Source organism: Magallana gigas, chromosome 8 (genome assembly GCF_963853765.1).
Source record: "Magallana gigas chromosome 8, xbMagGiga1.1, whole genome shotgun sequence".
Taxonomy (NCBI): domain Eukaryota; kingdom Metazoa; phylum Mollusca; class Bivalvia; order Ostreida; family Ostreidae; genus Magallana; species Magallana gigas.
Window position 1 is genome coordinate 26491012 of NC_088860.1, and position 121896 is coordinate 26612907.

At 33.7% G+C, this 121896-nt stretch overlaps 10 protein-coding genes and 2 long non-coding RNA genes across 15 annotated transcripts; 4 read left to right on the forward strand and 8 right to left on the reverse strand.

Moving 5' to 3' along the window:
• Positions 1 to 5037: 5037 nt before the first annotated feature.
• LOC105318215 (BLOC-3 complex member HPS1) lies at positions 5038 to 13164 on the reverse strand. 3 transcript variants are annotated; one of them, XM_066067878.1, is made up of 16 exons: positions 13023 to 13164; positions 12381 to 12533; positions 12028 to 12149; positions 11772 to 11880; positions 11491 to 11642; positions 10872 to 11100; positions 10502 to 10544; positions 9996 to 10129; positions 9588 to 9732; positions 8383 to 8582; positions 7977 to 8141; positions 7172 to 7284; positions 6678 to 6869; positions 6077 to 6209; positions 5759 to 5872; positions 5038 to 5376 (listed from the first exon to the last, which is right to left on the reverse strand). In XM_066067878.1, exons 1-16 carry the CDS (start codon positions 13131 to 13133, stop codon positions 5119 to 5121), a joined length of 2373 nt encoding a protein of 790 aa, XP_065923950.1. In that variant the 5' UTR covers positions 13134 to 13164; the 3' UTR covers positions 5038 to 5118. The 3 variants fall into 3 exon arrangements, with proteins under 3 accessions (XP_065923950.1, XP_065923951.1, XP_065923948.1); XM_066067879.1 differs by having other exon boundaries at positions 8383 to 8579; positions 9588 to 9735; XM_066067876.1 differs by having other exon boundaries at positions 9588 to 9735.
• Positions 13078 to 17487, forward strand: LOC105318214 (polycomb group RING finger protein 1). 2 transcript variants are annotated; one of them, XM_020063181.3, is made up of 8 exons: positions 13078 to 13213; positions 13566 to 13668; positions 14242 to 14394; positions 14522 to 14593; positions 14704 to 14815; positions 15229 to 15370; positions 15595 to 15675; positions 15965 to 17487. In XM_020063181.3, exons 2-8 carry the CDS (start codon positions 13614 to 13616, stop codon positions 16010 to 16012), a joined length of 663 nt encoding a protein of 220 aa, XP_019918740.3. In that variant the 5' UTR covers positions 13078 to 13213; positions 13566 to 13613; the 3' UTR covers positions 16013 to 17487. The 2 variants fall into 2 exon arrangements, with proteins under 2 accessions (XP_019918740.3, XP_011413488.3); XM_011415186.4 differs by lacking the exon at positions 13078 to 13213 and adding an exon at positions 13334 to 13468.
• A 342-nt stretch (positions 17488 to 17829) lies between these two features.
• On the reverse strand, positions 17830 to 20501 carry LOC136270477 (MYCBP-associated protein-like). Its single transcript, XM_066067875.1, has one exon. It carries the CDS (start codon positions 20456 to 20458, stop codon positions 17960 to 17962), a length of 2499 nt encoding a protein of 832 aa, XP_065923947.1. The 5' UTR covers positions 20459 to 20501; the 3' UTR covers positions 17830 to 17959.
• A 1549-nt stretch (positions 20502 to 22050) lies between these two features.
• On the reverse strand, positions 22051 to 28617 carry LOC105318216 (polycomb group RING finger protein 3). Its single transcript, XM_011415190.4, has 8 exons — positions 28474 to 28617; positions 26887 to 27006; positions 26410 to 26506; positions 25590 to 25645; positions 23958 to 24020; positions 23457 to 23674; positions 23064 to 23144; positions 22051 to 22823 (listed from the first exon to the last, which is right to left on the reverse strand). Exons 2-8 carry the CDS (start codon positions 26993 to 26995, stop codon positions 22776 to 22778), a joined length of 672 nt encoding a protein of 223 aa, XP_011413492.1. The 5' UTR covers positions 26996 to 27006; positions 28474 to 28617; the 3' UTR covers positions 22051 to 22775.
• A 2403-nt stretch (positions 28618 to 31020) lies between these two features.
• On the reverse strand, positions 31021 to 35302 carry LOC117689765 (uncharacterized). The gene is made up of 6 exons (XM_034471714.2): positions 35234 to 35302; positions 34511 to 34602; positions 33342 to 33616; positions 32533 to 32677; positions 31593 to 31799; positions 31021 to 31203 (listed from the first exon to the last, which is right to left on the reverse strand). Exons 2-6 carry the CDS (start codon positions 34599 to 34601, stop codon positions 31028 to 31030), a joined length of 894 nt encoding a protein of 297 aa, XP_034327605.2. The 5' UTR covers position 34602; positions 35234 to 35302; the 3' UTR covers positions 31021 to 31027.
• A 7924-nt stretch (positions 35303 to 43226) lies between these two features.
• Positions 43227 to 45097, forward strand: LOC105335044 (uncharacterized). The gene is made up of 4 exons (XR_010708831.1): positions 43227 to 43290; positions 44088 to 44149; positions 44358 to 44576; positions 44864 to 45097. It is a non-coding gene; the product is annotated as an uncharacterized lncRNA (long non-coding RNA).
• Positions 45098 to 50443: 5346 nt separating this feature from the next.
• On the reverse strand, positions 50444 to 70047 carry LOC117689764 (uncharacterized). Its single transcript, XR_010708399.1, has 4 exons — positions 69896 to 70047; positions 68934 to 69001; positions 66398 to 66586; positions 50444 to 51292 (listed from the first exon to the last, which is right to left on the reverse strand). It is a non-coding gene; the product is annotated as an uncharacterized lncRNA (long non-coding RNA).
• LOC105335043 (uncharacterized) lies at positions 52336 to 61011 on the forward strand. Its single transcript, XM_011438703.4, has 5 exons — positions 52336 to 53033; positions 54989 to 55141; positions 56818 to 56941; positions 59269 to 59466; positions 60791 to 61011. The coding sequence occupies exons 1-5, from the start codon at positions 52351 to 52353 to the stop codon at positions 60986 to 60988; spliced, it is 1356 nt and encodes a 451-aa protein (XP_011437005.3). The 5' UTR covers positions 52336 to 52350; the 3' UTR covers positions 60989 to 61011.
• Positions 70048 to 74603: 4556 nt separating the features above from the next.
• LOC136270589 (uncharacterized) lies at positions 74604 to 87450 on the forward strand. The gene is made up of 8 exons (XM_066068643.1): positions 74604 to 74722; positions 75517 to 75615; positions 76485 to 76652; positions 77692 to 77786; positions 79567 to 79756; positions 81464 to 81630; positions 84951 to 85649; positions 85948 to 87450. The coding sequence occupies exons 1-8, from the start codon at positions 74686 to 74688 to the stop codon at positions 86122 to 86124; spliced, it is 1632 nt and encodes a 543-aa protein (XP_065924715.1). The 5' UTR covers positions 74604 to 74685; the 3' UTR covers positions 86125 to 87450.
• Positions 87451 to 89441: 1991 nt separating this feature from the next.
• Positions 89442 to 91695, reverse strand: LOC109617925 (uncharacterized). Its single transcript, XM_020064939.3, has 2 exons — positions 91474 to 91695; positions 89442 to 90723 (listed from the first exon to the last, which is right to left on the reverse strand). The coding sequence occupies exon 2, from the start codon at positions 90706 to 90708 to the stop codon at positions 89491 to 89493; it is 1218 nt and encodes a 405-aa protein (XP_019920498.2). The 5' UTR covers positions 90709 to 90723; positions 91474 to 91695; the 3' UTR covers positions 89442 to 89490.
• A 6339-nt stretch (positions 91696 to 98034) lies between these two features.
• On the reverse strand, positions 98035 to 104254 carry LOC105335771 (uncharacterized). The gene is made up of 4 exons (XM_034471712.2): positions 104125 to 104254; positions 101653 to 101695; positions 101200 to 101406; positions 98035 to 99321 (listed from the first exon to the last, which is right to left on the reverse strand). The coding sequence occupies exons 2-4, from the start codon at positions 101693 to 101695 to the stop codon at positions 99176 to 99178; spliced, it is 396 nt and encodes a 131-aa protein (XP_034327603.2). The 5' UTR covers positions 104125 to 104254; the 3' UTR covers positions 98035 to 99175.
• Positions 104255 to 114023: 9769 nt separating this feature from the next.
• LOC105327082 (uncharacterized) lies at positions 114024 to 115600 on the reverse strand. Its single transcript, XM_011427378.4, has 4 exons — positions 115499 to 115600; positions 114731 to 114787; positions 114455 to 114661; positions 114024 to 114334 (listed from the first exon to the last, which is right to left on the reverse strand). Exons 2-4 carry the CDS (start codon positions 114774 to 114776, stop codon positions 114123 to 114125), a joined length of 465 nt encoding a protein of 154 aa, XP_011425680.2. The 5' UTR covers positions 114777 to 114787; positions 115499 to 115600; the 3' UTR covers positions 114024 to 114122.
• Between the last annotated feature and the right edge of the window lie 6296 nt (positions 115601 to 121896).

A 121896-nucleotide genomic window follows, 5' to 3' on the forward strand; every position in this document is an offset into this window, starting at 1 on the left:
CAAGTGGTGCAGACAAATTGAATACCGCGCGTTAGCGTGGTAACTATGATAATTTGTCTGCACCGCTTGGTGTGTCCAGGCACGTAGCATCAGGGGTGCCCATCCCCCTTTTTTCTCGCAGCAACAATTTTTTTTAAAATTTACAAATTAACTTTAAATTTTCCTTTTCCTTTTTTTTTTTTTTTTTGCTTGTCAAGATGTTTTGGATGACTCTGCCCCCCCCCCCCTTTCAGAAACGATGCTACGTGCCTAGTGTCATAGGACCGACGACATCCTAAAATAAGCATTCAGTGCTTATATTTATTTTCATACCGATGTCTATTTGTATGAAATATATGTGTATTGTTGCTGTAAAGCTGTTATATACGCTCTCTGTCACGGATATGAAGCATACATGGAACAGCCATATTAACATCTTATTTAGTTCGCGCTTGCGACTTAAAATATAGTACCAGAAACTTTGTATAGAAAAAAATCATTATTTAATTATTATTTTCAAAGGTACATATCAAATTGGTTATGTAAGGTAGAGCGTTTCATTTAAACTTACAAAAATATATATACTCAAAACACGTGATTACGTTTATATTTGTGTGTATTCATAGAAAATTGAACGTCGCAGATTACTAATGCAAACATATATATATATAGGGATGTCCTCGAGTACTCGACTATCGCTCGGTCACACCGATCATCGACCAAAATTTACTTAATCGATTACTCATTATATGAAGAAAGAAATTCAAAATATTTTTTTCTTTACAAGGCGGCAGTTTTGGGGTTCAAATAAAAGTAAGGGTTTCATTTTATCGGCATTATTAACCACGTTATACTCTGTTGAATTGAAGGGTGTCTCTGGTATATTTAAAACAGGTCACATTTGATTTGCCTAATAAGATATAGAACTCAATTATGTGTAAGCGTCACAAGAAAAAGAAAAGGCCAAGACATTAGCTAACGGATATCTAAATAAAATGATTATTAATTTATTTGAAATAAAATACATCTAGCGTGTGTAAGATACGGTGTATCTGACAGTAGAATAGGAACACACAGTTTCAAATAAACTATCGCTCGACTAAAGGCTCTGATTATCGACAAAGCCAACCGACTAAAATTGACATCCCTAATATATATATACAGGTTTAAGAGTAATAAAATTGGTGTGAAATTCATATTTTATACGTATTTTAATCAGGCCTTTTCTGCTTTTTAATCAAGTCTTGTAAGTGATTAGAATATGATAGATATCATTAATACTACACATTTAACACGTTCTTTCTTATTCTGTATCTTTATAACTTTCTAGTGGAGTGAATTATCAAATGTTTAATATATAAATGCAAGCATATTTAGATACATTGTTCCATTAACAATGTTTTCTCTCTTTAATCTTCATATAATAAACGTGAAGATCATTTAATCATTCACTTCCTATTACACGATATTGATGCAAATAAAAGTACATTTTAACCAAAGTACTTTTACCGTTTTAAAATTTTGTTAAAATGTTTTGAAAAATTTCAGGAAGGGGGGAGGGATTTATAAAATCCCAAGCGGGATTCAAACTCATGACATACAAGATTCGTAGCTAAAGCTCAAACCCATAGCGCTATACGATGTTACGAAATCATTTTTAGGTCAACAATTATATAAAATCATATTTGAATTTATGGTTTATTTCGCTAGGAAGTACGTCACAATATGGAGGTGTCCCATACCACCCTAAGAAATTCATTTCTTGCGGTAGTGTTAACTTTTGTGTCTGCAAAATAACAAAGCACTCGGTTCTATTGTTGAAGTTTAATATTGGTAAATGTACGGTACATTTAAATATATCATACAGGGTAGACAATCGCATTCAGCCCCTTAAATTTGGTCACTTCGTGATATACAAAATGTATCCATTAATTTTGTTAAAAACATGCTTATACGTTCATGCGCGAGGACTTTTGTTTCGCGACATACACTGTTTTATTTGGAGGTGTGGAGTATAGGATGAAGCATTTGTAAAATTGCTACGTTATGTTCCATGCCAATGGCAAATCACAAACCACAATAATTGTAATTCATGGAACATTTTCTTGAACAAAAATGAAATAAACTTACAGACATACAACAGAGTACAGGCACGTAGCATCGTTTTTGAAAGTGGGGGCCAGACTCATCCAAAAAATGTGACAAGCAAAAAAAAAAAATTTTTAACTTTTCCAAAATCTTATTAATCTTAATCCGGGGGGGGGGGGGGCTGGCGTAGTATATAACTTCAATTTCACTCCTCATTTCCTTATTTTCATATAAATTTTTTACAAACTCCAAAAAAAGTGGGGGGGGGCAACTACATGATAATTCAATTTTTTATATGTAAATTTTACAAAATTTGTTGCTGCAAGAAAAAGTGGGGGGGGGGGGCAGGCCCCCCTTGCCCCCCCCCCCCCTCCCCCCTCCCCCGATGCTATTTGCCTGGAGTATATTAATCCATTCAAGTTATCAAATGAGTATATTGTTCTTCCGTAATATATAAAAATCAAAGTTTTCATTAAGATGCATTAAGTTTTGCTCTGCTAACTGAAAGAAAAAATGATATTATGATAATACAACAAATACAATACAAAAAATGGATTATTGAATGATAATCTGATATTCATAAATACATTTTCTACTTGGCTGATTTACATGTATCAATCTATGCCCGTGTTTTTATGACAACTGTTGCGTTTACAAAATCTAGTTTTGACCATTTTGGATTCATTTTTCTGTTAAGTAAGTACAGACAACTCGAGACAACAAAGTATTTTGCTTGACTCCTATTCAAAATATATCCATGCATATATTAAATCAAGGTTGAACATTTTATTTTTAAATATTAAATAATTTTGCCTGCACACTTAAGATAGTCGATACAAATATCATAACAGAAGTTCTACAGAAATTGGTTAAAATCAGAAATATAAATAAAATGCTATTACTGACAACATTGCATCATATCATTAGTATGCACTTGGTCGCATTTACTTATTTAAAAGACGAGAATATTGTAGCGCAGTGTCCGTGCGTATAAAATGGGGTTGCTGAAAAACACAGCTCTCAAGTAGTTTTCTGGAAGCTGTCTTTCTGCTCCCCCTTTTTATACAGGTAAGATAAATTATTAAACTTGCGTGCATTCCTAAAAGTACAGTTAATAGATTCAGGGGGTTCAACTCATACCTTGTTCTCAGAGATATTTAATTGTATTAATGGATGCAAATGGTGATGAAGAAAGTGGGCGCTTAACTAACTTAAGATGTAGAGTCGATAGGAATCCGGGCGCCCAGGGAGATTGAAAATTTCATCGAGTAGTTTTGCAAATTTTTCGTATTGTAACCGTTATAAGTCCCCTACCGGTTTCACCGGAGGGGACTATAGCTTTCCTCTGCGTCCGTCAGTCCGTCCGTCCGTCTGTCTGTCCCACTTCAGTTTTCCACACTTTTTTTCTTTATGCATTTGAGGAATAATATGCTATATAGTTTTAATTTCCTCTGTTCTTTTATCTCTGATTAAAGCATGACATCTCGTTTACAATACCTCTGAAATAGTTGTGTGCTTGGAAGCTTTCATAGAATAATACAAACCGGTAGGGGACGTGTATTGCTTATGCAATACTCTCAGAATGCTTGTTTGGTTTCTTTTAGACGTGGAATCGGTAGAAAAAATGATTGAAATGCGAAAGGTTTATCATGATATGGGTCTAAAGATAGCAACACGACGCACTTGATGCAAAATCCTACTTATTTACAGCAGTTTTCAACGAATTTGTTGTCTCTGGGTCTTCTCTCCACAAAGTAAAGATTTGTAAAGGTGACATATTTCAACATTAAAAGAAAGTGTCGCTTTTAAAAAAAAATGGACAGATGGTTCAGAGATGACTAATTATGAACTTGATCAAAATATTTTTGGAGGATAAAAAACAAAGTCCTGATATCAAACAATGATTAACTACATGTACTACTATATACCACATTCAATGTTGTTATAAGTCTCCCATGGCGCACCGGTTGATTTTTTCACTTTTTGTCAATGTGTTTAAATGTATGTTGATATAATATTATGTTGTACTATAAGGATTTATTATAATTTGTCGTTATTGATTTTTGCCATGTGTACACAATTTTCTCTTCTTATTGCTAGTTTATTAGGATACGCAATATGAATAATATATTAACTGTGTTATAATATATTTATGTATTTACATTTCAAACAAACTATTTATCAGTTTACCCCTCATTGCTTATTTTAGAGAGCTTGTGAGATTTTTAATGGTCGGAATAGACATGTATTTCAACTCTCAACATAATATCTAAAGAACCAATTTTTGTTTGAACCTGTAGCATTTCGAGATTAAAGACATTTTATCCCAATTTATTCGTGTCGATGATTCCTGCAAACTTACAACCTAGTGCGCCCACTTTCTTTCATATAATTAATATTCATATTTATTATCAAAATGTCATATTAAAATGTTATATCTGAATAAAAGAGTAGTAATCTGAAAGCTTTCTTTTTGCCTCCTCTTTTTATAAAGACTGAGACACTGGCTACTCCCCAGGTTGAGGAGTAGACACCTTGGCTAGGGCACTAGCCAGGTGTGGGCATGATGAAAATAAGATCTCGAGGATATATATATTCTAAATATCATAAAGCTCCGTATGACAATGTATAAGCGTTATGACATATTGATGTAGAATCCGGATATCGAACTTGTCTTAGTCATGCCACAGAAGCGCCATCAACGACATATTGAACATAATGGGCCACAAACCTGTCTTTGTCTGTGATAACAATATAGTGTAGCGGAGAGTGGGAAAAATATTTCACTTGAGGAGACAAGCATCAAATTTTGCATTAAGGTTTCTTGAACATTATTTGAATAAAATATATCGCTAGCCATTCAAGTTTTTGTCATTTTAAAGATGGCCGCCTATTGTTTCAAAATGGCGTCTTTTTTTTATCATGTTTTCCAGTACAGTTAATGCTCCTATAATAAAAAGAAACTTAATGTAATTAATCTTGTTAATTTCTGTATATAACATTTATTCCGGAAAAAGTATAATTAAATTTACATACATACAAGCACATGAACTACAGCACCAAATTCATTTGTGTGTCTCCAGATGCTTCAAAGAATTGTTTGGCCAGCATCTGTCGGTGAGTAAAAATATATTGCACATTGACCAGTCCTACATGCATCATGATCAGTTCATAACAATTCACAGAACCGGGAAGACAGTTTGGAAAACAATGTCTCTTCAGTGAGCTGTAAAACTGTCCAGACAAGATGCCTGGCGGAATACTGACGTCCCCCTCCTGGTACGCCTCTTGGATTTGTTTAGGCGCTCCCTGTTAAAGGAAGTAGATGTTACATGTAATAGAAGAGTAAGAATGATTCATCAATTCCATATTGTTTGTGTCATCGGGCGTTTTTTTTTACTATTACGAACATATTGCCCAAAATTCATTCTATTGCTGTGGCTCAATGGTCAACGAATTATCCATTATTTCTATCTTAAATTTTTTAAACATATGATTTTTATTAGCTATAAACAAACATAATTTTAGCAAAGAAAATTAAAAATATTTCAGCTTTAAAATTTTAATATTTTCCTATATCTTTATACAGAGCTTTTCTTTTCGAGAAGATTAAAATAGTCTCAAAATGGCTATAACCATTCAGCCCTCTTAAACATTTGGCAATATTTTGAAATATAAAAACAGTATAAACCTGATAGTCTGTGAACCACATGAAATATGAGTAATGGTAATCTCCTTCCCTAGCGGTCGCCACTGTAACTCCTTCAGCAAGTTTTCCATACATCCAACATGTCATATTCCAAATCTGCAAAAATAGCATAAGCTATTGAACTGTAATAATACTATGTATAATTAGATTGCATTAGGAAAAAAACATATCCAAAGTGTTGCTTAACAGATTTGGACCCATTTAAAAATGCTCATAATTAGTCTTTAAGAAATTTAATAAAACAAATAAATATTACGGTACATGTGATGACACATTCAAAAATAAATTGCAGGATTTTACTTTGTCTTTTAAAAACTGGGTGGCATCATGATTTTCTCCCTCATCAGTGATGTTGAGGGAGGGAGCTGTCAGTTGATTGGTTCTCCTGTCTATGTAAATAAAGTGAACCAGTCCAGGAAAGGCATCAAGGTATCTGATGCTGATAAGGATAGTCTCTCCAGTATAAAATAATTTACCCGAATCAAATTTCATTGAATTAAACAAATGTTACAGTAATGGTAAAAGAAATTCAATGTCAATGTTCAGTTTAACATGAATTTATTAAATTTTGTGAAAAATATCACGTAAAGTTAAGTATTATATTTACATAATTTCTGTCTCTATGTTGTTATAATGATTTTTTTTTTAATATTTCTTGCCAATTTTACTACACTTTTCTACACTTTCTACCTCTACCATAGATAGGTACTATTAAATTCTTAAATGTCATCAAACACAGCCATCATTCATAGATATTAGACGGAATATTGATAATTATATATACAGACTTGAGCAAGCCCACTTTACTTCCTTCACCTAAGTAAATAAATATTAGCAAGTTTACAAAGTTAATGATTTATCCTGATAAAATGTGTCAATTTCAAAACTTTTGAAAGGATACGAGGTCATCACAATATTTCTTTGTGACTTCACAGACAGGTAGTCCTTGTAGTCAAACAATTTGACCTTGGCCTTTTCACATATTGAGGTCATGGCCTGACTGACAGCTGGTGGAATGTCATAAGGATAAAGGTACAGATGAAGGAATAACTCCTTCACCTTCCTATGGAGGCCAGTCAAAGATCTCTCTGCACTGAAAAAATTTGAAAATATTCACAAGTCAAAGTTAAATCAAATTCTGATTACAATTCAAAGGGTTCTGAATACCATTTCTGACACCCTGACTTGACTCATGGTCTGGAAAAAGTTACAATAGAGAGATACTGACAGATATTTACTTCAAGATTTTTCATCAAAAAAAAAACTGAAGGAATGACTACCATACCTATATCAACTGTGTTGATTTATTTTATTTTGATAAGATCAATCTTGTATTGCATTTTGTTATATAGGTGGGTGCTCGATATAAAATACAGGGATGTATTAATTTCTTACCCAGGTGAGATCTCTGTCCCTGTCCCTTGCTCTAGATAAGACAGCAGTGAAGATTTGAAGTCGGCATTATCCCATCTCTTCCGTATGTCTTCTAAAATTCTCTCAATGTTGCCCTGCAATTTACATCAAACAAGTTTAGGAATGAGATGAATGTTGTTTTCCTGAGTCATATGTATCTTGATGATGAAACTTACATGATAGGCATTATATGGTTTTGTGATGAAAAAAAATTGTACAAAATGTATCCATTCTTTAAGCACATTAAAGGTAAAGGGCATCCATTAAAGAAATCAGAGATCAAATAGTATGACACCATTTACTTATTTTTACTACTGATTCTTTTTTTTTTTGCATTGAACTTTTTTCATGTCCTAAGTACATGTATATCTAAAACATCTAGATCAATTTCCTTCATTTTGACACATCATCCAATCTGAGCATTTTCTTTAAATTATATTTTTTGCCGGTACACGTTATTTTCGACCTTCTACACTTGTAACCGGTCTCGCCCCATCTTAAATTTGCCAAGACAACATCATGTTCAAAGAGAAAACTCTGTCTTATTACAATTTACTCAGTCTTTAATTGACCCACTGACAAAGAGGACAAAAGGCGAAAATAAAACAGGGGCGAATATTTCCCTGTAAACAGAATATACAACATATTTTATTTTTACATCAAATTACCAATACAAATCTTTTTAACGAATTTTAGTAACAAATATCCTATGTTAACAAACAGCATCACAACAATAAATTGTAATATCTCATTGACAAACTGTCTGTTTAAAACAAAAGAGTATTACCTTAGCTTTTTTCATTGCTGTTGCCAGTTTGACGAGAAGGGTGTTAATTAGGTCATACAGAACATGTCCTTGAACCCTCTGAACTTGAGATTTCTGTCCTGACAAGAGGTCAGTCAGTAACCTTAGCAACTGACATAAACTACTAGCATGGTTGGCTCTGGGTATCTTAAAATACAAATGGTTAAACATGTATATTGAGTGGTTAAATTTTAAATGCTGATAACAATGATAACAAACACTAAAAAAGTTAATTAAATTTTATTTTATACCCCACACATTTCTATGAATATTCAAATCTATTTTCTTTCAATATGATAATGTATCATTTTTTAAAAGAGAGAGAGAAGTTTATCTTTAAACTTTTCCCTTGTAAAAATATGCTGTTCTATATGTGTAACCAACATACCTCACTCAGCAGAACTATGACCATGCCAGGGAATATCTGGACAAAATCTAGTTGATAAGGGTAGAAGTTGCATAGTTGGGTGGATAGGAAGGCCGTCTGACGGATGTGATCAGGACTGGAGCGGATTACTGGGGACACAGGCTGGATCGGCTCCCCTTTTGGCAGTGGGGAGGAACTTCGTTGAATTGATGGCATATCTGCTGTCACATATAGATGGTATCTATCATTAATGTGGCAGTGCTATTTGTTTTAGTAAAATTGTGTTGCTTCAAAGTTATTTACTTAAACCTTCATGAATAAATACATATGTAATAAATTATGAAAATTTAATGTAGATCTTTAACTGTATTTCAAGGCTTTTTGTATTTTCAAGACTACTGTGGAATCATTAGATTTCGTGGTGGCTCAATTTTCGTGGAATTCGTGGGTACCTCTCATCCACGAATTAACATCCTCCACGAATTAATGAATTAGGGTAATAAAGTCATATTTCCTTTGTATGTGTTAGAGAATACATGAAATTACGTCCCAACGAACTTGTAAAATTTAAGCAATCCACGAAAATTGGCCCCCACGAAATTTAATGATTCCACAGTATTCAATGTTTTTGTGTAGACCAATTTTCAAAATGCACACTTGTAAGCTAACTAAAGTAATTGTGGGTTTTTTTTCACTGAATGGTATCTGCTAAGAAGCATATGCAGAAATAAATTGATGCTTGTAAACATTTTGGCATGTTATGACTATACTGGGTATAAATATGTGAATTACTATCTCCAGATTTAAGCAACTGTATACAGTAAAACTTGGTATAGCAAACACTCTTATAATAAATTGATGTTTACACCGAAGTGATTTCCATTCCCGGTGACTTTATTGAAAACTTGACGGATATAACAAATCATGCTTATAACGAAGCAAAATTGTCCATCCCTGCTACTTCGTTATAAGCGTGTTTTACTGTATATGCTAGTTAATCAAGGATTTCAATGCAAAGTTATTCATTATAAGGCAAACAAAATTAATGTTTTGTTTCTCAGGCACTGCTGCATCAGGCCAAATGCTACAACTTTGATCAATTTTTGTTGGTAAATAAAAATTAATTTGTTTCCCTCTGCAAATCTTGTGCAAATAAAATAATATACTTGAAAATTTTTGGCTTGAGAAATCAAAGATAAAATTTTAATTGCTTTAAATATTTTCACCTCTCTGCCCTTGCTGGTCCACATTGAGACTCCTACTCCTGGCCCTGCCCGGCCCCGGGGTGACCCGCCCAGTTATCATCCCATCAAAAGTCCGACTACGACTTCTACCCACAGGTGTCAGTCTCCCCGTATTGTCTTTTATCAGCTGCTTGAAAAAATAGGATCTGACTCTGATTGTATTTCATGACAAACTATATACAGTGTAAGCTGAAGCAATTTCACACACATTACATCCTGTTTCAAAGTACAATGTATTGTTCAACTTAATTCTCATAGAACATGCATCAAACAAAACTTTGTTGCCATATCATAAAAATGACAAAAAACATACCGGGTAGTCATTTTAAAAGACAACATAATAAGCCTTATAGCAGAACTGTGATCTACTTTTAGGAAGTTGTATCTTACCTTATGGATGTCTGTGACAGGGGAGGCAGAATCAGGGGTAGCGAATCCCTCCCCCATTAGGTCGGTCCCCTTAGACTCTGCTGTGGGTGTCTCCTCCTCAGTGACATGTTCTGAGACAGCAGGATAAGGGCTCTCTGTCAATCAGAATCAGTATCAATAAATGGAAATCCATAAATCCAAGGGGAGATAATCAAAATTCATTTATTGCAATACTATTTAAGGGGAATTTTTTTATACTCCAGAAAGATTTGTTGAATATATACAATCTTTAAAATTAGATTGATATCATTTAACATTTTTCATTCCTGCATCTCCCAATTTCGCCAAAAAATAAATCTTGATATGAACAGTTCAAATGAAATTTGTATATGTAAGTTTATGCTAGATATACTGGTAGAAAAAATGTAGACTTTTAAACCACTTTGATGCTTACATGCTAAAACCAAGAAACCAATGTACATGTATTACTACATGTAGTGATTTCAAAAAATACACACTAAGTTTACCTGGCAATTTTGTTTTAGTGATAGTTTCTGTTGCACTTAGGTACTGAAAAGGAAAAAAATATTTATTTTTCTTAAATATCATAAAATATAACAAGATTTCTAAATCCCAGAACCTAAAGAATGCTTTGCTGATCAAAATATATTTTTAAAAAGTCAAATATTTTATTTTTTACAAACACTGGTAAACACATGTATATTGTTTTAATTTGATTGTAAATTTGTTCAAGGATAAGAATTACACCAAAGATCAGGAAGTATTTCTCTATGAATACCTTCAGGTTTTTGTCGATTTTTTCCTCACTTTTCTAAGTAATCATTATGGGTAATTAAAGATCTTTTTATTTAAACATAAAAGGTTTAATCAATATACATTTTCTTCATCCAATGAGTCGTCTCCCTCTACAGCGCTTTCATATCTCTCAAGAGGTGGCGTTACTGTAATGGAAGCAGGCGATTTCATTTCCTCCGTAGTAGACCCACTGTCGTCTGGCTTACGATAAGAAAACAAATCCTCTAACTTCTCATTGGTGGGAAATAACAGACGTGCCAACAAGATGGTGCATAAAACATCGGACTCAGCTAAGGATGGTGCACTTCGACTGACAAAATAAATGCCGGTAATTATTTCAAAGACTTTTAAGAATTTTTTTATAGAGATATCAATTACTCCAACAACCCCTATCCCACTGAACCCCAATTGGTGCTACATTATGGATTTTGTTCAGTAAGATCACGCTTAACAACTCCATACTCATTAATCACATTTTAAAATTACCATGGAATCATTAGACTTCATGGTGGTACAATTTTCATGAAACTCACCAATGAATTTGCAACCCTCAGTTGATACTTCTAAAAACTACACGTAATTATAAAGGATTTAGTTTTCCAACTGAAAACTGATGCATTCGTGAAATGACATCCCCACAAATAAACAAAAACTCCACAATCCATGAAAATTGGCCCCCATAAAATTAAATTCATCTTACTTTGAATAGAGGGATAACAGTTTGCTGTTGACAACCAGCAATGCATGATGGATGTTTTTCTCTCCAGCACTCTGTAACCGACTCATGGCATACTCCAAACTTTCCATACATTTTTCATTTACGAGTTGATTTACATGCAGTCTCTCTATTGCCTGAAAAATTCGCAACTTTAGATTATTACATAACACCACTATCTTGCCATCAATAAATTTAACATCATCGTTGACATTAAATAGTTGCAAAATATCTCTTAACCTTAAACTAATATCAAGAAAACTTACCTCAACAAGAAAGGAATGTTCCTCCTTTCTCAACAGTTCCCAGGTTTTCATTAGATTTTGTAAAAATGTCCACCTGTCGCTTCTTCTGCAGAAGACACTGTAGCCCATTCTAAAACACATGATTGTCATTTATCAAAAATCAAAGTTATGTACCGGTAATTGTTCTTGTTTATGAAAACCAAGTTGTGAAGAATTGTGATCAATTATCATTGTGTGAGAAAAGTTAAACAACCTTATAAATCACGATAGAACTCACTCATTTGTAACTGGTCCAAATAGAAATTCAACAACACGTATAAACACACCAATCTTCTTACTTAAGAACTGTTCTGTGTCTGGTTTCTCTCTGCTGATTGCAACAATCAACAAATCCTCCAACTAATATAGATAAAATGTGTATACAGTCCTTTGACTCATGAGGAGCACAATTTAAATACAGTTTAAAGCATTTAATATATTTTAATTAGTATGAAGAAGAAGAAGAAGAAGAAGAAGAAGAAGAAGAAGAAGAAGAAGAAGAAGAAGAAGAAGAAGAAGAAGAAGAAGAAGAAGATTATATCTATATTTTTAAAATAAATTCAAATAATTCACAGAACACAGTAAACTGACCTGTTTGAAAACAAATATAAATCCATTTTCACATGTGATCGATGTACATGGGTTCTTTCTTTGCTCAATGAGAAACCACTGAGACATAAACAGCGGTGAAAACAACTGCATGACCATGCTTGGGTCCAGAATTTTTGTGTCATAGTTACCAGCCTTTAAAAAAATATAAATTGACAGATGACTTACAATAATTTATGAAGCCACTGAAACTCATTTTATCTCTATGGTTCCCCCTTTCCATTCGTCTCTTCAATGATCCGTGTCCTTGAATGTCCAAAACAGGCGAATGAGAGTACCTCAGCACTGCTCACTTGATAGTGATTCTGTCTTCAGGTTCAGGGGAGGGAGAGGGGTGGCTAGGTTCGAATCATGGCCTGATTATCATGTTTTCTGTCAATCCGATCAATTAAGTAAATGTGTATTGCTGTACTCATAGCAATAGTCCCACCATTTCAGCATTTGCATGATAAATTTCAACAGCCATTATTAAGAATTATTAAGATTAAGAAACGATGGATTTGAGCTTCCAGTGCATATAAGCTAAAGCATAAAACTGTCATTGATAGTTAGTTCTCCTTTATCAAGATATTTAATTTATCTGCATGGATACGTCTAATGACCAACTCGGGGCAACTGACTCACCTCGAGTAAACCTTGTTCTACAGCTTGTGCATTGATGTGGTTTGTAAACTCTGTGTCGCAATCCAGGTAGAATACGTCGTTTATCTTGTTGACAACCACAAATCCTCTCATTCTTGCTAGATTCGCCGCATTTTACAAGTTCAGGAAAAAATTGGTCATGGGATCATCCCCCATCATTTTGTCGACTCAATGTAAGTTTGATTTTTGTTATAATTTTGTATAAAACTTCTTAAAATAAACACCGAGAAGACGAGGAATTATATTGTTAGTTTCGTATTATAAAAACTCCCTCTCCAAACTTGACATCATATCTATTGTCAAATATTCATAGAACCAATTTAATTGAATTTGTGGAATTGTGCGAAAATCTTACATTGCTAACAATATGTTGCTGTTTCAAATAATACGAAAATAAATAGTAAACAAATGGCAAGATGATGGAAGAGGTAAATTAAGATTCTTACAATTATTTTATGCTAGGCTAATAGAAATGACAGCATAATAAAAGACAATTTTCGATCGAAATTTTCTTCTTTATTTCAGGATTTGAAGATAAAGATACAATTGATAAACCCCCATATCGTGTGTTCCATGTGTGCTGGATACTTCATTGATGCCACAACAATCACAGAATGCCTTCACACATGTATGATTGAATTTTGACTTAAATTGTAGTAGTTTTGTGAATTCATTATATATCAGGGCCGTGATTTATGAAGGATCTTATGACTCACCATCACATCATTTAATATTTATTATTCATCAGCTTGAAAATGATGCCTTTACAAATAAACTATAGAGGGTGAAATAATATTCATTAAAAATAAATGCTTTTGTAAAAAAAAAAAAAATTCCATGAAGGGTCATGAACTGATAGTGTGTAAAAGTTACAAAATTGTCGCAAATTTGTCTCAAAATGCATCCCAGTATCAATGTAGGGTCACCAAGAAACTGCAAGTAAAAAAGTTAGCCCACTTTTGATATCTGCAGACCACGTCTTACTTTTCCGCTATATTTAACTTTTTAAAAGCTAGCCTGAGATTAAATATGAAATTCACCAATTTTAATTAAGGCCACCTAGGATCTTTATTGTTTATCTCTAGACAAACCAGAATGATTTGATGATTTTTGAAATAATAAAAGCTAGTGTTAATTGACACTAATTGTACACTAATAATTACCTTTGTATTCTTACACAACATAATTTGTTTTGCAACAGTTTGTAAAAGTTGTATTGTAAAGCATCTCCAGAGTAGCAAGAATTGTCCGCAGTGTGGTGTCAAAGTTCATGAGACTCAGCCTCTTCTTCATCTTCGACCAGACCGTACTCTGCAGGATGTAGTATACAAGCTTGTGCCTCATCTCTTTGAAAGTAATTTGTTAAAACATAATTAAGATGTTAATAAAAGCATGCAATTTCAATATTTATTTAGAAACTTTAAAGTTTATGTATCATGCATTAAAAATCAGTAACGGTAATATTATATTTAATTTTGCAGGTGAGGAAAAAAGAAAAGAAGAGTTTTACAACTCTAGAGGTTTTGAAACTCAGAAAAAGGGCCAAGTTTTGGGTATGCACAGCTACAGAATACTTAATATAGCAATGGAGAATTGCCTTAAATGGAAATGAATGTTCAACTGAAAAAAAAAATACATGATTATTCATACTTCTTATTTACAGCTGGAGTTATAGAAAAGAAGTCAGGGCCAAAACTGTCTTGTATACTTAGTATACCGAATGCACATCAATTCAAATTTGATGAAAAGATATGTCTGTGTTTGGAAAGATACAGGTAAGTGACATACCAGTTGTTCACATTTTTTACTTACATGCATTACGAACTAGTACATTTTGAGCTCTTTGGCTATTATAGATTGCACAATTTGGAAATGGATACAAGATTAGGGTAGAACTATGCATTGCACCTAAAACAAAGATAAAGTTTAATTGTGTCAATAGTCTTTGATTAAACTCCTCATTATTGGGATTTTAATGTTGTTTCCCTTGGTCCATCTTTAAAAAAGTACCGATTTATGTGGCGGCTATCTAAAAAATTCCAGTGATGTAGTCATATAGATATTTACATGTACATGTATCATTAGAAATTATAGGGCCAATATTTTTTATCAGTAGTCAAATTTCTATAATGCATAAATTGAAATTATTTACAGTGTATACACATTATAATTTCTGTTTGTGTTTCAGCATGCATCCTCAACATTTCTTTAGCCACTCCTTTACCTTGCCAAAACTAGAGAAAAAATTCCTACGGTGTTCAGCCAGAGTTTGTGTGGCAGATCTTAAACAGCATTTGTATGAACGTCTACATTTTCCATCTCACTTCAATGTAAGCAAATGTGAAGGCTGAGAAACCTTGATATATATTAATTTATCAATTGGATAAACGATGTTTACAGCATGATAGACATTCAGTATTCTACTAATGACTAGGAACATCAAAACTTGACAAGGGAGATAATTCTGTCCTCGAAAGCTTTAAATTTCTCAATGCTTGGGTAGCTAGTACATGCAAATTTAATGCTGCTATTTTTCTCACTTTCTACTTTCTAGTTATTATTAATGTGTGGAGCTGAGGAGCTTCAAGATGACATGTCGTTAAAGCAAGTTTATCTTATGAACTGGAGTCCAAGAGTGAGTAAAAAAAAAAGGATATCATTATTTAAAAAAAACAGATCCTTCATGTATACTCTCTGTTAAATTATATTATTGTACTAGTCCAATGCTTTTTGGTACATGTATTCATTTACCACAATTTAGAGTTTCTGACATGCTACTTTGAAATTGTTTCCAAACATTAAAGATTTTGAAAAATCCAGTATTTTTTCACAAAGGAAAAACTTTTTCCATTGATTTGATTAGCCAACATCATGAATAAGGTGAACCAACATTATATTGACTGATTTCTTTTTTTTTTATCCAGGGAACTCCAATGTTTATCTTTTACACTGTTAGCAGTGCAGTGAGTTAGTCAATAGTGGAATGATGAACTTGACGCCATTGGAAAATGGATTGTGTAAATGTAATGTGTTCAATTGTTGAATGCTGATCTGTGATCATCAAAGTTTTATATTAGAAAACTATATATGTGTTATTCTCAAAGTTATTTTGCAGTTTGTTTGTACTAATGTGAATTCCACAAATTTATTTTATTTCTCTTGTGCAGCAACGAATGTGTAACCCATAAAATTCATTTAAATTAAAGAGGGATGGATGGTTGTGTCCATTTTTAGACTATATATCAATCTCTTTAAGGCGAAGAGCTCTGTATAACTATGTAGGCAAACTAAAAAGCCAAGATACACATGATAAAGGGAATTTTTCCTACTTGAATGATAGTTTATAGTGAAAAAAAATTATGAAACATCTGATGGTTAGTTTGTTGACATCTCAGCCTCCCTAATCACATATTAAAAGTCTTCTGAAATATATTCATGAAATTGATATGAAAAAAACCCAACAAAATTCATGCTAGACTTTACATATTCATATCAAATATAAATTTAATAGTTCTACATATTTAAACATGAATTAGATGAAATGCATAAAAAAATATAACATTCGTGAGACTTACAATATTTTAAGGATAAATTAGTTATATCATTGCCACTCTAAAGTAACAATTCTCAATCAGTCTGAGACTATGAAAAAATATTTATTATACCGCCGCTCCGAAGGAGAAGGGGGTATACTGTTTTAACCTTGTGTGTCTGTCTGTTCGTCTGTCCTTCTGTCTGTTCGTCCGTAACAAAAAATTCTGTCACATTTTTCTCAGCAACTATTCATTGCAGATGCTTGAAATTTTAACACACTATTTGTTTAGGCATGCCATATCATGAAATATATTTTTGTACCAATCAAACGTCAACTTCTGTTCAATGATGACTTTGTTTATTTGAAGCCTAAATTTTCGTCAAAGATTTCTCAGCAACTATTAATTACAGATGCTTGAAATTTTAACACACTATTGGTTTAGGCATGCCATATTGTGGGATATAGTTTTGTACCAATTGGACGTCCACTTCCTGTTAAATTACGATTTTGTTTATTTTTAGCCAAAATTTTCAAACAAATATTCGTCAAAGATTTCTCAGCAACTATAAATTGCAGGTGCTTGAAATTTAACACACTATTTGTTTACGCATGACATATTATGAGATATAATTATATTTGTATCAATCAGATGCCAACTTCTGTTAAATGTCGACTTTGCTTATTTTGCATTTTTACATCAGAGCAGAGGTATCACTATTGAGCATTGACACACAGATATCTTGTTTTTATCAGATATTAAAAATGAAAAAAAATATCTTTTACACTGAGTTGTGCACGTTGTTATGTATTGTTGTTTTGATTTATGTGTACATGTATCAGTGTGAACTATGGACACGTGGCAATATATTTTTATTGAGTGTTATTGTGTAATAAATGTTTATGAATTCTTGGGTTTATTTTTCGTTATTGGTGCATCAGTGAATTAAGGAAGGCAGGTACGGTCTATATTATTAAAATTTCAAATTTTCCACAAATTATGGATTGGACATTGATATCATTTTGTGGAACGATATGTTGTATAATTAAAGAAATCCAAATCTAGGAAACATACCAACTTTTTAAAAAGTAATATAGATGGATTTTTCTTTTTCTTTACTAAATAATACTAAGTAATTTATAGCTTAACAAATAATATCTTAAATTTTTAGACAGATCTTGTGGTTAGTTTGTTGACCATCAAACCTTTATATATGTAACGGAATAATGAAATAAGACTAAAAATTCGTTCTTGAATATTTATTTTGTAACAAAGAGATTTAATCAGAGTCATTTAAAATATTTTCTAAGTTACTTAAATCTATATCTAAGAAATTAACGACACTGTACACATATAGATGAAATAAAACTATTTTTTATCATGTCGTTAAATCTCCCCATCACATAGCACCATCATTTTATCTATTGCTGAACTCAACTCGGCATACATTATCTGTTGCAGTTTGCCGCTGTAAAAGTTCAACTTTTCTTTCTCATGTTCACTTTCTTTGGCGCCTGGGATGAAACTTTCCATGACATCATCGGGCTGGTCGTCCATTGAGGGGCTGACGGCCGACTTCCGGACGATTGACGGTGTTTGGTTGGGAGTTCTCGCTCTCATTGGAGATGGCGCGTCCTTCCCTTTCTTTACTTTAGAGACAACTTGATTGCTCCTCTGTTTACCTCCCTTGTGATTATTTTTCTTGTCGACCGTTTTCTCAACTTGGTCTCCATCAGATTTCATGGGAAGGTTCAGAAAGACGGCCATGCTTGTTGAGCGATCGCTAAAACGATCAAATATCGAAGCAAGAACAGCGCGACAACTTCTGAACGTGATGTCCCCGAGATTTTGTGAAGGTTCAGGCCACGCACAGCCCAGATTGTTCATTTGTCTAAGATACCGCCACAGTAGTCGGCGTTTAGTGAAATCCCAGTCCTCATCCATTTCAGCGATTAGTGGTGACCGGTTGTCTAATTCCCCTTCCTCGATATCGGTCATTATAATAATGGACTTTCTGAGATTTGACAACGAGAAATCCCGGTACTGTTCAGGAATGACCGGAATGTTTTCTGTCAAGAAACTGTGGTAATTTTCCATTGCGCGAATTGTAGTGCTGTGGTACAATAGCCCTTGATTCTCGGCGTTGAACTGTTCTTCTTCTGAAATGTACTCCGATGTAGGCGTTGCGGGAGGGTCTGGAGAACAAATACTATCCACTAGTCTGCTAACAACTTCCCTCACAATTGTCATCGCTTTGTTTTGCAAAAGTTTCTCTTCAATTTTAGCAAATTTCTGCCTATAGTTCTCTGTACTATGAATAATGGCTTTAAAATTTACAATGATGTCCGACCCACAACCTAAAACTGGTGAAGTTTTTATAGCCCACGATTCTTGAAAGATCCCGGGAGTTTTTGACTTGCAAATAACTGGTAGCATCAGACTTTCACCGGCAGCTAGAACTCCCCCTTCTGATGGTAAGAAGAACCGCTTTTCCTTCGATCTAGGGATGTCAAAAGAATTTCGAACTGGCGCTCTTGTCAAATCGTAAACCAGTCGCGTGGTGCCCACGTTCTCTAGCCGTATCCTATTATGTAGACACTCGTTTTGATTTCCATCAAACACGACAAAAGTTTTAATTCCAATTTGACCTTGTTGAGATGATCCGTGACCTTCCCATTTGGTCAGCTGATTTCCAACCATGAGAGCAGGTCCAGTGAAACCTATCGGGTATTTCGATCCAACATCTTTTTGACCAGTCTTAATCCCATTCTGAGATTCTACAGGTTCCACGATAGAGGATTCGAGTTTTTTGATTAACCTTTCCTGATCCTTCTGGTTTGAAATGGCTGCTCCAACAACTTGCAGCTGTTTAAGCTGCTGCGCTTGAGGAATGAACATGTGGGTGCTCTCCTGAATCTCTGACGCCCTGGTCTGTAGATATGGTGTGTGGTAGACGGGATAACCTCTACGGAGTGACGGCGTGTCCGACCCTTTCTCCCGGTCAATGACGGCAGGAACTTGAAAGATCTCTACAGGAGTGTAGTCATTTGTTACCGACTTGCCTAGTGTGGAGAAGACTGAGCAATCGCCTTTGCCAATCGTATTGCTTAGCTTGAAAAAATTAGCATTTTCTCTCTTTTGATCACAACCGCATGATGTTTCCAAGGCCATTTCAATAACTGCGCGTTGATTTACGATTTCCGGATATTCGTTGGGTGTTCTCATAAGTAAATCCTCCACTGGTCTTTTAGACCGTTGTGACAAGGTTCTGTGCATTTCATTCCACTCATTTATCCTATCTTTCCAAAGTTTCAACGAAGAACACTGTTGTTCGCCTTCTTTTTTCATCGATGTAGCCGTTTTTGCGTTTTCAGCAACAAAAAGTTCATTGAATTCCCCGCGCTCCTTTGCGACCCTTTTGAATTCCGACAGACTTCCGAGAATGCTATATGCAATGAAATTTCCTTCGCAGTCAAATCTTGGCCCCGCGTGGTTAGTTACATCAACAGGCGGAAGAACAAAGTCCTCATTGGCTGGCTTTAACACTGCGTAAGTGACAACATTTTTGTCGGTTTTCTTTGTTCGACGAACTACAACTTGTTGCAGACGAGGCGGCAATCGCCGTGCTTTTACGGGGTTGCTGTTCTGTCTTACTCTGTCCAGATCTTCCCTTCGAATTTTAAGGCAATGCAAGTTCCTCATGGCCGACGGGATCTTGACCTCCTCAACAGGCACCAGTAGGGTTTCCTTGCTTTTGTTGGCTTTCATTTTCCACTTGCCAATCACGTTGCTAACCTTGCCCGCCGTGTCTCCTTTTTGAATCACTGATCTCAGCCTCGGCGTCTTCAACGCCGATTTCTTAACAACTTTCTTTCCTTCTGTCATTTCGACATTTCCACCGCTGGGTAGCAATACCCGAAATTCAAGGTAAGCTATTGTGACGTCATTGCCTTTATTACGTTCCTATTACGTCACTGTAAAATAATCATAGTAACTTCACATGACGAGAACTTTATGTTGAACTAAAACAAAAAATAATTATATATGTATACAAATTAATTAGTTTTTAGAAAATGATTGAACTTGCTGCCAGATGGCATCATTACGGGCTACTGCTTTAGGATTTCGGTAAATCACATCACTCTCATATACTTTTTCCATCGGTTTTTGCTCCAAAGCAGACATAAAGCAATGCTTTCAACCTAATGATCGAGTTGTTGCGATCATAACGACCTAAATTATTTTTATAATCTTAAAATAATAATATTCAACCTTCATACCTTAAAAGGAGTGGTATTAAATGCAAAAAGAATTCAGCGACTTGCCTGGTTAAAATAACATTAAAAATAAGAAATTTCAACAATTTCAAAGGCGGAACTAGCAATTCTTTTATTTCATCTATCTGAGTTTTTTGTTGTTTTGTTTCTGGTTTTTTTTTTTTGTTTTTTTTTTTTGTTGTAAATTTTGTTTTTTCTTGATAGTGTGCAATACTTTCAATTAAGTCTATCTGAACTGTTTAGATCATTCACTATTTTAAATTTATAAACATGACTGTAATGCCATTAGCAAATAGAGGGGCAGAGGGACAAAGCACCGCTACGTTATCGTATCTGGACACGGGGAGTAAAATTAAACAAATTAAACAAGTAGTTATGATATCTGAGAAAAGATGGTTTGTACATGTACCCTAAAATAACATTGTTAAACTCCCAAACAGTTTCGAACTCTTGATTTACAGATTAAAGGTCGACATTTAAAAAACATGGTTTATTTGGGGGTTTTTGTGTTGTATTTTGCATAGAAACCCTTGTATTGCAACATTTTTTGTTTTACGTATACAACCGGTATATTGCGATTACATTGTCAAGTACTCGCCGATCAAAATTTAGATTATATCCCATTCTTTAATTTACTATGATCACAGGCACTTATTAATAACATTCATTACATTTCTATAAAGAAGTAGAGATTTCATCCTTCTTAAAATAACAAAGAATGGGATAAAATTTGACCTAATTAAAGATATAGAAATAAACCGCAGCTAAGTCAATTCGTAGGATACCAAAATAATGCTATGCTTCAGAGTTCTTGTGTTTCATCCACACTGCATTCATGTAATTCAACTTTAATTCGCTTGCTAGAAATTTTCGCGAGCTTAGCAAGAGCCTCATTGTAGCGAATATTTTTCGCCACGGACCAGTATTTGCCATATACATTGTAATTGTAATTAAAAAATAGGTGGGGATTAGACTTGTTCGCGAAAACTAGTCGTTGCGAACCACTTCATCTCAGATAAATTGCGAAATAAATTCTTCGCGAATAATAGTTGGTTAACAGTATAGGGGAAATTATCTTCACATTGTCCGACTTATTAGCGCTTAGTCAGCTTTGTGAACTAATCCTGATTTTTTAATTGAGAGTAAATAGGTATTCAACCCAACTCAAATGTATACAGCTTCTAGAAAAAAACAAGATGCTTCAGAGATATAAATATTTAATATTGTGCTATGAACAATAAGAAAAATATGAGAAAAAAATGTTCGCAGGTAATTTTTTAGAATAACAATCATACACCCAATAGAAGTATGTACATATACTCTTGCTCAATTCATCCATGCAATTCCATGTATGGTGTGTGAAATCTACTTGTTCTGTGCAGTAAGAAAACACAGGCATGAAATACAAAAAAATCAACAATTTATCTATAGATAATAACAAAAAACAAGTGAATTCAGTGACAGACATAATATTGTATTCATTTCTATCAAAACTCTAATACTTACTTGTACATATTCTGATGGTTGCAAAACATATGGAGTGAAATATTTTAACTCACAGTATTTCTCATTTACTCACCTGTCATACTTCATAAATTATAAAGTCGCAAAATCAATATAAGCTGAAGAGAAAATGGCAGTAGATCTGAGATACACCTATAAATAAACATTATGTATATGTTATAAATAACAGGTCAAAGCAAGTATTTTCTCCATTTCCAGATCACTACTCTATACAACATTCAGAAAAAAATTGCTGTCACTGACAGTCACTCAACATTTGGTCAGAATTTTCACTGTCAATAATAAACTGTCATTGACAGTTACTGTCTTGTCTACATACTCTGTCACTGACAATGGCATTCACTTGGAAATGTCATAAATCACTCAACATAAATTATGAAGTCCATATATGAATAGAGATGTCACAAATCAATTGTTTTCTTCCTGTAATGAAGTGTCAAAGGCACATCCTGAAATGAACGAAAAAAAAATAATCAAAATTTTGGTAAATTCTTGGAATATCTTCAAAACTTTTATAAACATGTACATATGAGAACCCATATTTGATCATTCTTATAAAAGAACAGTTTCTTCGTCCTATTTTGATGCAGTATGTATGGATTATCAAGTCATTCTTATCCAAAGTACATCTAAGAACGATGAATTGATATTTAAAATACTCTATTGTTTCAAACATTCATGTACATTACCTTAACTCTCCATCTTGTGACAGCCACAAATTTGAGGGTGTGACTTTTTCCTAAAAGTTCATCATTGCACAATATTTCTACCTGTGTCAAAAAAAAAAATCCATGAATCAAAACTAATCAAATTGTTTCCTTCTTATGTTTAATTTGATAAATAGTTTATACATATAGTACATTGTATTAACATCTATCTATTAAATCTCAACCATATTCCTTTACCTCCTTAACAAAAACAAAAAAACAGAAAAAAACTTGCAGTTGTACTTTTTGTTCTTGTAGAGAACAAAAAAATACATGTATTAAGAAACAAGTCATAACTTCCAATGCATAATGAATAAAACTGACAGGAATAACGATCTCCAACTGAATCAAAATTTAAAAAACTGTTAAACTTACGTCTCCATATTTGGAGATATCATTGAAGACCTTGAGAGCGAGGAATTTCTTGAGGTGACAAATGGTGGCCTGTGAGGAGATTCTGAGGTACTTCTTCTTGAGGTGCTTCAGGTTCCCTTTACACTCCAGACAGAGGTTCACCTGTTCGTCGTTCCTGTGGTAATCCTTGTCCGCTCCTTCATCTTCCTTTTCTTTTTCATTAGACTGGCAAGGTGGTTCTGTGATGAAGATAATTCATAGAATTATCATCTGCTTTTAGCCCAAAAATGTAGCTTAACAGACTCTCAACTATTTCTAACTTAAACAGCTTGTTGTGGTAAATACATGTATTGGCAAAGAAGAATTACTTTGCGAAAAAATAAAACTATTTAAAATATTTATATGTTTCACAAACCAATTATTCCACATATATCAAACTAAGTGCTTTAATTTAATAATCATAATTTCTCCTCTACATGTGTATTATGGTGGTCACAGTTTATACCTGTTTACCTGACTTACCTTCTTTTACTTCCTCTGAAAGACCATGCTTGGATGCAAATTCTTGACGCCTTTTCTTCTCTTCTACAAGGCAAATAAAAAGGAATGAAAAAGAGGATCACTCACATGTGTGCAAACCTATGTGAATCTGCAAACAACTTTCAACTATCACGTCTTACATCTAAATCATTACAGTTTTTTGGGGGGGTTTTAGGCAAAATTCCTTTTCGTAGTGAGTTTGGCCATTTCCTATTTTTAAAACCATTTTCTCCTTATCAACTTTCTCCAGCATCTATCTATAAATCTATGAATAAACACCTATGGTAAGATATATAATATTAGAACAGTCACTTGATCCAAAGGGTCAGATCATGTTGTGTTGCCAGGTGCGGATCATCAGATCAAATTCGACGCTTTGCCTCTCGTTTAATCTGATGATCCGCACCTGGCAGCGAGACGGGATCCGGCTCTTTGGATCATGTTACTATTATAATGATAAATTCATTATAAACCCTTGTCTTTTTAAAAGTTTTAATAACAAAACTTTGTTTTTAAGATCAAATGTATGATGTTGACTTATATAACAATGCTATTTCGAAACAAACTCATTTTTAACGCGCTAAAATACAAAACGTTATTTAATACGAACTACATCATCGGTTTCAGAGAGTGGCGATACGGAATTGGAAAAACAACAGTGTGGTGATCCTGAAAATCGGATCACACTTTGTAAAACTGACAGTATCAAGCAGGGAAGATTGATGGGTATATAATAATTCAATAGGTCAGCCCACTTCATTCCAAAATTAGAACCATTTTAACAAGACCTTGGACTTTCAGTTGGATGTAACTTTCTATTTCTTGCGTCAAAACAAGTTAAAAATGACGCTGCTTTCAAGCGATTGCGTAGTCTTAACTCAAAAGCCAGACAAATGATTAATCGTGTTGATTTCAAAGAGCCATTGCTGAATGGCCAGCATTGAAATAGACAGGTCTACGGCACAATGCTGTTTGACACATTTATCCGAAGTCCAAGCTCTTGTTAAAATGGTTCTACTATACCGGTACATGTAGGATTAGAGCTGAAAATTTTCTATTTGCAACCACGAGGATACACAATCATAAAATGTGCATATTCATGTCAACTGGGGAATTTGACTTTAAAACAGTTAAGAAGAAGAAGAATAGAGAAGCAAAAAATATATCACATCAATAGAATTGCAAGTAAACTGTTTCTGCAAAAAGTTATCATTTCCTAGGCTGAAGTAGCAGTTAAAAGTATGATATGATCATATTTAATAAAATAAACTCTGAGCAAGCTCTCACAAATGATGCTTTTTCAACAACAACAACCCCCCCCCCCCCCCCCCCCCCCCGGGCTAAGAAAAAATCATAACTCAAGTGATTTCCTATTATAGAAAGTAATGGACGCTTTCTATTTCACTGTCTATGTTTTATAATGCTAACTATGAAATTTCCAATGTCTCTCCATAAGAAAGATATGGACCAGACATTTTGCACAGACAAGACGGTCAAGGTGATTCCTATATACCCCCCCCCCCCCCAACTTAGTTTGCAGGGGTTATAAAGATCAATTGTTGTGAAGAATCTGCTAAAAGGCTAATATATATTGAAGTTGTGCAAGGCACTTACTTTCTTGAAGATTTGGAACCAGTTTGTACACAATATCTTGCATAGTTCTGTCATGGCTGTAAAGAAGAAAGTAAAAAAAAAAAAAATTACATGTACTTGTAAAAAAGTCATTTTTCAATCAATGTTTTGTTGTGGTGAATCTGCTAAAAGGTCTATACCAGTATAGTATAAAGAGGTCATACATGTATAAGAATTGGATTTTTGTTCTGACTGAGTTTTGTCACAAATTATTACAGAAAGGAAAGAGAATAAATTGTATACATGTACATATAATACATAAGAAAGTATCTAGAAATGGATCACATGTAAATAATCTAATCACTTCACCCTCAAGACAAAAGAAATTGGAAACCATTTTAAAAATAATATTAAGTGTTCTCTCATTGGGCACTCATTTATTCATAGGCTTCATCGAAGTTCAAATGAAACAAATTTTTAGCACATTGTCAAGGATACATGTATTTAATATAGAGATTTTTGCAAAGCTTATTTTCAAAGACCGGTTTTGATATATTTTTAATGCAAAGTAGCCACCGGACAGTCTTTCAAAGTACTTGATTTGGAAAAGGATTTTAAGACAATTGTATGGGGAAGACACATTTAAAGCTATCTTAAATCATGTTCATGTGCAATTTAATTCTAGAAATGTTTAGCATATATCACAGCCAAATTTATTTTCTTTTTACTTATTCAAAATAACTTGACCATTTATACAGATACTAAATTCTGCTGCATAAAGTAGCATAAATTTTAGTAAAAGTAATAAATTCTTTTAATCCTATTGGATTTTAGAAATAGATTAACATCTTGTATCATTTACCTGATGTAATTCAAGGGATGACTTTGATGAATAAGAATGTCACATTTTGGACAATTTTTTTCCTTTTTCAAATATCCAACAATGCAACTTTTACAAACTGCAACATAAAAAAAAATACATCAGCATGTGTTTCTCTCCACCCCCTCCCCCACAATAGCTATCTCAAGTCAAAATAATCTAGTTTTACTTTTAGTTTTGTAAATTGTTGAATTTAACACCTCATTTTTTATTTTCTATTTTATGATGTTAATACAGTAAATTACAATAAAATTATAATATCCAAAAAATAAAAATCATCAATGCATGGTATTTTTAACAAATATATTAATGATAGTACCAATTATATTAATGGAAATCAAAGCATATCAAATATCTCAGAATCAAATCTAAGCAGAAAAAGGACATACAATGAAGATTGTGATTCCATAATGCAGATAAATCAAATCGTACAGAAAAGCCAATGGACATGGCACTTACATGTGTGGAGACATTCTGTGATGGTGGTGGCTTCTACGAGGTATCCCTTACACAAAGTACAGCAGATGTGAGGGTTCACCGTCTTCAGCTTTACCTTCTTTTCCATCATGTTTACAGATTCTGAAATAACAAAGTCGCCTTCATTGTGACTTACTACAAGTACTGGTTGTACAAGCACTTTGGATAGAGAAATACTCTCACTACAGCTAGATAATACATAATTCTCACAACGTTTTGGCCCACGAAAGTCTTCAGAGAGCCAATAGGAACTATAGTAAGATAAGTTATCTATAGTCTGTCCTAAGTTATTGCTTCCATAAATTATTGATGATTTTTTGATAAAAATGCACATACCTGTGAAAGAAATACAATTGAAATCGATGAAAGGGAATATATCCAAGATATCTTCATTGAACAATTATTCCTTTTCACTCATAAAAGTTCACAGGAACGAAAACAATTTTCTTACAGAGATTTGTAATGGGAAATGTTTACATCTTTTCTCCATTTGGAATACACTCGGAATACATCGCGCAATTTTTAAACATTATCATCTGGGCTTATTAATGGCTGACGCAATGCAAAATCTCCGTAGACTTTCAATTTTTGGATGTGTATTAAAACCTGAAGCAGTAGAGGGGGCATTTCAAAACAGATAATCTGGACATTTTTCATATTAGTGGATGAACGTAGTAAGAGCACAAAAGTATTTACTATTATTGAAATATCAAGCAAAAAGTGGTGGAAGCAAAAACTCGGGACAGAGTATACAATGTACATGTATTATGATATATAGATATGTAACCTTACAGGTAACTATAGTCTGTCCCCAAGATATTTATGCAGCCCATTTGGACGATTTTTTTAAAAAATACACATACCTGTGAAAGAAGTGCACTTGTAATAGTTGAAATGGATAATTTCCAAGATAATTTCATTGACACATTATCAACTGACAGTCAGAAAAATTCACATGACCGAAAACAGATTCCTTACAGAGATTTATAATGGGGAATGTTTATATCTTTACTCCATTCGGAATACACTCGGAATACATCGCGCAATTTTTCAACGTTATCATCCGGGCTTGCTGCTATACAAAATCTCCGTAGACATCACATTTTTTAGCATTGTATTAAAACCTGATATGCTAACAGGGGTGTTTCGACTGAGAAATCTTGGAAATTTTTTGTACTTTTGAATGAACATCGTTTGAACCCTGAGGTATTTATAAATATCAAGCAATTAAGCAAAATGTGAATTCAAGACATCTTGGGACAGACTATAGGCCTACACTGTACAGTAAAATTTTTAAATATGCATGAATGATTGAATAGATAATTTTCTATGCATAATCTATATACACGTTTAAATTCACCAGAAAAATATATCGCACGAATGATTTCCGATATTTCTCTGTTATGAATTGAGTCGTTAGTTTGAGGAAATGAGTGTAATGTATTTGGAGGAACAGAGGAAATTCGAATGTAATAATCAAATAAGTATTAATGTATTCAAGATCCCCAATTAGAAACCAAACTGTAAAACTCTTTGAAAACTTCTCCAAAGTGAATATAGAATACTCACATCTGCTTAAGAAAAACTGTTAAAAAACATCAAAGGATCCTCCCATCCCTGCTTTGTTTGTGTCTACATCTAATTGAAAAACCAACACGGGGGGAGATCTATTATCCGGAATAACTATGGAAAAGGCGATATCACTGGGTCAGCAGAGTATGCCCACACTGAAGTGGCCACAATCCTATCATTAGACTAAGTATGTTTCAAATGACAATCACGCATTTAGTATAATATGTGTATTAATTTCAAGTATTTTTTATTCCTGTGCTTACATATCTCCAGAGAATTTATTATTTGCGTGTACATAGAATAAAGAATTCCAATCTTTTGTCTTTAAGTCCATAATTTGTACCCCGTCAGCAAAGTAACATGTTTATTTTTATTAAGAACCTGTGGGAATAAGCCGAGGCACATGCCCACAAATGGCCACAACCCTATCACGAGTATGTTCCAAATAACAATCACGCATTAAGTATCATATGATGTGTATTCACTTCAAATATTGCCATTCCTGGGCTTACATATGTGCATGTACATAGAATAAAGAATTCCAGTTTTTTGTCCTAAAGTCCATAATTAGTACCCCCTTAACAAAGTAGCATGTTTATTTACTGTCTAAAGATGACTTATTTAGCAGTTTACTAAAAACTACAAAATAATTAAGTGCATGTGTTTAATTCATAATAACGCAATTTTTACTTTCTTTACGTCAAATGAGCACCACGAAATCACATATTTTTATCCACTCAATCTAGTTTTGCGCAAACATAATTAGGCCTTGGCCATTTGATAACCATCTTGAAAATTGAAGGAAGAAAACTTGCTTTTTACCATAAAGTAGGTTTTGGGACCATTTTTTTGAAAAGTGAAAAAGATAGACATTGAACTTTCTCCATTATAGAGTTATTGAGCAAAAACAAATTATACACTTATTAAGTGCATATGCATCGGAAGCAAATTGAAAGTGTGTGTGTTTGGGGGTTGGGTTGGGTTGGTTACTGCTGTGCATTGTAAAAATTAATTAATATCATTACGATAAAAGTGGGGGGCTACCCCCCCCCCCCCCCGCACCATCGGTTCCGACGCCTAATGGCTATGCAGTGGCATATAATCAAAATAAAAAGGGCAAAGGAATACATGGTAGATGCAAATTTACATTAGGAAAAACTATTAAATTACTACGCCTTCTGTTTTAAAAACCGAGTGCTACTGGCCAAGGACTGGGCCTTTTTGAGGCAAGTGCAATTGTCGATTGACATACAAATGCTGTGACCTTGACCTTTGTTGATATAAGGGTCATACATGTTTTGGACTATAAGCAGGCACGTAGTGTCGGGGAGGGGGGAGACTTGATATGAATTTAATTCAGATTATGATATAATTTTAGAGGCTCTTATGGCTTCATAGGATTTGATCACGTGACTAACCAAGTTCATATCCTGGTAACTTTTTAACTTGCTGTTTATTTCTGAAATCAAATGCATTCAAAAATTTCTTATAAAGTTTAATTTGTAGCAGGTTTCCAACCAAATAGAATCATTTTAACAAGACCTTGGACTTTCAGTAGGACATAATATCTAATTCTTGCGTCAAAACAAGTTAAAAATGACGCAGTTTCAAGCGAAATATGCACCGATTGCGTAGTCTTAGCTCAAATACCAGACAAAGCTTGATTTCAGAGAGCCATGGCTGAGTGGCTGACAATGAAATAGACAGGCCTACGTCACATTGCTGTTTGTCACTACTACCCAAAGTCCAAGCTCTTGTTAAAATGGTTCTAGCTATCATCGTAACCTATTGTGCAACAGAAGTGTTGGACATCAAAGCTATAAAAGCATAAATGAATGGGGCCGAGTTAATTTAATTATTTCGAAAGAGAGAACCTCATACATTATATGCAATATGAAGATTTCTAAAATATCCTTACTGTTACATGGAAAACAAAACAAAGGGGTTCTTTTAAATTAAAAAACTTTATTGGCAAAATTAATACTAGTAAAACGTATAGAACACAAATCATAAAAAAAGAGAAAAAAATACAAGTTTAAAAGTGTCCCTCGTGTGCAGTCTCATTTGCAAATGTCCCAAGTTTCTTTGTTGCAGAGGTCTTTGAGCCTCAGAAAAATAAAAAGACAAAAATCTATCCTGAGATAACTGCACCAAATTAAAAAACAAAAAGGTGTTTTTTTTCCTAACTAGAGCCTTTGTCATGATTATCAAAGTAACAATACAAAAATACCATTGTACACCTGGAGACTGAAAAGTAGTATCAAACATTAAATTACTGTCAGATATTCAACAGCCATAATTTCATCTGAATTACCGGTAAATGTAAAAATTTCTTTAAAAAAAAAACAGACTCTGTATTTACAATATTAAATTATAAGATCATGATGATGCCCATCTCAAATAAACTACATGCCATTTCTTATCTTGACTACTGCTACACAAAACGAAACTTGGTACTATAAGACATAAAGGATATTTTCCTCAGTACACACACAACTAGTCTTTGACTCTTGTTCAATGATCTACCCCTGATAATTGTCACTGTATCAAGTCAGGTCTTCTGCAGAGGTGAAAGTTCACAAAGCTGAAGAGTGCCCATGCTGCTTACGATGTCAACTGAATCGTCTAGTCCAGGAAACGAGCTATCGCAGGCAGATATGGAGGCCATTGATGGCAAAGGAATGTCTTCTAGGGGCTCCAAAGCTAGGAACTCCTCGTCTGCCATTACTGAAAGACAGGAAATAGAACAATCAGCAAGATGATTTGTAGACCTTTAACACTTCTCTGTACAGTTGTATAACATTTTGATTATCTGAGAAATACTTTTATGACAGAAAATCTATGTTATAATTGAAATCTAGGAAGATACATTTTCGGAATACACGAATACCTTGCAATCTGCAGAGCAAACATTGAAATTGTTTTTTCTTTTTTAACTGAAACTTTTACATTAGATTTTAGGAATACTTCAAAATCAATCACAAACACTGTCAAAAAAAGAGAATAAATCCCAAACTGCCAAAGTTATTAACATATTCTTTATCTTTTACCCATATATACCTTTCTTATATAAATCAAATATAACCGTTAAATTTTTTATCCCATTTTGATCTCACCTTGCAAGTCCAAGTCGTTGCTGGGAAGGTTCTGTCCAAGTCTCTGAGCAATGTCCTCTCTCCTCCTCAAAACCTCCACTTCACTCAGTGTCTCTTCTTCATCAGAGAAGGGGAAGTCCCCAAAACATGGCGGCCTCCAGCTGATCAGTTTGGAGATGTAGGTGCTGATTCGGTCGGCTTTCGGCATGATGTCTTCATAATCGTCCTCTGTCAAGTTTAAAATGGGAAAGTTTAAAATATCAAGCCCATTTGATAGATACAAACAGTTTTGGAAACTATCATCTGTCTGATTAACACCACCCCCTTCTCCTTACACACGTCAGGGTCTCTGACAAGTGTTAAGAGAAAGAGGGTGGTTTTAATTTACTAAAATTATTATCAAACCACATTTTTATTTGTCTTGCAGTTTATCTACACCAATAAAATTCTGTAAGCATGGTGAAAATGTTGAGTTGAAAAAATATTAACAATATCTTCCTCTGAGAAATTTTATGATTGTCAATATACTGATGAAATATGCCTTTAAGGAATTTAATTATGAAAAAAATTCTACATACACTGCATCTATTGCAATTTACCAATTGTTGTGTTTGCTCTAATATTAAATCAAGAATATGAATAGACAAGAAAAATAAAGTTTTATACACAGAAGATCTTTCATAAACACTTTTTTTAAAAATGACTTTACCTGTTTTAACGTGTTAGAGGTGTTAAGTAGCCTGTTTCAGATTTCCAAATGTAATTGTGAGTACATGTAGTATGATTTTCCAATTTAAAAGGAACTTGGACCCTTTTTCATTCCGAAATGTGCTTTGACAACTTTATGAATGTACATGTATGTGGTGGTGATTGTGGGATGTATGAGTAGGTGTGTGAAAAAGTGCATACTATACAAGTTAATCTGTTAAATCTGAACTATACCAGTGTAATAAGTTCTTACCTGCGTCACTGGGAGGTGGAATATACATGTGTTCTATATCCTCCACCTGCTGACTGATCGGTGCTAAAAGCTTTCCTAACTTGAGTTGTGGAGCTGCAGATTTAGGTTTTTGGCCTAGTTCATTGGATGGCTTACTGCTCAGTTTCTGAAACGAAGCGGTTTTATACAAGTTAAATTTCAGTAGCTATCCAAATATACCTTTAATTCAAAATACATGCTATGTATAAACTCAATTGTTTTCTATATATTTTTAATACACCACTTTTAGATAAAAATTGTTTGTTTGCTCTCTCAGGACATAATCACAGGTGTTTTATGAAAGGATAAATTGTTAGGATTTTTTTAAAATTAATTTTTGTTTTCAAGATTGTGCGAAAATTAACTTGTTAACTTAAATGTACCTCATTCAATGCTGTGTTTCAAAGTGAGAAAAAATACAGTGTTTGCTTTATTTTTTCAGATTTGTTATTAAATTTTATTACAATTGAAAATCTAATTTAGAAAGAAATGATATTTTTTATCATTAATACTAGCATTGTTGACATTCATACATGGCTTCATATTAGTAGTTTTCATGGATAGCCCTCCCCCAGGAATTAATATCCTCAACAAAAAGAAATTTTGAAAGAGTTATCTTTCCTGCTGAAGACTGACATCCACAAAATTACATCCCCATAAATAAGCAAAAAAAACCCAACAATCCATGATAATTAATTGGCCCCCCATGAATTTAATTGATTACACAGTAAGGAAATTTTAAATGAATTGACATCAATTTTTCTGATCTTGTTCTACAGACTTTTATTTACCTTGAAGTTGTCTGGTTTACCAGAGCCTTGATTCAAAGAAGGTTTTAGACTTGGTGTTTTGATGCTTGCTGCCCTTGGGTCTTTGTTAATGTTTCCCAGGGCCTTCCTTGGGGTGACTAGATTTGTATTGTCTGCAAGTTTCAGAGGCTTCAGGGGGTTGGCACTGTTCTGCTTCAGACCAAAGGCCTTGAGTCCCAGATTTTCTTTGTTGAGGTTGCCCAGTGCTTTGCGTGGGGTCACAAAGTTCTCATCTAGCCCCTTTCCTGATTTCACACCTTGAAAGATATTCTCCTTAGAGAAGTGGATGGGCATTGCCTTCATCCATTTCTCTTTGGAAATCCTCCTGTTCTGATTCTGGAAACTTTGTTGATGTTGAACTGGTGTTTGTCTACATTTTTGATTAATGTGTTGACTAAAATATTCGCCTTGATTTGCCTAACAGACCTTTAGTTTTGTGACTTTTCCATTCATGTATCTTAAATATATAAAATATTGATTACTTTGTGTCATCTGATTGCTTATACTATCAGTAAGTTTGTGGAAATGATACACCTATTGGATAAATCAAGGCACGTTTCAGTCAAAACATTGGTCAATCAAGACATAAACTTTCACTGGTTCTGAAAAGTTTCCTGAATTCAGGAGGGTTAGAAAAGAGAAGTAGCTGACAGCTATCGCTGTCTATACTGGTGTGCGACCAGTTCTCGCCGAGTACCATTTCTCGACTGAGCATTGTTACTGCATTTTCATGTACATTTATGTGTTGTCACTTGATAAAATGACGTAACAATGCACTGGCAAGAAATGGTCCTCAGCAAGAACTGATCACACGCCAGTACCTCTCGAAAAAATATATAAATGTACTTGATAGTAAACAATCATTGTATGAAATTAATGGTAATCTCAAAAACTTTCACAGAGTTAAATAGTCTTTTAAAGTAAAGAAGCAAAATAGCAGTATATAAACTTTATATGCACAATGAAGTTTCAAAAGAAGAATATTAAACAGGTCAGGCACAGTCCCTTACAGTAGATGTTACCTGTATCTAATAATTAAAATGATATCATTCCTTAAAAAAGAAACAATCAAGTATTTTGTGATTTTTTAAAAAAAGGATAAACATTTGTTAAACAATGATTAGAGAATTAAAACTAGATTATATAAATACCTAGGCCTTTCCTCAGACCATTGGCCTTTCTTGATGAAAGACTACTTGAGTTCTCCTTGTCAATATAGGTTTGGAAGGATAATGCAGCCATTCTAAAAGGAATAATTCAATATCCAGTCATATTTAAAATGTAAGACCTACTAATGTTTCTATGTTATTTTATTTTGTTTAATAAATTTTTATCATGTGAAGAAAATTCATATCTTATTTTTTAAACCAGAATTCTATTGCTTCAAACTTGCATACGGCTTATCCACAGGAGTCAGCGATTTTATCAATTTCTTGTAAATAAATGAGAAACAGGCAAAATTCGCGAAGCTCACAGGTAGGATTTTGGGATATTCGGATTTTGCCTGTTTCTCATTTATTTACAAGGAATTGATAAAATCGCCGACTATGTGGCTTTCAATTAAATAATTAATATGTCAATGTGCATTGATCTGCTGGTCTAAATGCCAATTTATTTAGTTTAGCTCACTTTTAAATTGGAGTCTCACATTAACTTTTACCTCACATTCAATGGCTTATTGATATCTAAATTCAGAGATCTGTGGTTGTACAGTTTTCAACATGACTTCTATTCAAAAGCCTATACACTTAAGACGACTGAAATTGAAATATTCTTGCATATTTTCTCTAGTTGATTTATGAAGCTTTTTTTTCTCTTTACAACCTTTGTTTACGTTCATGCACAATAAGCATTGCAAGTCACAACATACTTACTTCGTCGCTTTTATCTGTTTTTCAAAGATGGCGCTGTGGTGCAGTAAACATCGTGAATTAGCCAATAAGAACACCACAATTTGTTTTATAAATTTAAAACCAATATTTGAGATAATCTATAAAATAATTCCGGAATCTGTACATTTTTGTGTATCTCATTACTAAAGATTAAAAAAAGTCTTTCTTTTTTAAAATTTATTTGCAATAAATCATGAAAATATCTATTTACATTGCCAATGACTAAATATTATCCTGATTGATAATAATAATTACGCATAACCGTAAACGTTAGCTTTTAATCCTTAATATGTTTTACGGTGCGACCGTTGGGGCGAGCACAGCTAGCATGTGATCAAACAATGAATTATAAGAAATTAATAAAATAAAATTAACAACGTGAAATTTGAATGCCAAAAAATAAAACATACCTATTTTTCAGTAAATTTTCATTATTCATAGTTTATAAGATTTGTTATAATTTATTTATTTATATGTAGAACAATAGTTTAATCTCAGATACAATGTTGTTAAATAATAAAGATTTTAATATATAAATATTCATTGCACTGCATCTCCTCTTTTAAAGTGATTGTGATTATGATTGATTGATTGATTGATTTCCCCCTTTTTTTTTGCAGTAGACATTTTTTCTTAAACTTACATATAAAACTTGACTCATCATAGAGCTCCCCCCATGCTAAATTTTTTTTCCTTTTTGTCAATTTATACATAGAAAATCGACTTACCATGGATTTGCCCCTCCACTTAAAAAAAAAAGAATTAATATTTAATTTTATTTTTAATTTACGCTTAAAAATATTTGCTTATCATGTTAAAAGAACATGGTGTTGTCCCCCCCCCCCCCCCCGCATGTAATAAATGGAAGTGAAAACTGCTAAAGAGCTGAAGGATTAGAATTTTCATGATTTATTTTTCTCTTTGCTTGCAAAGATTTTTTGGATGAGGCTGCCATCCACCCACCCACCCCCTTTAAAAAAAGGCGCTGCTACGTATAACGTTACGTTTCAGGAAATTACCGTAATTATAGTGAATAAAATATTTGTGAGCATTCATCCAAATTAGTGCAATTTACAACTGTTTCCTGTATCTGAAGAAATGTCCTTATTCGTCAGCTGTTCTTTATCTTATAGCCTTTGCAAGATTTGAAGAGGATTTTGGTCATTTCAGCAGATTTACAATAACTTCAATTAGAGTAATTTCCCCTTATCAGTGCTTATTGTGACGTCAAAGCTGACGTTGGTTAAGTGTCGTCTTACTCTTTAAAACTCCCCTGAGAAATAAAAGTATGCGAAGTATACTGTTTTATTTACTTAAAAAGCATGATGTTCTTAAAATTACACATCTTATAAGCTTTTCAAAGGTTTTACTTTGATTCTCGGGAGAACGTGATGTTGGAACGTGAGGTTGGAAACCATTGGTACTATGAATTGTGGGTCAAAATTTACTGACTCCGAAAAAATATATCGGATCAATGTGTAAACGTTTGTGACGTCACACGATTATTTTTGATTGAAAGTGTACTGAGGTGAACTTTAGAGGTAACATTGACTGTATGTCGCTTACATCGTTATTGTTTTTACTGTCTAAATTTGTCTTGCTGATTCTCGTGAGAGTGTGAAGACAAGTGATAAAAATTGCCATGATTACAGGGAACTACTGGGACGATTAAACGATGCATTACTGGTCCGATTTACTGACGCCAAAAAAATCCGTTGAATGAATGTGCAACTAGTCCGAATTTTCTATTCACACACGCCTTGCCGGTAGAGCTCGCTTCGCGCCGGCGCTGTGCGCCGGCGAGCTGCGCTCGCTAATAATATTCGATTTTATGGGGGTAAAAAATCTTTCATTTTTACCCAGAACAAAATTTAATATTAAAATTTCATTTGATATTTTTGGAAATTATAATATGAAATTTTGTTCTCGGTAAAACATGAAAGAGACTTAAAAATAAATTCCAGCTCAAATCATAGGCCTACGGTTTTTGCCGCCCACTGACACATTCCAGAATGGCAAGATTTACTCTGAAAATTTAATATTCATATTTTCCCCCTTTTATTGTTACCCATTTTACTTTTCTTATAAATTTCTAATATGTATTACGGTGCGACCGTTGGGGGCGAGCGCAGCATGTGATAAAATAATGATTGAATTATGATAAAACAATAAAAATAAAAGTAGCGACGTAAAGTAAATGAATTTGAATGCAGAATAAAATAAACATGCCTATTTTTTCCAGTAAATTTTCATTATTCATAATTCATAAGATTTTGTTATCTATTTATATATAGAATTTATCTCGGATAAAATGTGTTGAATAATAATGATTTTTAACATAATGTACATTACAGTTTATTTCCTCTTTTCTTGCAGCAGACATTTTTCTTAAACTTACATAAAAACAACTGACTTAAATTATCACAGAGTCCCCCGTTTAAAAAAAAAAATCAAATTTACGTATAAAAAAAAATTGCTGATCATATAAGGAAAATGGATCCCCCGGGAGCATGTAATAAATGGAAGTGAAAATAAAGACACTATTGAGCAGCTAAAGAGCTAAAGGCGTACTACGCACCCCCAATTCTTCACCCGGATTAGAATTTTCCTGATTTTGAGAATTTCTTTTTCCTTTTGCTTGCGAAGATTTTTTTAATGATGTTGCCACGCCCCCTTTTAAAAAACAGTCCTGGAAAATACCGTAAATTAATATAGTGAATAAAATAAATGTGAGCATTCATCCAAATGAGAGCAAGTTACAGCTGTTTCCTATCTTTGAAGAAATGTCCCCATTCGTTAGCTCTGCAAGATTTTGAGAAGATTTTGGTATTTATATTTCAGCAGATTTACAATTACTACTTAGAGTAATTTCCCCTTATTGTGACGTCAAAGTTCACGTCAGTCAAGTGTCGTCTGTCTCTTTAAAAAAAACTACGCGAAATATATTGTTTTGTTTACTTAAAAGCATTATATTCTTGAAATTACATAATTTATCTGTTTCTCAAAAGTTCTACTTTGATTCTCGCGAGATGGTATCCAGTCTAGTGAGATCGACCGATATTGAGGAAATGCATTGGGTCGAAATTAAATGAACGAAATTTACTGACGCCGAAAAATTCTGTCTGATCAATGTGTAAGAAATCCATTGTGACATCACTCGAAAGGACGATAACTCCGTTCGTCTTATGTAATGGATTTTGCGTTGTGTCAGCAGTATATTTACAATGCATGTACATAGTCTTTTATCTTGTTCTCGTGAGAGTGTGAAATGGGAAACCATAATTACAGGGAACTACTGGGACGATTAAAACAAGGCATTACTGGTCCGATTTACTGACGCCAAAAAAATCCGTTGAATGAATGTGCAAATAGTCCGAATTTTCACACACGCCTTGCCGGTAGAGCTCGCTTCGCACCGGCGCTGCGCGCCGGCGAGCTGCGCTCGCTATAAACTGGATGTAAACATAAATCCACAAAAGTTGTTGTCACCCGTAATGATATGTAATAACTAAAAAGAGCAAATATTATACATCATTATGACTTTACCGATAACATATTAATGTTTAAACCAATTTAACTTATATATGTATGTATATCTAAAAAAAAAAAAGATTTTTTTTTATATTAAAGAAAGTTCTTTTAAAAAATCTCTGAGAAAATAAATCTCTTCAAATGTTCTTCCATTCAACTTATGAAATTCACCTATAGATACAGTAGAACTAATATGTAAACGGTGTGACCGTTGGACCGAGCGCAGATTTAACACAGTGCAGGTTGATTTATGTATGATAAAATATATTTAAAACGCACACAGTAGGATCCGCCTGCATAGTTGCCTACTCATACCATTCGTCAAAGTTAAACTAAACGTCGCGTGCTCCGTCTACATTATGACGTCATATTTCAGACGTAAAACGTTCAAATTTTGTCTTCGGAAATAGCCGAAGACAGTTACGTAATTCCGAATTTTTTTTATTTCTTCTTTTATTATTCATCAATTTTATTCATATGAATGCCGCTGTAATAAAATTGCATACTTTGTTCAGTATCTAAAAAATCAGTTCCTTGACGTTTATGTTTTTATTTTCAATCTGATAATTTGATAAGACATACATAGAACAAGTCGTGTTTCTTGATTGAAGCACTATTGAAACTTCTCTGGTTTCCTTTTTAATTTCTTTTAATTCAAATTCACTTCTATTGAAACACTGGAACCTATTAAAGCGAGTTTAGGGGCAATAAACATCGAAAAGTACCTGTCAATCAATGATCGAACTAACTTTTTTAAAACAAAATGGCTGCCAATATGGCGGCGCCCAGGGCTGGAAGAATTTTTTTTTGGCCTTAGTACCCCTGATTCAACATTCATTTTTCACTGATTTTCTTATATATACGTGTTACCATTAATCCTCGCTTCGCGAGGCGGGCTTCGCCCGCCTCTCGCTGCGCTCGGTATAAATCTAACATTGCACTTGTAATTTAAATATGCGCTGTATTTTGTATGACAGCAGCCATATAACCAATAATTTTTTTGAACAATATTTTTTTCCCCTCAATATTGCTGATAAGTAAAGATGTACTTGTATATACTTACATTATATACAAAAACCAACTTCTTTTATTTAACAGGTAATGTATTGATATGATAAAATATGGTCACAAGCCAACTGTATAAAACAAGGATATGCTTTACCTAAGGAAAAAACAAAACACGATGTTGATGCTTATGTAAGAGGTGAAATAATAGTTGTCGTGGACATTCATACCTTGGTCTTAGCTGAATGCCCACTGGCCAATACCGACACGTTCTAAAAGATATATATACATGGTCATCTTTGCGACTCGGAGAAAATTTGCACAAGTGTATGCTTTGTATATATTCATGCAGTTTGAAAACATCTAGTGAGCAATCAATCTAATATGCAAGTAAACTTTATGTTCCGACATGGAAATATTATCCAAATCTTAGACAAACATTGCTCGTCCACATTATTTTCGTAAATCCAAAACAAAATTGAATATTCAGATTATGCTTTGTGATTGCTTTATGCATACATGTACACACATATTCTTTTATTATATGGGATAATTATGGTGTTCCGATGGGGCCACTTCGACCTTTGCACTTTCGCCTTTAGGTCGAGGTGCGAGAGTGCGAAGTTGCGAAGGCGTAAGTGGGAAGGTGCGACGGCGAAGGAGCGAAAGTGCGAAGATGCGACGGCGAAGCGCGATGATGCGAAGGCGAAAGAGTGATACTACTGTCGCTCCTTCGCCATCGCAACTTCGCACTCTCGCCTTCGCATCTTCGCGCTTTCGCCTTCGCCTTTTTATAATTGTGGAGCTTTCTATCGTTTAAAGACTATTTTAGCTGTATAACAGGACATCTGACGCAGACGATGAACTTTTTAGAATTTATTTTCAACAGCCTGCGCAGATCCATAACTTTTTCGGGGGGGGGGGGTGGGGGGGGGTCGATGGATAATTGTCGGGGGGGGGGGGTTCCGAGATATATTTTGGAGATTTTATTATATATAACTAATAAAATTAAATTTTCCGGGGGGATGGGATCCGGACCCTCTCTCCCCCTTTACTGCATGTGTGAAGTTGTTAATATTGAATTTTCCGGGGGGGGGGGGGGGGAGGGGGGGGGCTCTAGATCCATACACGAACAAGGAGTGTCGCATAATGAAATTAGAATGTTACTGTGTTTGATCCATGGTAAACAGACAGCTGGTAAGTGACAGGAGTCTGGAAGTGCATATGTATACATTATGGTGGACATTACATTTTATGCGGGGTATATAATGATTAGGCATATCTAGGACTGGTAACCATATATATGTCACATATTTATAAACATTCATAGTAAGCACAATGGCCTAGCGCATGCGTACCAATAATATCATGGATTAATCGAAAAACCTTGGCAAGTACGGTGCCTGCATCAAATTCTATCTAATCGACCGAGACTTTCTGAATGCTATGAAAGAAGGCGAAAGTGCGAAGGTGCGAAGGCGAGAGTGCGAAGTTGCGAAGGCGAATGAGCGATAGTAGTATCGCTCCTTCGCCTTCGCACCTTCGCACTTTCACATCTTCGCGCTTCGCCGTCGCATCTTCGCACTTTTGCTTCTTCGCCGTCGCACTCTCACACTTTTGCCTTCGCAACTTCGCACTCTCGCATCTTCGATCTAAAGGCGAAAGTGCGACGGTCGAAGCGGCCCCATCGGAACACCATAGATAATGATTTCGATTTAAAAGGGGCATGGTCACGATTTTGGTCAAACTTTATTTTTCTATTTTTATTTTTAACAATGCTTTAATAATGCATTTCTAATGATCAACCAAAATTGGAGTGTCTGTCGTAGAGTTACAAGCAAGATACAGAGCCCACAAGTCTTTATTATGTAAGCAAGGCTAGTACCATGTTTGTATGTTGGTTCACTAGTAAAAGCACTTCCCTAAGCTGATACATGTATTTATATGTGCTAATTCAATTTGAACATATTTAAAGAGTTCTTAGCGTTTTTAACACTCATTTCAGATCTAAACTTGCAATTTATTTTTCGCAAAATCACCTGAGTTTTGTTTACATAACTATGGAAGGGAATTACCGGCAAAATTCTATGTATCTTGCTTTTATTCTTATTCTGCTTACTTCTTTATTCTTCATTACATTTTCACATGTATGTCACTTTATTGTATTCATATCCTTGCTTATTAAATTTCACTTTGATTCTGTTTTATTCATTCTGTTATGATTAATTCTATGTTGCGTTATTCCGTTCCTATTCGTATAATGTCTTGTATTTTAGTTCTATTTACTACATCTCCAAAATTCGGTTACGCATACCATGAAGCGCTTTCAATGAAGACGAATACAAGTCCCATGAATTGTGAGCTCTGTATTTTGCTCATAACTGACGACTGACCTCAAATTTTGGTTGACTTTTAGAATGTCTCACTAGTATAGCATTGTAAACATTTAAAACTGAAAAATAAAAGCGATGCTTCGTGTCTGTTAAATTTTCTATACGCTAAATGCATTTATGGACATTGCAATGTGCGGCTTCATGAAAATGCTAACGATAATAGGATATTTTCGATTTCAAATACGTGTAAAACATATCTGATTCAACTTTTATTTAATATTGCATATACATTAAAGGTTTCAATGATATATATTAAATACGGATTATATCAACTCGCTTCCCATTTATACCAGTATCGGCTAGACAGCCTTGTATGTCGCTTCTGTGTTATAATTTAAGATATGTCTCGCCATATCTCGACAGATAGTAAAATGTGTTGCATTTAAAATATCAAGTTTTATAAGAAGGGGGTTGTCATGGACGCCTATATAATACGTTCGAGGTGTTTTCCGAGCCCTTCGGAAAAACCCGAAAAGATGCGATTATATTTTTTCACTTGATTTTCTTCTTGAACTCGATCAAACAGCAGACATTCCTAAACTGAAGATGTGTTATAGCGGATATTTCTGTAACTTGTATAATCATTCAATGATTCGTCACCTAAATTAAATCATATAAAAAGATATTTTAAATTCATTCGGTGTTTCAAAATTGGTTTTTTTTATTTACATCATGATAATATTTCACTAAATCACGTACACCAATCGAGCACAATACAATTATTCTCTCCGCAAATTTTAAGTATTTTCAGAAAGTTAAAAAAAAAATAGTAAAGCTAAATATCCGCAAAGTAAATCCACAATTTTCACAATGTTGGCCAAAATATATTCACGTAGACATGGATATTAGAGAGATTTGGTGGCGTCTTCTTTTTTTATATGTATTGGTCATGTAGATCATTACGCAATCACTGTCCGAATCTAGTAATCTAGTTTTTTGCCGATATACATGTAGGTACACTTGACCAGTTCACCCGAAGTTGTTAAAAAAACTGTCGTAATGGTGATTGATAAGTGACAAAAAATCATATATACTTCATAAAGAAAAAAGAATATAACCTCAGTCATTTGGGCCCGTTCACACCTAAAAGGTCGCATAGGCATATAAAAGGTAAGCAATTTCAGTGAAGCAAAGTAAATTATTTTCTATCGATTAAGAAAACCTTTCTGTGGTTAATCCCCCCTTTTTTTTGTTTTGATATTTTTGATATCATATTTCTTTGTAAAACATTACGAAGAACATGGGATGTTTTAATTTTGACGCCGTAACGTCCATTTGACTGATGGAAGGATATTTTTTCTACAAAGAAAATGATTATCTGTACCCTCATCCAAGGGACGGCGACCAAGATAAACCATACACTCCTGTATATCTTGACATTGATTTAATCAATAACTCAACGGAATGAAAGTAATCTTTTAATTTATTGCGCCAACGACATTGGAAATAATACGTCACGTGATTGCTTTAAGCACATTATAGACGGCAACATGTATTGTTTTGCTTTTTATATCTTTTGTCAAACTGACGTATTAAGGTTCGATCCTCGACAAAACAAGACTTATTAGTTTTGTTACTGACTGTCTAAGAAAATATATCGGGTTGTCATATCATTGAAGGCGCGGCCTCGCCTTTTAACAGCCCGACATATTTTTGTAGACATTCAGTAACAAACCTAGTAAGAAATAGCGGTGAAAGTTTTTGCGGTCCTCTTTCCCATAGTGACATTACATGAATATTTGGCACAGTGAAATCATTTTCGTCATGTTGAATGATTGTTGCATTTGATTCTACATAATATTTTATCCTTGTTCGGAGGCTAAATAATATATGAGGAAAACAAATGCCCGGTAAAACAGCGTATTGTACTTCGAGTTTTTTTTTATTTACAACTTTATTTTCTATAGGTCGTCTTAGAAAATGCTCCAAAAGGCACCACTCTCTTTGATTTTGCTAATCATTGGTACATGTAAGTACTTCTATTTGATTTTTCAAAGTGTGTGAATTTTTTCTAACTAATCGTGTGGAAGAAGTTTTTACTGCAATTTAACTTTGAAGTCCCCTTGGTCTCGAGACAGCTTAGACAGTTAAAGGAGGAGAGAAGTATACACAATTCCTTGCGCCAATCATCCTGGACTCGGCACTGTTTTCTGACACGCAGTCTGTTCGTATTTTAGGCTTTCGTAATTCCCAAGCAGCCCTGGGTGGAGAAACATGCACCGTTCCTGCCGTAGGTAGCGGTGCTGGAGCCAGCGCACAGTGCACTTCTACGGAAAATGGCTTCTGTCTTATTGACCAGCTCACGGTGACAGGAGCTAATCCCGTCACTGGCGTGAATACGGCCGGGAAGTGTGTTTGTTACTACGGATATAGCGGGCCAAAGTGTGCCACTAAAAGTACGTTTAGCCCTATATATGTATACAATGCAGGAGGACTAAAAGATCGATGAAATGTTATATATAAGTAGTCTGCGTGAGAATTAAGCCAAAATGAACACCTTAAGAGAATTAGTGAACGAATGTCAATAAATGTCCTTTGTTTATATATAAAATAATACAATTTTCAGAGTGTTAAGTAATTTTCTCTCTATATATATATATGTTTCTCTGTCCATCTCTCGGTATATAAATAACAATATACTAGTATATTATATTACAAATAAATATGTTTTCGTCTTTCACAGCGTCAACGACTTCATCAAAGTCCAATTCAGGAACCCTCCTATCGGCCGCCGCCCTTTCTGCATTAGCTGCGTATTACCTCTCTCAGCATAGTAATAAAGACAGTTATTATTATAATAAATACTAAGGGGAAAAAAAGAAAAAGGGAGGAAATAAATGAGCCTTCCTTCCTGACTGGATCTTGTTTACTTTGCCTGTAAAGTAAAAGATTTGGAATTAAATCATTCAGAAAAGTTTTAAGACTTTGCTTTTAGTAATTAATATTATACTTGAGAAATGATGGTTTCTCTTAGCACTACTAGTACCCATACATTACATTTTCACTACTGGTACCCATAAATTACATTTTGTTTGTCTTATACCAAGACAACAAGGGAGGTCAAATCTGACGATAGAGTGGTACGCTTCCCACAAACAAGTAATTACCTCAGAGAATCAATCAATATCGCTTGAAATCTGAAACAAAAAGTTTTTTTACTCCTGTATTGTTTTCTTTCCAAGCAAGCACACCAACGTTGTTTTCCAACGTTGAAAAGAAATGTTTGGTTTTGTTTTGTTGATCAGACGTAGTGTTTTGACGTTGATTCGGTTCATCGCCTATTTTTAACGTTGGGTTCACTTTGAAAACTTGTGATTTTCTAAGAACTTAGAAATTTACCTATAGCAACCAAGCAAGCAAATAACAATGCAAGAGAATATCTGAAGCTATTTTATACCTCTAATTAGCAGAAATTTTAAAATTGACTTATTTCTCTTTTTGATTTTTCACCTAACCTACATAAAACCCCAAACAAACAAAAAATAAAAATAGAAATGTTTTCGTTCCTATGATTTTTACGAGGGAAAAATGATAATATGTGAATGAAGTTATCTTGGAAATTTTCCCTTTCATCTATTTCAATTGCACATCTTTCACGGGTATGTGTATTTTTATTAAAAATCCTCCAAATGTGCAGCATGAATATCTTGGGACAGACTTTATTAAGACAATAGACAGATACAAACTACTAATCAGTACGTCGAGTACCGACTACATTAAACTAGTACTCGAGTACTCAAAATAAAATTATGGGTATTTTTGACCGGGTTTTCCAACGGAAAAATCCGGTTATTAAAATGGTGAAAATGGCGGGCGGGCGGCTGCCAAAAGGGTACCCTTATTGTACAGATAACTCCTCCTGCAGTTTTCAAGATAGGAAGTTGTTCTTTTGTAAATCAGTTGTACATATATCAAGGGTGTGCATATTGCTAGGATTTTGATTTCTGATAATTTATGAAAAAGATACCAGCTGTTGAACTTGGTCATTTTCTCGCAGAATATTGCATATAGGGTACCACTATAGTATATTGTAGGGATAACTCCTCCTACAGTTTTTTTAAACGTTTTTTTTTTCTACAGTAAAATATTAAATTCTACTGAGTATAAGTTGCAAGATTACTTGACGTTTCCTTTGAAAAAAGCATGGAAGATACCAGCTAACAAGATTAAGAATAAGTGCAGATTCACTTTTTATTGAAACAGGTAGATATTGTAAACCAATTATCCCTAAGGAAAAAAAGTTTATGCTATGCTTGTAAATTATTAGTCGAAAATGAAAAACATTTTGTACTTTACTGTCCTGTGTATGACTATAAAAATTGGTACGTGGAACAATACTCCACGTGAAGACCGCAAGTGCGGCTTATGTGAAGCCAATCAAATTGGCGATGAATTTCATTATGTTTTAGAATGTAGTGCATTGTCACATGTAAGAAAAAAAATTGTTTAGTAATTATTATCTTAAAACCCCAAACACCTTAAAATTTAGAACACTTATGTCAACTTCAAATCATGTAATACTTATGAAAATGTGTACTTTAATTAGAAAAATATTTGATTTGGTCGGTCATCCTACGAAACAACTATAACAAAATTATTGTTTACCTTTATTCTGTTTCTTTGTTTTTTGTAAATCCTGCTTTTTTTTTTATACTTTTGTATATAATTCTTCTGCACCTCATGTAACATTATATGTTATGAGTGAAATAAATGAACTTGAAATTGACAATCTTTGATTTCAATATTGCAATATTTTTAATGATAAATTATACCGTGGTACTGATCCCATTAAAGAAATTGTTAATCCATGTGATTATAATGCTACAAAACGTCTATGTGTCTACTTACTAGATGAATGCTTTAAGCAAAGAAAACAGTTCCAGGGACTATAAAGAATTATTAGAATTGTCTTGCATGCTATAGCATTTATGTTATAATATTCTTTTGTCTATCATTTGATTTTATTTTGACTGTATGCCAACATGGTGATGTCAATAAACCATTGAATTGAATCGAAATCAGTGTGCATTGTCAAGAGGGTCATTAACACATTCAGTGCACGTTATGAAATATCTATATGATACTCTTTTGATTGTCTTTATAACGTTATAATGTTTCATTATTTATATGCAATTTTTTGGTTCATTTTGTATATTCATATACCTTTAATTTTTCTTTTTATTTCTAAACATAAGTTTCGTGTAAAAGATTTTAATGAATAAGGTATAGTTTTCACCAAGATTGATTTTGCAATGTGGAAATTCAATTCAACTGAATTGAATGCTTTTTCGAAATCTTAAAAAAAAACAATGCACCATAATCATGTAAATGAATTAAACTGGAGAAACAGTCGCCGGTGTAAAACTCCAAATAAATAATATTTTTTAAAAATTAAATTTATTTACATTTTATCGCGCTGTCGTAGGTTGTTTTTTTTTTTTTAAATTTAGAATCTGGCGTTTTACGTAGGAATAACTTGGGACAGTCTTGTAGCTATAATCAATTCATAAAAAACCATACCTTTTCTCTTGTTTGTTATAAAAAAAAATGCCGCAAATTTCTAACGTTAGGATACTAGTACATGTCAGACAAATCGACGATCTTTAATAACAACAATTCATATGAAGTTAAAATTACTTTTAAACAAGAGGCCCATGGGCCACATCGCTCACCTGAACAGCAGTTCCTTGTAACATTACATTTCGTAGCATATGCTTTTTCTATTTTAAACATTGAACCCCTTTCTGGGGACCCAGTTATGGTCCGAGGTTTATGGTTGGCTTGAACAACATAAACAGTAACATAGGAATGAAAATGTGTAGCACTGCGGTAGGACCGCACGTACACAACCTGAAAAACTGAACGTAGCAGAGTTCCACTTCAAGAGAAATAACTCTCAGACTGTACAGAACATCAAGAAAGATAACTCTTGGTTCCACTACATTAGAGTTTACACAATTTGAGGATCCTTGCATAATAATCTCACAAACTGTAGCATTATAGTTCTCGAGAAAAACTTTTTAAAAACATTTTCAATATATCTTTCTATGTTAAACTTTGAACCCCTCTTGGGGCCACAGTATTAGTCCAGGGCTAAAGTTTTAATTATTTGGAATCTACATTATTTAAGGATGCTTGCATAGTTATCTCACAAGCTGAAGCATTATAGTTCCCTAGAAAAAGATTTTTCAACATTTTCCCTCTATATTTTTATGCTAAACTTTGAACACCTCTTGGGGCCCCAGTATTAGATTGAGGTCACAGCTTTTATAATTTCGAATCTACACTATTTGAGGGTGCTTACGTAGTTATCTGACAAACTGATGCATTGTAGTTCTCGAAAAGAAGATTTTTAAACATTTTCCATATATACCGGTACTTCTACATTTAACTTTAAACCCATCTTGGGTCCCTAGTATTAGTCCAGGGGTCACTATTTTAAAACTGTCGAACCTTCATTATCCAAGGTTGTATGCATGATAGTAATCTCACAAATTGAGGCATTGTAGTTCTCGAGAAGAAGATATTTTAACGTTACCTTTATATTTCTATAATAAACTTTAACCCCATCTTGGGGCCCCAGTATTGGTTCGGGGGTCACGATTTTACCAATTAGGAATCTACATGAGCGAAGGCATAGAAATTCCACAAACTAAAACATTGTAGTTCTTGAGAAGAAATTTTTTAAACTTTTCCTTTATGTTTTTTAAAATGTTTAAATTTTGAACCCCTCTTGGTGCCCATCAATTGTCCGGGAGTTACAATTTTTTGAATCTACATTATTTAAGGATGTACATGTATGCATAGTAATATCCCAAACAGTTGCACTATAGTTCTTGAGAAGAAGATTTTAAAACATTTTCCTATATATGTTAAAATCTAAACCCCTACTGGGGCCCCACTTTTTGTTCAGGGGTCACGATTTTTACAATCTTCACTATATATACAACCGTTTGTGTATGTATTGGCATTTTTGGTGAAGTGGTTTTTGAGAAGAAAATTTTTAAACATTTTTCATATGTAGTTCTATGATAAACTTTGAACCCCGCCTGGGGCTGCAGTTTTGATTTGAGGGTCACGATTTCTACAATTTAGAATCTTCATTATACATACAAGCTTTTGTGTAAATATTGGCATTTCTGGTGCAGTGGTTCTTGAGAAGAAGATTTTTTAAACATTTTCCTAAGGTATATCTATGTTAAACTTTGAACCCCGCCTGGGGCCCCAGTTTTGGTCCGAGGGTCACGATTGTTACAATTTAGAATCTTCACTATATATACAAGCTTTTGTGTAAATATTGGCATTTCTGGTGCAGTGGTTCTTGAGAAGAAGATTTTTTAAACATTTTCCTAAGGTATATCTATGTTAAATTTGAACCCCGCCTGGGGCCCCAGTTTTGGTCCGAGGGTCACGATTTTTACAATTTAGAATCTACGCTATGTATACAAGCTTATGTGTAAATATTGGCATTTCTGGTGCAGTGGTTCTTGAGAAGAAGATTTTTTAAAAATTTTCCTATGTATTTCTATGTTAAACTTTGAACCTCGCCTGGGGCCCCAGTTTTGGTCCGAGGGTCACGATTTTTACAATTTAGAATCTTCACTATATATACAAGTTTTTGTGTAAATATTGGCATTTCTGGTGCAGTGGTTCTTGAGAAGAAGATTTTTAAAACATTTTCCTATGTATTTCTATGTTAAACTTTGAACCCCGCTTGGGGCCCCAGTTTTGGTCCGAGGGTCACGATTTTTACAATTTAGAATCTTCACTATATATACAAGCTTTTGTGTAAATATTGGCATTTCTGGTGCAGTGGTTCTTGAGAAGAAGATTTTTAAAGACATGCACCCTATACGTACTGTTTCGCAATTATCTCCCTTTTGAAAAGGGCTGTGCCCTTTATTTTTACAATTTATAACCCCCTTTCCATAAGGATGCTTTGTACCAAATTTGGTTAAATTTGGCCCAGTGGTTTTTGAGAAGAAGTTGAAAATGTGAAAAGTTTACAGACGGACAGACAGACAGACGGACAGACGGACGGACGGACGACGGACAACGGGTGATCAGAAAAGCTCACTTGAACCTTCGGTTCAGGTGAGCTAAAAAGGACACTTGTTACATTACATACATGTTCATGTATATGCATCAAAAACTGTGACAACAATTGCAAAGGAATACTGGAGAAATAGTCGCCGGTGTAAAACTCTGAATAAGTTCTCGGTGGAAAACCAACATATTTTTGATGAAAAAAAAATAAAATAGATAACTTTTTTCTTCTTTATTCCCAAATTTGCATCAGTGCTGCGAATTCTGAAACTGCATACTCAGTATAATTGTGAATTAAAGAGCAATATATTTCGATTTCGATTTACATGATTGTACTTTTGAATAAGTTAAGGTTTGCAAAGGAGCTGTTTAATATTGTGAAAATTCTAATGCAACTTTATTTTTCATAATGGGAAGAAAAGTGTCAGGTACAAAGTCATGAGTATACCAGCAATTATCAACGACAATTTGCCTAGTAATAGCTAGACAAGCAAATTTATGAAATCACGTTGATATAAAGCAATATTTTTGTAATGGGCACTTGCTAAAGTAATATAAGAAAATTATGACTCTGAAGGATTCCTATATTTTCTTTGATGATCATTGCATCTTTTTAAAAAAAATCAGGTAAACGGATTCTATACAAACAACCCAGTTTACACACACGACAAAAGCTTGTTAAAACGTTAAAAAATATTAAAGCAGGATTTATAAATCTATTCATGCTTTCCAAGTTTTATGACTAAGCTGTACATGTTTGTTTTTTTTTACCCTACAATACTTTGATTTAGATTCATATTTGTCTTGAACTCTGTAAACATACACCTAGTCCTTTATTTTCCATACAATGTTAAAGCACTTTGATATTGACTTCCGAGCGCGCCCAGGCCTGTACCAGAAGCGTACCCTGTTCCTGGAGCAGTTTGTCCTGATGCTAGTTGGGAGAGAAGGTATGCAGCAACTCCACCCATGGCTATGGCAACAACAGAATTTGAGAATCCGTCGGTACTGGCAGCAGTGTTTGAAACTCCACCTGTACTGGTGCTTGGAACAGATGGATCTGCAGCTACAAAAGCGTGAAAAATTTCTTAAAATATTAATTTGTTTTAAATAATGCACGAAAGAGTTTAATGGGAGTTTGAGAACATCTATGTGTATGGGTTATGGTTATTTTATTCCAAAATAGCTGAAAATTAACATAAAGGTTAAAGGCTATAACAATTCTACAAATAACAACTAACAGTCAAGATCAATGGAGGGGTATCTTTATTAAACTTCCTGCAACAACCTTAAACCTTAAACCAACAGAGAAACGATAGGTTTTACAGACCCGGTGATACGAACTCTGACCCTGGTGATGGGTGTAATTGAGACCCTGGTGATGGGTATACTGGCACTGGCTATGGGTGTACAGACCCAGGGGATGGGCACACAGACCGTAGTGATGGGTCATGTATAGTTCTAAAAGGGGTCAGTGACCTGTTCACCCTTAATATCCCCCTAAATTAAATAGCTCATGAGAAAAAGAAAAGCAAAATAGATTGTTCCTCAGTCTCCCCCTCTTAGCCTTGGATTTTTTATTAATTTTATTATGGACTAAGATGTTTGAAGAACCTGGTAAATAACACAATGCACGAGATAATATTGGATTACATAAAATCCAATCTTGACTGGCAAAAAAACCCCACAAAATACTTTTCTTTTTCTTTTTTTATAAAAATTGAAAATCCGTGGAGGAAGTTGATTTCCTCCCTTTCATTTCAATTTTTACATGGTCCCAAAAGCATTGGGGGCAACTCTATGTTAATTCACTTTTTTATAAGTAAATTCAAGAAAAATCTTTGTGCGAGATAATGTACTGGAATGGGGTGGGGGGGGGGGGGGGGCACCGCCCCCCCCCCCCCCCCCCCCCGATTCTAATGTCTGTTGTTTTTCTGAAAATTTGCTTTTTTGTTTTCTCAATCATTTATTCAACTTTTTGGTGTAAAATCTAATGTACATAATATTTTTATTACTTTTATTGAACATTTAATGTAAAAAAAAATATTAGTTCGAAGTTCCTCCAAATAGCTTTCGAATTTCCTCCCAACGTTTACCGATCCCGATGGAAAGTTGGTTTCGGGCATGCGCCCATCCTGGTTAATGAGTGATCTCGAGCGAAAGGAAAGAGCAACGACGTCTGAGGGCTGCAGCCATGAAACTTCTTGCAAATCTCAAAAGAAAAAAAGAAGTCGGTCTGAAGGAACAGATATAACTTCTGATACAGATAGTCCAGACGGTAGCCAAGATACTTCTTTTGCATCTCCAAAGAAAAAGTCTGACGCTGAAAGTGAAGCAGATACAACTTCTGATACAGATAGTCCAGATTCCGTGAAACGGTGTAAACGAGTCCATTTTGAAACAGAAACCTCTTTGTCACGAATGGATTCAGAAAGCCTGGTGTTTCTAAAGAATATTCCAAAATACACATCTAAATGGTCAGAAGAAGTACTACAATGTCTTAGAATTCAGGTAGTTCAACAATTTCCTGATATGCATGACGTATTTCTAGAAGGTTGTTTACACTTTATAGATGACCCACAAAAACGTGCCGAAATCATGCCAGACCTGTTTGTGTCAAAGAATGAAGACGAGCAAACGGTGATTGAATGCTTTAAGCATGTGTTGCAGCACATTTTTACTTTGCATTGTGATGATCTTTCAAATGTTGAACTAGATGATTTAAGAGAAATGGAAAGTGTGTTGACAAGTCCTCATTGGATTGACAATTTTGCAGAACGATCTCCAAATAAGCAATATTGCAGAAAGTAAGTTTGCTTTACTGAGCTTGGGCAAAATTTGAATATACAGTAGCTTAAACCACATGAACTATGACTATGTATTGTTATGATCTATTATCTGAATTACGGTGCAACCATTGGAGTGAGTGCAGCAGGAATTACAGATGCTTTTACTTACACTGTATTAGGTTTAATACTGACTGACAACAGAAACATTCTGGTATCTCAGTCTTAGAGATGGCAAGGTGAAATTCTATGAGACTGGTCAACCCAATATTTTTCTGTAGTCGGTCAGTAACAAACCTAGTATGTGTTTTGTTTTCTCGAGGACTACTAAGAAGCGTTGAATACAGAAATCCATGTTAAACTAAAAGCAGCCTTAAATCTTGTCCAATATGACCCCATCACAATAACTGCCGCACTGCTCTCTGACGCGTTTTGGTGAAGTTTATGTAAGTAGACAATTAAGTGATGTAGATTAAACAATTGATGTTACATCATATTTCACCAAACTTACATGTCATTTTGCCCTGCAAAATAGCAGTACTGCAGTTACTGTGAAGGGGTCTCGTCAAAGACCTCATTCTCACCATTCAAGTTGTCTTTGAAAATCTTCGTTACACCCATGTTCACTTTCAATATTTTGTTGCTATTTAATTTACACGCTTTCTCCCTTTCCTCCTCGGAGGTTTGAGCAAATCTCAACACTGCATGTCATTTTATTCTGCCCCAGACACAACATAGTGACGTAATTTCAAATGGCAACATCTCGCCTCGCCATCTATGAAACTGATAAACCTGATATATTTCTGTAGTCAGTCAGTAACAAACCTAATAAGTAATCATATTTAGCAGTCTGACATGTCTATTGTTAAACCAATGACAGTGTGACATTTTAGTCCGAGGGAAAACAAACTTCGGTAAATATTGGTGGAACATAGGATATCTCAAATACCCCGCTTATGTCAAAGTCCTCTGCCAGCCCTAATTGTTAAAACTACTGATATCTTGAATGCTGTAATCTCGAATACCCCGCTTATGTTGAAGTATTTTGAAGGGCTGAATCCCTAATTTCACCTGGTTATTTCGAAGGGAAGTCATTTTTCTGGTAAACTGAACATAATTGCATGATGTCATAATTTCAACATTTTTGCCTGCAGCAATATTCACATCTTTCAAAACAAGTGGTACCTCTGACTTGTGTGGTGAAAGTTATTTGGGGTTGACAGTTACGGTGTTTTGTGCTGTTTAACAGAATGAAGCACAGTCATATTTACTGTTAATGTGTTTAATAAGACCCATCAAGTGTGGACAATAGATCTACATTATGGTTGACATAGTTTCCATATTTACTGCAAGTCCTCGTCGTGTGAAATTGATCATGGTTTAACACAGGTAACTTAGTTAAAACTGGGCATCCTCGCCGTACATCTTTTCACCTCATCCACAGTGTTCCACACCGTCGCGGTCTTCTGAAATTGATATCATTTGAAAACTGTCCTTGTCTTTAATGTGAGTTTCCTCCCATAATTTCTTCTCACACAAAATACGAGAAATATGATTAAGGAAATTCATGAATATGTTTATATTCATTTATTATATTAATGGAGTTGTTTGTTATTCCGTATGCCTTTAATTTAAAGGAAAGAAGGTAAAATAAAAGGGACATTATGCTAATACATAATTTCTATACTTCTGATAGCATTATTAAAACAATGTTAAATATTGGAGCATTCATCGGTGTCAAATATTGGCCATCAATTAAGTTAATCAATTACACGTTTCATTGATATATTTTATTTAGCCTTGGAAAAGGAGATAATATTTGGCATTTCTTTACAATCTACTCACAATTATTTCTATTTGTAAAACATTTCGTAAACTTTGGTCAGTTTCCTAAATACCTAGAATCTGTCTAAGTACTCTTTTAGGAAAGTGTGACAAATTAAACCAGTTTATTTTGGAATTTTTTTTTTTTACAGAGTGTTGGAGGATCTTGCAAGGAAACTTAAGCTATTTGTGTGGCAGCTAATGCACATGGTGAGAAAATCACAGAATCAAGGGAAAGAAATAACTAAAGGAATGTACCAGGAATTGTTTGTGCTCTTTGCTAAAACATTCAATCTTCATATTTTGTAAGTATATATGAGAATAATTTAATTCTGGTTGTAATGCCTCGTTTGATTGGCTAAAGAATTCATTTATATCTTAAAACATAACTTGCCTACGTCTCAATACGTTGTGAGTGCAAAACAAATTAATCCTCTTGACTTGAAAAAAAAATGTATAAATCACAAATTTGTAAATGCAAATGAAAATTATTTACCATGTTTTAAAACAGGGTAGATGTTAAAGAATAGCTTTGCTGTTGTAAAGTATAGAGATATTGAAAAATCAAGCTGGCCAAACACTGGGTTCTCCCTTGAAAAACTTTTCAAAGTATGTAATTTTTCAAAGTATGTTGTAACACTGCTATTCTGCTAAGGGGATGAAAGTCATTTACTTCCCCTTGATTGGACACCAGTCCATCACAAGTTAAAAGAATAATGTATTTGGCTTTCTTGTTAAGTAAAATTATTTACAGACCCTGAAATGTCATACTACACCAAAAAAAGCATGCAACTTCTGTGCAGTTGAATTTTTAACACAAGGATACAATGCACTCATGCATTTAATTACTCAAAAGAATCTACGTAGGTAGTTTCATCAGATTTCATCAGAACCTTTTTTAAAATTTATTAATCATTTCAAAATGGTGTGTGAGTCTTAAGAATTCTTCAAATGGTTTATGATTGACAAAACATACATGTATACATGGTTTACTCATGGAAATAAATTTAGAAAACAATATACCTATCAATATACTTTTCAAACTTGTATTCTTTTTTCAGCAAACAAAAGACTAAATCAGTTTCAATCGGAGACTGCTTAGAAAGTCTCTCTCTGATATCCCCTACCAGTACGATACTCAAATACACCAAGCATTGAAATGTTTGTTATGAGATATGAATTTCTTAGAAAAATAATTCTTAACTCTTAGAGGTAGTGTCTTTTCATAATAAGCATGTATGGGTTTTTTTCCATTGATAACTGAAACGATTTGGCTGTGTACAATTAGCAACATAACCTCAGACATTGGGTAACATCTGCAGCTGGCTGAACCTGTCAATTAAACATACATTCTTCATGCTAGAAAAAATTTCTGAAAATCGAAAAATCTATTTTGGTTTCTAATGATACAGATTTCAATTCTGATACATGTATTGATAACTAATTTCATTTTTCTACATTTGTATTTTTACAGAAAATTTGAGAAAAAACATACAATTTTCTGTAAAAGATATTGTTGCAAATGGTGGACATTTCTTTTGAGCAGTAAATGCATGTTCGTAAAGCAATATATTGTTGTAATTCTGTGTAAAAATTTTTCTTATTACTGTAAATGTCAATATTGGTATCAATTTAAATAAAGATATTTTTTATTGTCAAATATCAGTACTTCTGTTATCTTGTGCCATTTTAAAACAATTCTTACCATCAGAGGAAAAATCTGAGATGACCCAAGTGAAACAGAAATTGATCAAGATAAAAGCATGTCCAAAGTGTGTGAAAACTAAGCAAACCGTTCCATGCGAGAAACGTTTTGTGTAAACTGGGGGCATTTCGTGCAAGCCGTTTATTGTTTCTGGCAAAGCTGTAGCGTTTTGTGTTAACCATTTAGCGAGCTTGTGGTGTAGTAGTACATTTCAGGGTCTGTACAATATTTACCACATATATTGATCATATTAGCATTGTACGACTCATTTTTAAGGTCAGGATCCAATGTTGAAAAGTACACTATGGGTATTGGGGATGACAATAGATTTGTTGCTGTACCAGATGCTGTGATCTGCCATCCAAATACAGATAAGGACAACATATGTGCTGTAGTAGAGGTAAGAAGTCTATAAGTTAGAACACTCAGTTATCTGTGCCTCTATTTTAAGGTCAGACGACACGTTCCTCAATTTTATATAACTTTTTCCAGAAATTTGTTAATGGTTTACCACTACTTTGATAAGCTTTCTTGCAAAAAATTAGGATACCTTACCAGACAAATCTGCAAAATACTAGAGTATGAAATTTCCGATGTAATCTTCTCGAAAATACACTTGAGTTGCTGATATAAAAATAAATAAATGTACAGCAAAGCGAAATTCTCTATATTTGAGTTCTATCTTGGCCGGGTCCAGGCTTTGAACTCACGAACTCTAGAACCTACGCTCCTGGCGGTGAGCGGCCACAGCTCTAACCACTCGGCCATGTAGGCATATATTCATTTATAATGGAATCTTAATCATTTTGGAAAAAATTATAAAAATAATAATTTTTATTGGAACTCTCTATTACGAGGAGATAAAAAAAAGATGCTCGAGGAACGTGTCGTCTGACCTTAATGTTATTACCAAGTCCTACTACCCATAATTGTGTCTACTATGTACTGCATTACTGGTGTTGGGGGGGGGGGCAGAAATTATGGTAATAATGTATATGAGAATTTGAGAAAACAAAATGCATGGTTATGATGTTCATGAAGCCTTCTTCCTAAATTGTAAAATTCATGGTCAACATTGGCCCCACCCTAGGGCCTAAACCCATGACCCAGGGGCCATGAATTTCACAATTTTGTTAGATATCTTCATGGACATCATATCCATACATTTAGGTTTTTAAACATACACGATATGTGAGTAGAGAAAAAGATTTTTAAGGTTTAATCATACATGTTAACTCTACCGCTTTACATGGAAGTCTACTGCTTTATAACTGTCTCCCACCTACCCCATTTATTAGAAAATCTACCGCTTTTTATGCCCCCGTCATGATATGGCTGGGTCATATAGTGTTACCATGTTTCTTCATTCCGTCCTCCTGTCATTCTGTCATCATTCACTTTTCGATCATTATCTCACCAACCGTTGCACACGTTCAACTCAAATTTGATATATGGATGTGTCATATGAATATACAGGTTGAGTTTGAATTTGGTCCTGCTTCAACGATTGAAGCTACCTAATGTTTTATTATGATGTCACTGGCATAAGAACACGCAGTGGAATATCAAAAAATTTTCCCATGAGTGATATCCACTTGATATTGAGATAAACATGTGATAAATATAGGATCTCTCATGGTTTGCGATGGTATATGATTTTTATCCAACGAGTTGTGTGTTTTCTATCCCTGAGCCTTTTCGAGGGAACAGAAAACACACAAGGGATTGGATAAAAATCAAATACCATTGCAAATCATGAGAGATTCTTTTATCGCATGTTTTACCAAGTAATTTGTTAATCTCAACTTTTTCTGTAAACATTGTTATTGTGAGCCGAAAACAGATTATCTACAAGACGTCAACAACTTTACGCATGGAAAAAAAGTTCCTTGAAGTTTAACAAACAAACATTTTATTTCCAGAAAACTTTTATAAATTCATGAAAAATAATCAAAACAACATTAAATTGTTTCACATTTACAACTCAAAACTTTTCAACTGAATTAATGATTTACTTTTTTGGGAGTTGATTTTAATCAACTCTCCTATGCAGTTACTCTGGCAAACCGAAACTGAAACAGTGTTTGGACCTAAGCACAAATCATCACCGCTGACAAGAGTTAGTTCTTGAAAATTATTGATAAATGCGATGTAATGTACGCTAAAGCATTTTTTAAAAAGGAAACTTATTTATAAATACCTAAAAAAATAGTCAGATTTTAAATAGCACGAACAATTTAGAAGTTTTTCGCAGTCGTATGTATTCCTACGCCAGAGTTCAATATAGTCTCATTCAACCATCGGCTGTCTCCGTACATCTCTGACAAGCAGAGAGTCAGTCTATATTTAGAGGTCGCATCATCAAGCTATCATGTGACATTGTATCTCTTACTTGTCGGAGATTAACGGAGACAGCCAAGCATCTGGTTGAACGAGACTAGAGTTCATTATTGGTTGGATCCATACACTTTTTGAAATATTTCGAATACCGATACATAGTTTAATGAAATCAATTTTATTTTTTAATATAATACAACATGATTCATAAGAGATTTTCTCGAAATTCTTGTCGGAAAAGTCCGAGAATCCATATTATAAAAATGTGCGTAATTCAAATAGAGATTATAAACTACTTGCCAAGCAAGATTTTAAGAAAAAATAATAATTGATAAAATCAACTCCCGTCAGTACTTCAGTACTTTGATCATTCTATGGTTTTATTTGCAGGTTAAGAAATATTGGTTAGATGAAGATTATTCAAACCAAAATGTGCATAGCTTACGAAAATGTGAAAGGAGAATTTCTAATCCCCATCATATTGGATCAGATTTACAAAGTCAGCATGTTGGACAGATTCTTTGTGCTCAACCACACTCACTGTTCGGAGAGAAAGGGAATTTTGGAATTGTAGTCCAAGGAACAAAAGTAAGTTTTCAAAATTTATGGAAGAAAAGAGATGGTCATTGGGACTAATATAATCTATTTCAGAGTATTTATTACGCCCCCTCCCAAAAACTTTGTTTAGTCAATTCACAAATTATCGCCATTCTATTCATCGCAATTCTTATAATAACACAATATTTTTAAGAAACAGTTTTTTTGCTATATAAGATTCTCTTTATGACGAGAAACTTGTAGACCACCACCCTGTTTTCAAGTCAAACGTCCATTTAAAGTGTTATCTCATCAATACCACCCCAGGCGCGTATGATCAGTGAAGCAGGTAAATGGTTCACAGGTTCCAATCAATCACATGTACATATACATCTATAGTTTCACATCATCCTTGGTTTCACCAACTTTCTCTAAATCTCTCTTCTGTGCCTTTTTCAAGGAGGTGAACCATGATCAGAAACTAAACCAGTGTTGGTGAGAATTGAATCCTTGGAAGGTGAAATATCTCCTATTGTTATACCCCTGTAAAACAGTTACTATATAACTATATACGAAAACAAGTCCACCATTTTGACTGTTGGACTGGAACTGTTGGATTGGAACTGTTAAAATCAACTGTTAAAAAAGACTGCTGACTGGTGACGCCACATCCCGCAAAAACGAGTTATTGATTAGAAGGGGTATAACAAAACAGTTGTTGACCGTGTCTCGGGCAACAGTTGATCTGTCGGACCGGCTCGCAAACTGTTGCCAGCTGCATTCAGCCTTGGGCAACAATTTGCAAGTCGGTCCAACAGATCAACTGTTGCCCTCAACCTCAGTCAACAACTGTATACTGTTCTTCAATTAATTGATTTCTCCCACAAAACAGAAAGATAACTTGTGATTTCTGTCTGGGTGCATTTTTGGTGATATACCTGATAAGCATTAATTCCTTTTTTTTTTCATCAAAATTTATCAACAACGCTGTATTGGCAAGCAATCCTTCTCCTTCTCCAAGCCATAAGGCCAATAGGGCTTGTGCTTATCCCCAGTTTCGGTGGGACTCAACGGATGAGACAAATGTAGATAAAGTGCCTTGTCTAAGGGCACAAGAACAGTGGCCACAGCGGGCTTGAACCAGCAACCTTTGACTTACTGGCCTAACACCTATGACCACTGAGCCATGTGCTCCACCTTGGCGAGCAATGACAACCAAAGTCATTTTTACTGAACAGAAAACAGAACAATTTATATAAATGATGTTTAATATTCAATTCTTTATTCTTTCAATTACTTCACTTGCCTTGCTCTGTACAGGTTGAATTTAATTTTCAACACCAAATCTTTGCAAAAATACCTTTCTTTTCTCCAGGTGATGATTTCATCATTCAAGGCAGACAGTTTTTACTACCAGAATTTGAAAAATGGGTTTCTGATGGAAAAAGGAGCAACAATAACATTCAGTAAAGAATGTAACATACTCAGAAAGGAAGGGAGAACAGATTGTATTCAAACCTTTCTTCATTTTAAGAAACTGATGGAGTTTTTAAGTAAAAAATCTTTTTCCTAATCAATAAATATTTGTATGTTGGGCTTTTTGTATTATTATTTTTAGCTCACTGAGACGAAGTCAGTGGGAGGTTATGCTATACCCTCGGCATTGGCATCCGGACTTGGTTAAAGTTTTTGTTGCAGGTCCTGTATCTAAGTTACTACTTGTCCTATCTTCACCAAACTTGCATAGATTGTGTATCTGAGCCTACTTATGAACTTAAAGATGCTTTTAAGATGGATGCTAGGATGCTGAATCTGGGCCATGAATTTTAGAATCTTATGCTTGAGGAGGTTAAGGTTTTTGAAGCAGCTAGCTTCATGTACGGACAGTGATCTTAATTATCCAGATGCTTAAGCAGGTTTAAGACAAAATCAAATTGTTTTATGGTCTTGGAGCTACTTACTGTAGAATCATTAGAATTCGTGGTGGCCTAATTTTTGTGGTATTCTTGGGTAGCCCTCCCCCTCGAATTTACATCCTCAACGAAAACAAATTTAGTAAGAGTTATCTTGTTACTGAAACTGAAAACCGGCGCATCCACGAAATTACATCCCCCCGAATAAGCAAACAATTCACAATCCACGAAAATTGGCCCCCACGAATTTAAATGATTCCACAGTATATAATTAAGCAAATCTTGTTCATTCCCAATCAACTTGTACAAATAATGTAACTATTGATGTGTAATATAGATGTATCTTTGGATACATTATACCTCTGTGAATATTTTCTATCTAACGTGACATAGTTTCCGTCCTATCTGTCCCTGGTGAATATTCATAGACACTTATAAGTAAAAAAAAAAACTTTTTCCTAATCAATAAACACGAAGAAAATTAAAACTGAATCTTCATTGTGCCTGATAAATCTATAGAAAATATATCATTTTGTTCAATGTATTTTAAACAAGAGGCCAATTGGCCTTAACGGGTCACCTGAGTAGCATATATCCCATACACAAACTTGTCAGGGAGTCTCATATATGCATCTAATTAATTAGGTTTCATACTGGAGTAAAAAAATTATAAATTTGTAATGACGACCACATTTCAAAAAGAACTGTGAAACCTATTAATTTGGTGAAAAACTAAAAGATCTGGTCTACAAAATCATGAATTCAGTTTTCCTTTCAGGTGTGTGGGAGTAAAGAAAATAATTTTTTAACGTTATATACATTAACATCTATACATCCATTTTGGCCCTGCCCTAGAGTCAAAACCCATCCTTGAAGGGACATGAAAATTAAAAAAGTTCAGTAGAGGACTTCCTGGTAAACATAATTATTAGTCAGTTTTTTTTATACATATGTGTGAGAATAGAGAAGAAAATTTTTAAACATTATATGCATTAACACTATATTGCCATATTGCGCCCCCCCCCCCCCCCCTTCATGTCCTGAACCCCTGACTCAGGGGCCATGAATTTCACAATTTAGGTAACGGAGATTGTGGATATCATAACCATGTATTCAGTTTTTTGCCCACATGTGTGGGAGTAGAGAAGAAGATTTTTTAAGATTTAAAACATTTTTACTATATGGCCATATTGGCCCCACCCTAGAGCCTGAACACCTAATAAAGGGGTCATGAATTACACAATTTTAGTAGAGGCCCTCATGAACATCATAACCATGCATTTAGTTTTTGACAAATATCTATGGTAGTAGAGAAGAAGATTTTCTAAAATTTAATTCATTTTTACTATTTGTCCATATTGGCCCCACCCTAGAGCATGAACCCCTGACCCAGGGGTCATGAATTTCACAATTTTGATAGAGGGTCTCATGGACATCATAATCATGCATTTAGTTTTTAACAAATATATATGGGAGTAGAGAAGAAGATTTTCTAAGATTTAATACATTTTTACTATTTGGCCACATTGGCCCCACCCTAGATCCTGAACCCCTGACCCAGGGGTCATGAATTTCACAATTTTGGTAGAGGGCTTCATGGACAACATAACCATGCAACCAGTTTTTTCCTCACATGCGTTGGAGTAGAGAAGAAGATTTTTGAAAATTTGGCTTTTTTTTTGCATATTTGGCCCCGCCCGTGGCACCCCAAGGGTGGTAGAGCCATGAATTTCACAATTTAGATTCTTCTTACCATAGAGATGTTTCACATCAAAAATGGTAACGATTGGCCTGGTAGTTTTTAAGAAGAAGTTAAAAATGTAAAATTGTTAACGCACGACGCACAGACGCACGACGACGGACGAAGACCAATTGCAATAGGTCATCTGAGTGACTCAGGTGACCTAAAAAACAAAAATAATGGATTTTTCATTAAAGAAATTTAGAATATGATACTTGATTTAAAATAATTACCAACTGAAATGACATCTCAATGAAATAGTGTTATACGTATCAAGAAAAGAACTAACCTCCCAGTAAAATGTTACAAAGCCTTTTTGCCTCAAAAACTATAAAGGAAATTTTATTCCGATTGAAAAGTTGTTCTTTTGCAGATCAAACTTTGTCATTTTTTTTGGGGGGGGGGGGGCAAAATATTACATATAGGGTACCCTCATTGTATGGATAACTTCTCCTACAGTTTTCAAGATATAGGAAGTTGTTCTTTCGCAGATTAATTGTACATATATCAGAGGTGTGCATATTGCTAGGATTTCGATTTTTGATAATTTATGAAAAAATACCAGCTTTTGAACTTAGTCATTTTTTTTGCAAAATATTGCAGATAGTGTTCTCCATTTCACTGGATATGGTAGGTAGTTTATCAATTCAGGGTTGACATGGATTATGGATACAGTTCACATAAAAGAAACGGTTTGCCGTCACATTGACAGCTTTTTATTTGTTACTTAATTGACCCGTGCGTGCACGGGTTGACATTACATAACGTGTTTTGATATCGGACATTTACCACTGTTTACGAAATAGATACATCGACACACGGCATTGTTGACATTTACATAACGAAGCATTTTAAAGGGGCATGGTCACTATTTTGGTCAAAAATTATTTTTCCGATTTTAATATTTACAATGCTTCAGAAAGGCATTTTAAATAGGTAACCGAAATTTGAGTATCATTTGTTGAGTCATAAGCGAGTTGCAGAGCTTGAAATTTACATTTTGAACGTTGAAGTAAAAATTTAGTTTTAAACCTAAAACGAATGTGTTAAACATTAGGAACTGTTTATCTATGCTTAAAATAAATAAAAAGATAGACAAGTAAGCTGGAAAAAGATTTTTTTACTGGTATATTGAACATATGTAAACAGAAACATATGGTGTCCGGATAGGGCCATTTGCGCTAGCGCGAAATCGCGTTCAGATAAACGAGACATTGCGCTAACACACAACACGCCGTCGCGCTAACGCAACTTTGCACAACACGCCGTCGCGCTAACACACAACACGCCGTCGCGCTAACACAACTTTGCACAACATGCCATCGCGCTAACACACAACACGCCATCGCGCTAACACAACTTTGCATAACACGCCGTCGCGCTAACACAACTTTGCATAACACGCCGTCGCGCTAACACAACTTTGCACAACACGCCGTCGCGCTAACACAACTTTGCACAACACGCCGTCGCGCCAACGCAACTTTGCAAGTTTCACAGTCTAGTAGGAAGTCGTGTCCGGAAATATTAGACTGCGCATGCTGAAATTTGTCCTGCTTGCAAGCATGGATTTAAAATCAATAAAATGTACTTTGAAATACATATATTATTTTCAATTATTATCAATACAAATGAATAAAAATATAGTTACTAGTATGTCACTGTATAAGGATATGCTAGAGTGCATATAAATTATTAATAAATCTACCAATTGATAAATTTACCTTAAAGCTATACACGCTATAATTTGCGTCAATTTTGAATAAAGGGGAAAATGTATGTGTTTGATTACTAATAAAAGTTACCTTTATTCTGTTAATTATAATGCTCAATTCGATCACGTAACAATCAAAAATATTTATTTATTATAACCTAACAAGATTTGTTTTGGTGCAAAATTAATTAAATTATGAGATCATCATGCTTCATTGTGTATATAAAATTCGGATTTTGAATTTTTGGACAATGTGAGCTGAAGCTCTCTGTAGGAAAACAAATGTGCTAAGGTATAAATATTTTGCTTTTCTAGTAAGTTTATAAGCTGTTGTAACTGTTCAAATAAAAATAAAGGTTTTGTTTGATATAAATTTCAAAAAGGCTGGGTCTACATTAAGAGTACTGCTGGTTCTTAACATTCAGATAAAGGACCAATATATACATGTATATCACTTTATTTATCTAAGCAGGAGAAGTCGGAATCGTAAATAATAAACATTTACTGATTTTTAAAATGAAGAATGTAAGTTATAATCCTTAATCTAATCTAATCTAAACGTGAACTTTAAAAAGTCGTCTTTTCTACTTATCAACCCTTTATTATCTATTCCGTGCAGTAGTTTTATCTTGAATATAAGTCGAGATTTGAAAATAACCTGGTTTTGAGATTTTGCCCCAAAATACCTGACCAAAAAATATGTTGATTTTCTTCTTTTGAAGTGTTCTGATATGAAGGGTATTGTTTGAACCAGGGGGAGGGGGATTGAAAATTTACAAGTACCCGGTATTATTGTTTAATGGCGGTTCTTAAAACTAGTTTGCTGCTGTAGTCACCACTTAAACTATTGTTCTTGAGTGAGCAATTTGTCTCATGGGACTTTGGTTTACCAAAAAAAAAAAAAAAAAATTGGAAACAGTCCAACTTTACTATTCAGAGGTCTGAGTGGCTGTGCTCATTATCAGACGATACATTTTATTGATTTTCTTGAGAAGATGTAGCAAAGTACTCAATTATATAAAAGAAAATATATGGAATTTTACTTAACTAAATAATTGTGTATGACAAAAAATGGTTTCTAAGAAAAACTTAAGGTTGAATATAAATCAGCAAACCCCGTTTGCGCCCCAATCATACGTCATTTGAATTTATTGGACTGTATAGTAAAAAAAACCATCGATACGTAATGTTACATGTATCACAGGCAAAGACACTGAAATTTTTAAAAAAAATATTTCTAATTCCTTGCGTGTTGGACGTAAATAACGTCCTTACTTTTTGTGCGTTATAATACGTTAAATATAATTTTTGCGAGTGTTGACTTTAAAACCCCATCCCAAATCATTTAGCTTTAATAAAAATTTATATATTTAGCATGGACAAACTTTATAAAAACAAATAATAATTAGAAATATGTGATCATATGATCTACATGCATGAGACTTAAACATTTTGATTAGAAAAGTTCACTTCAGCTCTTTGATAAGCTGAGTCTAGATTTTACTCAGATGAATTCAGATATTGCTCAGATAATAAACAGATTCATGAATCAAATAATAAATCATCTACTATTTAATCTGCATGTAGCAAAAAAAAAAAAAGATTCTGACTTACTTTGACAGTTGTCTCCGGTGAAGCCAGGGTAGCAAATGCAGATACCGGTGACTGTTTTTTTATCTATGTCAAGAGTATCGACTGCACAAAAACCACTCTTGGTTGATGTACACAAGGTGCTGGCTCCGGGGGAACCTGTAGGAATTTTACACGTTGCTCCACCAAGCGTAGCCTCAGAGCGGTCGATATCTATCAAAAAATAAAAACAGAGCTAGCTAGGTCACTTGTGAAAAAAAAATTTGAGAGCTCTGACCCGGCATTACTAGCATATTAAAGCAATATGAGCTAGTATGATAAGTCTGCATATAACTTAAACTTTTATGATTAATAAGATTTGAAAAAATCATTAATTTTTGTCAAAAGGAAATATTTGACAATAATTCAATTTTTCTCCAAATAAGGCTTCTTAACGGCCTTTCCCACAAAAATATGGCTAACAGAAATTGAAAAACTATGATATTTTTGTCAATTTAGTAGAAAAGAACATTTTAGTAAAAAAAAATTCAACATGAAAAATGCAGCTCATATTGCTTTAAGCTACTTGTAATAGAAGTGAATTTAATTTATGGTTAAATAGAGATCTACTTTTTTATCTTTCCACTTCAAAGTTACAAAAAGATACATACAAGTGTGTCCAGTTTGAAGTTTCATATCGTATATATTCACATCTGATGTATTAAGTAATATTTCCTCTATTTCTTACGGACATTTATAGCAAATTAATAGCTCTATAGAAACAGCCATACAATGAAATTTACACGCCCGTTTATCGATTAGTCTAAATCTACAGCGGCTGAAAGTGACAAGAAGCTGACAGGACTGAATTTGACACCCCCTCTTTATCGATTGGTCGAAACCTACAGCGACCTAAAAAAAAAATCACGGACTGCACGAAAAAATCATGATGATGTCAGACTCAAAGTCTCACAGGAGATGATTTGGCTGTTTCTATTAGCTAACTTACTTATGTACATCAACAGTAATTTAGTGAATTTTACTTACTTTTCATAATCAATTTATTAATTAGCTAAAAGAAAGATATTAATATAAACAATAAAATGCTTCTTTGATGATTCATTCGGGTAATGAAGGTAGCGATCATTGCAGAAAATTTTTTTCTGCAATGTCGCTACCTTCATATCCCGAATGAATCACCAAAGAAAGCATTATATTGTTAAAATGTTGCACTAAACTCACTTTGAACCCCACGAAAATGTATGCATACACATTAACCATAGATCGTTTCTTATCTGTATCAGCAAAAAGAAGCTCCGAATTTCTTTGCACATACATGTAATTGATTTTGTGGCGTTCTGCACTCATATAATGCTGTTTTCCTTGCATGAAAGATTTTACTATGAATGAACTTTTAGTGGCGCATCATTGTTAACTTGCTCATGTAATGTATCGCTATTTCTATACATGTTTTTCTGAAGGTTCGTTTATTCACCCATGGTTAAAATATATGAGAGATATGGTCTTTTTTTATGTCTGGATTAATCAAAAGAAATGTAGAAAATTCATTCAAATGTTTTAAATACGGAATTTTCAAGAAAAGCTTTGGACAGGGATTTATCTTAAGAAACTCCCAAACGATTTACAAAATTTAGAACCTGTAATCATAAATTACCAATTGAAACTGGAAGATAGAGTAACAAGGAAGATGTCCAATCGCAACTTCTCGGGCCTTTCCGGCAGGCTCGAAAATTCCGAGCTTGCCGGAAAGGCTCGAGAAGTTGCGATTGGGAAGATGTCATAGAATCTGTTCATTATGTAATAATTACACTTTGGGTGACGATTGCCACTATGTTATGGAATGTCAGGCATTTTCTTTATTCCGCAACAAATTTATTTAGGAAAAATACTCATCAAATGTTAACATATATGAATTTGGGAATCTTATGAATACCATTGATAAAAAAATGTCCATATTAGTTTAAAAAATATTAGCTCGATTTATTTAATTTCTGTACTCTTCCTACTAGCTTGACCCTGCATTTGTACATTTGTAAATACTTTTTTGTCTTTTGTCTTCATGTACCATTGATATGATTTTAGTGAAATAAACATTCATAAAATATCTACAGTTCGTCCTAGCTATATAGGTTCCTGTTTTTGTCGATTTTTATGATAAATTAAAAGCACGTGCCTGTCTATTAGTGAGGAATAGTTGAAATGGATTCAAGGGGGGAAAAAAGTCACAGATTTCTTCTTTGACATGCTTCCTCTTTTATACTCAGACAAATGACAAAGAGTGAAAACAGATTTCCCACGGAGATTATAAATATTCAATGATTTCACTTTAATCACTAGCAGTTGTGTAGCGAGTCAGCGAGCGGATCCACCATCGATAGTTTTAATTAAATTGTGTCGACAGAATTCATAAACATTGTTGAAATATGTAATCCCAATGGACAAAATCACTAAAAGTTTGTAAAATCCGAAATCAACAGGCTGCAGAATGTTTAGACACCATGAATAACTTTACACAAACGACAGCTCGAAAGGAACAAACCTGATTACAAAATATACCTACTGAGAATTGCCACCAGGACCAGCAAGCAGCAGAGGTTGGAGAGAGTAGCGTAGCTCATTATTTTGAGTCTGCAAAGAAAAGCGGTTACGTACTTCATTGAGCACTTTAAAAAGATTTATAAATAACGTACATGTAGATGGACATTTTGTAGCAATTCATAGATTTGGAATTATTTTTTTTCGGGTGTTTTTGGGTTTTTTGTTTTAGTTTTTTTTATTTATATTTATACATTTACATTTATTTATTTATTTCAGTTAGAAAAAAAATATTTTGTTTTTTTTTTCATATGTAAGAAATAACTGATTGGTAGTACTGTTTTTAATAGCCCGATCACCGAACAAAAGCTTTGTTCTACATGTACCAAGGCCTTAAATATCATTAATTAAATTTTCCCTCTTAATTGTATTTAATATATCTCTAACTATGAAATAAAGTTTAATGTATTTTTCATACGATTACGTATTGTTAAGAATATTTCTTCTGATTTCCAATCTTCAAAAAATTTTAAGTTACTTGAACAATGTTCCAACTAATAGCAGCATTTCCACATAATTTAATAAGATGCTTATTATTTTTTTTTTCTGTAAAATGAGGCATATTTTTTTTAAAAATTTTACCATTAGATAAACAAAAAAAATTGTTTATCATTCATGGTTATCATAATTATATAAAGTTTTAGGAAACTGTTTTACAAAGCGTTAATTATCCCGTGTTTTTATTCCCTCGCCCCTGCATCCTTTTTTTCGCATTTCTCAATGTCAATAATTAAGCCAAAATTTATTTTGAAAATTAATTAATTTTGATCTTTTTTCGTCTATAATTTCTCTTAAGATAATGAATTTAACGGTAAATTAAACTTTAGTATGGGGTGTGATGGTGAGGGGAACTATTTGAGATGATTAAACTGTAAACGTGAAAACCTATTGTGTGGGACCGAAAAAAAAAATACAAAACTAACTTACAAGATGTGAAGCCTGCCAATAATCCGGAGATCTTCTGTCTAACTGCAATTGATTTCGATTTTTCTGTTTATATACACCTTTACAATGAAGTCAAAAGTTCAGCGTTGTCATATTCTATTACGAATTACGATATCACAGTACAGGGCGGCGATACGTCATCTTTATATGTTTGTTGAACCAAGCCATCTTTTATCTCTGTTATGTATTTATTATACGTATATATGTTAGTTTTTAAGCCCTTTCCTGTGTTTCTCTCAATATCTCTCACGCATACGGATAGACAGAGAATGAGAGAGGAAATACAGTAATATTTTGCCTATTTTTATCTGAGTGATAGTTCTATAGAAAAAAAACCGTTTTTCTATATAAAAATGTATCATATATAGAGGATATCTATATTGTGTGATTTTATATTTGCTTTATCCAACGAGTTGAAATGGTGTATATATTCGCAAGGCTTGCCGGGTCAGTTTAATCGCAAAATCATTGCGTTTAAATGCAAAACTATTATTGCGTTTAAACGCAATATTTTTTGCGAATAAACGCAAACGTTTTTGCGATTAAACGCAAAAATTTTGCGATTAAATGCAATGATTTTGCGATTAAACGCAATGATTTTTGCGTTAAAGCTATACACGCTATAATTTGCGTCAATTTTGAATAAAGGGGAAAATGTATATGTGTTTGATTACTAATAAAAGTTACCTTTATGCTGTTAATTATAATGCTCAATTCGATCACGTAACAAATATATCAAATATTAAACAATAAAAAATATTTATTTTCCTGCCAGGAAAGTAATGCCTCCTCGTGAATATCAATCTATCACGTGATATCGACAGCTAAATTTATCCTATCATACCAAAACTGGTGAAGGGTCAACATCTTCATAATTGTGATAGTTTCACAAAGGAAAGGATATTTTCAGTAAAGCATAAATTTGTCAGATATACGAGTACAAACAAAAGGAAAAAAATACAAGCCTGTGAGTAGATATGAATACTTCCTTTAAAAAAATGACGTAGACCTGTGTTTTTCCCCTATGTGCTATTTATAGATCCTATAAGTGTTAATGCAGAAGTAAGGGTATCGTAAATGGCAAGCGTATTTTACTCATTATACATGTATGTATTTCAAATTAACAACTGTTAAGCATATTAAAAATCAATTTGGATATTTAATTAGGCAAACAATAACGACCACCTAGTTCTCCGCGGACATGCGCAATGAGGTCGGTTTGCTCTTCCTTCATCAATATTCATGAAAAGGTATATTTTCCTGGCAGGAAAATAAACAATTTAAAATCTATATCTTTGTAACGAGATGGAATTCACCCTTGTAATTTACAGATTAAGGATAACTTTTATAAGTAGACAAACACATGCGTTTTCACTGTCATTCAAAATTGACGCAAATTATAGCGTGTATAGCTTTAAATATTTGATGTAATTTTAAAATTAATTCAGCAATGATATATTAATAACATGTACATGTCACAAATTCAAATTAGGTGCTCTGTATATTACCAAAGCAAAGAAATTTTAAAATGTAAAATTACAGGTATATAACATGTCACACTGGCGTCGGAAGCAAATTGAAAGTGGGGGGCTAGACTGTAAAAGGGTCCCTATTAGTTGTAAAAAATTTTAAAAAATAAAAAATTCAAAAAATTCAATTATTTAAATTTCCTTCCGGTGACGACCGGAAGTGACGGCGGACATTTTTTAGACCATAGTGCACCAGAAAAACGTTACATCTATCATCTCTGAAAATTTCAGCCATATATCTTCAGCCGTTTTTGAGAAACGTCGCAGACAAATTTTAATTTAAAAAAACCGTTTAATGACGAACAATTTCGACCGCAAGTGAACTTTTTTGCCTCAGGCCCCTATAGTTTACAAATTCTTTATTGTTCTTGATATATCTGAGGAAGAAAGTTTTAGGAGCCGACCCCTTATCTCCTTATTGTGGCCGTTTAACGAAATTTGAAATGTTGAATATTGTTTAGTAAATCGTTTTGAGCATTTCTCTTCTATACTGCTGTAAAAAAAATTCTTTTACCAGGTATAGGTGAAAATATAGGTGATCAAAACTTAAAACTTTTGACCCATAAAAAAAGCCCAAATTATGTAATACATGAGAAAATCATTATATCGTATTGGTACAAAACAGTACGATAAATATTTTTGGTTCTATAACCTATTACAAAATAACCTCTAGTAAAGACCCTTAATATAAAAAAAAAAAGGCATTATACCCCTATTGGTCCCTAATTTTAGAGGCCAGCCTATTTTCCGTAATATTAAATGAAAGGTCACTTAAAACTACACATATTTTGTTCAACAAGTGTTTACAAATTCGTTATCGTTTTTGAGATATCTGATAAAGAAAGTTTTAATGGCCGACCACTTATCTCTTTATCGGGGCCGTTTAACGAAATTTGGAGAGTTGAATATTGTTGATTACGTCATTATAAACTTCTTTTCTTCTATACTGCTTATCAAAATATTTTTCATTAAGCAGATATAGATGATCAAAGTTTTGAACTTCTGACCCCATAAAATCCCTAATTACGTAACATTTGAGAAAGTCATTATATTGTATGGGTACATAGCAGTAAGATAAACATTTTTGCTTCTATAACATTTTAAAAAATACCTCTCAGTAAAGAGCTACAAATCAAAGACTTTAGACCCATCTGGGTCCCTAATTTCAGGGGCCAGCCCCTGTATCTTGGTATGTAATGAAAGGTCACTTAAAAGGACACACATTTTGTTCAACAAGTGTTTACAAATTTGTTATCGTTCTTGAGATATCCTAGAAAAAAAAGTTTTAGGGGCCGACCCCTTATCTTTTTATCGGGGCCGTTTAACGAAATTTTGAGAGTTGAATATTGTTGAGTGCGTCATTCTTAACATCTTTTCTTCTATACTGCTTATCAAAATATTTTTCATTAAGCAGATATAGATGATCAAAGTTTTGAACTGCTGACCCCTAAAAATCCCTAACTACATAACATCTGAGTAAGTCATTATATTGTATGGGTACATCGCAGTAAGATAAACATTTTTGCTTCTATGATTTATAACAAAATAACTCTCAGTAAAGAGCTACAAATCAAAGACTTTAGACCCAGTTAGGTCCCTAATTTTAGGAACCAGCCCCTTTTCTTGGTATTAAACGAAAGCTCTTATAAATATAAACTTTTTTTGCGTTACAAGTTTTAACAAAATATTTTTAAGAAAAGAGATAAACAAAGAAAACCACAAAAAATCATGACTTTTTTTAAATCCCTATTTTCGGGTTCAGGCGAGCTTTTAGGCTCTTTGACCTAGACAGTTTTGATTGCCTTTAGACATATCTTCAATCATTCGTCTATCATCCCTGAAAATTTGAACTCAATATCTTTTTCCGCATAGGAGGAGTTCAGTGGACAAGCAGACCCTCAAAAAATTACTAAATCATCAGTACCTCAGAAACGGATATGACGTCATCAATATAAAAAATTTCCAATAAGCTTCAGATCAACTTCTATCAGATCTGAAAGTTTTATAAAAATCGACCGAGCCGTTTCCGAGAACTCGCGTGCACAAAATTTGTAAGAAAAAAAAAGAATAGGGAAAAAGAAACCGAACGAAAACAATAAGGTCTTCCGTTGGAAACGGAAGACCTTAAATATGACCAAAATCGTGACCATGCCCCTTTCAGCCTACAATAATGCTATTATTTTCACTATACTTTGCTTAGTTAGAATAATCTGTCTTAAAAGCCTCTCGTATATTTTACCCGTTATGTACATTAATTGTATAGCAGAAAATTGCATAATCGCTCCAAAACGATTTTGGAGAAAATTAATGACGTTGCATTTAAAATAACAGTCAAATTATTTATAACAGACTAATTTGAGACTGTAAATACCTTTGATAAAAAAATTTAATTCATATTATTGAAGAAGCTAGTCAACCCTTTTTCACCAACGTTTTTTACTCGCTTCAAAACATATGGTGGCATATTTATGCCATCCCAGGCACGTAGCATCGTTTTTGAAAGTGGGGGGGCCAGACCCATCCAAAAAATCTTGACTAGCAAAAAAAGGAAAATTTAAAGTTTTTCAAAAATCTTCAAAATCGTAATCCGTGGGGGGGGGGGGGGGGGGGGGGGGTAGACTCAACTAGTATACTTCAAAAAAAAATTCTTCCTTACCAAAATTTTTCTTCCTCCAAATCATGAAATTCCTAATCCCTGGGGGGGGGGGGGGGGGGGGGGGGGTAAATTCAATTTGATTACTCATTTCCTAATTTTCATACCAATTTTTTACTAACTTCCAAAAAAGTGGGGGGGCCAACTCCATTATAATTCATTTTTTTATATGTAAACTTTAAAAAAATTGTTGCTGCGAGAAAAAGTGGGGGGGCCAGGCCCCCCCTGCCCCCCCCTGATGCTACGTGCCTGCATCCACATAATTTTTTGTCAACATAGCATATCTTGTCAAGTCATGATAACTATCTCGTCAAGTCATGATAACTTTCTGGTTTGTCGTCAAAAACCTACTTTTTATATTGTTCGGTCAAGATAAGCTTTCGTACTTTTTGCGATAGCTATCTCGACAAAAAGAGATAATCTATCGTGTATCGCGACTTAATATTGTCGCATTTGCAATTACTGCCATCTAGGCTACACAACGAGATAAGTTATAAATATATGTTAGGCAATAGTATTTCGGAACTCATTTCCCAGTATCCTGACGTCATGATAAAGAGCGATCGAGCACGTGCGGCTATACAACATAGATGCACCGCCATCGGCAGCGGATGTCTGACATGGACGGTAAGTTTGACGATTTTATAATGTGTTGTATACTCATAAATGACATTGATCACATATAAACATGTAAATATCTGCACCCCGCAAAATATGCATCAGTGTACGTATATAAAAATTGTTTTGTTAGTAGTGACGTACGTTGCATGCATAGATTATCCATATATAACCCCCTCCCTCGCCAATGCCGTCATTCTGTTTTGCACAGAACCTGATGATACGACTTATTCATTTTAGTGTTTAGGTCTTCTTAAGATTTCATTATTATTATATATATACTCTATAGACCATTGCCACCAATCCTCACCACAGGTGCTTGTGGACTGGACCGTGCACTACCACCCCCCCCCCCCTTTTTTTCTATTTTTTTGTTCAATTTTTTTTTAATTTCTTTTTATTAATTATCGTTAACAACCCCTTATATATGTCTCCAGTTGAAAAATAACAGAAATATCACGACTCTATGGCATTTTATATTCACACTGACTCGTTTCCCTACATATATATAATTATCTCTTTTTATATATAGGGGAAACGAGTGTAAATATAAAAGCACCTGTGATCCTCACTTTACAAAAGTTATGTCCCTTGGCCGCCATCTTTGGGGAATATCAAAACCTATACGTTTGATTTTTCACAATAAAGTATTTGTATAGTTTGAAGGTTTGTAACTTTGTCATAAGACATTAAGAAACCAGTTTCCATTTTGTGTTTTGATTGCCCCAGTATGAGGCAACCAACATGTTGAAGGAATAATTAAAGCTATCGGTAATAATGTTTAAAAAAAATCAACTTTGTAGATACATGTAACACAATGAAGATATTTAAAGTTTGGAATGTCAACAAAACTTCCGGCAGTCTTCTTGGGGCTCAGAAGTTGGAGGAGCTAAAAATGAAAGGTATATGTATATGCATGCATATATAATGCAATTGGAACAAATATTGAACAGATATGACTGGAACATAATTTTGAATATTGAATTTGATATATTTAAAAAAAAAATGTATATAGTGATGGGGTAATGATAATCTGTTCATTTAATATCTGCATGTGTGTTAAATTACCATCCCTAGCTTATCCAAGACTCCTCTTTAAATACTGAATGCATAATGAAAACTGTATACCCATTATCTCTTTCCAATCCTCTATTTCTATACAAATTACACATTTCAATGAATCTTTTACTTCATATTGCCTTGGACAGCTCTCACATATTCTTAAGAATAAGTTCATTCTTTTTTAATTATAGAGGGTTAATTATGCTGGTTTATATACATGTAATCCCATATTGACCCCCCCAAATCAAATGTTGCAAAATAAATTTAAGAACTGTTTATTGAAAAATTCTCTAAATGTTTCAATTGAATCAAAACTGTTTGAATAAATGATTACCATCAGGCTTGATATTTCTCGTCATGAATGTACCAGTAAGCGATATATAATGCTTTAATTAACATAAAGAAAAATCAACATCATTTGAGTGTTTTACTACCAAAAGGTTTTACTTGGAAAAAAGAGACAAGATGGACCCGGGGGAGCGATGATGTGCTCAATACAATTAAGAATGAGGAGTTTTATTTCTGAATCATGGGGTTACCCATGTATGCACAGTGCTTGCAGCACTACCGTACATAGTTTTATTTTTTTTTAATTGATAGTACTACCGGTAATTAATGTATGCACAATACAATGTCATGTACATATGTCCAATTTCAAATAAGTTATAGTATGAAATCAATCTTTAGATTTAACAAATCTCTTTTACAGTTGAATCAAAGTTTGAAATATCCAGCTCAGAGTTTCACATCTCCTTATCTGATGGTTGTAAGGTTGAAGATGAAGATGCATTCCAGCTTTTGAGCTCAGGTACAGAACTCTTTGTTCTAACTACAGGACAATCACGTTTGACTGGTGCTCCTTCATCATCCTTGAATGGTAAGCTATAGAAATAATTTTGTTTTAATACTTATGAATACATTGCCAATGAGCCTCTTCCCACTTCCCACTTACCCAACATTTTGCAGAAATACAGGTAAAATACAGGTAGATTTGTGTTGGCTAAGTGGGAATAGGGTGCAGGTGGAGAACAAATTAAAGAATTTAATTACAGGTAAGCTATAGTCTGTTTTCAGACTTAACTTTGCATTGAAAAAATTTTGTAGTTATAAGAATCATGTTTGAAATTTTAATTAAACATCATATGGGTCATAATTTGATTTTTTTTTTCAATGTTCTTTGGTTTCTATGATTATTTTGATTAATTCCAATCTACAGAATATATGAAATTAACAAAACACAAAAACGCTAGAGTAAAGTGCTTATATTTTTAATGGTGTATGATGCATGATCAATACATCATTAGTTATGAAGATAAAATCTTCCTTTGTCATTTTCTATAAAGTTGACTTGCACCTGAAGATTGGGCATTTTGATTTTTTTATGTCTTTCAACTAACAATCCATAAACAATTGAGAACTCATAATTTTCAGGCTTTTGATTCTGTAAATTAATGGCCATAATAATGCTTCTCAATTTCAATATGTTTATTCTCTCAAACCATTAAAATACACATGAACATGAGATACAAAATTGTGTTATTTGCAATAAATTGTAATGTCAAGGGTCTTATTTACAAATTTAAAAGTTTAATTTTATGGATAATTTTTATTTTACATATAAGAACAGTTTATAGTGAAAGAGATTAAAGTTAGATCTGATGGGTAATTTGTTGACCACCCAGTCTCCTGAAAACAAATAAAAATCATTTTATTCTTTTTTATTGGAAAAGGTCAGAGTAGCAGAGTTCTAAATTAATTGATTCAGGGACATTCACTAGGGTGAATATTTTTAAGATATAGATTAAATAGAAAGGTGTGTGTGTGCTTTATTACCTGTTAATTAAAATATGTAGAACATCAGTGTCAATCTGCTTCAAAATATTCAAAGTGAATTATGTTTTTTTTTTTTTTTTTAGATTCAGATTTTTCCTCGAGCTCGACATCACCGCGGACCAATCTTTTGAGTTTGGTAGAAAACATCAGAAAAAGGAAAACTAGCTTGAATATAAAGGTACATCCAGCTGCATGTAAAGTTTACTGATAGCTGAACTAAAATTATTACCCATTTATCTTTTAAGTTTGTTGTCATTCAGATGTCATGATGACAAGAATTTTCATATTAATAATTATACCTCACGAAACTTTCCAAAGGAGGTACTGTAAAAATAGAGCCCGTTTCAAAACACCGTAGATTTTCCCATTCGACTCAGTCGGCTGGTCGCTTAGCCAGCATCGAAGACATGCTGCTGCCACATCAACAAATGAGTTTGAAACAATGCTATTGCATTGAAAATAGTGTACTGCAGATGAAAAAACAACTTTATTCCTTATATTTACTAATATTTGAAATTATTATGTTTGGAATGACTTTATTCATATATAGAGAGAGAGAGAGAGAGAGAGAGAGCATTGCTGGCGAAGTGAAATAGGGCTTCATCAGGCCCCACCGTCACCAACTTTTCTGAAGTCAATACTAATGGCCTTAAGTCTGAGTATTGACCTAAAATTTAAGCATTTTTCTTTTAAGGATTTGAGTAAAAATGAGGAATGAACTAAGTGATTTTAAAATATTTGTGACGGTACTTGAGCCAGATTCTCAGGTTTTTTCCATTAGCACGCTGAATATTTTATGTTGTTAATTAAAGTTGCAGCCGATTGTGCTAATTAGAATGCATCGGTTAGTATCGAAATCTTTCTGGGTTTGCCCTTAGACCCCATAAAGGTCAGTGAACTAGGTACTAGTGTGTAAGCTACTGGTATGCTGTAATATCTTCAGTGATGAAAATTTTTGACTGACCCTTGTCCAATCAGATTGTAGAAGGCGGAGTTAAGACATTTACCGCTTTTGACTTGAATGAGAGAGAGAAGAGAGAAAGAGTAAGGAAGTAAATATAATGTGACCCACGGTGTTCAGGAAATCAATATATAAACAACTGTTGTCAGTAAACATATGTAATATATATGTATGCATGCATTATATATAATATGTATCAATGTAAATAAATTTTAAATCACAACATCAATTTATTACAAATATGAAGCAATTATTGTAAAGTGAATTAACATACATATTATTACTGTCCGAATGGATAATTATTTCAAACGGAGATCTATAAATTGTAATGGGCAGACTTTGTTTTGAGAAGTTGAATTGACTATGAATTTACTTGTGACCAGTGAATCGACTGTTTGCTTGTCATTTAAAATTTCTCTTTGAATAATTTTCATTTAATATAATTTTAATATTATACATGTATTTGGATTTAAACATAAACAGAATATTCATATCTTTCTTCCTGTGTCATTTATAACACTTATAAAAAGAAATGAAAAGATATCAACAATCTGCATATTTTGATACAAGTAACCTTTTAATCGGTCGGAATGAATTGCAATTAACCGATTAGCAATTCTGCAATTGATTGCCATCTCTAATACATATACCACATACCATATATACCAGTATTGACTTTTTATAGGCATCCAAGATCTTACTCCAAAACAAGTCTGGTGATTAATGTACCCTGAATATTTTGGCATAAATATCTTCAGATGCAAATAAATGAGTATCTAGAATTGAAAAATGTATCATGTGTCTTTAAATATGGGTGGCTATATAAACTTCATCCCATGTATACAGAGTGTATACATGTTTTTAAGAGGTTTAACAAATTAATATTTTGCTGAATTAATAGGTCAGATTAGCATCAATACAGATAGTTTATTGTTTGTAATTTGTTAACATTGGAGTACCATGCAGTAATTTTTAAACTTTCATGATAAAATTACAGAAACCAGCCACAAAGAAAGCGAAAACCTCGATGAAAATTAATATTGGATGGTTACACTTTGATCAAAGCAGGAACAAATACCAACAAGTAGAACTTAAAACCGGTGGTGGAAGCAGAACGGTGGAAATGTGCATTTCATCATCATACAAAGAAATATTAGAGAAGGCAATCGACATTTTTTTCCCAGCAGGTAAGCATATTTAAATGCAGCATCCGTCCTAAATGAAACAAAAAATAATATGACATATTACAAGACTTAGAACCCTATGAGAAAAGCTATTGGAAATAGTTATAACCTATAAATAAAAAAATGTAAAAGGTAATAAAATAGGGTCTTCAGAATCATACACTGATGCATAGGCAAGATATGGGGTATATTAGATCAGGCCCATTGGGTCATCCCCCACCTCCATCCCACCCCAAATTAGGAATTGGAAATGACCGAGTAGTTCAAAAACAGTTGGGATCCTGATCCCTAAACTGTATATATAAATCTTGTTCCTGGTGTAATATGGGGCATTAAATGGTAGGCAAGTCAGGAGACCAAGGGGTGGTCCTGACCCTTTAGAACAGGAAGTGCCCAAATATATTTTGAAATGGTTGAGATCCCCTGTGACCTCTAAACCATATCTTTTCTTGTTTCTTGGGTCATGCATGTGTGGGTTCACTTTATATAAATTAAAAGTAAATAACCCCAGCCTGGAGGAACATCATACATTTCCAGAAATAGAAACAACTAAGTATTAAATCTTTTTTTTTAGCTCACTTGAGCTGAAAGCCCAAATGAGCTTTTCTGATCACTTTTTGTCTGTTGTCTGTTTGTCTGTCTGTCCATCTGTAACCATTTTCAACTTCTCCAAAACCACTGGGCTGATTTCAACTAAACTTCACACAAATCATTCTCAGATAAAGGGGATTCAAGTTCAATAAAATGAAGGGCCTCCTTTCAAGGGGAGATAATTAAGAGTTATTAAAAGTTTGGTGGTATCTTTAACAAATCTTCTTAATTGTTCAGGAAAGCTGTAACTTGTGTGGAAGCATCATCGGGTTGTGTCGATTCAAGTTTGTTCAAATCATGATCCCTGGGGGGTACGATAGGGCCACAGGGAAGGGGAAGGATCGGAATATTACATAGGAATATATAGAGAAAAATCTTTCAAAATCTTCTCAAAAACCAATAGGCAGAAAAGCTGTTACTTGTGTGGAAGCATCTTCAAGTAGTGTGGGTCCACATAGTGTGGGTCCACAATGGGGGTCAAGATTTTACATTGCAATGTAATGAGAAATATTTAATTTTTCATAATCAACTAACCAGAAAAGCTGTAGCTTGTGTGGAAGCTAGCATTGAAGCATTCTCAGGTAGTGTAAATAAATAGAGAAAAATCAAATAAAAAAGGATGTGAGGGGGTGCTGAAGTCATTCTTTTTTTTACACAGGAAATGAATTTATCATTCTAAAAAATAATTATAGTATTATAATATGCAAGCATATTGACATTTGTTAATTTCAATTGTCTAGACTGTGGCCCTGGATAATTCTTGGGCCACACAAGGGTTCAGAGTTTGATGTAAAAAAATATACCAGCTGTAGAACTTAGTCACTTCCTTGCAGAAAATTGCATATACACAATTTCTCTGGATAGGTATTGTTTATCAATTCAGGGTTGACAAATGGATTATGGATAATCTAAATGTATTTTCTGTAAATAAAGATTAAATGTAACTAAAATCACTTAACCTTGTTTACACACCAATGGCACCCAGTTTAATACCCCCAAACTAAAGACACACTTTTCTTTTTATATGAACATTCAATAAACATCAAAGTAAAATGTATATTTAATTTCCAGCCTTTTCATACAGGAATATGTGTAATTTTCATTCAAATATTTTAATAGGGATGTCATCTAAAGGAAGGATTGAGAAATTTTCTTGCGTCCTTGGAAATTTCACCCAAAATTTGATAAAGGAAGATGGATTCAGTTTGCAACAATATACAACAAATTCCTGCTTTTCAAACAAACCAAGGATATATCTTATGACAAAGGAAAGAATTGAACAAGAGGTATGTTATGTCAGTTCCTATTTATTGGTGATTATTAAATTTCTTTTAAAGCTCCAGGTATTTTAGGTTATGTTGCTCAAAGGATAGTTTAAACAGTTTAAAAGAGGTAAGGGCGTTTTCCCATTATTTCACTTACACCTGTGTTTGGTTGTTAAGTACCTGTTACTAAAAATAGCTTCAGGTACCTAACTGTCGCAGTATGATTTTCAAAACCTAGTTACTGATTTTATAATCGTGTCTGAAACAACTGATTTGACATACATTCGGGATCTCTCTGTGTAAAATGTCAGTTGATAATCTGAACCGTGATAATTAAGTTCAAGCAAAATGTTTAAATAGAGGACATGCACACGTACAGTGTTAATGAAGAAATCTGTTTATATTGGGTGTGCTCATACTCAGATTGAATTAAATAAATATTTTTTTTTAAAATGCCAGAAGATTAGATACATGTAACTTAATACCTCCATCCTGTTCATGTTTCTTAAATAAATGATAAAAAATATTTACTACACGGTGGATTCGATCCAGCAACCACAAAATCAAAAAGACCCCCGTGTTACCACTAGGCCATGCATTTAACATTTTTGTCCCCCGCCGCAACGCGGAGCGGGGACATAGAAATGCCGGGCGTCCGTCCGTCCGTGTGTCCGTGGGTCCGTGTGTCCGTGGGTCCGTGTGTCCGTGGGTCCGTGTGTCTGTGGGTCCGTGCGTCTGTGGGTCCGTGCGTCCGTCCGTCACACTTTTTGTAAGCGCTCTCATGCCTACAAATTTTGACGGATTTTCATTAAATTTATACCAAATGTTTATACCACTATTACCTTGGTCAAGTTCGAAAATCAGCATTGGTCGATACTTTTTGTTGGAGTTATGGGACTTTGACTGCAATAATGACTCTGTTTTATCCAAAAATTGACCTTGTAAGCGCTCTCATGCCTACAAATTTTGACGGATTTTCATTAAATTTATACCAAATGTTTATACCACTACTACCTTGGTCAAGTTCGAAAATCAGCATTGGTTGATACTTTTTGTTGGCGTTATGGGACTTTGACTGCAATAATGACTCCGTTTTATCCAAAAATTGTTCTTGTAAGCGCTCTCATGCCTACAAATTTTGACAGATTTTCATTAAATTTATACCAAATGTTTATACCACTAATACTTTGGTCAAGTTCAAAAATCAGCATTGTTCGATACTTTTTGTTGGTGTTATGGGACTTGGCCACAATCATGACTCCGTTTTATCCAAAAATTGACCTTGTAAGCACTCTCATGCCTACAAATTTTGACGGATTTTCATTAAATTTATACCAAATGTTTATACTACTATTACCTTGGTCAAGTTCGAAAATCAGCGTTAGTCGATACTTTTTGTTGGTGTTATGGGACTTGGCCACAATCATGACTCCGTTTTTTTTCCAAAAATTGACCTTGTAAGCGCTCTCATGCCTACAAATTTTGACGGATTTTCATTAAATTTATACCAAATGTTTATACTACTATTACCTTGGTCAAGTTCGAAAATCAGCCTTGGTCGATAGACTCGATACTATTATACTGCTTGACCGGCGGGGGACTCTGGAATTCTATTCTTGTTCAGAAGATGTCTTTTTTTAAATATAAATGGCTATATATAAATGATGTACTACAATATCATATATTAACTATTTTCTTAAATCTTATATATCCCTAACAAAACCTGAATATTTTAATGATGTGGTGCAAGATAATTAAAACTCTAGTTTCAGCATGGTTATTTGCATTTCTTAGAATATATTTTAACTAACTTTTGTACAATATATTTTAACTAAATATTTTATAATATTGAAAAAAACCCATAATATTATAATTAATATTGACATCTATTAATATTATGATTGAAAAATTTCTTGGATAGAACATAAAGAACACACACAATCAATCATATTTCATGTCTCTCTTAAAGGAAGTGAACTGTATGAAAAAATTATCAAGGGCTCAAATTTGTCTGTTTGATGTGTATAATGATATCTGAAAACCGTTTAGACAGAGCTTTCCTCAGTAAGAAGATATACCACTTAGAATAACTGATTCTTGCAATCCATGAGCGCTGCCATATTGTTAAAATCATTACCTCCCTGCTGGGTTATCTCTAAGCATCTGAGAGAGGGCAGCACTGATGCTGACGTCAGTGAGACACATTGCATTTTTACACACATTTAGTAACAGTGATAAAATGACATCATCAAAATGTGAATTGAAATTTGCAATGGATGTAAAGAGTTGTCATTTTTAAACAGTGTTTATTGGAGGAAGATTTTGGATCTCAGAATGATGCATTCCCACCATCAGTTAATGTGACATGTAACTAGAATGGAATGTCTGTGGATCAGGGTGTTATTAATTTTTTTTGTGACCTATTTTTTCTTGCACTCAGGAATTTCTTGTTTATGAGTTTGAACATTATGTGTGCTACATAAATGAGCACACAAGGTTCATTGCTCAGCATCCTGACATTTAAAAAGTGTCTTAGTCCTGTTATTCTTCTGACAGCATAAACAGAACAGGGTACATATGATCAAGATCTTATCTATCAAAAAAGATAAAAACAAATCAGAAAATTTTCAGGGCATTTAAATAAAAAGTAACGGTAAGAAACCCCAACAAGGAAAAAGAAATTACATTTTTATATTAATTAAAATTGAAATCTACAAACAGCATTTTATTTATGTAAACACTGACTGCCACATCTGGAATGTGATGGTCTCATATTTCACAAATAATTTATCTATTCTTTTTTTGCACAAATCATACATAGTTATCTGAGGTTCATTTATAGAAATGTACTAAATCCTTTATTCTCATGACAGTTCGTAACTTTTATCAACTCTGTACATAAACACTGGCCTAGTTCCAACATTGACCCAGTCACCAGCAGCAATGTGGCTTATCTACGTCAGAGAACAGATGCATGCTGGGGAATAATGGATTACCCCCATAAACCTTTCACCGAGAGTGTTAAATTGATAAAATCTCTTGATAGAAATAAACAAAAAAGTAACAGACCTCATTTTTAAGTTTCAAAGGACTTTTAAAATCTATTAAGCAGCAATTAATTTTTTCATGTTCACTTCCTTTAATTTTCAGAGATTCAGGACGAAATGATATACATTTCAATTCTTTTCTTTGTTTGGTGGGCGGTATATCTTTCCTGCATGTTATTCCTCATTCGAAATCCCGTCATGGGAAAAAATCTACTTGTAACGGTAATAACTACTAATAATAATGTTTTTACCAGAGGTAATACATCTGTAAATATCATTAAATTACACTTACAGCTACCTTCCTTATTTGAACTACTATCAGGGGACTCCTCTGATGACTTTGACCTGCCTGACTTGCTATACAGCACCCACAGTTCCCCAGAGTCATTAGAGACAGACCATCAGGAACATGATGCTGCAACTGTAACCAACACAAATGATGCTGCAACTGTAATCAACACAAATGATGCTGCAACTGTTTCCAACCAAAATGATGCTGCAACTATTACCAACCCAAATGATGCTGCAGTAGTTACCCACCCAAATGATGCTCCAACAGTTACCAACCAAAATGATGCTGCAACTATTACCAACCCAAATGATGCTGCAGTAGTTTCCCACCCAAATGATGCTCCAACAGTTACCAACCCAAATGGTGCAGCAACTGTTACCAACCCAAATGATGCTGCAGTAGTTTCCCACCCAAATGATGCTCCAACAGTTACCAACCAAAATGATGCTGCAACTATTTCCAACCCAAATGATGCCGCAGTAGTTTCCCACCCAAATGATGCTCTAACTGTTACCAACACAATTGATGCTGCAACTGTTATCAACCCAAATGATGTCATATCAGTTACCAACACAAATGATGCTGAGACTGTTACCAACCCGGATGATGATGCAACTGTTTCCAACACAAATGATGCTGCAACTGTTACCAACACACACCAGATGTTTGAGACAAATCCATATTTGGATCTCTCCCCTGTTGTAAGTGTTTAAAAGTATCTCAAAATTGTATCTGGTTTCATTTCTTGTTGGAAGTCAACATATGTTGCATGTTGACATAATTATTTTTCATGGTGACATAATTTATAGAAAAACAACTTGCATTCAAAACGCAGAAGCATTCCATCTTAGCATAGAGATTTGTAAATTTCAATAAATGAGGTTGGGGTCATTGCCTAGGGTCAATGCTTGAGCAATTAATCTCTTAACTAATTAATAACTATCTATCTAAATTATATACTATATACTAACTGTATACAATATATGCTTTGTATTTCAGACTTTGAGAATGCCTAGGATACCAACTTGCACAATATGCTCTGACAGATTCTCAGATGCTTTCTTAAACTGTGGGCACATTCTCTGTTTTGTTTGTGCCACGGAACTTACAGAGCGGGGGTCTATCTGCCATATTTGCAGACAGAAGTTCACAACAGTATCCCAACTGTATTATTAAACTAGTATGTATTGAACAATATTTCATTAAGAAACATTCTAGAAAATTAAAGAATATGAACCATTTTTTATTTTTGTTAAAGTTTAAGACAGCACTTTAGAAGCAAAATAGCTATTGGTGACACTTTGTTTTAGACAAATTATCTTTTTTATATCACTTGGCAGTCTGTCTTTTATTTTTCAATTCAAGTTCCATTTTATCTCCTCGAGTGGGGATATATATATGTTCAGGGAAACTTTTTTTTGACAATTTAACACGATCATTTATTTTTTCAGACCATCTGTTGTCCATCTTTTGTCTGTCTCTGTTCATCTGTAAACTTTTTACATTTTTTTTTCTCTATAATCAGTAAATAACTTTTAAGGAAACTTGGTACAAAGCCTCTTTATATGGTAAACAGAATACCCAGGGGAGAACAATTTTTTAATACAGGATCTGTTATACTACATTGTCCAGATATTTTGTTTAAACTTGGGCCCCAGGACATACAATTTTTTTGTTTATGACTCCATAATATTATGTTCATTGTTGTCAGGTTAGTGATGTGGCCCATGTACCTCTTGTCTATGTCTATATTGTTCAATCTTAAAATATATTGGAGTCCTGTGTGACTTTTGCAATAATTTAGAGGGGTATCTAATATCTAAAACTAGAGCTGTTTTCTCAGAGGAGAGCCACTGAGCTAAATAGAAAACTTGCAGTATTTTAAACATTATTCTGTTGTACATGTATATTTAACTCAAAAACTGCTCTATATGACCAATATAGGTTTATTGTAAAAGTCACAAAAGTAATCTAAAAGAAGTATTAGATTGTGAAACACTTGATTCTTAGATAAATGCCCATTGATGATTCATAATAGATACTTTTAAGTGGTATAAAGTAACTGCTCAATAAGTTTCAGATATTTTTTTTCTGTTCTGAGAATGTAAAGCAAAAGAAATTTATTTTTGTTTATGCATAAAAGGGTCTTATTTTGTGAGTTTTTCTTGTAGTAAAATGTAGTCTTGTGATCAGTTTTGTCTTAAAGTTTCTCTCACTAATGAGCTTGATGCAATTACTTGTATTTGTTTACATGCATTTTCATTGGCATTTTTCATATGGGTTGTGTACAGGTCCATTGTATTCATTGTATTTTTTTTTCTATCAGAAAAGGATAAGGAAAAAAAATATAGGATTTTATATGAAACCAAAATGGGACAATGTCTAATTTTTCAAGAATGACGATGAAATCAGGGATAAAAAAATGCTCTTTTTGCAGGGAAACTTTTATTTTAACTCCTTTTTTTAATCATTTTACAAAGGTATGTTTTATTTGTTATTGCATGTTGCAATAAAATGTTTGGAAAAAAATGGAAGAAGTCTTGTTTTAAATCATATTCAAGGTGGAAGTTTTTTTAGTTGCTCATAGCAGGTTTGACTGTCGGAAGAAAATGCTGCCCTGGCAGATGTTCATGGTTCATGTACCTTGGGATCTGAAACATTAGCCTAAGGATAGCTTCAGATGCAGCACCTCACTGTGCACGATCTCCATTATCAAGGATGCTAAAAAAATCACTGGTCCTACCTCACGCATACTTTAATTGTTTGATAGATGTTGCTGTTGATATATAGGATCTCTCATAAATTGATATGATTTTCACCCTACTCATTTTGCGCTTTTTGATCCCCGAACCTTATTTTGAATTTTTTTTAAGTATTAGAATATCCTCGATGTCACATGATCTAAAGCAAATCACTAGATACATTCAGAAATTCCATTTTTAAACTTATTCTTATTTAAGCAAGCCCTGCTTGAAATTAACACATACAATACATGTATAGGTAAATAAACCAACAATTTAACGTGTAAACAACTATCGATGTCGGTAGCTTTCATTTTACAAAGAAGGGAGCCATCTATGTGCGTTGAAGTGTAACTTATGCCTTGTAGTGAGTTACTGTGTACACAAGAGGGGCGTCAACCAATTAAAGTAATATACAGATGTAAGAGGATTGGAAATTATTATTACACGGTCACAATCCTATCAGATTATCAGGAACAAATATAAAGGAATGTATAAGGAATGGTTTGATGTTTTATTATTATATTAGAATAACCTAAATATCAGTTTAACCGCAACCAGATTACGTGGAACCCTCAGTATTTATTTTTTTAACTTCTTGCCTTGTTTGCAAATGTGATTTATACCTTAAAATTCCTATCTTATTCTAAGGGTATGTTCATATTAATAGAAGAGCCACTGCAACAGTCAATTGTGAACTTTGTTACACAATTTGTATGCACACACCGTTGCAGTTATATATGATACTATACTATTTAAAAAAATAATGAGTTTCTAATGAATATCAATTTATTACATGAGTGATAACTACTGATGTTGAGCTAAACGTGATATTAAATAGAGAATAATACATACTTTATCCCCATATTTCACCCTTCAATGTCAGCCATAGGCCCGAGGGCTTATTCAGGGTATAATATTGAAAATGGTATGTATTGTTATATTTTTCAATAAATAAAGGGGTTTTGCAAATGCGACACATAAGCCAACTTATAATAACTGTAATAGCCTCAAGGTCTGATACATCGTCTCAAGCCACGGGTTTTGTGTCCGTTCTATTTTCACATTCTTTGTGAAAATAGAATGGACCCAAAACCCGTGGCGTTAGACGATGGGATCTGCGGGGCTGATACGGTACCATATCGCACCCCTCTTGGAACTCCTCTGATTTTTCCAATTCAGAATTTGGTAGAAATTTAAGGCAAAAATCCATATGTCACAAAACGTCTGACGTAAATCACGCGTTATAACGTCTTCGTTGAATTTAGGCAAAACATGTTTTGCGTGATAAAACATCATATTTACATTCCAAATATTTTTTGCATGTAAAGTGTGTGAAAAGACACTGCAGTTATAAGACCGTAACACACACAGGGTACTCAAAGGTTAGAATGACTAGTTTTATTATGACGTCACAAACGTTGAACGCTGTAAAATGCAACGTCACAAGCGGGAATCAAAGTTCACGCTTGTGGCTGTTACAGTGGCTCTTCCATTAATTTGAACTTCCCCTTAGGATAAAACAGAAATATTGATATATAATTCACATTTGCAGACAAGGCAAGAGGTTAAAAAATGTAAATATAAGCATTAAACCATTCTTTTTTTGAAAGATATAGTCTCATAACTGCAGCGGTGTGTGCATACAAATTTTCATAACGCGCTAACTTCTTGCCTTGTCTGCAAATGTGATTTATACATCAAATAATTTACTAATTAAATTTCTCAATTTACAGAAAAATAAGTGTTTGCAATGAGTAATATATTTTTTTTAATTTTTCCATTGATAAATGCAGAAAATTTAAATCGAGTCAATAGCATTGACGATGTTGCAGAACAATTCCAAGGCGTCATCCTTTGTTCTCGGTGGGAACTGAAGTCTGTGTTCTTGTATGAGGGCACTTGCAAGTTCCTGGAATTCATCTGAAACTCCATTTTCAGGTGGAGCAATGCTGAATTCCCTTTCAATATGATCAATGTTTCCAGGCAACTCCAATCGGAAATCCCTTGTTGCAAAGACCTCTGGTTGGAAATATAAGACATCAGGTTTGCCAAAAGGTCCATCCGTGTTTTTGCTTCGTCTAATTCTGTGTTCATTCCATTGCTGAATAGTATCATTAAGATCTCTGTTGATGAAGGACATAAAACAAAATCTAATGCACTCAAAATGAATGTTGTCTGAAGTGTCCAAAATTCCATGGTCTGCCATTTCTTTAAAAACATCCATCCAATATTGTCCGCACATGCTTCTGAGGTTTCTCCAAAATCTTTCTATGCGAGTGTTCCTTGTTGATGACCCATATATAAAACTAGATAACCCTTGGAATGGATCCCTATGGTACCAGCGAAGCGCATACTGGATGTCCCTAACAATTGCGTTTTCTGTTCCCCTGTCTCCATAAATGATAGATGGCACTCCATTTATTTCTCTTACATATTTCAAATAAAAATGTGCTATATATTCCGGTTTTTTGTTTGAACTACATGCTCTTAGCCACAGTATGCGACGAGAGTATCCATCAATGCCTGCATGAATCGATATTCCATAGGGTTTAAGTTTGTCCCATCCATCAATATGAATTGAAAAATTAGGACCTTTACTAATGTACTGTCTACGACGAAGAACATGTCTGCTACGAGCGAGGACGCCCTCTGCATCAAGTACTACAAGAGCCAGTCTGACCGTTTCTGCTGTGGCAAGGAGACCATGATTTGTCAATAATCGTCTTTTCATATTTCTGTATCCAACGTTACCTCCACTGCCATTTAGCTCCAAAATAATTGCTCTGACTATGTCTTCTAATAATGACTCATTGTTTCGTCTCTGTATATTCATCCTTCTTAGTATACGGTGTACTTGTCTTTCACTTATTGCACTACTATGATGACATGCAAGGAATCCAATGATTTCATTCACAGAATATCCAGCATGATAGTAAAGGGCAATGAGATCATCCCTTGTCACCATCTGATGCAGTTGCACGTTTTGGATCAAGGTTCCAATGTAATTTTCTCCCATTGCCTTGACTTTTATCTGCATGAAATATAACAAATTATTTTATATTAAATTAAAAATTAATATATTATTTACATTCAGTGTCTACATGTATATCCCTTATGTTTATATTCAAAATCTGCGACGTTTTAATGTTCATTAACACAACTTTGACAAACCTTGGCCATGAAAGTTAGACGGGCCCACTTTTGATCTCAGTCACACTTATATAGTTGAGGAGACTGAGATTAAAAGCGAGCTCGTCCAGCTTTTATAGCCCCACGGCCTTAACACGGCGTATGAGCAAATCCAATCGCCATGGAATCATTACATATTTTTTTGAAAGATATAGTCCCATAACTCCAAAGGTGTGTGCATACTAATTTAGTAACGCACGTTATATAACATTATTTCTTTGTATTTAAATAATTTAAATGCTAGTAAATATAATCTAAAGAATAGTATTTGTAATAAACTCATATCACATAACAGACCAAACGACGACTATTGCTGTCATATACTTTGACCAGCATGATTTCTCTACAAGGAAGTGAAATTAACTATAAAATTCTGAAAATTATGATTTAAATTCAATAGTGATTTTTTTCACAGATTAATTTCAGGTTATAAATCTTACAGTAAAATACCTTCCACCCAACCCACTTCTATGAAATCTTTGGCAAGAATTTCACTTTAATCCAAGTTAAGGCAATTGTTTAATCCCGTGGGTCTTGTTAGAGGTCAATTTGGGGGGGGGGGGGAATAGAAAGAATAAATAAATTTACGTACCTTGTGATAGAGAACTTCCCGTTCCTCAGAAATTTAATACGAAAATGACCGAGACACCCGTAAAACGTCACTATTATATATCATGACTGCAATATCTGAAATGTCAGTTTTTGTCAATGTAACAATTTTATTCATGATGCAAGATATTGATCTCGTCGAGTCAAGATAGCTATCTCAACAAAACAAGATAGCTTATCTTGACCGAACAATATAAAAAGTCAGTTTTTGACGACAAACCAGAAAGTTATCATGACTTGACGAGATAGTTATCATGACTTGACAAGATATGCTATGTTGACAAAAAATTATGTGGATGGCATAAATATGGTGGCATAAATATGGTGGCATATTTATGCCATCTACATAATTTTAATCTACATAGCATATCATGTCAAGTCGAGATAACTATCTCATCAAGTCAAGATAACTTTCTTGTTTCTCAACAAACTCCGACTTCTATTTTGTCCAGTCAACATAAGCTACTACATTTTGTTGCGATAACTATCTTGATAAGATGAGATTATTTATCTTGTATCTTGACTAAAATTTGTTGCATTTGCAATTAAATGCTGCCACCCACAAAACGAGATAGTACATGTATAACAATCGTATAATCGTATTTTGAAACTCAATACCCGATCCCCTTACGTTTATAGAAAGGCACGTAATCAAAATGAAATATACCTAATGGCCCGTCAATTAGTGTCTCATTAATTATCGTTTGTTATTTTATCCCCAGGTGCAAATTCATATCTAAATCTGTGTTTAACATGAATATATAAATACATTGTATGCTGACTCATAGAGCTTTAAACACCTTGGATAAAAAACGGATGACGCAAGGTTGATATTGAACTACATGTAAATTCAATTAAATCGTACGATTAAAGATTAAAATAATAAGCAATATAAAAAAACAACAATTTATTATGTTTTAATTAGGAATGAAAACAAACAAAGATTACTGGTATTAAGATCAAATAGAATTCTCCAAAATAGAACCAAAAGTAAAAAAGGATTTATTTTAATTCTTAGCATAACACTTTCAATCGCATAGAGTTTAATGTATTTAAGACAATACAAATTTATAGATATGATATAATGACGCTAAAAACAGTGTGTTTTAAAAGGCAAAATGAAAATCAACATATTTATGTTTTTTGAGGACGGCCTTATAATTTTCATTAATTATCTTCTATGCAGATCAAAGGAATCCTGGGTAATGAGTTCCAAACTTCTATTATCAAATATATGTTTATAACTTATTTTGTTTTGTGAACGGCTGTCATTGCAAATGACACGAATTTTAGATAAATTATCGAGATAGCTATTCCAACAAGGAGTCAGTCTTGATCGGGAAACTAGAAAGTTGTCTCGACTTGACGAGAAAGTTATCTTGACTTTACGTGATATGCCATGCTGACAAAAAATTATGTGGATGGCAGAACTATGCCACCATAAATTTCCAATAAAAAATTTACACGTAATTGAATTATCGTTTTTGAGTTTATTGCTAGCGCTCTCAAGCGCTAGCAACTACGTTAATCTTTTTCACTGGAATACGCGTGCTTGACTCCATAGTGGGGGTTTCTGGGAATACTGTACTACTGTAGATATAAACTGTACCATTTGAATTTTACGGAAGCCTGTTAGTGCCACATAAGATAAATAAAAAGAAAAGTCTATATAAGGAAACCTCATTGTATATATAAAAACACACACACATATATATAAGATGATTAAAAATAAGCAGCTTTATATATTAAGGAATTGCCAATATATATAAAGAATTGTGTATATATATAAAGCTAGGTCGTGTATATATAAACAGTACTTTGATATATAAAAGCAACAGTGATAAATATATAAAGCGAAAATTTTCCACTGAGTGACCTTCACTGAGTTCAGCCCAGCATCTGCATGATAAACCCCACCTACGGAGGAGAGGATCAACAACACTATGCTCCCGAGGCAGGCAGTTTAAGATTCAATAGCCACTTAATTTCAAAGAATGTTTTTGAGAAGTTGTTAGAAAATGAACAAACAAATTCGTGTCAACGCGAGATTCATGGATATTCATTTTTGGATGTTTTTGATGTGCAACAGAGACTGATAAGTTGAATCAAAATTATTGCTCATACATGCATATTAACTTCTCTCTCTATTAATATAAATGTGAGTTGCGTTATCTTGATACACATTTCATGTCGTCAAACTAAATAAACTAATACTAAGTACAATTTTGCTTTGTTTCTTATAATGCTATCAAATAAGTGACAATATAATTTATTAAGTTAAAGATAACTGGATACATCGTAAAATATCTTCATTTCAAGCCAAATCCGGTTTACCCCCCCCCCCCCCCCCCCCTTTATCGATCAAATTCGCCGTCACAATATGAAATACCTTCCGACGCCCCTGTATCAATGCTTTATACAAACTCCTTGAGGCTGGGTTTTATTTGGGCAAGGGGGGGGGGGGGGCAGTTTAATCTCATTATTGTTGTGTTTAGAATGGTTAATATGGGTATTTTTAATGATAATGTCAAAATTTGAAAGTACAAAAACTGAGTTACAAGCAAGATAGATTTTGAAATTCTTCAAAGCTCAAGTCTTGTTATATAGTTTACATATTTGTTTGTATTGGTCAGTTTCAATCAAATGTTGGTTCTTCTGTTGATAATGTTATAAATTTATGAACATTAAATTAGTTTATATTGTGTTTGCCTCGAGCCATTCTGTCAAAAGAAATGATAATTCCTTATTTAATTATTTGTAAAATAATATAGAATATAAAATTTTCATGTTCATCGAAGTGGAATGAAGTAAAATTAATGTTCTGGGCAACTGTTCTGCAAATTTGGTAGAAAGTATTATTTAATGTAGAACCTTAAAATAAGGTATTGAAAAAATATATCATCGTTTATTTACAACAGTAAACACAAGTAACAGAAAAGAAAACTTGACAGAAAAAAGATCTTAAATTTGAAAATTTAGGTAGGGGTGCTGGATGCCATCCCTTTAAATCTGCCACTGACTTTTCCCAAATCCCTGGGGAATCATGTAATGTAACATTAATTAGATGGTTCAAACTAATCATCGGGAGCATAATATTGCTGACCCTCTCCTCCGTAGGCGGGGTTTATCATGCACACGCTGGGCTGAACTCAGTGAAGGTCACTCAGTGGAAAATTTTCGCTTTATATATTTATCACTGTTGCTTTTATATATCAAAGTACTGTTTATATATACACGACCTAGCTTTATATATATACACAATTCTTTATATATATTGGCAATTCCTTTATATATAAAGCTGCTTATTTTTATATATTCGAGTTCATCTTATATATATGTGTGTGTTTTTATATATACAATGAGGTTTTCTTATATAGACTTTTCTTTTTATATATCTTATGTGGCACTAACAGGCTTCTGTAGAATTTCGTTTTTTTTGTGTTTTATTGTAAAAGTAGCGGGTCATATAATGCAAAGTTATTTTAAATATTTTAATAAATAGCTAGCTTTATCTTATTATAAATTCCTTCCAAGTTCGTAAACAACCTCGGATATGTTTACCGAGCTTGCCGAAAAGGCCGGAGAAGATACGATTGCTACAAAACAGTACCGATGATTCTTGAAAAGTTTCACTTCGAAAGTGAAATTACAGTAGATACAAAATGATTAAGGCACAGTCAATGAGCTATGCCATTTCCGATGTGAAGCCCATTGTAGATTCACAATTCTAAATTGAGACCCCACTCCAGCTAATGTACGTAACACAATTCAAGTACACCAGTACAGTGCCTTCCTATTGTTAATTAGTCGATTAAAAATTTTAAACCAATGTTTTAGAAATCTCCTTTTGTGTTTGATGATGGCTACAGCGCTAGCTCACCAATCTTTTTAAAAGATACTAGACTTTGACCCGTGCGTGCATGGGTGACATATTGCATATGATATCGGGCTTTTACTAAATAGATACACCGTATTGTTGACATTTACATAACGAAGCTGTAAGCCTACAATAATGCTATTAATTTCACTGCACTCTGCTTAGTTAGAATAATCTATGTCTCGGGACAGGCCATCGCCACAGTAAAAATGCCATCCATATACCCGTAATGTAGCAGAAAACTGCAGAATCGCTCTGAAACGATTTAGGAGAAAATTAATGAAGCTGTATTGTAAATAACAGTCAAATTGTTCAGAACAAACCATTTTGAGGCTGTAAATACCTTTCATCTAAAAATTTAATTCAAATTTTTAAAGAATTCAACACTTTTTCATGTTTTTTACTCGCTTCGAATTTACACGCCATGTTGGCATTCGGAACTCTCTGGATTTTTCATATTAAATGCACTTTTAAATGATTTAGAGTTATCTTCCGTATTTCCTTTGATGAACAGAATATATGACAAATTTTCAATGAAAAGAAAGTGAGCGCTCAAGATTGTAAGTTTGCAGGAATCCTCGACACGAATCAATTGGGATTTAAATGTCTATAACCTCAAAAGGCTATGTACAGGTTTCAACAAAAATATATTATGTTGAGAGTCGAAGTACATGGCTATTCCGGTTATTAAAAACTCACAAAGCTTTCAAAAAATGGCAATGAGAGGTAAACCGATAACTAGTTGGAAATGTTAATGAAAACATTATTTAATGAAGTTATATTGTGTTATCCTAAAAAATTAGTAATAAGAAAAGAATTTTTTTATAGTGTTCATACAGCAGATCTAGAAATCAATAAAAACAAATTAAAATATACCGGTATATTATAATTCAACATCATGTTATAATAACATACATTTAAAACAAAAAAGTTTAATTTTTTTTTAAAAGACCACCAGTTGGATTTGAACCCAAAACACTGAATGTATGTATTCACTAAATCCAGGACGAAACCACTGAGCCACGGAGACTTGTCAATATATGCTCTATAAAGTACTGTTTGAAACACCACTGTCATATCAATGGACTTTGTTTTTTATCCTTCAAAAAATAATTTGAAAAGTACATAATTAGTCATCTCTGGGTGATCTCTCCATCTTTTTTTAAAATGCGACATTTTAAATGTTGAAATATGTTACCTTTACACGTTTCAAATTTGTGGAGAGAAGACCCAGAGACAACAAAATCATTTAAAAACAGTTGTAAATAAGTAGGATTTTGCATGAATTGCATCGTGTTGCTATATTTAGACCCATATTATAATAAAACCTTTTGCATTTCAAATATTTTTCCACTCATTCCACATCCAACAGAAACCAAATAACGGTTATAATTCGAAAAATATTCAAAATTAATTGATGAAATTTTCACTCTCCTTGTGCGCCCAGATTCCTGCCGAATCTACATCTTAAGCGCCCATATTCTTTACACGTATTTGTAATATCGTTCAAATTCTGAGTTTATCCATGCAAATGTAATCTCCAAGTACCAATGTTGGTTAAAATATATAAAACAAAAGACAATACTCTTCCGATTTCTCGGTATTAAAGCCAAAAAATCCGAGTCTCTTATTTTAACATAGTAGTAAAGAAGCTTGTTAATGCAAATGTGATAATGTGGAAACATAACTAAAGCTTCCCGTGATTAAGCATGAATATGTAATGCGCATGCGCAAGATTGTAATATCCAAAAAAGCTAGATGATTTCTAAAATTTTTGGAGGAATTTTCGTCGATTATTAATTAGCAAAGCTTGATTGAGAAAAAAAATAAAAACAAATTGGTAATCGTCAAGTACCAATGATGTTTAAAATGTATATAGCAAAAGACAATACTCTTCCGATGTCTCGGTATTAAAGCCCAAAAATTCGAGTCTATTATTTTAATATAGTAGTATAGATGAGATTGAAAGGATAATCTTTTTTATTTATTCTATTAGAAATTCTTTATCTTTTTTACTCTTTAAAAATGCAACTTCAAATCTTAAATATTTAATGAAATTTAATTTAGTTATAAAAACATAGCATTCTCCTAGTGGTATTTGTTGTTCCATGCATGAGAAAAACAATATTATACGCCCAAGCTCCTTAATAATCTGTGAAAACATTTGATTCGAAACAAAATCCTAACACTTTTTCTACTTGTTTGTGTCATTTCATTTTGTCTACAATTCACTTTACGACCCTCATTAACAATATGAAAATTCAAATAGTGTCGCTTGTTAAATGATGACTATAACATTGATGCCAAGAATACAGGTATCTAAATCGACAGTATTGTAAAATGTGTCATTATGAACGAGGGATAAAATAATCATTCTTTGAGTAACATGGGGTGATCATTATGGTCGAAGCGTGGTCAAATCCAAAACGACCAAATCTTCGGTTTTTTGACGATTCCTTGTTCCCTATTAACATGTATTTATATAATTTTCAGTAATTGTATCAAATTTTTTTGGTATAAAATTTCTAACAAATTTAAGTCCAAGTCAGTTTTCTTTGGTCGAGGTACTTTTAGTTTATTTCCAGGTCAACATATCTTGCTCAAAATGGAAGTATACATAGCAATTCATAATACAAAATAATGAAGTAATAGACTTGAAGTAAAAGCTCTTTTTGAAAATTTCTTTATTGAAAACTTTTACCAAATTATACACTCCGAAATTTTTAACGTTGTCTTTTCAAAGATAAGAACAATAAGTAAGAATAAGTAAACATAAATATCTTCTGTTGGGTTACATTACACAAGAAATGGAAAGAAGTGCGGTTTTTTTAATGGAAATGTTAACAAATGTTAATAAAAAATTTTTTAAAAAACAAAAGCGTATGTTTTGATAAAATAAAAATTAACTCTTACGTGGGGTGTTGTGTCAGTAATCAAAATCACTTCATTAAATATAAATTATAACTAACGTTAATTTTAGCTAATGTAACAGACGTATCACGAGTACCCGCCTCAATATTGGGCCGTGCTTGTAAAATCAATGGCTATTTTATCTATCTAAGAAACAAGACATGATACTTTCTCATTTTCGTGTAAATTACCAAAAAATGTATATCATAATTTCTTTGATTTGATTTGAACATATATATTTTTGTACAAAAATACAATTTGGATTGGGCACAAGTTCCATATCTTAGACCACCCTCTCTCAAAATCATTTCTTTTATTCATAACAGAAAACTTAACTGTTAATAATATACAACTGTCTAACAGCGTCCATAGTTCCATTATGCAATCGTACCAAGTAACTTTAAGCCGTAATCATTATAACTTTTTTGTCATTTTGTTAACGTATTCAAACTAACTTTGCATCTGTAAAAAAAAATCACAGAAATAGCCTTCTTTCATCATATTTTTCTTCAATATTCAACATATATCGAATACAAGTATGTATTGTTAACAAATGTCCTTTAAGTTCCTTTTTTTATAAAGCAAAATAGTATTTATAAATGGTCAAATACTTGAATTGTGATTAATTTTTTGTATCAAGTAATACTATTAATAGTATACCACAAAGTAAGGAAATGTACTGTAACAATGTTGTTCAATTATAATTAAAAATAGTATCTGAAGTGTATAAAAATTGGACCTTAAATGAACGAATATGTTTTGAAATTCCAAACAAAAAATAAAATACAATTTAATATTTCATACAACCAAAAAAGATGTTTGCTGCAGGTGTTTGCTGCAATGGTTATTGAATCTTTCTATATAATTTTTGTCAATCCTAAATCATATAGAGACCACTTTATCCGGTTAAAATCCCTGAGCCCATTCCTTGAGCAGTTTGTCCTGATGCCACCTGAGATAAAATGTACGCGGCAACTCCACCCACAGCAATAGCCCCGATAGCGTTTGTAACTCCACTGCTAGTGCCAGTTGTTGCGTCTTGGGCTGAAAAAAGAATATTTCTTTTAAAATCTCCATTAATGTAATGTACTGAAGCTTGGAAGTTTGAGATCATTTAAAGTTCCGCTACTTTTTATATGTCTTACAAGTAAAATGTGCTGTTACGAGGATTTTTTTTTTAACAAAGTTCTTTTATCTAAAGGTTTGTTTTATGTTTCATATATTTTTTTTTAAAAAATAATCCATGTTTCTCTTTCATTAACAATAGAAGATCCATCACCACCACTCCCACTTCTAAAAATAATAATCATTCTAGTATATCTCCTTTAAATCATGTAGGACTGGAATCAATACTTATTTTAACCCAAATCTTATGGAATATTCTTTTGTTGGTAGTTGGAATTAAAAAAAAAATTATTTATTTGTATATTGTTATGAAAACGTTACTGGTGCCATACTTTTGTTTGCAATTATGCACTGTTTAGAAAAATGCCATATTCAAGACAAAATAGCTATAGTAACAAGCATAAAGGCCGCTTAACTGTGTTCAAAATAACATTTATAACAAAAAATGTACATATATACATCTACCAGTATATGATTTACTAGCTTATTAATCGTTTACCAACACATTACCTAAGAAAACAAATAACATGGCTCAACATTAACCGTCAACAACAAAGAGGATGGGTGGATAAGGCTTGTAAAATGTCTATATAAGGACAGTCAAGATTATGCTGATAATTTAAAAAAAAAAATCAATCTAAACAATATATATTTATGAAAAAAAACCATCAATTTTAACCCGTAAATATGTTCAATACTTGAAATATGTGTTGAATTAAACTGGCATGATGATGTGCGTATCAAAACCTCCAAATGGTGTCATTTTTATTTAGAACTTCAATGTCTTTTATTTCATGGAGTGGGTTGTGCTCCATATTTTTTTCTTTATTTTAATAAGGTCTATTGGAGAACAAGCCGATGCCAATCTAAAAGCCACTATACATTAAAAATATTATATTATCTTATCCCCCATTTTTTTTTCAGCATTGTAAATCACGTCCGACAATATTATTATAGTCAAGAAGTAGATATGTTTTGAGCCTATATCGTTGTCATGTCCTTTGAAGGTCCTATATTAATTTGCAGGGCATTATTGACACAGGACATTTCATATTGCATAATTCGATAAAGCTAAAAAAAAAAAAAGAGAGAAGAGCACACATCCAGACGCAAGTGACAGTTTGGTATGAACGTCGATTTGGTTCATTTTGAACATTTTTGTATATGTAAGTACACAAAAGATATCGCAAATGTATAACAACTTGGAAAAGCTTTACCATTCTCTTTATATACTTACGAATGTGCAATTCATGTCACTTAATGATGAACTGGGATAAAATGCAATGGAGCCAACCGTTTTTTATATCTCGTAATAACAAGGAAAGATTGAGTTATTACGAGTCGATTTTCTCGTTATTACGAGAAAAGATCTCGTTATTACGAGTTAATCATCTCGTTATTAGGAGAAAAGATCTCGTTATTACGACTTTATTATCTCGTAATTACGAGAAAAGATCTGGTTATTACGAGAAAAGATCTCGTTTTAACGAGAAAAGATTTCGTTATTACGAGAAAAGATCTCATTATTACGAGTTTTAAAATCATCTCGTAATAACGAGATTTTTTCTCGTTATTACGAATCTTTTCTCGTAATAACGAGATAACTTACTCGTTATTACGAAAGCTTTTCTCGTAATTACGAGATCAAAATATATTTGTATGTGGCCCTATTCGTGCTTCGTATACATGTAATATTCAATCATTCGTGAAATATATTAGCTGGACTACTATTTCGATAAATCCCAACACCTACCTTCCAATAAACATGAGAAAAAAAACTATACAAGGAAATCTTACTAGCACATTGCGGTCCGCTGTATCCATAGTAGCAGACACACACGCTATCGTAAGTTACGCCTGTGACGGCTCCTGTGATCGTCAAATGGTCTATGAGACAGAAGCCATTGGCGGCAGCTGTACACACAGTGGTGGCTCCAGGACCGGCACCTACGGCAGGAATGGTGCATGTCCCTCCACCCAGTGCAGCTTGGGCTTTATGAATCCCTGAAGATAATGTTAATAAAAAGAAACTCGGTAAATGAATGTTTTAAAAATGTCAATAAATTGTCGCAAGATTTACAAAGGAAATGTTACATAATAATCTAGTTTTTTTTGGACATTTTGATATATAAAAGTAAGTTGTAATTATGTAATATGAATATGAATTTTTTTAATAAAAGTTTAAATTTGAACTTCAGTATAATTTAAAACAAAACTATCCAAATATACAGTAAAAAAAAAATTGGATACCTAGGACGAAACACGCCGAACAAAGGAAAACTAAAAACTTCATCTAGAAATGAATAAAAAGATTGTTACAAATTAACAAAACTAAACTGCTCTCTCTCTCTCTCTCTCTCTCTCTCTCTCTCTCTCTCTCTCTCTCTCTCTCTCTCTCTCTCCATCGAAAATGACTACAAAGGGGTGAAGGATCACTTTCTTAAATAAACAATGCATTTGTGAAACCATCTAATGAGATTTTACTGTTTAAACATTGTTTAATGAATGCAATATTCCAATGATAAGGAAAATGAAATTATGTAATTTTTAAATTATATTTCCTTACTTTAACTTATTTATATATTACAGTTAGTGTCTAGAGTATAATTTTTATTTTCATTTTTTTTTCAGAAAAAAAAAATGGAAAAAATATCACGGTTATAAATATATGTAACTACACATGAAAATTAAGAAAATTACGAGTTGAAATTTTATATCAAAGGTCTGAAAAAGAAGATTCTAGTAAAATATAATTCATAGAGTGATTTCTTAAAAAAATAATAATTGCAAATTGGTTAAAGATATTTTAAAAATAAATAAGCATGACCATTTATAAAATTGAAAGTGATGAATAGCAAATTGATTTAGTAAGTAATTTAAGGGTCGTTAATTTTTATACAAAACATTTAACTAAAGCCATTTTAAAAAAAAGATATTAGCTAGTTATTGTATTTTATTTAAAAAAAATCCTATATGTGAAAGAGGAAAATTGTTCCCCAAGGCGCTCACATTAAAAACATTAAAAAATTTAATTGGTCTTCCGCATTATAAACGATTGTTGTTTACCAGACGTGAACTCGTGCTACGTTTTATAACCTTACTCACTTGATAAATGAATACACTCGAATGAAAAAAGTTGTCATGTGAAATGTTAAAGAGCTATTATATATGGCATCGGAACTGGGTGGAGGGGAAGCCCCCCTCCCCCCTTTTTTTTTGCAAAGTTAGACATAGCTGTACTCAAAATCTTATTTTTTTTTTGCTTGTCAAGATTTCTGATAAGGTCAAGCCCCCACCCCTCTCAATGAGCCTCAGACTGCAATGTATTGACAGGCATATCGCTCTATTTTACGAAGGCCCACCCTTTATTCAAAATCAACGTTAACAAATGGCTACAAATCAAGATTATTTTCCGCTGTAATTTTTTCTTAGGAATAGCGATAATACATTTATCCCCGTAACAGTAATGTTTTTAATTGTTTTAAATAGGTCGCCCTGTTTATCGATTGGCCTGAACCTACAGCGACCTTAGTAAAATCCCGGACTGCACAGCATAATCATGATGATGCCATACTCTAAGTCTCACAGGAGACTTTTTGGCTGTTTCTTTTAACTAACATACTTATGTACATTAACAGTAATTTAGTGAATTTTACTAATTTTTCATAATCAGTTTATTACTTAAAGAAAGATGTTAATATAAACAATTAAATGCTTTCTTTGATGATTCATGCGGGTTATGAAGGTAGCGATCATTGCAGGAAAATTTTCCATTCAATTCACTTCACGAAATCGGCACAAATATATTTAGCATGTTTCAAGTATCCCTTCGCACGTAAACTGTTGAACAACAAGCAAATTCATCTTTGTCAGTTTGACCCGTTTGTCATGCGTCAACATTCAAACATGGCTGCCTTTTACAAAGAACTTTCGTTTTCGATATGGAATACCGAACCCGAAGTTATGAACTGATTGACCGCGATTATCTCTTTATTTTTATTTTCGTAAATTACTCAAATTTGAAACAAAATTCGCCGATAATTTTTGCAATTTATATTTTCCTTCCCGTAAGGATTATTTTTCTCAAAACTACGTTGAATTCGACTCAGTAGTTCTTGAGAAGAAGATTTTTTAAAATGCATCCCCCTTTTTCTACAGTTTCGAGGTTTTCTCCGCTTTGAAAAAAGATCGGTCTTTCATTTCTGCAATTTATATTTGCCTTCCCATAAGACTGCTTTGTGCCAAATTTGGTTCAAATTGGCCCAGCGATTTTAGAGAAGAAGTTCAAAATGTAAAAAAGTTTACAGACGGACGGACAGACGGACGACGGACAAAATGTGATCAGAATAGCTCACTTGAGCTTTCAGCTCAGGTGAGCTAAAAAAAAACCCAGTAACTAAAGATTTATTGTTATTTGGAGAAGATGACATTTCATATGATGAAAATACTGTACTATTTAAATAAGTTCATAACTACATTGTTAAATATAAAAGATTTAGCTAAAATTATTAACATGTAACTATGGCTATATACATGTACATGTATCTAATACATGTACGCAAAAGTAGTATACATATGCTGTAACTGTACTATTTAAGTTTTTTTTATTTTGGATTTTTCTCTTTCTTTTTTCCTCAAATCGGTGTTCAAATAAAATCAAATGAAACAAGAAAAGAAACTAAAAAAAAAACAGAATAAAATTTTTAAAGAATTGAAAATCACCTTGAAGCCGGCGATCCCCCTTGACACACGAAGGCGAATAAAGACTTGAAAGATGCTGAAAATGTTTAAATACCTCTACCTAATTGACGATGTTTATTGATGCTATCAATCACCGTTACGCTGGTTATAAGTGAGAACGAACACGGCGACATGGGAACACTATCCACGGGCGTTTTATAAGGACGCCTCAGCGGAACCATACATAACAGGATGGTCGATTAATCTTGGATATACGGCAATTAATGTTCGGTTGATTTCATAATACGGAAATCAAAGCTTATTGAACGCGTGATATTTCTCTTGCAATATTCATGTACAGCTCTCATGGTAAACATATTGTTATATTAGTTACATAGTCATGTAGTGACCGAGTACGGGATGATACCTGGTAAGTAAATTTTATACCTGGCGAGGCGAAGCCGAACCGAGTATGAAATTTACTAATTTACAGGTATCATCCCGTACCGGGTCACTACAGGACTATGTAACGTTCATATCTTAACGACTGCCTTTGTGTAAATGACATTAATAAATGATTATTGTAATTATGTTTATAATTATGGACATTGCAGTAGTTTATACATTTACTTAAAGAAAAGAGGAAGAACAATGAAACGCGCAATTTTAAATAGATCTTTTCTCGTAATACGAGATCTTTTCTCGTAATAACGAGATAATTAACTCGCAATTACGATCTTTTCTCGTAATAACGAGATAATTAACTCGTATTAACGAGATCTTTTCTTGTAATTAGGAGATAGTTAACTCGTGATAACGAGATCATTTCTCGTAATAACGAGATAGTTAAGTCATAATAACGAGATCTTTTCTCGTAATTACGAGATAAATAACTTGTAATAAAAATATTTTTTTCTCGTAATAACGAGATAATTGAGTCGTAATAACGAGATCTTTTCTCCTAATAACGAGATTATAAAGTCGTAATAACGAGATCTTTTCTGGTAATTACGAAATAAAAATACTTTTAATGGCCCTATTCGTCTTTCGTAGGTTCCTATTACGTGCACGTGATTGACTTTCAATAAAACCTTAAACAGGATATCCCTATTGCATTCAACACGCGTTTATCTACTTGACCGCACACATGGAGGAGAATATTACAATAGTGTCTTTCTGACAAACCCATTGCCGACACTGTTTTGTCTCGAGCTACAAATGAGATTTATTCGACGGACTAAGTAAGTCGAGTCACTTATCCGTGTTGAGTCTTGGCAATTTTGATCTGGAGTAATCTCTTACTGTGGAGTATTATGAACGTGTTATAAACAACTTTGTTGGTGTTATTTTTACTCGAGATATCTAAAAAAAAGAATTATTAATGTTTGCCGGGAATAGAAAGTCATTTTGGAAATCACGGAGTACAATGTACATATATAACAGAGGCGGATCCAGCAATTTAAAAAAGGAGGGGTTCCAACTGATGAAAATCAATAGGTGCAAAATTCATTATTTGTCAATAAGCTAGGCCTTTTGAACGTTTTCCGTGCGTAAATTTAATAAATATTAATCTTGTCAATGTCTTTTCCATATCTATTTTAATATTAGAGCACACTGCATTATTGAGCGTTTTGGTTTTGGTAAGGAAGTTTTGCATAATTTCTGGCCTTAAAAAACCCCAAGTTTCTAGCAATGAGAACGTGCGTCTATGCTTAACAGAAAGAAACACTATGAAACAAAAAAATAATTCAGACTAATTACGACAACATATTATGAATTTTTTTTTTTTTTATGTCTTTGATGTTTAAATTCTGAACTATCTATCGATTTTTTATTTCTATCGATTGCTTTCTTCAATAAAGGTCTAAATGATAGGATATGAAAAAAAATGGGGATAGTTTATCTGCTGAATAGATGGAACATGTGTAATGCAATTGTACAAGCAATATAGTAGTCCAAGGGAACTTTATGTGAACTCTGTCCCAATAAAGGGCGCGCCACATCATCCGGCACTAGTACAGATGCGATCATATTAAGGAAAGTTTTGAAAAGTTGTGCATTTTCATAATGGTTAACACATTAACCCCTTACACGGTATTTTTGTAACATAATTTCCACTCTTGCATGAAACAAAACAAAAAAAGGCTTTCTTTTGTGTTTCATGTGGGTATGAAGGTAGCTAACATTCCAGAAAAATAGCATAAACCGCATAAGCGGGTCATGTAATTTTCTGTGTATTTTTCGTATGAAACGAATTAAAACTTTTCTATTATAATTACTGAAGTTAATTAACTAAACAATACATTTGAATGCAGCTTTTCAAAGTAAAACGAATGCGTGTACTCGTACTTGAACGTCGTACGTTTTACTCGATGACTTGTCAGTTCAAAACTGTATGAACTATAATCGATTTTTTTTAAAGAAATAGAGCAGAAAATACATTGTAGATGTTATTATAAATCTGTGTTTTTAGCGATACTGCTTACGTTTATGTAATTTTTTTTTTATTTTCCGCATGTTTACTTATGGAAGTGAACACCGGATGCTGAAGGGGAGTACCTTTTTTCGATAAAAAAAAATCATTAGGGTTTTTTTTCATATAAGAAATACATGTAAATTACAGTATGTTGTAAGAAATTCTTTAAAAAAACAATTTTAAAAGCATTTCTTTGAGATAATTACAGTAATTACATTATAGATGGGGAAAATTGCCTTTAAAAAGGCATTACAAGGTTTTAAAATAATCATATGTCCCAGAGAAAGGGGGGGGGGGGGGTTCCGACCCCCGGAACCCCCCCCCCCCCCCCCCCTCTGGATCCGCCAATGTAAAGACCGACGCATTGGCTCTATAATGAAAAATCGTAAACTATGGTACAAGTAACTTACCCCTATAATATTGTTGATTATGTGCAGATAGCCGATGGGCGTGGTCACTCGGGAGCTACGCTCCCTCGTGTCATTATGACCACGCCAATTGGGCCAGTATATGCACATAACCAACAATATCATATGGGGTAACTACTTCATAATTATTCTGGAAAAGGAACAGCCTGCCTCGCAGTAATGTTGATTGATCTCAAGCAGACGAAATCGTGAGAAGACGCTTAATTTTCTATTTCGTGAATCAAATAATGTGTTTTGTTTATTTTTGAAGGTTAAATTTTCAAGTTTTTACGTTTATAAAGTTGAATTTTGTTAGCTGACAATAAAACAGACACAACTTAACATTTTGTTGACGGTGTTTATTTTAGAAATTCCCGTTCTATAAATAATGTTAGATCAGAACAGTTTAGAAAAGTTGATCTGGCAAAATTTTGTTGATGCAGGTATCAAAGAAATTTTTCGACCAATCAGAAGCGACAATGTCTCATCAATTGGTAAATTTTAGTGTTGTCAAGACAAATATAGGTGAGGTTCACATGCAAAACTCCTTTTTATTTCACAGCAGGTGCGCGAGGGGAAATCTTTGATCTGCTTCCGGTAGCGGAAAAAATGGCGTCTCGCAAGCAAGCAGACGCTTGGTGTTCTTCGTTGAATATTAATTAATAGAAGTATTATCTTGAATGTTTTGGTCAAATATTATTGCAAGGAGGTAAATATACTTTGAATTTAGACCTCAACACAATATGCCCCTGTCATCAAACTGTATCCAACAATCTAAAATCAAAGTACTGAGAGTGCTGAAAGAGGGGGTCGTGAAAGTTTGAATTTGTAATTGTCCACGTTTTTCTCGAATATGCTTCCAAAAGTTATGAGTTTGAATACGGTGTTTCAATCAATTTTAAAATTCGGCTTTTTGCAATCGCCTGATATTTTGTCTAAACTTTACTAAACCCGGCCGGGACAGTCCTTCATAATTTTAGAAAATTGACACAATTGTATTTTATGTAAAATAACTACAACTATCCGGGAAAATCAAAACAAGTATATGATATCTAATTTTTAAAACCAAGCATCTATAAAATATATAATTTTATCCGTATTTACACCGTATTTGATTACCTCATTATTCTCTCAGACTTATTCCCCATTCCTTTAATACAAAGTACAATATTTTTATTGAAAAACTGAGGCTGGTAAAAACTGGTTTTTCATAACTGAAAAGTGAACTTTATTTATCACAGTCTGGTATTGGTATAGAAAGATAAATCTCTCTCTCTCTCTCTCTCTCTCTCTCTCTCTCTCTCTCTCTCTCTCTCTCTCTCTCTCTCTCTCTCTCTCTCTCTCTCTCTCTCTGACTTCCATGTTGGAGAAGTGCCTAGTTTCATTTCATATCCCAAAATAAGATCAGCCTCGATGCAGCAATGGTATCATTGTTAAATAGGAAAATACTTAATCAAATTGACACTTGTATTGACTTTCATCTAATGATGATCTTTTGATTCAGAGGGGACCCAATATTAGAACCATTTTAACAAGAGCTTGGACTTTGGGTAGTTGTGTTAAACAGCAATGTGACGTAGGCCTGTCTATTTCATTGTCCGCTACTCAGCCATGGCTTTCTGAAATTAACAAGATTTGTCTGGCTTTTGAGCTAAGACTACGCAATCAGTGCATATTTCGCTTAAAACCGCGTCATTTTTTGACTTGCTTTTACACAAGAATTAGATAGCTACGTAAATGTACTACTGAAAGTCAAAGGCATTGTTAAAATGGTTCTGTAGTTCAAGAAAATGTCAGCCTCGTTGAAATACTGAATATAGATATTTAATATTCATATAAGGGTAGGACCTAATATCATGGCTCAAGAAAAGGTCCGCCTGTTGAAATACCGAATGCAGAAATTAATATTAATATCAATACATGTACTTGCTTTGATTTACCCTGATGATCTAATATAATGCTCAAGAAAAGGTCCACCCGTTGAAAAAAATGTTATAAAAACATGTAGTTAAACAAAGAATCAGGTACTAGTAGTAATACATACATGTATTGGTAATATATTGATGTTCATCGATATCAAATTTTTTGATTCAGAGGGTAGGACACAATATCATAGTACACTTGAAATGTAATTGAAATGCTGTATGCAAAAAATGCACAGAGTTTTAACCCGATGACCTTTAATTTCAGCGGTAGGACCCAATACAAAAATATAATAATAGAAAAGAAAGACCGAAAAACTGAACAATTTATAATGATTAGCACAAAAACCCTAGTGCAAATAAAAAATAGCAACGCTTGCAGGTATCGTTGTATTTGAAATGTAATGAGTATTTGATTTTAAAATGGGTAACGTTTTTAAGCGTGTATCATATTGGATGAATGGGCAAAAAGAGGACATTTGAAATGTCCATTGTTTACATGATAATTTCAAGTTGCTACGTGTGTTCCTAACACTGAGGGTAATAGAACGGATTATCAACTGCGTCTAAACCAATCAGATTTCAGTATTTAACATGAAAGTATATTAAAACGAATTGTTACATGCGCGTAAACTATGCGCGTACGGTTCGCCAAAGAATTCACGTCATTTATATATAAAAGTAGTAAAGTTTTCTGTAAAATTAAGACATTCGGTATAATAAAATAATTAGTGCCTGTTTAGGAAGGTAAGAGTTGAAATTGACACCCCTCGAAAACTCTTATCCTCCTAAACAGGCACTATTTATATAATGGTGTATTAAAACCATTATGTATATTGGTAAAACCTTTATGTATTGTGGTGAACGCGTTACATACAATAGTAAATCCTTTATACGATGTGACAATTTTATTATATGCCGTTGTTGAGTCATTGTATGATATGGTCAGTTCTTTACATGATGTGATCGTTTCATTATATGGTGTGGTAACTTCTTTATAATTATGCAGTCGTAACTCTTTATGATGAGGTTGTAAACTGGTTCTCGCTAAAAAGTTTTAATGGGGAAGAGTTCCAGTTTTATTTTCGTTCATTGTGACAGTGTACATGTCGTATGTTTTGAAGTCACGAGAGAGAGAGAGAGAGAGAGGAGAGGAGAGAGAGAGAGAGAGAGAGAGAGAGAAATTTTTTTGGGGAGGGGGTGGTCCGATGAATAGTGAAGTTTGCCGAAAGGATGGGGGGAGGTGGGTCCGAGGCAAAATTTTGGTAATTTCATGGAAATTTAAGAAATTTGAATTTTTCTAGGGTGGGGTCCTCCCCGCGACCCACCCACGTTCTATACCCCTATGCATTAAACAAATTTCAAAATGGTTACACTGAAAAATGTGACTGGTTTCATGGCATATCCGAGTTTTGTTTCAAAGAGGCATATTTTTTAAAATTAAACTTCGAAAAAAAAATCTATTTTGTTTTATCCGGCGTAACTTCCGGTCGTCACAGGATGTACACCCAATTTTGATTTTTTTTAAAATAATTTGGTTATTTAGCATGGAAGTAATCAAGCAATAGAAGTTTTGTTTTTTTTACTTTAATTTTTTTTTAACATTTTACTCAATTTTCAATTTCTTTATCACTTCCGTTCGTTCGTTTCCGGTCCCGAGACAAAAACAGAAAGTACTAAAAAAAAGCCTTCTTTCTTGGGAATTCCTTTACAGTATATATTATATCCATTTTCTGTTTACAAGATAAATGGATTTTTTGTACAGATTAATACATGAGGAACGGAAGACCTTTTTGTTGCTATAGCAACAAGAATCTAGTTATATTTAATTTTTTCTCTCACGAAAAGGTAATACCCCTATTCCGATGGTTTTGAAAATAATTAATGTCGGGATAAATAAGTTCCAAAACGCTTGTCATTGTAATATTTTTCATGTGTGTTGATTTTTTCCAACGTTACCGACTTTGTTCACATTATAAACATGAACAGTAAACATATGCTGCTGAACGAGGGATTTTAAAACAAAGTAACGATCGATAAAGTTAATGTATTTTTTTTTTGTAAAATATATCATTTTCAAAAATATATGTACATATTGTTCGACATCGTTAAAAGCAAGCCGTGCAATAATTGTATGAATCAGCAATATACGGATAAGTTTGTTCCAAAGCCACTGTTTGTATGGATGCTATTAACATTATTTTAAATAACAATAAAGAGCAAAGTAACTGAATTCAAACTTTTTGAAGAGACAGAATTAGATTTATCAATTAAGCTCCGAAGAATTACGTGTATATTAAAAACACGCTAGCAAGTAGAAATTAAATTGTTTTATGTTAACATCAAGATACATAAAGTGATCTACCTAACTGTATACGCGGATATAGAAGCAGAGGGGGTATTAAATTTCTACAAAGTACAATCTTTTTTTGAAATTTATTTGACTTTAAAATTAAAAATTAAATGCATACTCTATGAAAAATTCATTCGATTTATCACACATCGATGTATCAAGAACAGAGAACTCTCTCTCTCTCTCTCTCTCTCTCTCTCTCTCTCTCTCTCTCTCTCTCTCTCTCTCTCTCTCTCTCTCTCTCTCTCTCTCTCTCTCTCTCTCTCTCTCTCTCTTGTGAATTCAAAACATACGACATGTACACTGTCACAATGAACGCGGCATCTTTTTAAAAGAATAACTGGACCTCTTCCCCATTAAAACTTTTTAGCGAGAACCAGTTTACAACCTCATCATAAAGAGATACGACTGCATATTAAGAAGTTACCACACCATATAATGATACATTTACATCTACCATGCATAATTTCCTCTTTTTCTTACGGAAAAATATAATCAATTCATAGCTCTATAGAAACAGCCAAACTGAAATTAACACTCCCCATTTATCGATTGGTCGAAATCTACAGCGGCTGAAAGTGACAGGACTGAAATTGACACGCCCTGTTCATCGATTGGTCTGAATCTACAGCGACCTTAGTAAACTCACGGACTGCACGAAAAAATCCTGATGATGCCAGACTCAAAGTCTCACAAGAGAAGATTTGGCTGTTTCTTTTAGTTAACGTACTTATGTACATTAACAGTAATTTAGTGAATTTTACTAACTTTTCATAATCAATTTATTAATTATTTAAAAAAAGATGTTGATATAAAAAATAAAATGCTTTCTTTGATGATTCATGCGGGTTATGAAGGTAGCGATCATTGCAGGAAAAATTAACATAACCCGCTAACGCGGGTTATGTATTTTTCCTGCAATGTCGCTACCTTCATATCCCGAATGAATCACCAAAGAAAGCATTTTATTGTTTAAATGATCACATCATGTAAAGAACTGACCACATCATACAATGACTCAACAACGGCATATAATAAAATTATCACATCATATAAAGGATTTACTATTGCATGTAACGCTTTCACCACAATACATAAAGGTTTTACCAATATACAAAATGGTTTTAATACACCATAACATGATGTTAGTATTCCATAAAATGAACTTATCACCTATGTCAAGAAGTTGCCCTGCATAAAAGGATTTTGCAACTGCGCATGAAGAGTGTACCATATTATATAACATAACGATTGAACAATAGTTCATTATGAGTTTAGCTCGGTATGAAATTAGTTTATCATATCATATAAAGATTTATTCATAGCATATAATGAATGAACCACTGTACATAATGATCTTACGACATAACGTAATGATGTTACCACTTCATATAAAGATTCTACCCCTGAATATAATGGTGAAATTATAGTATATAATGATGTTAGCACTGCATACAGTGATGTTAGCACTGCATATAATGATATTACTATTGCATATAAAAGATATACCAATTCATATAATATGAAATTGACCTTAAGGCAGCTATGGCGTTCCTTAAACAGCAGTCAATACTGCAAGTAGACTGGAAGCCAATAAAACACCTATTTAATATGTAATACATCTGTGTATAACCCGTCGGCTCGCGTATGAAGTTCAGTAGTATTCAGGTGATAGATTGTTAAAATAAAATTCACAACTTTTCAAAAATGGCACATTGCGTTTGAAAACTTTACTTTCGATCCAACCTTCAACCCCTTCTTTTGTTTAATGAGCTCCACCAACTGAATCATCAACGGCGTTGTGAATTCAGTTACGTAACTCATTCCACAAATCGCTACATCTTTTGAATCAGAGCAAGAATATTTTGATCAATAACACTATTTGGTTATTTTCTTTATAGAATTTGGTTTATACATAGAGGACTTAAAAAGATTTAATGCGTGTTTTTATAATATATATTTACTGAAATGCATGAACATTTTCTGAACTATTTACTTACGCGTAGACTCAATTCATGTGTTCTACGCGTGCCTTCCGGTTTGAGACTTCTAATAGACGGGTCACGTGACCCCGTCTAAAAATGATATACAATTTTTACTGTTTTACGGTCAATACGATGTTTAACTTCCCGAGAAGTACAATATTAACCGAGCCAGAGTATGTATCAATTCGTCGCTAAATAATAATATGAAAAAAATCATTGCTGGCTTTTTTTTCAATTAATATCGTCACCTCGCCATCTGCTCGATTAATATTGTACTTCTCTGGTAGCTAAATCATCGGATTTGACCTTTAAAAAAAAACCCAGTAAAAATTGTATGATATATATTGATACTTTCATCCATTAAGTCGCAAGTCACTTTATACTGTCGTTTCATCAATATTCGTTGAATACCAATTTTCGTGGATTTCGTTTTTAAGTTTAACCATGAATTTAAATGTTCATTGAAGTGCATTTTCTACTACCAGTTTGTATTGATAGGGTCATTGGCCACGAATTTACGTATCCTTGAAACTGTGATTTTCACTTTATCCACGAAAATTGATACCCTTGAATATTGATGAAACCACAGTAGGTCGTCTCGCTTACATCAAATTCATTAAACTTAAAAAATCAACGGAAACATAACCTTAGCGATTGCGACATACACCCTGCTCGTTGCGTGAGTCGATGTACGACAAATAAATGAAAGAAACAAGCAAGTGAATAACAGCCCATATTTCTCGCTGTTGATAATTCCACATTTGTTCAAAGGCAACAATTTCCAGAGTTTTTTTGCAAACATCAATTTATTAAGATTTCAAAACACAATAAGTAGATAGTCATATTGGGGGCACTGGTGACGGCGGCCTTCCCTGACCATAGCAGGTCTCCATTCCTTTATTTACCCATTCCGATAGGCAGTCCTGCCTGTTGTAAATACAGAGCTTCCTGGGCATTTGTGTCTGCTCCATAGCCTGTTCCCAGGGCGCTCTGCCCCTGGCCCAACTGTGAGAGGAAGTAAGCGCCGAGGCCGCCCAGCGCCAGTGCTGCCACAGCGCTGTTGGTGTTGGAGGAGGAAGTTGTGCTGGTGGTGGCGGTGGAATCAGCGGCTGTAATGGGGAAAACACACATGAAAGGTAGGTATGAACTGTTTTCTCTGTTTTCTCTCTCTCTCTCTCTCTCTCTCTCTCTCTCTCTCTCTCTCTCTCTCTCAAAAACACAAATCTTACTAGCGCATTGCGGTCCGCTGTATCCATAGTAGCAGACACACACGCTATCGTAAGTTACGCCTGTGACGGCTCCTGTGATCGTCAAATGGTCTATGAGACAGAAGCCATTGGCGGCAGCTGTACACACAGTGGTGGCTCCAGGACCGCCACCTACGGTAGGAATGGTGCATGTCCCTCCACCCAGTGCTGCTTGGGCTTTACGAAAGCCTAAAATACAAACAGACTGTTAGGAAACTGAATTCAAGTTGCATGGAAATTGGGGTTTTTCATACTTACCAATAGTTAAGCAGACGACACACAAAAGAACCTTTAGGGAGTGCATCTTAACGTAGACTGCGAAAGAAAAAAAAATAGTATTAACTGTTTATCCCAATACAAGTGTATACACTTATTGAAAAGTCTTCTCTAGTGATAACGAATCCCTGAAATGGTCTATAAATCTTTCACAAAATTTGTGGAGGGGAAAAATTGAGTGAAATCGCGGTCAGTTATTCCAAAAAGTTTTTTTTAGTCCTCTGAGGGACAATGTTAGAGTTAGATAGGCAAATTAAATTACATATCATTGCCACACCTGACCACTCTACCTCTCCGAAATAAAAAATCTTCAAATACAATGCTAATACACGATATTGCTACTGTTATTTATTAACAAGAGGCCGTATTTGGTGAAGTATAACCCCCGCCCCCCCCCCCCCCCCCCCCGCCCAAAGAGAGAGAATGAAAGATTTTTTTCGAGGCAAAAGAACAGGGCTATAAAATTATTAGACAAGTATCATATTTTTTCATCGCAAATCGTATGCGATTTAAGAAGTATATAGACCCCATCATTACAGAGAATGAATTATAGTCAAAGTAGTAAAAATAAGTAAAAATATATGGAATTAAAAAAAAAAAGATGTGAGGAATATACAAAAAATAAAATTAGAATAAACATGCATATCAGTAATATAGTGATTGAAGATCTAACAACTGAATAAATTGATAAATGATAGATCAGTGAAACATTCCAAAAAAAATTTGATAAATTCGGGATAAAGCAATCACCTTGAAGTGGAGAGTCCAGCAGGTCCTGAGAATTCGAATGCACGGGAAGGCTAATGAGAGGAAACCGATGTGTGGTTTATATACATATGCTCGTCGCAGATCCATCACTCTTACGAGGGTGGTAGGGTAATTATTCCATCCGTCCCCGCGTGCTTTCTCTAGAGGTACATAGCTATTACATACAAAGATGCCTGTTTTCGGATATTGCGCGAGAAGATATGAGATAATTTCTCATCAAAATCGAGTCGTATTGGCCTTATAAGGTCTATGTAAGGAACGGAGGTGGTGTACCACAAGCTGTTTATAAAATTTTCATCTTTGATACTTTAGTCTTATAATCAAACAGGTATCAGATAGAGGCTGTCGTGCTACTTCTTCTTTTACGTACAGTAACAATGGGAAAACGTCATCATTTTGTGCATAGCTACAGAAGAATGCTTTGTAAGCAAACGTTTAGGGGAAAAAACGGGGGGAAAAACCACATTACGTTGGAGCTACAACTGTTTATCTGACTTTTTTTTTAATTTTGGGAATAAAAAATGTTGATTGGCAAACGCAATTGTCTCCATGATGTTTGCGACGTGATTAGATAGTGTGGATAAATATACGATGCAGACGGTTAAAAGTTCAACGGAACTGACATCGAGATTAGCAACATTTTCCAACTGGATACACGTGTCATGTTGTAAATTTTGTATTTACTGCCATCCGGTTAATTCAAAACTTGTTAAGTATTTGACTTTAATTAGTAAAGCTATACCTAAACAGTTTTGAATTTACCGAGTGGCAGTAAATACAAAATTTACAACATGACAACTGCCACCCGGTAAATTCAAAATTTACAACATGAAACACGCTTCACTGCATTTAGCTAAAAACGATTCTTGTCAATATTTTCTATTTATTTTCTTCATTTTCTAAACTTATCATCTCTCTCTCTCTCTCTCTCTCTCTCTCTCTCTCCCTCTCTCTCTCTCTCTCTGCGAGTTATCGTTCTTAAACCAATCGATTCAACACTTTAATCGCCAAACAAAATGAAACATAGCACACACACACACACACACACACACACACACACACCAGTATCGTCGATTGACGGTATGGTTTTATACCTTGAGGAAAAAAATGGTTGAAAATCGAGAGCCATTTACGCAAAAAGAAAGGTTAACAAGTAGGACCCTTTTAACAAGGGCTTGGACTTTGGGTAGTTCTGTCAGACATGCAGCAATGTGACGTAGTTCTGTCGTTTTCATTGTTGGCTACTCAACCATTGCTCTTTGAAATCAACCAGGTATTTTCTGGATTTTAAGCTAAGACTACACAATCTTTGCATATTTCACTTGAATTTTTTTTTCATTTTCATTTCATTTTGAACTTGTTTTGATGTACAAAACTGGTCTGTATCTTGCAGTCTGAATTTGTGTGAAAATAAGGTGAATCAGTCCAAAACTAGTGCAATTTTTGTGCGTCGTAAATTGCAGATTTTTACTAAGGGGGACACTGTACATTAGGTCCCAGGTTGTCCATCCGAATTTTTTCAGACCGGGTGCTACAGATCTGCATTCAGTTTTGATGCAAAAAAAAAGATAATTACATTCTACCGAAAGTTACAAGGTCTTTTTAGAATGGTTCTAAATCATACACAATGCATTGGAACCTAATGCTCTAATTTTTAACTCACAACTTGTCAACGTATTTGATGTCCATGAAATTGCTCAAATATTTTTTTAAGTTACTACTTCACTACTTGCCTAAGAATTCAAGAGTAAATGAGTTTAAGTACCACACCGTCGAATTTTAAGATCATAATCCAACTACATGTACTTATGTTAGTTAACGGCAAGTGGTATGGCTACACAGAAAATGAAATGCATGCTCTTAGAGAGAATCTGGGGGTCGCCTTACATTTAATGCCACATATGGCCATTCAACTGTATCAAAAATGTATATGCCAAGAAAGCTTTAACATAGTATTTTGGGGCATACAGTTCCTGTTGTACATGTATAAAGTTAGCAGTTGACAGTTTATCTAAAGGCTGAATTTTCATTATCATTTTTTTTTATTAGCAAATTGATATGCATACTTTAGCATACAAACACACATGGACGTTACGCTATTGAAGATAATTTTAAAGCTATACACGCTATAATTTGCGTCAATTTTGAATGACAGTGAAAACGCATGTGTTTGTCTACTTATGAAAGTTATCCTTAATCTGTAAATTACAAGGGTGAATTCCATCTCGTTACAAAGATATAGATTTTTAATTGTTTATTTTCCTGCCAGGAAAATATACCTTTTCATGAATATTGATGAAGGAAGAGCAAACCGACCTCATTGCGCATGTCCGCGGGTACTAGGTGGTTGTTATTGATTGCCTAATTAAATATCCAACTTGATTTTTAATATGCTTAACAGTTGTTAATTTGAAATACATACATGTATAATGAGTAAAATACGCTTGCCATTTACGATACCCTTACTTCTGCATTAACACTTATAGGATCTATAAATAGCACATAGGGGAAAAACACAGGTCTACGTCATTTTTTTAAAGGAAGTATATCTACTCACAGGCTTGCATTTTTTTCTTTTGTTTGTACTCGTATATCTGACAAATTTATGCTTTACTGAAAATATCCTTTCCTTTGTGAAACTATCACAATTATGAAGATGTTGACCCTTCACCAGTTTTGGTATGATAGGCTAAATTTAGCTGTCGATATCACGTGATAGATTGATATTTACGAGGAGGCATTACTTTCCTGGCAGGAAAATAAATATTTTTTATTGTTTAATATTTGATATATTTGTTACGTGATCGAATTGAGCATTATAATTAACAGAATAAAGGTAACTTTTATTAGTAATCAAACACATACATTTTCCCCTTTATTCAAAATTGACGCAAATTATAGCGTGTATAGCTTTAAAAAGCGAATAAGTAAAATGAAAGCAACAGTACAGTGAAACATTTTTTTCCATTTTTTTTTATGTTGACAGTAACTTATGTCTGTAATCCAATATTTCTCGTAGTAGTTCGTATTTAAAAAAAACCCTAAAATATTCAAAAGTTCGCGTCAGATTTATGCTTAATAACCAGTTACAACTCACAAGAGTTATTTATCTTGGCTTAGAGGAAATAAAAGTTCGATTTTTTTCAATATAAGACCTTTTGTTTAGTTAACACAGGTGCTTGAGGACAGGTCTGACCCACCCACCGACCCCATCTATCCTCCATACCCAAGTATAGAACCCCCAGGTCATAAAAGAATAAAAAAAATTGTTAAAACTGATAAAACAAAAAGGATAAAAACTGATAAAACAAATAGGAGTTAATACCTGGGATTCTGTACTTAGGGAGGGGTCGGTCCTGTCTCAAAGCAAATTAGTAAAAAACATGACGGTGTTTTCTTATGAAGTCCTAATGTTTTTTAAAGCACTGAGCAAGACTGTGTGTTCCAAATCAAAATAACGCCAGTGATAGATAATGTGTATCATTAAAAATCATAATTCATTTAATATACAGAATAATCGGTAATGATAGGTAATTTCTTCACAGTCTAATCAATTCAAGTTCCATGGTCGGGATCACCTGGTCAGGATACCTTGAGTTATAACTACTACCTGGACTGTTGGGACCTTCCCAAGGTCATATGGCTAGATTAAAAAAAAGTTCTATTGAAGAACGTAAAATACTGCAGGAACAAATCATTGAATCGTCTGACAATTTATACCGTATGATTAATAAAAAAGCTTACTCATTTTACATGATCAGACGTACAGTCATTCGTGTTATAATCACTAGCTGTGAATTAAAGCTACAAGGATTTTATAACTATAATCAATTTGTGAGGATTCAACTTTAAATTTTCATCTAAATTGGGATAACACTTTGTAGAGTTTCCATGTTTAATAATCAACTTCTGATGTATTTTGAGCCCGAAATACACCTTCAAGTTCACAAGGTGTTAAAATTTGATTTGTACCCGTAGTTTACCATTATTTTGAGGACTTGGCTTCGTAAGTAGCTAGTCTGATGTGCAGTGTATAGGTACTTATATGTTCGAGTTAACGAGTTGATATCATTTGCTTTAAAAAAAACTTATCCCCAATATAAACTAATAAAAGATAATTATTCTTTTATGTTGGTGTCTATGAAAGGGGGCTGATCCCGAACGACCACGCTTTACATTCAAGGCGACGCAAGACTGTATGCGCTTAATCATAGCATCCGCGCAAGTACAACCCGATGCGGAAGTGACGTAATGGTCCAATATGGTGGAAGGCAGTTTTATTTTTGCTTCCTCGGTTTTATCGGAAAGATTTTAAAAACGTATACGTGTCGTCTCGATGTATATTCAGTTTTAAGCAAAACACTCTATGTATCAAAGTATAAACAACCCATTTGAATTATAAGCATAAATCGAAGTTATGAACATTTACTAGGCTAAATACATATACATATAAATGATTTATACACGCTACCACTCTAATCATTTATACAAATTAGTAAGTTTTTTTTTTCATATTTTAAAATTATAATTAAAAACAAAGTATATCTGTGTGTACCATTGTGTACACTTGTTGGATAATATGAGAGAGAGAGAGAGAGAGAGAGAGAGAGAGAGAGATATTTTGGTGAATATATTAAATTTTTTACAGCTCTCGCGGTCAATTTCAAAAAGAAGCGCGCAGTTTACTAAAAGTAGTCGGTATCGTCTACATGAAGAATAATTTTAAACAGAATCTGTCTATCATAGATAAAATAAAAACATGCAACATAAAAACAGCATACACAACACTTCCCAATCAAACCAATTTATTGAAAAATTAACTTCGAATTTCACCATTTCATTTACCATATTTTACAATATTAAATTTACCATTTTTCATTTTAATGATTATTCATTTCCTTTAAACTTGTAAAAAAAAAATCATGAAGATATGATACTGTTGCTTATCGTATCCATGGGTCTCGTGTACTTGTTGACCAAATTTTGGTGATATTACTTGTCCATTGGTTACGTGACCCTCCCCGTTTTACCGAACCGCAGTGGGTACACTAATGGACGGAGAGCGTGGTTAAACCTGACAGCAATCAATCAAAGATCGGAATCGTGATCCGCCTTTTGCGGTGTGACGTAAACTTGGTTGTAATATTATTACGTCATTACTCGGACCGTTTTGAGCTTTATCTTCTAATATAAACCAATCAAGAAAGGAAACTGGAGAGCATCGTGATTCGTTGTGGATGGGAAATATTTTAATTTAGTTTTGTAGCATATTTTTTTTTAGAAGTATGCAATTCATTTATGAAATAAAAATGTGGGGGTTTTTACCGACAATTTCTTCATTATGGCAATACAATACACGACTACTTTACATTTGAAAATGAAGAAAGTTTTGACAAATACCTTGAAGGTGAACGGAATTTTACCGGAAATTATTTCCGTGAATATAAAATCATGTTGCCATTCACCGTGTAAAAATTAAAATGTGTGTAAATGCATCATGACAATCGCAGCTTCACGGGCCTTAATTTCCCGGCAGATCTGGGGGAAAATAACCTCAAATGTATTACCTGAGCGTCCATGACAACCCCCCTTTTTTATAAAACTTGATTTAAGTACAAAAAATTTTACGATCTGTTGAGATGTGAGCTAGACTTCATTATATTAACTTGGGTAGACATGGAGTTCATTTCTTAAATATCGTTGTTTACGGATCTTGAATTTCTTGCATATTGATTGATATTGAGAATCTAGGATTTCTGACATTGAGAAACGTATTCGCATGTTTTGATTTTCTTGCATTGAGAACTTAAGATACATGTAGATTTTTTCAGAGCTCGAAAAGTTTTATCGGGATAAATGAACATGTATGCGCTGAGAATCTTAATTATCTTGCGTTGAGAATAATTTGTGTGATACGTGTAAGAGCGTGTAAAAGTAATCGCATTATGAGTATTTAGAGATCTGCTGAGTTTTTCTGTAAGAGATTAGTAGCATTTCGTACGTAATGCTCGATTTTGACAAGGGGAATTTGATTAGATGTATAGATCAAGAAATGTTGCATGGAGAATGTATTGCGCGAAGGTTGATTTTCCAGGTTGAAAAAAATTTAGTCGGGAGGGGGGGGGGGGTTATTTAAAAACTTTATATGGTAAAATTATCAGCAATATGTCTCGACCCCCCCCCCTCAGAAAACATAGATACATGTATCCCTTGCCCCCCCCCCCCTTCCCTGGAAGCATTTTGCATTTTCTTGATATTGCACGTGGGAAGCTATAAATGCGAATCTTCAATTTATTGCATTGATCGATATCGCTATTTTGATACCAAGCAGCTATTTTTCTATTAAAAAAATATGTGCCTTTTGTGATTACATGTGCGTT

Excerpts from the sequence above, each read along its gene's own strand:
- LOC105318215 (XM_066067876.1), bottom strand. The coding sequence starts at position 13,133 with ATGAGAGGATTTGTGGTTGTCAACAAGATAAACGACGTATTCTACCTG. Across the intron at positions 10,130-10,501 it reads CACTAAAACAAAATTGCCAG|AGAGCCCTTATCCTGCTGTC; the intron begins GTAAACTTAGTG and ends TCTGATTGACAG. Across the intron at positions 5,377-5,758 it reads TGTGGTTCACAGACTATCAG|GGAGCGCCTAAACAAATCCA; the intron begins GTTTATACTGTT and ends TTCCTTTAACAG.
- LOC105318214 (XM_011415186.4), top strand. Across the intron at positions 14,395-14,521 it reads TGTGCCTCATCTCTTTGAAA|GTGAGGAAAAAAGAAAAGAA; the intron begins GTAATTTGTTAA and ends TTAATTTTGCAG. Across the intron at positions 15,371-15,594 it reads ATTTTCCATCTCACTTCAAT|TTATTATTAATGTGTGGAGC; the intron begins GTAAGCAAATGT and ends TCTACTTTCTAG.
- LOC136270477 (XM_066067875.1), bottom strand. The coding sequence starts at position 20,458 with ATGACAGAAGGAAAGAAAGTTGTTAAGAAATCGGCGTTGAAGACGCCG.
- LOC105318216 (XM_011415190.4), bottom strand. The coding sequence starts at position 26,995 with ATGATGGAAAAGAAGGTAAAGCTGAAGACGGTGAACCCTCACATCTGC. Across the intron at positions 26,507-26,886 it reads CACAGAATGTCTCCACACAT|TTTGTAAAAGTTGCATTGTT; the intron begins GTAAGTGCCATG and ends TTTATGTTGCAG. Across the intron at positions 25,646-26,409 it reads CATCCCTTGAATTACATCAG|CCATGACAGAACTATGCAAG; the intron begins GTAAATGATACA and ends TCTTCTTTACAG.
- LOC117689765 (XM_034471714.2), bottom strand. The coding sequence starts at position 34,601 with ATGGCTGCATTATCCTTCCAAACCTATATTGACAAGGAGAACTCAAGT. Across the intron at positions 32,678-33,341 it reads GTAAACCAGACAACTTCAAG|AAACTGAGCAGTAAGCCATC; the intron begins GTAAATAAAAGT and ends GCTTCGTTTCAG. Across the intron at positions 31,204-31,592 it reads CAACGACTTGGACTTGCAAG|TAATGGCAGACGAGGAGTTC; the intron begins GTGAGATCAAAA and ends CCTGTCTTTCAG.
- LOC105335043 (XM_011438703.4), top strand. The coding sequence starts at position 52,351 with ATGCGCCCATCCTGGTTAATGAGTGATCTCGAGCGAAAGGAAAGAGCA. Across the intron at positions 56,942-59,268 it reads ACATATGTGCTGTAGTAGAG|GTTAAGAAATATTGGTTAGA; the intron begins GTAAGAAGTCTA and ends TTTTATTTGCAG. Across the intron at positions 59,467-60,790 it reads TTGTAGTCCAAGGAACAAAA|GTGATGATTTCATCATTCAA; the intron begins GTAAGTTTTCAA and ends TCTTTTCTCCAG.
- LOC136270589 (XM_066068643.1), top strand. The coding sequence starts at position 74,686 with ATGCACCGCCATCGGCAGCGGATGTCTGACATGGACG. Across the intron at positions 79,757-81,463 it reads CGACATTTTTTTCCCAGCAG|GGATGTCATCTAAAGGAAGG; the intron begins GTAAGCATATTT and ends ATATTTTAATAG. Across the intron at positions 85,650-85,947 it reads ATTTGGATCTCTCCCCTGTT|ACTTTGAGAATGCCTAGGAT; the intron begins GTAAGTGTTTAA and ends TTTGTATTTCAG.
- LOC109617925 (XM_020064939.3), bottom strand. The coding sequence starts at position 90,708 with ATGGGAGAAAATTACATTGGAACCTTGATCCAAAACGTGCAACTGCAT.
- LOC105335771 (XM_034471712.2), bottom strand. The coding sequence starts at position 101,695 with ATGAAGTTTTTAGTTTTCCTTTGTTCGGCGTGTTTCGTCCTAG. Across the intron at positions 101,407-101,652 it reads TTCGGCGTGTTTCGTCCTAG|GGATTCATAAAGCCCAAGCT; the intron begins GTATCCAATTTT and ends CATTATCTTCAG. Across the intron at positions 99,322-101,199 it reads CAGCGGACCGCAATGTGCTA|CCCAAGACGCAACAACTGGC; the intron begins GTAAGATTTCCT and ends TTCTTTTTTCAG.
- LOC105327082 (XM_011427378.4), bottom strand. The coding sequence starts at position 114,776 with ATGCACTCCCTAAAGGTTCTTTTGTGTGTCGTCTGCTTAACTATTG. Across the intron at positions 114,662-114,730 it reads TGTCGTCTGCTTAACTATTG|GCTTTCGTAAAGCCCAAGCA; the intron begins GTAAGTATGAAA and ends TTTGTATTTTAG. Across the intron at positions 114,335-114,454 it reads CAGCGGACCGCAATGCGCTA|CCGCTGATTCCACCGCCACC; the intron begins GTAAGATTTGTG and ends TCCCCATTACAG.